Source organism: Arachis ipaensis, chromosome B10, assembly GCF_059453495.1.
Source record: "Arachis ipaensis isolate K30076 ecotype BB chromosome B10, ASM5945349v1, whole genome shotgun sequence".
Taxonomy (NCBI): Eukaryota; Viridiplantae; Streptophyta; class Magnoliopsida; order Fabales; family Fabaceae; genus Arachis; species Arachis ipaensis.
In genome coordinates this window covers 106746702-106890880 of record NC_142435.1, presented here as the reverse complement: position 1 = coordinate 106890880, position 144179 = coordinate 106746702, and the positions used below count along the sequence as shown (strand labels likewise).

The 144179-nt window shown below is 37.0% G+C and overlaps 1 protein-coding gene, 2 non-coding genes and 2 pseudogenes across 5 annotated transcripts; 2 read left to right on the top strand and 3 right to left on the bottom strand.

Annotated features, from left to right (window-relative positions):
* The window catches only part of LOC148581218 (uncharacterized), a 47649-nt pseudogene extending 11447 nt beyond the window's left edge, over positions 1-36202 (bottom strand).
* Positions 36203-66954: 30752 nt separating this feature from the next.
* Positions 66955-67062, top strand: LOC148581217 (small nucleolar RNA R71). Its single transcript, XR_015899574.1, has one exon. It is a non-coding gene; the product is annotated as a small nucleolar RNA R71 (small nucleolar RNA).
* Positions 67063-85776: 18714 nt separating this feature from the next.
* On the bottom strand, positions 85777-85884 carry LOC148581216 (small nucleolar RNA R71). The gene has a single exon (XR_015896114.1). It is a non-coding gene; the product is annotated as a small nucleolar RNA R71 (small nucleolar RNA).
* A 22889-nt stretch (positions 85885-108773) lies between these two features.
* LOC148581215 (uncharacterized) lies at positions 108774-119299 on the bottom strand (annotated as a pseudogene).
* A 1823-nt stretch (positions 119300-121122) lies between these two features.
* LOC107622287 (uncharacterized) lies at positions 121123-124694 on the top strand. 3 transcript variants are annotated; one of them, XR_015907452.1, is made up of 3 exons: positions 121123-121789; positions 121873-121971; positions 124495-124694. XR_015907452.1 is itself a non-coding variant. In XM_088509220.1 (2 exons), exons 1-2 carry the CDS (start codon positions 121493-121495, stop codon positions 121912-121914), a joined length of 339 nt encoding a protein of 112 aa, XP_088365346.1. In that variant the 5' UTR covers positions 121123-121492; the 3' UTR covers positions 121915-122750. The 3 variants fall into 3 exon arrangements, 1 of the variants encoding a protein (XP_088365346.1); XR_015907451.1 differs by having other exon boundaries at positions 124479-124694; XM_088509220.1 differs by lacking the exon at positions 124495-124694 and having other exon boundaries at positions 121873-122750.
* The last annotated feature ends 19485 nt before the right edge of the window (positions 124695-144179 follow it).

The window sequence follows — 144179 nt, the reverse complement described above, 5'->3', positions numbered from 1 at the left end:
AATGGTAATAAGAGGGGATTAAAATTAGCAAATTTAAGGCCAAAGAAGCATGTTTTCAATCACAGCACAAAATTAGGAAGGAAAATGTAAAACATACGAATTCTATGAATAAGTGTGAGAATAGTGGATAAAATCCACTCAATTAAGCCCAATATAAAATCTAAAAATGGAGTTTATCAATCTCCCCACACTTAAACATTAGCATGTCCTCATGCTAAGCTCAAGAGAACCAAAAGAGTGAAGAGGAATGGTAGAAAGTATGAAATGCAACCTATCTATATGAATACAACTAAATCCAAAATGCTTTTACCTACTTGGTCAAAAGTAAACAAGTTCTCCAAGACAAACATAAATCAGATTCTACTAATTCAAATCACAATAAAAGACAAGTAAACTTGTAAGAAGATAGCTCATGAAAGCCGGAAACACAGAATCAAGCATTGAACCCTCACTTGAAGTGTATATGTACTCTAATCGCTCAAGTGTCTAGGGTTAATCCACTCTACTCTTCTCTAGTTATGCTTTCTAAAACTTTGTTCTTCATCTAACCAATCAACAAATATTTAGTGTACAAATACAAACATCATGAGGTCTTTTCAAGGTTGTAATGGGGCTAAGGTAAGGGTGAAGATATATGTATGGCCAAGTGAGCTATAATATGAATCTTTGACTAACCTAAGTTCTCACCTAACACACACTCTATATAATTCTAAAATCATGCCTAGCTACCCAAAATCCCACTTTTGCATCACATACTCATGTATCAATTTTTAATTCCATCACATATGCATTGATCTTTTATTGAACTTAGCATTGGGGTGATTTTATCCCCTATTCATTTATTTCTTTTTCTTTCCCTTTTTTTAACTCTCTTTTTTTATTTTGAACATGAATGAGAACATAATATATCAATGCATATGGTTTTTCTGATTTCACATGAGTAAGCACCCAAATTCCCAATATTTGTCAGTAAAAACACAACACACTCTCATCAACCTAAGCTCCCATAATTCCCCACACTTAGTTGACACACAATCTCTATCTTAAGCTAACCAAAGATTCAAATGGGGTAATTAATTATTTTTTTGCTTAAGACTAGTGATGTGGTAAAATACAGAACAAATGGGGGTTAAAAAGGCTCAAAGTGGCAAACAAAGGTAAATGGAATGGTAGGCTATTTGGGATAAGTGAGTTAATAACAAATGATGGCCTCAATCATATGTATGCATGCTAATACACTAAACAATGGACATATAAAATGGAACAAACTATAGATTGCAATCATAGAGAAGAAAACACACAATAATAAAAATCATGGTTAAATAATGTAACCATATAATTAAGTTCAAAATCTCACAGGTTGTGTGTTCTTAGCAATAAACCATGTTCCAAATTACAATCTTCAAACAAGTTTAATATAAATTTTAATTTGAATTAGTGAAATGCTATAAAAAGTTTCTTGAAAAAGAATTCATCACTTCAACCAAGTAATGGTAAAATATGCACAAAATCAAGCAAACATGCAATCAAACATGCAAATGCAACAATGAACTAACAAAGAAAATAAAACATTAGTGTTGAGAAGAAAATAACTAACCCATGGAAGTCGGTATCGACCTCCCCACACTTAAAGATTACACCGTCCTCGGTGCATGCTGAGATGTGCAAGTGGACGGGCTGCTACAACTGATATTTTTCTCCAAAAAATGTGCAGATGAACTTGTATGTCGCCCCATTGAGAAGCTTCTCCTTTCCCTTCTCGGTGGCCATCCTGAAAGAAGAGAAAAAAGAAGAAAAGTAACCCAGAAATAAAGATAAGAAAACAAATAAAGTATGAGTAGGTTAATGCCAAATAATGAGGGTCTCAATTATATGGTAGCTTGATGACATGTCATCATGTCATGTTTTTCTATGCTTTTTTATACAAGAAATTGATGATTAGTGTCTAAATATTACATTCTTTTGTGCTTAAATGGTATATTTTCTTGATCTTTTGATTTTATAAATTTTGTAGGAAATAAGTAGAAAAAGAAGCAAAATAGCACAAAATCAGCTCAAAAGGAGAAAAGAAGAATTTTGTGGCACGCTTTGAAGATTGAACACGCTTTGGACCTTAGGCCACGCTTTTAAAAGTGTAGCCCATGACCATGAAGCCTTGGCCTTACTATCATGCATTAATGCCTTATGCATGCATGAATTAATAATGAAAGCATGTATGAAGTGGTAACGGTATTGCTAAGTGAATTAATAAAGCATCTATATGATTATTAATGCTTATGCATGGATGAAACATTTAATTAATAATGCCAAGGAATGAACGCTAAAGATAAGTAAATGGCATTACTAATTAAATTAGGCAAATGAAAGCATGCATGCATTTAAATTGATAATGCCAATTAAGAATGAATCTACGTAATTGGCATTAGGAATTAATAAGGCTTGCATGCATGAATCATTTAATTAATGCCAAGGCCAAGTGAAAAGGAATGAATGCATTGGCATTATTAAAGCCAATTGGCATCAGCGCTGCGTTCAAACATAAAGAGAGCGCTACAAAGCCAAGGAGCAAGCGTTCATTAACCAAGCAAGGGCGCTACGTTGAATGTCCCAACTGAGCGCTACAAGGAAGCTCAAAAACAAGGCACCAGCGCTCAAACCAAAGGAGCGTTATGTTGAAACATTTCAACATTTTCGTGACCTCAACAAAGAAAAATAAGGCGCGGCACTCCCAAAGTGAAATAGCCAAGGTTCGAAGAGGGAACCTCACACCAAGGGAGCGCTACGTTGCAACTTCCAACTGAGCGCTATGGGCAAAAGAAAATTGGCACAAGGAGGATCAACCAAGGCTCGAAGGGAGGCACACAAGGAGTATGTAGCGCTACGTTGATAATCCTCACTGAGCGCTCCACTGGAGCATGCCTCCAACCAAAATTGAACCAAGCAACCCTGACCCATGCCACTTGAACCAAGCCATCCAGATCCACTCCTCTTCAAATCCAAAGCAAGTAAAGCCCATTATCATCACTTAAAAGCACAAGAGATAGTTAGAATAGGAATTTTATTTAATTGTACTTTGTTTTTAATTTCAATTTCATTTTAATTTTGTAAAAGCCTATAAAAAGGCATCTGTTCCATTTTAGAAAAGAGGCTGGCTCTGCTAGAGAGCAATAGGAGTAGGATTAGAATAGAGAGGTCTTTGTTTAAATTTTCCTTTGTGAACTTGAGAATTGAAAATCGGATCTGGGTTTTCTTTTCCTTTCTATTTCATTTTCCTTCCTCGGTAATTTCCTTTCTGTTTTGATCGAGAGAGCAATTGAGCTCTTGGCTTTCTTTTTGTTTTTACTATTTCATTGAAATTGTTAGTTTCTCTTTGAGATTTCAAAATTGATCTAAGTCTTCTTGCTGATTTTCTCTTCTGCTATTTTTACTTTTCTGCAATTATACACTTTAGTTTACATTGAGCCTGAATTTAAATCTTCTGTTCCATTTACTTTGAATTTACTATTCCTGCAATTTAATTTCTCTGCAATTGTTCTAAGCTTTGTTCTACTGCTTCATTAAATTTCTAGCACACAGCCCCCTTTACATTTTGCTACAATTTACTTTCTTGCTCTTTAAGCTTCTGTCCAATCTACATCCTACTGATTTACATTTACTGCAATTTTACATTCCTTGCTCTTTAAGTTTCCTGCCTATTTACATTTTGTCATTTACAATTCTCAGCAATTTACTCTCTGTTGCTTCACTTTCATTCAATTTACCAATGTTAGCTTGACTAAACTAATCACTCACTAAAATTGCTTGATCCATCAATCCCTGTGGGATCGACCTCACTCTAAGTGAGTTTTACTACTTGATGCGACCCGGTACACTTGTCGGTGAGTTTTGGTGTGGAATCTGATTTCCACCCATCAAGTTTTTGGCGCCGTTGTCGGGGATTGATTTAGATCAACAATGATTAAGTGGGTGAGAAGTCTAGATTAAGCATTTTCTTTGTTTTTGTTCTCTGTTTTAAGTTGATAGCAAGGTGTTTGAGTTATTACCTCACTAAGAAATTATTCTCTGAGATATGAATTTCACTTTTCGTTGGTGTTGTGTTTTACAAAATTCAAATGGAATTCAACTCATCTTATGATCAAACAAATTTTATGGGATATTACCCACCATCACCAATTTTTAATGATGGTTGGGAATATCACCAATAAATTACAGATCCTGAGCACTCCAATCCATGGAGATATGTTTCAGAACCACAAGATGAGCAAGAGAATCATATGGGATACTTCCCACCACCACAAAATGATTCAAGTCATTATTCTAATGGTGGTTGGGAGTATCACCAAGAATTGAAAGAGTATGAACACCTCCCAGAACCACAAGATGACTCGTATTGCTATAACAGCCACTCATATTGTGGCTGGGAAAGTCAAAATCAAAGGAATCTTGATGATCCATACTTTGTTCATCAAGAGACATCTTTCCTGGAGTATACTCTCAATAAAGTCATGCAAAATTGTTTACCAAGGCAAAAAGATGATCCATACTGTGATGAATTCGTTAATGACTCACATTGTGGATGGAAGGAGCAAAGCCAGAGAGCATTTGATAGTGCATCATTGATGACTTGCATCATTTACCCTTCTTTCTTGCATAAAGAGGACCATAAAAGAACATAAATCTCATTTGATCAGTACAATTCATGCATTATTTGATGGATATTATGGTACACTACTTTGAGATGAGCTGTGCTGAATTTCAGGTGAAAAAGACATAAAAAATGGGAAAAAAGCAACAAAGAAGCTGGGCGTGTGAGACTGGCGTGCCACTTGGAACAAACGCCACAAAAATGCACTGGCGTGGCACGCCAGGAGCTGGGCATGGCACGCCAGGAACTGGGTGTGGCACGCTAGTACAAAGTTCCAGAGAGCAACAATGAAGAACACAAAAGGGGTGTGGCACGCCAGGTTGGGCGTGGCACGCCTAACCCATTAGCCACTATGGGCGTGCCACTTGAGCCAAGGGGCGTGGCAGGCCAACTCATCACTCCAGGGGGAACCTTCACTATGGCGTGCCACTTGGTATCGAAGGCGTGGCACGCCAACTCCGAAAAAGTCACTTAGGCATGCCACTTGAGGATCCAGGCGTGGCACGCCAAGCTTGAAGAGTCCACAAATGTATGGGCGTGCCCCTTGAACAGCATGGCGTGGCACGCTAGTACAAAAATCCAGAGAAAGGGCTGAAGGCAATTGAAGACTGGGCGTGCCACTTGGTGTCGAAGGCGTGGCACGGCAGACTATAAATCTCACTTAGGCGTGCCACTTGAGCGACCAGGCGTGGCACGCCAATGCACAAAAAGGCCAAAGCAAGGACTGGGCGTGCCACTTGATGTCGAAGGCGTGGCACGCCAACCCAAGAATCTCACTATGGCGTGTCACTTGAGTACTGGGCGTGGCACGCCAGCTACTGAAACCAAGGCAAGATTATGGGTGTGGCATGCCAGCCTCTAGGCGTGGCACGCTGGTATAAGTTTCCAGAGAGGGTGAAGGAGGCCAAATACATGGGGCGTGCCACTTGGTGTCAAAGGCGTGGCATGCCATCCACTATTCCTTACTTGGGTGTGCCACTTGAACCCCAGGCATGGCTCGCCAGTGTCATTCAGAGAGCAAAGAACCATTGGGGCGTGCCACTTGAGTTCGTGGCGTGGCACGCCAAACAGAGGAATCACTTGATCACAAAGGGGCGTGGCACGCCAGACCCTGGGCGTGCCACGCTAGTTCAACTTCCCAGAGAGCTTGGTCAAACATGCAACAAGGGCGTGGCACGCCATACCCTGGGCGTCCCACGCTAGTACAAGTTTCCAGAGGCAAATAGAAGTGGAAAAAGGCTAAGGCGTGCCACTTGAGCTCGAAGGCGTAGCATGCCAAGGTTGTTATAAAGACGAGCGTGTCACTTGAGGGACTGGGTGTGGCACGCCAAGCCAGAATTGAGGGAGCACATGACACGCCACTGAAGCGCCAATCACACGCCAGCTGGGAAGTCATGCTTATTGAGTTTCTTTTTCCTCCAAAATATAATTTTCCTTTTTCACTTTTGTAATTCTTTTATTTTTGCTAGGAGTAGTATAAATACCCCCAAGAAGTACTGAAGAAGGGGGTTAAGCAGTTAGAGGTAGCAGTTTTAGATTTACTTTTATACTTCATCATCTTCTTTACTTTTGAGTACTTTTCTTTGGGCTATGAGTAGCTAAATTCCCTCTCATTGAGAAAGGGAGCTCTGTTGTACTTGATGGATTGATGATAGTGAAATGCTTCTTCTCTTCATCTTCTCTTTGATTTGCTAGAAGGAATTTCGTTCTTAATGCTTAGTGTTCAATTATCTTGGGAAAGAGATTGAATGCAAAATGGGTTTCATGGGAACCTTGGAAAAGGAAACATGAAACCATGCTTGAAATCCCTTCTCACAATTGAGTAGGATCTGGGTTTTGGTGTTTGGATATGGTGACATATAATCCTCCCTCTACTTGGACCTATGATAATGTGTGGTATAATCAGGGACCAATCATATCTCTCTTCATGAACAATTAGACCAAGGAATTGGATATTGATCAAGATCTGAGAGATTGAGTCACCAAGGGATTGGGGATCAATCAATCATGATTGCCAAGAGGTCAATGAGTTGCATGATTGAAGAGGATATAAGCTGAAGTTGATCCAAAGAGACAACATCTCCTAATCTCAATGAATTTCCCCATTCTTATTTACCACTTTCTTTATAGCTTATTTTTACATTCTGCAATTCCCCATTCCCATTTACATTCAAGTCATTTATGATTCTGTACTTTACATTCTATTATTTCCATTTCTGCACTTTATCGCTTTCCTTTACATTTTAGTCATTTACATTTCTGCCATTTATAATTCTGCAAATCACAATCTATCTGTTTCACTTGACTAATTCATTAATTGATTAAAACTGCTCAAATTTACCAATCTCTGTGGATACGATCCCACTCCACTGTGGGTTATTACTTGACGATAATTTTGGTGTGCTTGCCAAAAGAACTAATTCACCATTTTTTGAATGGGGGTGTGAATTGGATTCATCAATCATCACTTGAGCAGACCTTTAATTCATCTATGAAAAATTGTCTACCCTCACTTCCCAGTTTCTCATTTGAAAGTTCTTCATCACTTGATTATGCCTCAACACAAAGTTTCCTCTAAGATCCATACAAGTCATCCCACCAACCACAAAAGTCATCCTACCAACCACAAAATTCATCCCACGACTTCACCACAACACATCCATGTCACCAAAATTACTCTCAACCTTCATCTCTTGAACTAGTAGTTGAGGATTACCTTCAATGGTCCAAAGAACCCTTAGAAAGCCGATGCCAAGCCATTGAAATACAAGGACAACTCTTGGAAAGACACAAACAATCCTGGAAAGAAATCCTCTTCAAGAAGATGAATGGGCCCTTAGAGCAAACAAGAAAGAACTTAGAACCATCAAACAGTGAGGATGAAGACCAATTTGTGGGTGAGGAAGTGGAAAACAAGAACAAAAGGTCCCTATGTCAAGTGAAATTACAATGAAGGACGAGGAACATGAGCCAAGGATTTTTACATTCACAAAAGCTAATTGAAGTGACAATAGAACATGAAGATTCCCTCCCAAAGGACTTAATGGAAAGTCATAAAGAAAAAATGGAGGAAGACAATAAAAGAAATTCACATTCAATTGAAGCAGAGAAGTGCATCGATGAAGGGCTCATTGAACCACTAATTCAAAAGGCTCTTGATGAAGAAAACACTCCAACAATCACACAACCACCAACTCTTAACATCCAAGAAGTGAAGGCAACTAACAAGAGCACCGAGAAGAGGATTGTGACCAAGATATCAAGGATAGCATTCAAGAAAAGGTCAACTGCACACAATCCTCCCCCTGATCCAGCAAGCAAGTTAAATTCAGCAAATAACAAAAGGAAGCTTGCTGAGGAGAGACCAAGACAGGGGACAATAGCTGAATCTTCTCCCCCCTTGAGGTCATTCCTCTTAACAAACTAGAAGAAGAGGAAGAAAGTGAAGAACAACATGTCAAGCTAATGACACTAAAAGAGCGCTTGTTGGGAGGCAACCCAACCTTAGGTAACATGTCATCTCTCTACTTAGTTTATTTTCTTTCTTTGCTTTGTTTAAATTTCAATAAATTGGCATATGATTACATTCTAAGTTTGGTGTTGCCCTGCAACAATTTATTTTCAATCCTTCTGAATGATTGCATCAAATCAAAAATGAAAGTATCACACTAAGATTCTAAGTTTGGTGTGCCACTTATTTCCTATGCAATCTATTCAGCAGCACCACTTGTTTGCATAATCATAATGCCTTGTAGTGTTATCTTTCTTTTAGTTAGACAATGTTAGTTTTCTCTTTGTTTTAGTCATTTTCTTGTTTTTAATGCTTTCTGTTATTAACTGTTTTTGTTAATACATCACCAAGAAATCCTTATTCATGACAGATTCTTGGCTTGGTGATTGTATTTAACATACAACAGTTTCATTTAGTCTTAGTTCAAATAAAATGGACATAGGATTGCATTCTAAGTTTGGTATTGCTATGCAACAAAATTTGCTTCCAATCTTTACTGGATACTTGTATCAATTCCAAGTGAAAGTGTCACACTAAGTTTGGTGTGCCACTTATCTTTTATGCAATGTATTGTGCACACCCTCTTATCTATGCAATCACAATGTCTCTGTCTTTTGTGCCTTGATTATTATCTTTAATTTTGCTTGCTTAAAACACATGTACTGCTAACATTCCATTGTGTAAGACATTCATGATCCATCTTAGCCCCCATAGCCATTGTTCTAATTATTGCTTGAGGATGAGCAAGCATTCTGAGTTTGGCAAGGGGAAGGGAAGAATAAGAGGAAAAGGACAACAACAAGAAAGATAGACCATAAGGTGGTAATGCTCCTTTCTCCTCCTAATTACTTCCAGCACTGTAAATTGCATGAGTGTCTTTATTTTCTCTATATACATGTGTGGTATGAATAAGCATAGCCTGAATCTTGATTTGTAACATGTTGCTGTGACATTATGACTACCAACTTGAGTTTTGTGAATTCAAAAGCAATAAAGTATCATGATCATAAACAAACAGGGTCATTAAAGAAGAATTTAGCATGTGCATACAAGTATTAGAAGGCTAGTATGGTTAACTGTTGCTCAATTGCATTAGATCTTATTTAATTGAAGTTTTCATCTAGGACATTTTGTGAAATCTTTTGAAATCATGAAAACCTTGAAGAAGCAATTGCAAATTAAGGCAAGAAAAGCAAAAGGGAAAGAATGAGAAAGCTGAAGGCTCTGAGTACCAATGACAATTCCATTGTTAAGTATTTGTGGTATTTATGTATCAAGCAAAAATCTTGAAAACAAAACACTTAGAGTCAATGCTAGGCTCAAGTGCAAAAGCACTCCCTCAAAGCTCAAGGCTCTGAGCATCAATGATTAGAGAGTCAAGAAAAGAAACAAATGAGCTTAATGAAGTCCTCTAATTGAATGCTTGTGGTGCTTATGTATCAAGTGGTAATACTTGAAAACAAAGCATTTAGAAGTCGTAGCTTTATTATCAACTCATGGGGGTAAAACACCCAAAAGGAGAAGCTAATAAGAAAATCAAAAGCTTGTTTCAAGGAAGAAATATAAGGAAAAGATTTCATAAATTGAGCTAGATAGAAGCATCAATCATTTACATTTTTTTGTGATTGTGGCATGCATAGAAAACTAGCCTACCATGAACATTAACTTGCTATTCTTCTTACCTTGGGTTGTCAATCTTTATTGCATGATTCTTTTCTTGCTTGGGGACAAGCAAGGTTTAAGTTTGGTGTTGTGATGACATGTCATCATGTCATGTTTTTCTATGTTTTTTCATACAAGAAATTGATGATTAGTGTCTAAATATTGTATTCTTTTGTGCTTAAATAGTATATTTCCTTGATCTTTTGATTTTATAAATTTTGTAGGAAATAAGTGGAAAAAGAAGCAAAATAGCACAAAATCAGCTCAAAAGAAGAAAAGAAGAATTTTGTGGCACGCTTTGAAGATTGAGCACGCTTTGGACCTTAGGCCATGCTTTTAAAAGCGTAGCCTGGTACGTGAAATCGTGATTGTTCGTTCCTTGGCTACAACGCCAAAAACTTGGTGTGGGAGAACATGATCTCATCTTTAAAACAAATCCACGTAACTAACCAGCAAGTGCACTGGGTTGTCCAAGTAATACCTTACGTGAGTAAGGGTCGATCTCACGGAGATTGTCGGCTTGAAGTAAGCTATGGTCATCTTGTAAATCTCAGTCAGGCGGATTCAAATGGTTATGAGTTTTGATAATTAAAATATAATTAAAACAGAAAATAAGATAGAAATACTTATATAATTCATTGGTGGGATTTCAGATAAGTGTATGGAGATGCTTTGTTGCTTCTGAACCTCTGTTTTCCTACTGCCTTCTTCCAACTATGCGTTACCTCCTTCCATGGCAAGCTGTATGATCCTCTCGGATGAAAACAAATCCATATGCGCTGTCACCGCAGGGCTAATCATCTGTTGGTTCCCGCTAGCATTGGAGTAGGACCATTGTCCTTTTGCGCACTGTCACTTGCACCCCATATTCGCAGGTTTGAAGCTCGTCACAGTCATCCCTTCCCAGATCCTACTCGGAATACCACAGACAAGGTTTAGACTTTTCAGATCTCAGGAATGCTGCCAATGGTTCTAGCCTATACCACGAAGACTCTGATCTCACGGAATGGAAGGCTCTGTTATCAGGAGAGGCAACCATGCGTTGTGAACCAGGAGGCTAAGAGATACACACTCAAGCTATTGCAGATAGAACGGAAGTGTTTGTCAGGCACACGTTCATAAGTGAGAATAATGATGAGTGTCACGGATCATCACATTCATCAGGCTGAAGTGTGAGTGAATATCTTAGAATAAGAAGTATGCGTGAATTGAATAGAAGAACAATAGTACTTGCATTAATTCATGAAGAACAGCAGAGCTTCACACCTTAATCTATGGGGTGTAGAAACTCCACCGTTGAAAATATATAAGTGATGAAGGTCCAGGAATGGCCGAATGGCCAGCCCCCTAAACGTGATCAAGAGATCAAAAGTGATACAAAGATAGTCTCAAAAATAATCTGAAGATGAAAATACAATAGTAAAAGGTCCTATTTATAATGAACTAGTAGCCTAGGGTTTACAAAAATAAGTAAATGACGTAGAAATCCACTTCTGGGACCCACTTGGTGTGTGTTTGGGCTGAGCATTGAAGCTTTCACGTGCATAGGCTATTCTTGGAGTTAAACGCCAGCTTTGGTGCCAGTTTGGGCGTTTAACTCCAATTCTGGTGCCAGTTTGGGCGTTTTACGCTAGAATTCCTTGGGCTGACTTTGAACGCCAGTTTGGGCCATCAAATCTCAGACAAAGTATAGATTATTACATATTGCTGGAAAGCCTAGGATGTATACTTTCCAAAAAAATTGAGAGCGCGCCAATTGGGCTTCTGTAGCTCCAGAAAATCCACTTCGAGTGCAGGGAGGTCAGAATCCAACAGCATCTGCAGTCCTTTTTCATCCTCTGAATCAGATTTTTGCTCAGGTCCTTCAATTTCAGCCAGAAAATACCTGAAATCATAGAAAAATATACAAATTCATAGTAAAGTCCAGAAATATGATTTTTGAATAAAAACTAATAAAAATATAATAAAAAGTAGCTAAAACATACTAAAAATTACCTAAAAATAATGCTAAAAAGCGTATAAATTATCCGCTCATCATAGCCCATGACCATGAAGCCTTGGCCTTACTATCATGCATTAATGCCTTATGCATGCATGAATTAATAATGAAATCATGTATGAAGTGGCAACGGCATTGCTAAGTGAATTAATAAAGCATGCATATGATTATTAATGCTTATGCATGCATGAAACATTTAATTAATAATGCCAAGGAATGAACGCTAAAGATAAGCAAATGGCATTACTAATTAAATTAGGCAAATGAAAGCATGCATGCATTTAAATTGATATTGCCAATTAAGAATGAATCTACGTAATTGGCATTAGGAATTAATAAGGCTTGCATGCATGAATCATTTAATTAATGCCAAGGCCAAGTGAAAAGGAATGAATGCATTGGCATTATTAAAGCCAATTGGTATCAGCGCTGCGTTCAAACATAAAGAGAGCGCTACAAAGCCAAGGAGCAAGCGTTCATTAACCAAGCAAGGGTGCTACGTTGAATGTCCCAACTGAGCGCTACAAGGAAGCTCAAAAACAAGGCACCAGCGCTCAAACCAAAGGAGCGTTATGTTGAAACATTTCAACATTTTCGTGGCCTCAACAAAGAAAAATAAGGCGCGGCACTCCCAAAGTGAAACAGCCAAGGTTCGAAGAGGGAACCTCACACCAAGGGAGTGCTACGTTGCAACTTCCAACTGAGCGCTATGGGCAAAAGAAAATTGGCACAAGGAGGATCAACCAAGGCTCGAAGGGAGGCACACAAGGAGTATGTAGCGCTACGTTGATAATCCTCACTGAGCGCTCCACTGGAGCATGCCTCCAACCAAAATTGAACCAAGCAACCCTGACCCATGCCATTTGAACCAAGCCATCCAGATCCACTCCTCTTCAAATCCAAAGCAAGTAAAGCCCATTATCATCACTTAAAGGCACAAGAGATAGTTAGAATAGGAATTTCATTTAATTGTAATTTGTTTTTAATTTCAATTTCATTTTAATTTTGTAAAAGCCTATAAAAAGGCATCTGTTCCATTTTAGAAAAGAGGCTGGCTCTGCTAGAGAGCAATAGGAATAGGATTAGAATAGAGAGCTCTTTGTTTAAATTTTTCTTTGTGAACTTGAGAATTGGAAATCAGATATGGGTTTTCTTTTCCTTTCTATTTCATTTTCCTTCCTCGGTAATTTCCTTTCTGTTTTGATCGAGAGAGCAATTGAGCTCTTGACTTTCTTTTTGTTTTTACTATTTCATTGAAATTGTTAGTTTCTCTTTGAGATTTCAAAATTGATCTAAGTCTTCTTGCTGATTTCCTCTTCTGCTATTTTTACTTTTCTGCAATTATACACTTCAGTTTACATTGAGCCTGAATTTAAATCTTCTATTCCATTTACTTTGAATTTACTATTCCTGCAATTTAATTTCTCTGCAATTGTTCTAAGCTTTGTTCTACTGCTTCATTAAATTTCTAGCACTCAGCCCCCTTTACATTTTGCTGCAATTTACTTTTCTTGCTCTTTAAGCTTCTGTCCAATCTACATCCTACTGATTTACATTTACTGTAATTTTACATTCCTTGCTCTTTAAGTTTTCTGCCTATTTACATTCTGTCATTTACAATTCTCAGTAATTTACTCTCTGTTGCTTCACTTTCATTCAATTTACCAATGTTAGCTTGACTAAACTAATCACTCACTAAAATTGCTTGATCCATCAATCCCTGTGGGATCGACCTCACTCTAAGTGAGTTTTACTACTTGATGCGATCCGGTACACTTGCCGGTGAGTTTTAGAATCTGATTTCCACCCATTATACCTACAACATGCAAATGAGAGAACAGTAGAAGCAAATGGCATATCAATAGTGCAAAAATTGCAACAAAAGAGGAAGAGATAATGGGTCATGAAAGACAATATAAATTCATGTCAATACAAAAGGAATACAAGTATCATAAAAGATTAGCATTGATTTAAATAATATCAACCAATCAGAATAAACAAGTCATGAAGCACCAGAATAATGCAAGAGATATTCAAAAGATGAGCAAGAAAATTCAACACCGAAGAAAAAGTAGTAAATTTAGAAAAGAAAATAAAAACATGCACAAAATTAAAATGCAATGAGTGAAAGTATGTAAATGCAATAAGGAAAATAGAATGAAAGAGAATACAGATGAGAAGTTAAAGAAATGAAGAAGAAGAAAGTAAGGAAGGATGAAGAAAGAAGGAAAATGGAGAGAAGAAAGAAGTAAGAAATGAAAAACAGGGCGCGATGCGTGCGCATACATCACGCGTGCGCGTGAAAACGGAACCGGCCATGCGATGCATAAGCGTCGCCCACGCGTGCGTGTGGGGTGGCTTGTGCACCATGCACCCCTCCCGCGCGTCTCAATCGCAACTCTCTGTTCCTTTCATTAATATTGCGAACCTGCATGTGACGCGTGCGCGTCATCAACGCTTACGCGTCGATCGCAGAAATTTTTTTTTAGATATAAAGCAAAATAAAAGTAATTATGTAGAACTAGAAATTAAAACTGATATAAATGAATTAAAACTGATAAAAGGAAAGATCATACCATGGTGGGTTGTCTTCCACCTAGCACTTTTATTTACTGTCCTTAAGTTGGACATTTGGTGAGCTCCGTGTCATGGTGGCTTGTGCTTGAACTCATCTTGAAACTTCTACCAACGCTTGGACTTCCAATAAGCTTCAACATCTCCAAATAAATTCACCAAGCCTTGATGAAGTTCTCCACAAGCTTTGAGCTCCCAAAATTGATCCTCTTGTATGTCCGGATCCCAGATCTTGTTTCTACACCCGTCTTCAAGTTGATCATCATGATTCCATCCGAGTGGTTTAGCCTTGGAATTCTCATTTAAGCACCCAAACATCCTCCTAGACCCAATCAATTGAGAATTATACCAACCCTTGCAATTAGGCCTTGAGCTTCCAACCATAACGAACCTAGGATGGTGTTGCCAACCGCTAACCATCTCCCTTTTACTCTTAAAACCGCAGATAGCTCTAAGTTGTCCATCCATTTCAAGCAGACCATATTCAAGTGGGAAGGTAGAGTTTAAGGACAAGAATTTTACCTACTTGAATGTCGTGTTGGATGGTAATGGCTTGGGGGGAGGTATTTCCAGTGGCGGCCTTGCCAATGTATGCTTCACTCTCTTGGGCTCCTCTTTGATGATCAATCTCCACCTCTAGACAAGCTTCTGCAACATTAACCTCTTCCTCTAGTTTAATGGGAGAGGGTTTAATTGTAGGTAAAAACTCATTAATTATTGAACCCATCTTATGATCGACCTCCTCAAAGTCTTCAACCATGATATGCCTTGGAGGTTGTACACCCTCATCAACATCAAATTCAAACGTTCTGAAAGGAGGCTCTATGAATTGAGTTTCCCATGGAGGTTCCGCATCTCCTAAGTCCTCAACCACTTCCTTTTCTTCGATAATTTCGGTTTTCTCCACTTGCTTTAGTACAAAATCTAACTCCTCCTTGATAACTTTCACCTCTTGACAACTTTCTTCGATTCCTCCTAATTCTTCAACTACTCCTTCATCTTCAAGGGTCTCTCCTACCTCCACTTTTTGGGCCTCCTCTTGCTTCTCTTGAAGTATGTATGCATAAACCCGATCTATGACGTCCCTAAGACGATCCCTTCTCTCTTGTTCCATGTCAATAGCGTAATTGGGATCATGTTGCTCTTGGATTGATGGATATGGGTGAAAAGTAAGTGCACCAGAGCTTGAGAATTGAGTATTGAGGGTAAAGGATGGATCCACACAGGATATAAGAGCTTTGAGTGTAGAGGTGAGACCGGTGAGAGCAGAGATAAGTGTGGTTTGAAGCTCCTGTTGCCCTTGGCAAATAACACTAAAGGTATCATCTATGGGAGCTTGGGGTGGATAGGAGGGTTCATCTGTTGGGAGAAAAGGCTCATAATACGGAGGTGGTTCTTCTTGATAAGGGTATGGAGATGGTGTATATTGAGATGGTGGTTCTGGGTATGGTTCATATGGTTCGTATGGTGGTTGGTGTGGTGGATAAGGGTTAGGATCATATGGAGGTGAATGGTGGAAAGGGACTTGTGAGTATGGTGGTTCAAAGCTATGTTAAGGAGGCGGTTCATAGGCATATGTTGGTAACTACAAGGGGGTCCACCATATCCATTGTCTTGGCATGCACCTTGGAGTGGCTCTTGCTCATAGTAAGTTGGAGGAGGTTGTTGCCAAGAGGGTTGATCAAATCCTTGTGGCTCCTCCCATCTCTGAATGTCCCAACCTTGATGCATGTTCTCATTATAGCTTCCATTCCCTACAACATAATTTGAACCAAACTCATAGCCAAAGGGGTGAGAATTCATAGTATCAAGAGAAAATAAAAACAAAAACTAATAAGGAATAATGAAATTAAACTTCTAAAACTAGAAACAACTAACAAAGAAACGAAAAAGCAAAATTATTCACAATATTCACAATAACCAAGAATAAGGCACACATTTGCAATTCTCCGGCAACGGTGCCAAAAATTAATGGAGGAAAAATCGTCGGTAAAGAATTTCACAAAAGTAGTCGCATTGCAAGTATAGATCTAAACCGACAATTAAACCTCAATCAAATTTAATTTGTTTGTCACTTAAGCAAACCCAATAAAAATCAACCGAAGTATTTAAATCTCGGGTCGTCTCTCAAGGAATTGCAGGGAAGTGTACTTATAATTGGTTATGAGGAAGTATCTTTTTGGGTTTTGAAAAGTTGAACAAGGAATTTAAATGACACGGAAATAAAATAATAATTTAGAAAAGTCTTAGCAAAGATTGATAATTGAAATTCCTATCCCCATTATCATAGTCACTTGTGATGGTAATTGCCTTCTGCTATCACTTAGTTAACCTCTAACAATTGAAGGTAAGTCAAGTGAGAAAATCAACATGAACCCTCAAGTCCTAGTCAACTCCTAAGGAAAGACTAGAGTTAGTGGAATTTAAGTCAACTAGCAACTTTCAATCACCAACCAATAAGAGACTTTGACAATTCAAGAGTCTCTAATTACTCAATCTAAGCTAAAAACATAAAAAGCTAATTTAAAATCCAACCAAGCATTTTATCAAACACTTGGAAGGCACAAAATAAAAGCATAGAAAATTAACAAGGAATAATCAAATCTAAACAACCAAAGCAAAGAATCAACACTAATAAATGAAGAAAGAAACAATAAACATGAAATACCTCAAATTGCATTAAAAGAGAAATCAAATATAACATGAGAATTCATAAACTAAAATAGCAACATAAAGAGATCAACAAGAGAAATAGATAAACTAAAGTACTAGAACAAATAAAAGTAGAAGAGAAACTAAATTGAAATAAGATAGAATTCATAATTTGAGAAGAACTAAACCTAAAAATCCTAAAACCTAGAGAGAGGAGAGAGCCTCTCTCTCTAGAAAACTACATCTAAAACCTAAAATTACATGAATAAAAGTCGTATGCCTGATTTCTCCACTCTGCAGCCTCTAATCTGTGTTTTTGGGCTTGGAACTGGGCTAAAAACAGCCTAGAAATCGCCCCCAGCAAATTCTGATACGTACAACATGTGGCTCTGTCACGCGTACGCGTCACCCACGCATACGCGTCTCTGAACTTTTGCAAGGTCACGTGTACACGTGATCCACGCGTGCGCATCGCCTAAAAGCATGGCAACCATGGCAAATTGCATATCATTTCGAAGCCCCAGATGTTAGCTTTCCAACGCAACTAGAACTGCCTCATTCGGACCTCTGTAGCTCATGTTATGATCGATTTAGTACGAAGAGGACAGGCTTGACAGCTTAGCAATTCCTTCAATTTCTTGTATTTCTTCCACTTTTGCATGCTTCCTTTCCATCTTCTAAGCCATTCCTGCCCTATAAACCTTGAAAAAATTTAACAAACATATCACGACATCGAATGGTAATAAGAGGGGATTAAAATTAGCAAATTTAAGGCCAAAGAAGCATGTTTTCAATCACAGCATAAAATTAGGAAGGAAAATGTAAAACATGCGAATTCTATTAATAAGTGTGAGAATAGTGGATAAAATCCACTCAATTAAGCACAGGATAAACCCTAAAAATGGGGTTTCTCATCCTTCATTAGAAATTTGGAGGTACAAGTTGGTCAACTGAGTAAGAGGATCCCTGAGACTCATCCTTACACTCTTCCCAGTAATACTGAGGTTAATCCTAGAGAAGAGTGCAAGGCCATGACCATGGAGGTAGAGGCCGAATCAGGGGAGATTGGGAAGGCGTTGAACGCTAGTGAAGAAGCCTTCACTGGGCGTTCAACGCCCACAATGGCAGCAAGCTGGGCATTAAATGCCAATGAGGAACCCTTCACTGGGCGTTTAACGCCCATCCTGGCAGAAGAACTGTTGTTGAACGCCAGCCAGGGAGCATTGGCTGGACGTTCAATGCCCAAATATACATGCTTCTTGGCGTTGAACGCCAGTGGGGAACCGCTCACTGGGCATTCAACGCCCAACCATGCAGCCATTTTGGCGCTGAACGCCCAGTGAGGGGTACCACCCGGGGAAGCTGGAGTTGAATGCTAGCAAGGACATCCCTGCTGGGCGTTCAACGCCCAGAATGCTAGAGGGACTGGCGTTTAACGCCAGTCAGGGTGGACAGCAAGGGCGTTCAACGCCCAATAAGCTGACAAAGCTGGCGTTGAACGCCAGTCAAAGCACACCCTTTGAGTTCTTAAAGCCCACTCAAGAACTCTCTAGCCAAACCAAAGGAAAGCATAAAGACAATTGAGGTTCCTTTGAATGCACTTCTGCAGTGCATGAGTTCTGATGACTACTCATCCTCAGATGAGTATGAAGACTGAAGAACGTAACTCTCGCGCGATCTAGAATTTTCACAAAAATATAATCGCGTTTGTAAGTATAGCTTCTAGACCGACAAGAATTCCTTTCTTACAAAAGTTTTATTTGTCACTTAAGCAAACCCAATAAAATTGATAACCGAGTATTTAAACTTCGGGTCGTCTTCTCAAGGAATTGCAGAGAAGTATGACTTATTATTAACTATGGAAAAGGTAGAATTTTGGGTTTTTAAAATAAGGAACATGTAATTTAAATGACAAGAAAAATAAATTAATAATAATAAAATCTCTTGGCAAGGTATAAGAATTTGGAAGTTCTGTCCTAGTTATCCTTATCAGATATGATGAGAATTGGGTTTTAATCCCACTTAGTTAACCCTTGCTAAGCAAAGGGAAGTCAAGTGGACTAATTAGTTTGATCCTCAGGTCCTAGTCAATCCCTATGGAAAGACTAGAGTTATTGGAGTACAAATTAATCATCAACTCCTAATTTCAACCACTACTTTATTTGACAACTCAAGCATTACCAATTACTTAACCAAAGCCAAAAGGAAGAAAATATCTAAATTAAATTAAAAGCATCAATATAAATAAAGCAAAACAATCTTAAATCTGAAATACCTCAATAATGTGTATTGAATAAGAAAATCATAACATGAATGTAGTATAAGTCAAGTTGAAAAGATAAATAATAATTAAAGTAATAAATAAAAATGGAAAATAAATTAAAGGAATATTAAACCTGTACTTGAAGAGAAGTAATCCTAAAATTAAGAAAAATCCTAATCCTAAATCCTAAGAGAGAGGAGAGAACCTCTCTCTCTAAAAACTACATCTAAAACTAAAAATTATGAATTATGAGCTGGTAATTATGAATGAATGGATTCCTCCACTTTATAGCCTCTAATCTGTGTTTTCTGGGCCAAAAACTGGGTCGAAAAACAGTTCAGAAATCGCTGGAGAAGAAATCTGCCACGCTGATTTTTGTCACTGCGATGTGTCCGCGTGGAACACGCGTTCGCATCACCTAGCTTCAGGGAAACTATGGCATATTATATATCAAATCGAAGCCCCGGACATTAGCTTTCCAACGCAACTGAAACCGCGTCGTTTGAACCTCTGTAGCTCAAGTTATGACCATTTTAGTGCAACAGGATCAGGCTGATAGCTTTGCAGTTCCTTCAACTTCTTGTATTCCTTCTACTTTTGCATGCTTCCTTTCCATCCTCCAAACCATTCCTGCCCTGTATTCTCTGAAATCACTTAACACACATATCACGGCATCGAATGATAATAAGAGAGGATTAAAGTTAGTAATTTAAAGGGCAAAGAAGTATGTTTTCAATCATAGCACAAAATCAGGAAGGAAAACGTAAAACATGCGAATAGTATGAATAAGTGGGTAAAGAGTTGATAAAAACCACTCAATTGAGCACAAGATAAACCATGAAATAGTAGTTTATCAACCTCCCCACACTTAAACATTAGCATGTCCTCATGCTAAGCTCAAGAGAAGCTATATAAAGAAGTGAAGAGGAATGATAGAGAGTATGCAATGCAACCTATCTATGTGAATGCAACTACATGCAAAAATGTTTCTACCTACTTGGTTAAAAGTAAATAAATCTTCCAAGACAAACATAAATCAGATTTCACTAATTCAAATCATATAATAAAAGACAAGTAAATTTGTAAAAAGATAGCTCATGAAAGCAGGGATCATAGAATTAAGCACTGAACCCTCACTGGTGGTGTATATGCACTATAATCACTCAAGTGTATAGGGTAATTCACTCTACTCTTCTCTAGTCATGCTTTCTAAATTTTTTTCTTCACCTAACCAATCAACAAGTATTTAATGTACCAATGCAAACATCATGAGGTCTTTTCAGGGTTGTAATGGGGCTGAGGTAAAGGTAAGGATATATATATATATATATATATATATATATATATATATATATATATATATATATATATATATATATATATATATATATATATATATATATATAAGTGAGCTAACAAAGTAAATCCTTGATTAGTCTAAGATCTCACCTAACATATACATACTTTATAAATTAAAATGCTTTACCTAGCTACCCAAATATTTCCCACTTTTGTATTACATGCTCATGTATCAAACTTATTTTTGAATTTTGTCCCATGTGCATTGATTCTTTTTATTTTGCATTTGGGAAATTTTTGTGTCCCCTTATTCAATTACTTAAAAATTTAATTAATTTTTTTAATTTTTTATTATTATATTTTTTTTCAATGCACATGGTAATTTAATTATTTTGACTTCACATGAGCATGCTTCCCAAACTTGAAATAACTTATTCAATTTAATTCCCTTTTTTTTCTATCATCCCATGTTCCCATAAAATTCCCCACACTTAAATTATACACAATATCTTTCTTAAGCTAACCAAGGATTCAACTTGGGATTTTTATTTTGTTTTTCTGCTTAAGGCTAGTAATGTGGTTATGTAAATAAGCTCAAAATCTCACAGGTCGTGTTCTTTGGCTCAAAAACCATGTTCCAAATACAACTTCCAAACAAGTTTAACACAAAAAATTTTTCAATTTAAATTAGTGAAATACTATAAAATTTTCTTGAAAAAGAAAATATTACTTCAACCAAGTAGTAACTAAATGCACAAAATCAAACAAATATGCAATCAAATATGCAAATGCAATAATGAACAAACAAAGAAAATAGAGTATTGGTTTTGGAAAGAAGGTAACTAACCCATGGAGATCGGTATCGACCTCCCCACACTTAAAGATTGCACCATCCTCGGTGCATGCTAAGATGTACAAGTGGACGGACTGCTCCAACTGATGTCTTTCTCTATAGATTGTGCAGATTGACTTGCCTGTCTCCCCAGTTAGAAGCTTTCCCTTTTCCTTTCTCAGTGGCCATCCTGAAAGAAGAGAAAAAGAAGGAAAGTAACCCAGAAATAAAGATAAGAACATAAATAAAATATGGGTGTTAATTCCAAATAATAAAGGTCTCAATTACATGGTAGCTACAACATGCAAGTGAGAAAATAGTGGGAGCAAATGACATGCAAGTGGTGCAAAAGTTGCAACAAATGGGGGAGAATTGTGGGTAATGAAAGACAATATAAATTCATGTCAATGCAAAAGGAATACCAGTATTATAAAAATTAGCAGTGACATATAATTGATAATACCCAATCAGAATAAAACAAGTCATGAAGCACCAGAATAATTCAAGAAAAGATGTAACAGTTGAATAAGAAAATTTAACACTAATGGAAAAATAATGAATTTAGAAAAGAAAAATAAAAATATGCACTAAATTAAAATGTAATGAATGAAAGTATGAAAATGAATTAAAATAAAATAAAATCAAAGATAAGAGGAATGAGAAGGGAAAGAAGGGAAGAAGAAGTAAGTAAGAAAGGAGGGAGGAAAAATTAGGATTGGGGAAGAAAAGATAAGATTTTTTGGTGCTGATTTGGATAAGCTGTGCGGCGCAGGCGACGCGGACGCGTGAGTGACGCGGTCGCGTGGTGCGCGATAAGGTCAGGTGACGCGGACGCGTGGGTCACGCGATCGCGTGGCCTGATTTGTGCGATTGGCGCGAGTGCAGCCTCGCGTTTGCGCAACTCTCTGTTGTAAATGCATATTGCAAAAAATTTGGGTGACGCGATCGCGTGGTTGACGCGATCGCGTGAATGGCCGTTTTTTTTAAAATGATGTGAATGCGTGGGGCACGCGTTCGCGTGGTAGGCCTTATGTTTCTAGCATGGTTCCAGCCCCACTTCATCAGAACTTTCTGCCATACACCTCTTTACGTCGATTTTACAGGGCCACGCGTTCGCGTGGGTGACGCGGACGCGTGGGAGGCATTTTTCCCACATGACGCGGACGCGTCAGCGACGCGGTCGCGTGGATCAATTTGTGCCAAAGGCATGCTTCCAGCCACGCTTTCGCGTGACTCTCTGTTCAATCTTGTTTTCTTCCCAACGCACATATGACGCGGACGCGTCGGCGACGCTATTGCGTCGCGTGCGATTTTTTTTTATGCAGGATGCAAAATGCAATGATAGTGTGGATGCTATGAATAATTCCAGGTTCAATGAAAATAGAATAAAATAAAACTCAAAAACAAACAAAACGAAATAAAATCAAAATTGAAGAAATGGAAAAGGAACGATCATACCATGGTGGGTTGTCTCCCACCTAGCACTTTTAGTTAAAGTCCTTAAGTTGGACATTTGTGGGGTCCTTTGTTATGGTGGCTTGTGCTTGTACTGATCTTTGAATCCCCACCAATGTTTGTAATTCCAATGGCCTCCGGGATCCCAAACTAGGCGCAGAAAGCCTTCAAGTAAGTTAAGGCAAGTGACAAGGCCCCAATAGTGTTGATTGCCAGAATGAATTCCAGGGTCCCAAATCTTACTTTTGCACCCGTCTTCTTGTTGATCATTATGATTCCATCCGGGTAGCAAGTAATCTGAATTCTCACTAAAGCGGCCAAACAACTTCCTAGACCCATGCAGTTGAGCTTTACACCAACCTTTACATTTAAACTTTGAGCACACAACCATGTTGAACCTTGCTTGACAACTCCAACCACTAACCATCTCTCTCTTACTCTTAATGCCACAAAGAGCTTTAAGTTGACCATCCGTCTCCAGTAGCCCATATTCAAGTGGAATTAGAAAGCTAAGGGATATGAATTTTACCCACTTGAATGTTGTGAAGGATGATGGCAACTTTGGGGGAGGTATTTCTAATGAATTTGCAAGCTCCACTCCCTTGTGCTATTCTTTGACAACTTCCACCTCTTTGCAAGTTTCTTCAATATCAACCTCTTTCTCTTGGTAGCTTTCTTCTAATTCAATCTCTTCTTCATTGCTCACCAAGGGCATGGGAGGCTGTGCTTCTTCTTCTTTAATCTCCATCTCTTGATCGACCTCTTCCAAGTCCTTAACCATGACATGCCTTGGAGGTTGTACACGCTCCTCAACATCAAATGCAACCGTCTTGGAAGGAGGTTCTATAACCTGACTTTCCCATGGAGGTTCAGCATCTCCTAAGTCTGCAACCACTTTTTTCTTTTTAATAATTGCTGCTTTGTCCAGTAGTTTTAATATAAAATCGTACTCATCCTTGATGATTTTCTTTCCATGAAAACTCCTTTCAATTATTCTTTCATCTTCAAGGGTCTCTCCTATCTCCATATTTTGGGCCTCCTCTTGCTCTAAGACAAAATTAGACTCCTCCTTGATGTCTTCCTTCACTAATTCTTCAACTACTCCTTCGACTTCAAGGGTCTTTACTACCTTCACCTTTAGGGCCTCCTCTAGCTCCTTATGAAGTATGGATTCGCGAAGATGATCCCTTCTCTCTTGTTCCATGTCAATAGCATCATTGGGATCATGTTGCTCTTGGATTGATGGATGTGGGTGCTCTTCCATGGATAGTGGTGATGGGATAGAGAGATCATTCTGTGGTTGAAAAGGAAGTGCACTAGAGCTTGAGGGTTGATTGTTGAAGGTAATTGGTGGTCCGATTTGGGTGACGAGAGCTTGTATAGTAGAGTTTAGATCGATAAGTGCTTTCTCCATGGAGGTTTGGGGTGGATAGGAGGGTTTATTTGTTGGGAGAAAGGGTTCATGGTAGGAAGGTGGTTCATCTTGATAATGATAAGGAGATGGTGTATATTGAGGTGGTGGTTCATGAGAGTAATTGTGTTGGAATGTGGGTGGTTCTATGTACGGTTCATTTGGCTCATAAGGTGGTTGGTATGGTGGTTGAGGGTTAGGGTCATATGGAGGTGAATGGTGAAAAGGGGCTTGTGAGTATGGTGGTCCAAAGCTATTTTGAGGAGGTGGTTCATTGGCATATGATGGAGCTTTCTGGTAACTACAAGGGGGTCCACCATATCTATTGTCTTGGCATGCATTGTAGGATGGTCGTTGTCCATGGTATCTTGGAAGGTGATATTGCCGAAAGGGTTGATCAGATCCTCGTGGCTCCTTCCATCTCTGATTGTTTTGACTTTGACGCATGTTCCTGTTATAATTTCCATTCCTTGCAATAGCATTGGGACCAAACTCAAAGCGATGGGGGTGAGAACTCATAATAGCAAATAAAAATTAAAAACGAAAATAAAAACAAATTTAAATTAAAAGGTTATTGAAATTTAAATTTTGAATTTAAAAATTAAATTTTGAATTTTGAATTTTAAATTTTGAATTTTGAATTTTGAATTTTGAATTTTGAATTTTGAATTTTGAATTTTGAATTTTGAATGTTGAATTTTGAGATTTGAAATTTGAAATTTGAAATTTGAATTTTGGAATTTAATTGAAATTTGAAATTTGATTTTGAAATAAGATAAGATAAGATTTTGAAAAAGATATGATTTTTGAAAAAGATTTGAACTTTGAAATTTAAAACTAAGATAAGATAAGATAAAAATTTTAAAATAAAAATCTGATTTTTTTTTTTTTGCAAATTTCGAAAATTCAATTCAAATAAAGAGAAAAGATATTTTTTTGAATTAAATGAGGAAAGAGAAAAATAATAAAATGACACTAAACTTAAAATTTTTAGATCAAAACGAAGAAAACAACTAAGAACAACTTGAAGGTCAAGATGAACATGAAGAACAACTTGAAGATCAAAATGAACACCAAGAACAAATTTTTAAAATTTTTTTTAATAACTAAATAAAAACCAATAACCTCTTAATTTACGAAAAAAAAATAAAAAGAAAAATAAAAACAAATAAACAAGTAAAAAGCAAATATTTACAATAACCAATAATAAGGCACACGTTTGCAATTCCCCGGCAACGGCGCCATTTTGAAGAACGTAACTCTCACGCGATCTAGAATTTTCACAAAAATATAACCGCGTTGTAAGTATAGCTTCTAGACCGACAACAATTCCTTTCTTACAAAAGTTTTGTTTGTCACTTAAGCAAACCCAGTAAAATTGATAACCGAGTATTTAAACCTCGGGTCGTCTTCTCAAGGAATTGCAGGGAAGTATGACTTATTATTAGCTATGGAAAAGGTAGAATTTTTGGTTTTTAAAATAAGGAACAGGTAATTTAAATGACAAGAAAAATAAATTAATAATAATAAAATCTCTTGGCAAGGTATAAGAATTTGGAAGTCCTGTCCTAGATATCCTTATCAGATATGATGAGAATTGGGTTTTAATCCCACTTAGTTAACCCTTGCTAAGGAAAGGGAAGTCAAGTGGACTAATTAGTTTGATCCTCAGGTCCTAGTCAATCCCTATGGAAAGACTAGAGTTATTGGAGTACAAATTAATCAACAACTCCTAATTTCAACCACTGCTTTATTTGACAACTCAAGCATTACCAATTACTTAACCAAAGCCAAAAGGAAGAAAATATCTAAATTAAATTAAAAGTATCAATATAAATAAAGCAAAGCAATCTTAAATCTGAAATACCTCAATAATGTGTATTAAATAAGAAAATCATAACATGAATGTAGTATAAGTCAAGTTGAAAAGATAAATAATAATTAAAGTAATAAATAAAAATGGAAAATAAATTAAAGGAATATTAAACCTGTACTTGAAGAGAAGTAATCCTAAAATTAAGAGAAATCCTAATCCTAAATCCTAAGAGAGAGGAGAGAACCTCTCTCTCTAAAAACTACATCTAAAACTAAAAACTATGAATTATGAGCTGATAATTATGAATGAATGGATTCTCTCACTTTATAGCCTTTAATCTGTGTTTTCTGGGCCGAAAACTGGGTCAAAAACAGCCCAAAAATCACTGGAGAAGAAATCTGCTATGCTGATTTTTGTCACTGCGATGTGTCCGCGTAGAACACGCGTTTGTGTCACCTAGCGTCAGGGCAACTATGGCATATTATATATCAAATCGAAGCCCCAGACGTTAGCTTTGCAACGCAGCTAGAACCGCATCGTTTGGACCTCTGTAGCTCAAGTTATGACCGTTTTAGTGTGAGAGGGTCAGGTTGATAGCTTTGCAGTTCCTTCAACTTCTTGTATTCCTTCCACTTTTGCATGCTTCCTTTCCATCTTCCAAACCATTCTTGCCCTGTAATCTCTGAAATCACTTAACACACATATCACGGCATCGAATGATAATAAGAGAGGATTAAAGTTAGTAATTTAAAGGCTAAAGAAGCATGTTTTCAATCATAGCACAAAATCAGGAAGGAAAATGTAAAACATGCGAATAGTATGAATAAGTGGGTAAAGAGTTGATAAAAACCACTCAATTGAGCACAAGGTAAACCATGAAATAGTGGTTTATCAAAGACGCTAGGGAAGAGCAAGTTGCTCGTTTCCTAGGACCTCTAATGAAGCTGAATACCAATATATTTGGTACAAAGTCTCTAGAGGAAGAACCTCCACTGCTCACCAAAGAACTCCATGCTTTGGTTCAGCAAGAACTACCTCAGAAGCTTCTAGATCCTGGACACTTTCTGATTCATTGCACCATAGGTACCATGACCTTTGAAAAAGCTCTGTGTGACCTAGGGTCAAGCATTAACCTCATGCCACTCTCTGTAATGGAGAAGCTGTGCATCATTGAGGTGAAAGCTGCCAACATCTCACTAGAGATGGCAGACAAGACAATGAAGAAGCCATATGGCTTAGTAGAGGATGTCTTGGTAAAAGTTGAAAATTACTACATCCCTGCAAATTTCATAGTCTTGGATATTGGAGAGGATGAGGATGACTGTGTCATCCTTGGAAGACCCTTCTTAGCTACTGCAAAACCCTTGATTAATGTAGCTAAGGGAGAAATAGTTTTCCAATTAGGAGAGGACTATATCTTATTCAAGATGTCCAATCCCAATTCTCCCTCTGATAAGAAAGAGACAACTGTGCAACACCTTGTGTTCCAACCCTTTCTTTCTGTGCAAAGCTTTACCGATCCCCCAGACATCAATTCTAAGTTTGGTTTTGGGCAGCCATCAACAAGCTCTAAGCACAAAGGTACTAAAAAGAAAGTACCTAAAGGCTGGAGGGACAAGAAAGTTCCAACTGAAGGCCTCTCACCTGGCATGAGAGTTGTCTTCACTAAGAAGCCAGTCTTACCACACACAGTGAGTCGTGTCCTATCTCTAGAGCATGTAGAGCTCATTCATGAGAGGACAGGAAGAAGATTCACTGCAAGGGGGTGAAAATTTGAGCCCATACTCACCTCCGTAAGGAGCTAAAGGTCAAGCTAGTGACGTTAAAAGAGCGCTTGTTGGAAGGCAACCCAACCTTACTAAACCATATTTATTTTCTTTCATTTTGTTTTTCTTTCAGTTGTTAGAGTCATGATCATATACATCAGTCAAGAGACAGAATTTCACAGTAATGAAAACAGAGCACTCTGGATGGAGTGACAAAGTTGAACGCCATTGAGGAAGCCCTCACTGGGTGTTCAACACCCATCATGGGCAGCATTGCTGCCGTTGAACGCCAGACAGGGAGCAGCCTTTGGGTGTTCAAACGCCAGTGCAGAGAAGTAGGGAATCTGGATTCTCTAGCCTCTCAGGACCTGTGGGTCCCACAGCATCTTCACCTACCCTACCTACCCCACTTACTTTCACACTTTCCCATACACACTTTTCTAGAAACCCTAGCCTAATCACATCCATTTCATTTCTCCAAACCATCATAACTACCACTAACCCCCACACACTTCAAAATCAAATTTCCTACCCAAAACCCACCCTATGGCCGAACCTAACCCTACCTCTTTCCTATAAATACCCCACTTCATAACCCTTCATACACACACCACTCATAACCCACAAGGCCGAGCCCTCTCTCTCCCTCTTTATCCTTTTATTTTCTTCTTCTTCTACTCCATTCTTCTCCTTTCTTTAATTTTGCTCGAGGACGAGCAAAGTTTTAAGTTTGGTATGGGAAAAGCATTGCTTTTTTTCTTTCCATTACCATTTGGTGCACGGAAATCGTGATTCACACTTTTCACATCTCCGCATAACTAACCAGCAAGTGCACTGGGTTGTCCAAGTAATAAACCTTACGTAAGTAAGGGTCGATCCCACGGAGATTGTCGGCTTGAAGCAAGCTATGGTGATTCTTCTAAATCTCAGTCAGGTAGATTCAAATGGTTATAAGGTTTTGATAATTAAAATATAAATAAAACATAAAATAAGATAGAGTGACTTATGTAATTCACTGGTGGGAATTTCAGATAAGCGTCTGGAGATGCTTTGTTGCTTCTGAATCTCTGCTTTCCTATTGCCTTCTTCCAACCACACGTTACCTCCTTCCATGGCAAGCTGTAGGATCCTCTCAGTGAAAATGGTCCTCTACGGTTTCTGCACGGCTAATCAACTGTCGAATTTCTCGTCTCGGATGAAAAATACCAGGTACAGCTACCGCATGGCTAATCATCTGTCGGTTCCTGCTAGCGTCAGAATAGAATCCATTGATCCTTTTGCACACTGTCACTTGCACCCAACATTCGCAGGTTTGAAGCTCGTCACAGTCATTCCTTCCCGGATCCTACTCGGAATACCACAGACAAGGTTTAGACTTTCCAGATCCCAGGAATGGCTGCCAATAATTCTAGCCTATACCACGAAGATACTAATCTCACTGACTCGGTCCGTGTATTAGATATCCAAGAGAATATACTCCGGCTGTCGTCCAATGACTACGTTGAACATCATGTAGACCGCTTTGTGGTTGTCAGGCACGCGATCTTGGCTAAGCGAGTAACGAAGATTGGGTGATTGTCACTGGTCACCCCTTTATTCTGACTTAACTGAATTAAGTACGAGAGTATATCTTGGAGAAGAAGTAGGCGTGAATTGAATAGAAAACAGTAGTAATTGCATTAATTCATGAAGAACAGCAGAGCTCCATACCTTAATCTATGGGGTGTAGAAACTTCACCGTAGAAAATACATAAGTGAAAAGAGGTCTAGGCATGGCCAAATGGCCAGCCTCTTGATACAAAAATTGTTGTCGCTCTAGATTTTCTTCCAAAAGAAAGGAATTACTTCGTTGTGAGCATAGCTCTAAACCAACAAACAACTCCCACATCAAATTAAAAATATGGTTTTGTCACAAGTACAAACCCCAAATAAGAATTAACCGAAGTATTTAGACTCCGGGTCATCTCACAAGGATAGCGATGAAGTGGTAAATTATTGGATATGAAGGGGTATGGGGGTTAGTTGATAAAAGGAACAAGAAAAGGTAAATCAAGCAAGCGATTAGAGGAAGCAAAATTAAGAAAAGCAATAAGTAAAAAGAGACATTCATGGCAAGGGTTGAGATCATAGGCTTTCCATCCTAGTCATTAATCATAGTAATGCTTAACAAGAATTTATCTTATTACGTCATCCCCAATGATGGAAGAAGATATAGGTTATCTTCCATGAGAGAAAGTCCAACAAGATTAGCTAATCTCAATCCAAACATCCTAATCAACTCACCAATTGGATTAGTAAGGGTTAGAGTAAATGGAAATGATATTAACTAACAATTCTAGATCACTAACATAGGTTGGGTTTTCATGACTTAAGATTGCCTAATTACTCCTTCCAAGCCAGGAATGCTCAAAGTTTACTCTAAAGCCCAACCAAGCATTTTGTCAAACACTTGGTGGGTAATAAAGGAAAGCATGGTAAAAGTGCAAGAATGATAAATCTAACAACTAATAATTGCAAGAAAAGTAAATCAACAACTTAATTCATCAATAAAAGAAATATCAACATCAAATTGCATTAAATGTAAACCAAATCCAACATGAGTTCATCATCACAAAAGAAAGCAAAGAGGGAAATTAACACTACAACTAAGAAAATCAAGATGTAGAAATGAGAAATTGTAGAAGAAACAAGATGAAATCAAGTAATTAATTCAAGATCTAAGAAAAATTAACCTAATCCTAACCTAATTCTAGAGAGAAGAGGGAGCTTCTCTCTCTAGAAAACTAACTAAAGGCTCTTGTTGACTAACTAATTGCTCCCCCTTTGCTTGGACTTCAATTCTGCATGAAATACACTCAGAAACAAGTTGAAATTGGGCCTAGGCAGCTCAGAAATCGCTTCCAGCGTTTTGCCTTTAAGTGGGCCACGTGCAAGTATCGGCGCGTACGCGCCGTGTGTGCGTGCGCGTCGATTGGCTGTTTCTTCACCCGCGCGTACGCGGCATGTACGCGTGCGCGTCTCTATGCGAAATCACTTCAGCGCGTGTGTGCCTTGTATGCGTGCGCGCCCATTGATGCTTTTCCAATCTTTGTTTCTTCATGCATTTTCCACTTTGTATGCTTTTCTCCTCATTTCTTCCATCCAATACTTGCCTTATGAACCTGAAATCACTCAACAAACACATCAAGGCAGCGAATGGAATTAAAGTGAATTAAAATCATCAATTTAAGGGCTTAAAAAGCATGTTTTTACACTTAAGCTCAATTCAAGGGAGAATTAGAAAACCATGCTATTTCATTGAATAAATGTGGGAAAAGGTGATAAAATCTCCTAAAATAAGCACAAGATAAACCCATAAATCGGGGTTTATCACCTCTCCAAACGTGAACAATGGTCTCCAAGATCAAAGTGATCAAAAGATATTCCAAAGGTGGTCAACAAGACGTAAAATAAATCTCTAAAAGTAGTTTTTATACTAAACTAGTAACCTAGGGTTACAGAAAATGAGTAACTAAGTGCAGATAGTGCAGAAATCCACTTCCAGGGCCCACTTGGTGTGTGATTGGGCTGAGCATTGAGCTTTACACGTGCATAGGCTGTTCCTAGAGTTAAACGCCAGCTTTGGTGCCAGTTTGGGCGTTTAACTCCAATTCTGGTGCCAGTTTGGGCGTTTTACGCCAAGATGTTTTAGGCTGCCTTTAGACGCCAGTTTGGGCCATCAAATCTCGGGAAAAGTATGAACTATTATATATTGATGGAAAGCCCAGGATGTCTACTTTCCAACACAATTAAGAGCGCACCAATTGGGCTTCTTTAACTCTAGAAAATCCATTTTGAGTGCAGCAGGGTCAGAATCCAACAGCATCTGTAGTCCTTTTTCAGCCTCTGAATAAGATTTTTGCTCAGGTCCCTCAATTTCAGCCAGAAAATACCTGAAATCACAGAAAAATACACAAACTCATAGTAAAGTCTAGAAATGTGATTTTTGAATAAAAATTAATAAAAATATAATAAAAATTAACTAAAATATACTAAAAACTATGTAAAAACAATGCCAAAAAGGGTATAAATTATCTGCTCATCACAACACCAAACTTAAATTGTTGCTTCTCCCCAAGCAACTGAAAACAAAATAGGATAAAAAGAAGAGAAAATACAATAAATTCCAAACTTATCAACGAACTTAGTTCCAATTAGATGAGCGGGACTTGTAGCCTTTTTGCTTCTGAACAGTTTTGGCATCTCACTTTATCCTTTGAAGTTCAGAATGATTGGCATCTATAGGAACTCAGAATTCAGATAGTGTTATTGATTCTCTTAGTTCAGTATGTTGATTCTTGAACACAGCTACTTTATGAGTCTTGGCCATGACCCTAAGCATTTTGTTTTCCAGTATTAACGCTGGATACATAAATGCCACAGACACATAACTGGGTGAACCTTTTCAGATTGTGACTCAGCTTTGCTAGAGTCCCCAGTTAGAGGTGCCCAGAGCTCTTAAGCACACTCTTTTTGCTTTGGACCACGACTTTAACCGCCCAGTCTCAAGCTTTTCACTTGACACATTCACGCCTCAAGCACATGGTTAGGGACAGCTTGGTTTAGCCGCTTAGGCCAGGATTTTATTCTTGTGGGCCCTCCTATCCATTAATGCTCAAAGCCTTGGATCCTCTTCACCCTTGTCTTTTGGTTTAAACGGTTATTGGCTTTTTCTGCTTGCTTTTTCTTTTTCTTATTTTTTTTTTCATATTTTTTTCGCAAGCTTTGTCCATTCACTGCTTTTTCTTGCTTCAAGAATCAATTTTATGATTTTTCAGATTATCAATAACATTTCTCTTTTTTTTTATTCTTTCAAGAGCCAACAATTTTAACATTCATAAACAACAAATTCAAAAATATGCACTGTTCAAGCATTCATTTAGAAAACAAAAAGTATTGCCACCACATCAAAATAATTAAACTAATTTCAAGATAGAATTCGAAATCATGCACTTCTTGTTCTTTTGCAATTAAAAACATTTTTCATTTAAGAAAGGTGAAGGATTCATAGGACATTCATAGCTTTAAGACATAGACACTAGACATTAATGATCATGTAATAAAGACACAAACATAGACAAAACATAAAGCATAATTTTTGAAAAATAGAAAAAACAAGAACAAGAAAATTAAAGAACGGGTCCACCTTAGTGATGGCGGCTAGTTCTTCCTCTTGAAGATCTTATGGAGTGCTTGAGCTCTTCTATGTCTCTTCCTTGCCTTTGTTGCTCCTCCCTCATGGCTCTTTGGTATTCTCTAATTTCATGGAGGAGGATGGAATGCTCTTGGTGTTCCATCCTTAGTTGTCCCATGTTGGAACTCAATTCTCCTAAGGAGGTGTTGCTTTGCTCCCAATAGTTTTGTAGAGGAAAATGCATCCCTTGAGGCATCTCAGGGATTTCTAGATGAGGAACTTCCTCATGATCTTGTTGAGGTTCATGAGTGGGCTCTCTTGTTTGCTCCATCTTCTTCTTAGTGATGGGCTTGTCTCCTTCAATGAGGATGTCTTCCTCTATGACAATTCCAGCTGAATTGCATAGGGTACAAATGAAATGAGGGAAGGCTAACCTTGCCAAAGTGGAGGGCTTGTCCGCCACCTTGTAGAGTTCTAGGGATATGATCTCATGAACTTCTACTTCCTCTCCATTCATGATGCTATGGATCATGATAGCCCGGTCTATTGTAACTTTAGACCAGTTGCTAGTGGGAATGATAGAATGTTGGATGAACTCCAACCATCCCCTAGCCACGGGTTTAAGGTCAAGCCTTCTTAGTTGAACCAGCTTGCCTCTTGAGTCTCTCTTCCATTGAGCTCCTTCTACACAGATGTCCATGAGGACTTGGTCTAACCTTTGATCAAAGTTGACCCTTCTAGTGAAAGGGTGAGGATCTCCTTGCATCATTGGCAAGTTGAATGCCAACCTCACATTTTTCGGACTAAAATCCAAGTAATTCCCCTGAACCATTGTGATCCAATTCTTTGGGTTCGGGTTCACACTTTGATCATGGTTCCTAGTGATCCATGCATTAGCATAGAACTCTTGAACCATTAAGATTCTGACTTGTTGGATTAGGTTGTTGAGAGTTTTCCAACCTCTTCTTTGAATCTCATGTCGGATCTCCAGATATTCACTCTTTTTGAGCTTGAAGGGGACCTCGGAGATCACCTTTTTCTTGGCCACAACTTCATAGAAGTGATCTTAATGGACCTTTGAGATGAATCTCTCCATCTCCCATGACTTGGAGGTGGAAGCTATTGCCTTCTCTTTCCTCTTTTTAGAGGTTTCTCCGGCCTTAGGTGCCATTGATGGTTATGGAAAAACAAAATAAAGCTTAGCTTTTTCCATACCAAACTTAAAAGGTTTGCTCGTCCTCGAGCAAAAGAAGAAAGAAAGGAGTAGAAAAAGAAGAAATGGAGGAGATGGAGGAAGGTGAGTGGTTCGGCCAAGGGGGAAAGAAGTGTGTATGATGTGTGAAATTGAAGGTAGTGAGGAGGGGTATTTATAGGGTAAGGGAGAGAGGGAATTCGGTCATGAAGGGTTAGGTTTGGGAGGGGAATGGTTTGAATTTGAATGGTGGGGTAGGTGGGGTTTTATGATGGATGGATGTGAGTGGTGAAGAGATTATGGAGAAGAGGGTAAGATTTGATAGGTGAAGGGTATTTAGGGAGAGTTATTGATGGGATTGGTCAAGGGTATTTGGGGAAGAGTGTTGTGGAAAGGTGTGAAGAGGAGAAAAGAAGAGGTGGGGTAGATGGGGATCCTGTGGGGTCCACAGATCCTGAGGTGTCAAAAAATTCTGCTCCCTGCACCATTTTGGCGTTCAAACGCCCTCTGTGTGCCAATTCTGGCATTAAACGCCAGCTCTGCTATCTTTCCTGGCGTTAAACGCCAGTCTGCTTCCCTTTTCTGGCGTTAAACGCCAGTCTGCTGCCCTTTTCTGGCGTTTAATGCCAGCCAGACGCCAGACACCCTATTCTGGCGTTTAACACCCAGAATGCTGCCAGGATGGGCGTTAAACGCCCATTCTGCTATCCTTACTGCCGTTTAAACGCCAGTAAGCCTGTCCTCTAGGGTGTTTTATTTTTGGTGCTATTTTTCATTTTGCTTTATTTCTGCAGCTATTTTTATGACTTCACATGATCATCAACATAAAGAAAATATAGAATAACAATTAAATACAAATAAATATAATTAAATAACATTGGGATGCCTCCCAATAAGAGCTTCTTTAATGTCAATAGCTTGACAGTGAGCTCTTAGAGAGCTTCACAAAGATTCAGAGCTTGATAATGGCCTCCCAACACCAAACTTAGAAGTTGAGTGTGGGGCTCTGTTTGACTCTGTACTGAGAGAAGCTTTTCATGCTTCCTCTCCATGGTTACAGAAGAAGATCCTTGAGCCTTAAACACAAGGTGGTCCTCATTCAGTTGCAGGACTAGCTCTCCTCTATCCACATCAATCACAGCTCTTGCTGTGGCTAGGAAGGGTCTTCCAAAGATGATGGATTCATCTTCATCCTTCCCAGTGTCTAGGATTATAAAATCAGCAGGGATGTAAATGCCTTCAACCTTTACTAAGACATCTTCTACAAGTCCATAAGCCTGTTTCCTTGAATTATCTGTCATCTCTAGTGAGATTCTTGCAGCTTGTACCTCAAAGATCCCTAGTTTTTCCATTACAGAGAGTGGCATGAGGTTTATACTTGACCCAAGGTCACACAGAGCCTTCTTAAAGGTCATGGTGCCTATGATGCAAGGTATTAAGAACTTTTCGGGATCCAGTTTCTTCTGAGGTAATTTCTGTTGAACCAAGGTATTCAGTTCATTGATGAGCAATGGAGGTTCATCCTCCTAGGTCTCATTACCAAATAACTTGGCATTAAGCTTTATGATTGCTCCTAGATATTGAGCAACTTGTTCTTTAATAATATCTTCATCTTCTTCAGAGGAAGAATACTCATCAGAGCTCATGAATGGCAATAGTAAGTTCAGTAGAATCTCTATGGTCTCTATATGAGTCTCAGATTCCTTTGGTTCCTCAATGGGGAACTCCTTAGGGGTCAGTGGACGTCCATTGAGGTCTTCCTCATTGGAAATTACTGCCTTTTCCTCTTCTATAGGTTCGACCATGTTGGTTATATTGATGGCCTTGCACTCTCTTTTTGGATTCTCTTCAGTATTGCTTGGGAGAGTACTAGGAGGGATTTTAGTAACTCTTTTACTCAGTTGACCCACTTGTGCCTCTAAATTTCTAATTGAGGACCTTATTTCAGTCATGAAACTGAGAGTGGTCTTAGATAGATCAGAGACTATGGTTGCTAAGTCAGAGAGGCTCTGCTTAGAATTCTCTATCTGTTGCTCAGAAGATGATGGAAAAGGCTTGCTATTGCCAAACCTATTTCTCCCACCATTATTATTATTGAAGCCTTGATTAGGCTTCTGTTGATCCTTCCATGAGAAATTTGGATGATTTCTCCACGAAGGATTGTAAGTGTTTCCGTAGAATTCTCCCATATAATTCACCTCTTCCATTGTAGGAATCTCAGGGTCATAAGCTTCTTCTTCAGAGGAAGCTTCTTTAGTATTGCCGGATGCAGCTTGCATTCCAGTCAGATTCTGAGAAATCATAGACTTGCTGAGTCAATATTTTTTTCCGAGCCAATATGGCATTCAGAGTATCAATCTCAAGAACTCATTTCTTCTGAGTTGTCCCTTTATTCACAGGATTTCTTTCAGAAGTATACATGAACTGGTTATTTGCAACCATTTTAATGAGTTTCTGGGCTTCTGTAGGCATCTTCTTCAGATAAAGAGATCCACCAGCAGAGTGATCCAATGACATCTTGGACAATTCAGACAGACCATCATAGAATATACATAAGATGCTCCATTCTGAAAGTATGTCAGAAGGACACCTTCTGATCAATTGCTTGTATCTTTTCCAAGCTTCATAAAGGGATTCACCTTCCTTCTGTCTGAAGGTTTGGACTTCTACTCTAAGCTTTCTCAACTTTTGAGGTGGAAAGAATTTGGCCAAGAAAGCATTGACCAACTTTTCCCAAGAGTTCAGGCTTTCTTTAGGTTGTGAGTCCAACCATGTCCTACCTCTGTCTCTTACAACAAAGGGGAAAAGAATAAGTCTGTAGACCTCAGGATTAACCCCATTGGCCTTAACAGTATCACAGATTTGCAAGAATTCAGCTAAGAACTAATGAGGATCTTCCAATGGAAGTCCATGAAACTTGCAATTCTGCTGCATTAGAGAAACTAATTGAGGCTTAAGCTCAAAATTGTTTGCTCTAATTGCAGGAATTGAGATACTTCTGCTATAGAAGTCAGAAGTGGGTGCAGTAAAGTCACCAAGCATCTTCCTTGCATCTCCACCATTGTTGTTATTTTCGGCTGCCATGTCTTCTTCTTTTTCGAAAATTTCTGTTAGGTCCTCTCCAGAGTTTTGTGCTTTAGCTTCTCTTAACTTCCTCTTTAGAGTCCTTTCAGGTTCAGGATCAGCTTCAACAAGAATGTTCTTATCCTTGCTCCTGCTCATATGAAAAAGAAGAGAACAGAGAAGAAGAGGAATCCTCTATGTCACAGTATAGAGATTCCTTTATGTGAGTAGAAGAATAGAAAAAATAGAATGAAGAAGGGAGGAGAAGAATTCGAACACAGAGAGAGGGAGAGGGTTCGAATTTTAAGAAGAAGAGAAGTGTTAGTAAATAAATAGAATAAATAGAAAGAGATGAGAGAGAGAAGAAATTCGAATATTAATTTAAAATAGAAAAATGTTTTTGTTTTTATTTTAATTTTGAGTTAGAATTCGAATATTAAAAAGAGAAATAAAATAAAATTAGAATTTAAAGCAATTAGTTAATTAAAAAGAGTTTTGAAAAAGTGGTTAGTGATTTTCGAAAATAAGAGAGAGAAAAGTAGTTAGGTGATTTTGAAAAAGATAAGAAATAGTAAAACAAACAAAAAGTCAAGTAGTTAATTGAAAAAGATTTGAAAATCAATTTTGAAGAGATAAGAAGTTAGAAAAAGATTTTGAAATTAAATTTTGAAAAAGATATGATTGAAATTCATTTTGAAAAAGATTTGAAAAGGAAATTAAAAAGATTTGATTTTTGAAATTAAAGTTGATTACTTGACTAACAAGAAACTTAAAGATATGATTCTAGAATTTAAAGATTGATCCTTTCTTAATAGGCAAGTAATAACTTGAAAATTTTTTTGAATCAAAACACTAAATGTTAGTAATAATTTCGAAAATATGAAGTAAAAATAAGAAAAATATTTTGATCAATTTTAAAATTTTCGAAAATATTAAGAAGAAAAATGAAAAAGATTTGATTTTTAAAAATATTTGAAAAGATAGAATTTTTAAATTGAAATTTTGACTTGACTAACAAGAAACAACCAAATTTTGAAAATTTATGACTAAATCAATCCAAAATTTCGAAATTTATGAGTAAAATAAGGGAAAGATATTATTTTTGATTTTTTTGAATTAATGAAGAAAGAGAAAAACACAACAATGACACAAAACATAAGAAATTAAGATCAAAACAAATAATACATGCAAGAACACTTTAAATGTCAAGATGAATACCAAGAACACTTTGAAGATCATGATGAACATCAAGAACATATTTTTAAAAATTTTTAAGAAAAGAAAGACATGCAAGACACCAAACTTAGAAATTTTTAAACTTTAGACACTAATAATTCGAAAATGCACAAGAAAAACAAGAAAAGACACAAAACAAGAAAAATTAAAAATCAAACAAGGAAAATCATCAAGAACAATTTGAAGATCATGAAGAACACATGATGAATTTTCGAAAATTTAAAGAAAAATTAAAAAGATGCAATTGACACCAAACTTAAAATTTGACACTAAACTCAAACAAAGAACACAAATTTTTTTTGGTTTTATTAAATTTTTTTTGTATATTTTTTCGAAAATTATTTTGGAAAAGAAAAATAAAAAACTCAAAATTTTTAATAAGAATTCCAGGAATCATGCAATGTTAGTCTAAAGCTTCGGTCCAAAAATTTAGACATGGCTAAATAGCCAGCCAAGCTTTATGTGAAAGCTTCGGTCCAAAAGATTAGACATGACCAAATAGCCAGCCAAGCTTTAGCAGAGCATTACATACAACAGCCAAATTAATGGGAATCAAAAGCTCCTGCAATGATAAGTGAAAACCTCGGTCCAAAAAAAATTATACATGGCTTAACAGCCAGCTAGGATTCAACATATCTTATGAAACTCTAAAATTCATTCTTAAAAATTCAGAAGAAAATTTTTTTTGAAAATTTTTATGAATTTTTCGAAAATAAAATATATATTTTTTTGTAATTTTTTTCGAAAATAAAAAAAGCTTAAACATAAAATAAAATTACCTAATCTAAGCAACAAGATAAACCGTTAGTTGTCCAAACTCGAACAATCCCCGGCAACGGCGCCAAAAACTTGGTGCACAGAAACCTTGATTCACACTTTTCACATCTCTGCACAACTAACCAGCAAGTGCACTGGGTCGTCCAAGTAATAAACCTTACGTGAGTAAGGGTCGATCCCACGGAGATTGTCAGCTTGAAATAAGCTATGGTCATTCTTGTAAATCTCAGTCAGGCGGATTCAAATGGTTATAAGGTTTTGATAATTAAAATATAAATAAAACATAAAATAAGATTGAGTGACTTATGTAATTCACTGGTGGAAATTTTAGATAAGCGTCTGGAGATGCTTTGTTGCTTCTGAATCTCTGCTTTCCTATTGCCTTCTTCTAACCATGCGTTACCTCCTTCCATGGCAAGCTGTAGAATCCTCTTAGTGAAAATGGTCCTCTACGGTTTCTGCATGGCTAATCAACTGTCGGATTTCTCGTCTCGGATGAAAAATACCAGGTACAGTTACCGCATGGCTAATCATCTATCAGACCGCTAGCGTCGGAATAGAATCCATTGATCCTTTTGCACACTATCACTAGCGCCCAACATTTGCAGGTTTGAAGCTCATCACAGACATCCCTTCCCGGATCCTACTCAAAATACCAAAGACAAGGTTTAGACTTTCCGGATCCCAGGAATGGCTGCCAATAATTCTAGCCTATACCACGAAGATACTAATCTCACGGACTCGGTCCGTGTATTAGATATCCAAGAGAATATACTCCGGCTGTCGTCCAATGACTATGTTGAACATCATGTAGACCGCTTTGTGGTTGTTAGGCACGCGATCTTGGCTAAGCGAGTAACGAAGATTGGGTGATTGTCACTGGTCACCCCTTCATTCTGACTTAACTGAATTAAGTACGAGAGTATATCTTGGAGAAGAAGTAGGCGTGAATTGAATAGAAAACAGTAGTAATTGCATTAATTCATGAAGAACAGCAGAGCTCCACACCTTAATCTATGGGGTGTAGAAACTCCACCGTAGAAAATACATAAGTGAAAAGAGGTCTAGGCATGGCCGAATGGCCAGCCTCTCCAAACGTGAACAATGGTCTCCAAGATCAAAGTGATCAAAAGATATTCCAAAGATGGTCAAAAAGACATAAAATAAATCTCTAAAAGTAGTTTTTATACTAAACTAGTAACATAGGGTTACAGAAAATGAGTAACTAAGTGCAGATAGTGTAGAAATCCACTTCCAGGGCCCACTTGGTGTGTTCTTGGGCTGAGCATTGAGATTTACACGTGCATAGGCTGTTCCTAGAGTTAAACGCCAGCTTTGGTGCCAGTTTGGGCATTTTACGCCAAGATGTTTTAGGCTGTCTTTGGACGCCAGTTTGGGCCATCAAATCTCGGGCAAAGTATGGACTATTAAATATTACTGGAAAGCCCAGGATGTTTACTTTCCAACGCAATTGAGAGCGTGCCAATTGGGATTCTGTAACTACAGAAAATCCATTTCGAGTGCAGTAGGGTCAGAATCCAACAGCATCTGCAGTCCTTTTTCAGCCTCTGAATCAGATTTTTGCTCAAGTCCCTCAATTTCAGCCAGAAAATACCTAAAATCATAGAAAAACACACAAACTCATAGTAAAGTCCATAAATGTGATTTTTGAATAAAAACTAATAAAAATATAATAAAAATTAACTAAAACATACTAAAAACTATGTAAAAACAATGCCAAAAAGGGTATAAATTATCCACTCATCACCATTCATGGCACCCAAGGTTGGAGACTCCTCTAGAAAGAGGTTTAGGGTTTAGGGTTTAGGGTTTAGGAAAGGCAATAACCAATCCCTCTGAATCTTAGGAGATGGAAAGATTCATTACCAAAGTCCACCAAGATCACTTCTATGTAGTAGTGGCCGAGAAGAAAGTGATCCCTAAGGTCTCTTTCATGCTCAAGAAGAATGAGTATCCGGAAATCCAAAGAGAGATCCAGAGAAGAGGTTGAGAAGTCCTAACTAATCCCATTCAGGATGTTGGGATTCTCATGGTGCAAGAGTTCTATGCTAATGCATGGGTTACTAAAAACCATAACACTAGTGTGAACCCAAATCCAAGGAATTGGATCACAATGGTCCGAGGAAGAATCTTAGATTTCAGCCTAGAAAGTGTGAGTTTGGCGTTCAACTTACCTCTATTGCAAGAAGATCCACATCCTTACACTAGGAGAGTCAACTTTGATAAGAGATTGGATCAAGTACTCTCTGATATCTGCATGGAAGGAGCACAGTGGAAAAAGGGATTCCCAAGGCAAGCCCATTGATGCACCATTATTTCGTGGTGTATTTTGTACTTAATTGAGTGAATTTTATCCACTAAACTCACACTTATTCATATATTTTGCATGCTTTACATTTTCCTTCCTAATTCTGTGCTATGATTGAAAACATGCTTCTTTGGCCTTAAAATTGTTAATTATTAATCCTCTCTCATTACCATTCGATGCTGTGATCTGTGCGTTAAGTGTTGTCAGGCTTTATGGGGCAGGAATGGCCTAGAGAATAGAAAGGAAGCTTGCAAAAATGGAATGAACACAAGAAATAAAGGAGACAACCAGCAAGGATCGACGCGTGCGCATACCTGATGCGTACGCGTGAATTGGAGTTTGCACGATGACGCGTGAGCGTACCTGACGCGTATGCGTGACCAGGATTTTTGTCAATCGATGCGTACGCATGACTGACGCGTACGGGTGACATGCGCTACCTACAGAAATCACAAAAAATGATGGGGGCAATTTTGGGCTGAGTTTGGATACAGTTTTCGGCCCAGAAACACAGACTAATGCCAGGGGACAAGCAGAGACTCAACACACAACTTTCATTCACATAATTTTAGGTTTTAGCTGTAGTTTCTAGAGAGAGAGGCTCTTTCCTCTCTCTATGTTTTAGGATTTCTCTTAGTTTTAGGTTTATTTCTTCTCAATTCCAGGTTCAATGTTCCTTTAATTTAGTTTCTCTTCTACTTTTAATTGTTCTAGCATTCTAGTTTATTTCTTTTCCTTGTTGATTACTTTATGTTGATAATTTAGTTTATGAACTCCATGTTAGATTTCATTTCTTTATTTAATGCAATTTGAGGTATTTCATATTTATGATTTTAATTTAGCTTTTTACATTCTTAGCTTGAATTGATTAATTGGAGATGCTTGAGTTATCAAACTTCTTTGTTGATTGTTAATTGAAAGTTACTGGTTGATTTGGATCCATCTAAAGCTAGTCTTTCCTTAGGAGTTGACTAGGACTTGAGGAATCAAATTGATTCGTCCACTTGACTTTCCTTTATTTAGTAAGGGTTAACTAAGTGGGAGTAATGAACAATTCTCATCACAATTGATAAGGATAACTAGGATAGGACGTCTAATTCTCATACCTTGCCAAGACCTCTTTATCATTTGATTTTTATTATCATTTACTTTTTCTTGTTTTCTTATTTCAAAAAAACCAAAAAGATACAATCTCATAACCAATAATAAATACACCTTCCGGCAATTCCTTGAGAGACGATCTGAGGTTTAAATACTTCGGTTTATTTTTATATGGTTTGCTTTAGTGACAAACAAGTTTTTGTACGAAAGGATTATTGTTGGTTTAGAAACTATACTTACAACGTGATTACTTTTGTGAAATTCTTTACTAGAAGAAATCCGTTCGTCACCCATTCAACTAAGAAGGGTTGACCTAAAACCCATAGCTAGAGGATGGTTGGAATTCATCCAAAGATCCATCATCCTTACTAGCAATCGGTCAGAAGTGACTATTGAAGAGCCATCATGATCTATTGCATTATGATTGGAACTGAAGTGGAAGTACATGAGGTGATTCCTCAAGAATTGTACAAGGTAGCTGAGAAGCCTCACACCAATGCCAGGTTGGCATTCCCACACCTCATCTGTCATCTATGCAATTCAGCTAGAATTTTCATAAATGGAGATGTCTCTATTGGGGAGGATAAGCCCATCACTAAGAAGCGGATGGAGCAAACCAGAGAGCATGCACAAGAGCCTGTGAATCCGCCTCATCATGAGATTCCTGAGATGTCTCAAGGGATGTATTTTCCTCCCCAAAGCTACTGGGATCAATGGCAAACTTCTCTTGGAGAATTAAGCACTAACATGGAGTAATTGAGGATAGAGCATCAAGGACATGCCACCACCCTCAATGAAATAAGAGAAGACCAAAGAGGCATAAGGGAAGACCAAAGGGCTATGAGGAAAGAGTAACAAAGGCAAAAGGATGACATAGAAGAGATCAAGCATCAAATTGGATCCTCAAGGAAGAGCACTAGACGCCGCCCTTAAAGGTGGATTCGTTCTCTTTTACACCCCTTTCCTATTTTTTTTCTATTTTCTATCTATTTATTTATCTGTTTTCTTGTTCTAGTTGCATGATCATTTTGCATTGATGTCTTTAAGTTGTAAAATATTCCATATATCTCTCACCTTGCTTAAATAAAACTTTCTATAAAGAATTGAGAGATGCATGAATTTCAAGTTTAAAATAAGAGTAGTTCAATTATGTTGATGTGATGTCATTTGCTTTAGTTTTCTGAATGTATGATTAAACAGTGCATATTTGAAGTTAAAATTTTAGAATGTTGGCTCTTGAAAGAATAAGAAAAAAGAAAAAATATTATTGATAATCTAAAAAACTTGAAAATTGATTCTTGAAGCAAGAAAAAGCAGCAAAAGAAAAAGCATGTTGCAAAAGAAAAAAAATTATATGCATACAAAAAAGAAAGAAAAATGGCAAAAAAATAATAATAAAAAGCAGAAAAATCCATTACTGTCCAAAAATGCAGGAAAAGGAGGGTAGATTGAAAAAGTGAGTAACCCTTTAATGGATAGGAGGGCCCAAAGGAATAAAATTCTGGCCTAAGCGGCTAAACCAAGCTGTCCCTAACCATGTGCTTGTAGCGTGAAGGTGTCAAGTGAAAAGCTTGAGACTGAGTGGTTAAAGTCGTGGTCCAAAGTAAAAAGAGTGTGCTTAAGAACTCTGGACACCTCTATCTGGGGACTCTAGAAAAGCTTAGTCACAATCTGAAAAGGTTCACCCAGTTAAAGTGTCTGTGGCATTATTGTATCCGGTGGTAATACTGGAAAACAAGGTGCTTAGGGTCATGACCAAGACTCTGAAAGCTGTGTTCAAGAATCAAAATAAGTTTAACTAGAAAAGTCAATAATATCATCTGGATTCTAAGTTCCTAAAGATGCCAACATCTCTGAGTTTCAATGGATAGTGAGATGCCAAAACTATTCAGAAGCAAAAAGTTGCTAAGTCCTGCTCATCTGATTGTAACTAAGCTTCATTTGAAACTTTGAAATTTATTGTATCTTAATTTTCTTTTTATCCTACTGTGTTTTTAGTTTCTTGGGGACAAGCAAGAGTTTAAGTTTGGTGTTGTGATGAGCGCATATTTTATACGCTTTTTGGCATCACTTTCATATAGTTTTTAGTAGTTTTTATTTAGCTTTTATTAAGTTTTTATAGGTTTTAGTGTTAAATTTACATTTTTGAATTATACTATGAGTTTTTATGTTTTTGTACAATTTCAGGTATTTCTGGCTGAAATTGAGGAGCTGGAGCAAGAGTCTGATTCAGAGATAGAGAAAGCACTGTAGATGCTGTCCGGATCTGACCTACCTACACTCGGAAGAGATTTTATGGAGCTACAAAAGTCTAAATGGAGCGTTCTCAATGGCTATGGAAAGTTGACCTCCAGAGCTTTCCAGAAATATATAATAGTTTATACTTTACTTCGGATTAGAAGGCCCAAAACTGGCGTCCAACGCCAGCTACTTGCTCCCTTCCAGGTGTCCAGCGCCCAAAGAGTAGAGACCAATGTACAAACGCCCAAAGAGGACCCCCTAGCTGGCGTTCCATGCCCAAGAGACCTCATAGCACGTGGATCTCATCAAGCTCAGCCCAAACACTCACTAAGTAGGCCCCAGAAGTGAATTTTAGCACTAGATAGACTGTTTTACCCTTACTAGTCATTTATTTAGTATTTAAGGGATTATGTTTATGTAATTCGACCTTTGATCACATTCTTAGACACCATTCAACATTATACACGTTTTACTATCAGTATGAGTTTTTAAACCTCCTAGGTTGAGGGGAGGAGCCCTGCTGAGTCCTATGAATTAATAAAAGTACTATTGTTTCTTCTTCGATCCGTGTTTGATCTATCTCTAAGATGTATAATCCGATCTTCATCATGGTGAATAGGATGATCTAACCAATTAGCTATGTTCATCACATTAAGATGAACGTGCCTGACAAACACCTGCGTCTACTTGGGTTCGTGTGAATACGTGACTCGAAAGCACGAGCCAACAACTATGTTTATGCATCTCTCAGACGGCTAATCCACAACTTCGTTGGGGACTTCTCGAGACACCAGTTCAGCCGATTTCCAAGGAGATTAGGGTCTCCGTGGTATATGCTAAAATCTTAAGAAGCAGCATCGTCTGATCCAGAAGATTCGACCTTGTCTGTGGCGTTTTGAGTAGGATCGCCAAGAGAATGGACTGCTATGCGCTTCACCCTTTGTCAGATTAGATGACCACGGCCAATGGCGTTTAATCTATAGCAGAGGAGATCAATGACCACGGCCCATGGCATTGATCACATATAGCCTGCCATAGAAGAAGATCATTCACAAGCAAAGAAGACAGTAGTACTGGAGTTAATTCAGAAAGACAAAGAAATTTCAATCCTTAACCCTATTCCTATCAGTATTTTCTACCTCTTTTTCTTTATTCCTCCATTAAATAGTTTCTCTTTATGAATGAAAACATATAAACCTTCTTATCTACCTGACTAAGACCTGCAAGATAACCATAGCTTGCTTCAAACAACAATCCTCGTGGGATCGATCCTAACTCGCTCAGGTATTACTTAGACGACCCAGTTCACTTGCTGGTACAATAGTACGAAAGTGTAGGGATTCGTTCTACCATGAACCCTAGTATTGATTTGTGATAAATTGTATGAACTAGATTGAATTTCTTGTTGATTGGAGTTAAATTGGTGAATTGGAGTACTTGGAATAAAGCTTTAGTGGCTGAAACTTATTGGATTTGATTGGGAATCTTGGAAGCTTGAATTGTGGTGTTTTGAGCTTGGGAGAAATCGGCCAAGCTATGATTTTGATTTCTGGTAGATAATATATAATGTGTGAAACTTAGGCTAGTTGCCCTTGAGATAGGTTTGAATGGTATGAATTGGTTGATTGATGTGGTTAGTAAATGAATATATGTATATGTATATGTATGTATGATCTATTTGGTGGTAAAATTATGGAATTGAGTTAGTGGTGGATTGTTGATATTGATTTTTTTATGAGAATTGAATTGGAAAATTGGATTGAATTGGAGTATGGTTTTGGTCATGGTTTGCTTGATAATGAATGTGATAAATGAATTGGAATTGGTTAGATTAGGCTTGTAATAGTTAAGAATTGACGAATGAATGTTTGGAAGGCTTAAAAAAAATGGTAAGGGAGTAGTTTTGATTGATTTAAATTGTTGAATTGGTTAAAAATGAGTGTTTGCGTAATTAGATAAAACTTGGATCTCGGATCCTCAAATTTTGTGGAAGTTGTCTTAATTAAAACTTGGGTCTGAGTAGTTTATAATGTTTGAAGAACGGACGAAAAATGATTTTCAATGAAAAACTTATGCGCGTTTGAAGTTTAGGGTTAAAAACTAAATTCTGCAGAAGTTGTAGAAAATTGAAGTCATGTGTACGCATGATGTATGTTACAGAAGTGAAAGAGCCTTGTGCGCGTGTTGTGCACATACCATGCGTATGTACAAAAAACAAGGTCATGCGTATGCATGACCCATGTGCACTCACAACTTGCCTTTCAGAGATGAACCTTTTTCGTTCGTGTTTCGCGTGTACGTACAAAAAGGGGTTCATGCGTACGCACTAGCCATGCATACACACGAATATCCTGTTTTTCAAGAAATGCTGTTTTCAACTGTTTTAGCCTATCCAGCCTGCTTTTTCACCTCTGTAACCCTTGTTTAAGGTTGATAGCTAGTTTTTAGGCTTCGGAATAAGAGCGAACATATAAAGGGAGTTAAATTGATATTGAAGGAGATTTGCAAAGTGAATAATTGAATTAATGAGGCATTGATAATGCCGAATGAGATATGATTGATGGCGATGATGATATTGATGAAATATAATCTAAAAATCTAAATGGCATGTGCATTTAAATATCTAAGATACGAGTTTTCTTGGGTAGATGCAGTGGCTTGCCCCCACTTGCACCAGGTCAAGACTCGATACTATGTTGACCTTTCGTTGCAAGATGTGTCCGGATACTTTAACTTTCCGGATAATTCCCCCAATGAGATGATGAATGGATGAATATGTATGTGAATAACTCTTGGGGATGTGCGCACGTAGGGTGTAACGACCCAACTTTCGGTACGTCATGATCGTACCAAAAGTAAGGCGTTACTAACCTGTTTTCCTTATTAACTATTTAATATTGAGCCTTTAGTGCGATATCACGTTTCAATATTTAAGAAAATGCCAGATAATTTTGTTTTTATTTATCAAAATCATATGTCAAAGTTCACCAAGTAATGATAATCACATAATTACTAATAATAGTAAATCGTATACAAGTAAATCAAAATAAAACTTAGATACAGCTCCTATCCCTCTGTATAAAGTAAAAATCTTAAGCAACAAGTGAGGGAACTCTATGAAAGTAACTTACTTCATAAATAAAGTCAAATAATCACCCGCAGCTTCAAACTGAGTCTTCGAATTTGTGTCACTGAAAGGGTGGAAGATTTTGGAGTGAGAACAAACCACATGTTCTCAGTAGGGAAGAGAATACCATCAAAGCAAAGAAGTACTTGCAAATAGAATTAATTTCCTTATAAAAATAGTTCATCCATAAAATAGCCTTTTGAAAAAGTTTTATGTAAAAACTTATTTTAAAAAGTCGTAAAGAAATTCCTTTAATTTTCAAATCAGTAAGGTAAAAGTTTAAAGAAAAGAAAAGGACCAAAGATGTGTCAAAGGACTTTCTACCCATCAACTTACTTCACTCATTCTCATCTAACTAATACATAAATTAGAATGATAAGACAACACCTAGTCCATTCTACCTCAACTTCCATCACCACAGATCAGAAACCACCATCATCACGCCTCCACCAAAGAGAGTCTCTCAGATAAGCATACACATACAAATCAAATAAAGAAATCACAAATAGATCACAGATATAGCAAGTAGAACAAGTAGCAAATAGACACGTTTAATCATTTAGGCAAACAAGATAATGCACACTCAAGCAAAACATACAAATGCATATGATGTAAGCATGTCCTATGGCTGATGAGTCTCATATGTCGGTTATACAGCCAACCCGACATGTCCTGGTAGCTAACCAATGGATAGTCCCTCTATGCGCGCATCCCCAAGCTCAAAAATAATATCCATGGAGTCAAACTCCAAGCTCAAATATAATATTCCATGGAGTTAAACTCAAAGCTCAATAATATAATATTTCATATATTTACGCATACCCATGGGGGAACCCGGGGAGTTAAAGTGCCCGGTCACATCTTGTGATGGAGGGTCAACAGAGTATTAAGTCTCAACCTGGAGCGAGTGGTGGAAAGCCACTGCATCTACCCAGGAAAACTTGTGTCTCAGATAATTCAAATAAATAAGTGATGAGCAGATAATTTATACGCTTTTTGGCATTATTTTTACATAGTTTTTAGTATGATTTAGTTAGTTTTTAGTATATTTTTATTAGTTTTTAATTAAAATTCACATTTCTGGACTTTACTATAAGTTTGTGTGTTTTTCTGTGATTTCAGGTATTTTCTGGCTGAAATTGAGGGACCTGAGCAAAAATCAGATTCAGAGGTTGAAGAAGGACTGCAGATGCTGTTGGATTCTGACCTCCCTACACTCAAAGTGGATTTTCTGAAGCTACAGAACTCCAAATGGCGTGCTCTCAATTGCGTTGGAAAGCAGACATCTAGGGCTTTCCAGAAATATATAATAGTTCATATTTTTCCCGAGTTTAGATGACGCAAACTGGCGTTGAATGCCAGTTCTATACTGGATTCTAGAGTTAAACGCTAGAAACAGGTTACAAACTGGCGTTCAACTCCAAGAGAAGCCTCTACACGTGTAAAGCTTAATGCTCAGTCCAAGCACACACCAAGTGGGTCCCAGAAGTGGATTTCTGCATCATTTACTCATTTCTATAAACCCTAGTAACTAGTTAGTATAAATAGGAATTTTTTCTATTGTATTTACATCTTTGGATTATCTTTTGATCTTTAGATCACGTTTGGGGGCTGGCCATTCGGCCATGCCTGGACCTTCATCACTTATGTATTTTCAACGGTAGAGTTTCTACACACCAGAGATTAAGGTGTGGAGCTCTGCTGTTCCTCATGAATTAATGCAAAGTACTACTATTTTTCTATTCAATTCAAGCTTATTCCTATTCTAAGATATCCATTCGCACCCAAGAACATGATGAATGTGATGATTATGTGACGCTCATCATCATTCTCACCTATGAACGCGTGCCTGACAAACACTTCCGTTCTACATGCAAACAAGCTAGAATGAGTATCTCTTAGATATCTAATACAGAGGACCGAGTCCGAGATATTAGAGTCTTCGTGGTATAAGTTAGAACCCATGGATGGCCATTCTTGAGATCTAAAAAGTCTAAACCTTGTCTGTGGTATTCCGAGTAGGATCTGGGAAGGGATGGTTGTGACGAGCTTCAAACTCGCGAGTGCTGGGCGTAGTGACAGACGCAAAAGGATAGTAAATCCTATTCCAGTATGATCGAGAACCGACAGATGATTAGCCATGCAGTGACAGCGCATTGGACCATTTTCATAGAGAGGATGGGATGTAGCCATTGACAACGGTGATGCCCTACATAAAGCTTGCCGTGGAAGGGAGTAGGAATGATTGGATGAAGACAGCAGGAAAGCAGAGGTTCAGAGGAACGAAAGCATCTCTATATGCTTATCTGAAATTCTCACCAATGAATTACATAAGTATCTCTATCCTAGTTTATGTTTTATTTATCTTTTAATTATTAAAACTCTATAACCTTTTGAATCCGCCTGACTGAGATTTACAAGGTGACCATAGCTTGCTTCAAGCCAACAATCTCCGTGGGATCGATCCTTACTCATGTAAGGTTTATTACTTGGACGACCCAGTGCACTTGCTGGTTAGTTGTATCGAAATTGTGAAGAGAACTAAAATTATGAACGTGCGTATTAAGTTTTTAGCGCCGTTACCAAGGAATGAACAATCACGATTTCGTGCACCAATAAGACATGTGAATATTTCAATCATAATTCATCAATATCCACGTTATTCTCAATCATGTCTCATTCATCACAAATCTTGTCATCGATTACATAACCATTATCATCAACTACAGTCATCACCCCACATCACTATAATTAATCAAAATCATCACCATACCTCAATCATACTTAATCATTATCCTCTCCCAACCTCGAAATTATTATCCGACCTTAACCAAAACCAGTTGTCACTAAATCACATCTCAATTTCAAGTATAACCTTCAAACAACTCACTAAACTTGCCTCCAAATCAAAACCACACTTTTATCACCATACTCCTTAAAATAACTGATAAACCCCAATTTTATGGTTTATCTTGTGCTTAATTTAGGGAATTTTATCAACTTATCTCACATTTATTCAATGAAATAGCATGGCTTTGTAATTCTCCCTAATTTTGTGCTTAAGTGTGAAAACATGCTTTTTAGGCCTTAAAATAGCTAAATTTAATTCACCTTAATTTCATTCAATGCCTTGATATGTATGTTGAGTGATTTCAGATTCATAAGGCAAGTATTGGATGGAAGAGGTGAAGAGAAAAATATGCAAGATAGAGAATTCATGGAAAAATAAGGATTTGGAGTGCTTAGAGTGACGTGCACGTGTGACAGATGCGCATGCGTGAAGAGGAGGTCGTCCACGCGTACGCGTGACAAGAAAAAGCCAGACGATGCATATGCGTGACCCATGCGTACGCGTCACAATCAGCACGTGACCTCATTAAAGTGAAAACGCCGGGGGCAATTTCTGAGCTGCCCAGGCCCAAATCCAACTCATTTCTGAGGCTATTTCATGCAGAATTCAAGAGGGAACAAGGGGGGAGCAATTAGTTAGCTTAGCATCATGTTGTAGGTAGTTTTCTAGAGAGAGAAGCTCCCTCTTCTCTCTAGAATTAGGTTAGAATTAGCTTAATTTCTCTTAGATCTAGGTTTAATTTCTTGTTTTCATCTTGTTTTCCTTTCAATTTCTTGTTATTACATCTTTGCTCTCTTAGTTCTCTTGTTAATTTTTCTTTTATGTCATTTTTATGTTCATAAACTTTTGATTGGGTTTGGATTTCCTTTTAATGCAATTCATGTTTATGTTCCTTTATTATTTAATTGGGTTGTTGTTATTGTTTCTTTGCATTTGGGTAGTTGTAGATTTTATTATTTCTTGCAATTTATGATGCTTTCCTTTTATGCCTTCCAAGTGTTTGACAAAAGACTTGGTTGGATGTTAGAGTAGCTTTTTGAGCATTCTTGGCTTGGAAAGAGAAATTAGGCAATCTTGAGTCATTAATACCCAACTTAGGTTGGTGATCTTGAGTTGTTAGTTAATATTGTTTCTATTGATGCTAATCTTTTGATAATTCAATTAGTAAGTTGATTAGGACTTTTGGATTGAGATTAACTAGTCTTATTAGACTTTCTTCGAGTGTTGGAGATGACATTGTACCTTCTCTCGTTGGAGATGACTTAATAGGATATATTCTTGATAATTATTGTGATATGATTAGTGACTAGGATAGAAAGCCTATATTCTCAATCCTTGCCATGAATGTCTCTCTTTAGTATTTTCTTTTTTTAGTTGGTTGCTTTACATTTCTTGTCTTTTATTTTCTTGCCCTTTTATCAACCAACCCACCCCTTGGATACCATAACCAATAATATGCATACCTCACTGCAATTCCTTGAGAAGACAACTCGGGACTAATGCTCTCGGTTATTTTTATTGGGTTGACCTTGTGACAACCAAAATTAAACTTTGATTTGAGGATCGATTATCGGTTTGGACTATGCTCACAACGAAATTATTTTGTTAAATTCCGAACTGGTATAAATCCTCCTTTCAAGTTTTTGGCGCTGTTGCCGGGGAATTGCAATGTGTGCCCGTTATTGGTTATTGTATATATGTTAACATTGTGAATAGCTTGATTTTGGTTTGTTTGCTAGTTTTTGTTAGTTGTAGCATCTTATTTTTCTTGTTTCTTGTTAGTTTTTGTTTTCATTTTCTCTTGCTACTATGAATTCTCATCCCTTTGGCTATGAGTTTGGTTCAAATTACGTTGTAGAAAATGGGAACTACAATGACAACATGCATCAAGGATGGAACAATCAAAGATGGGAGGAGCCTCAAGGAATTGATCACTCTTCTTGGCAACAAACTCCTAATACATATCGACCTAACGGATGTGGTGATCCTCATTGTGGTTGTCAACAACCACCACCATATGCCTATGAACCACCTCCTCAATATAGTTTTGAACCACCATACTCACAAGCCCCCTACCCCCAAACACCTCCATATGACCCTAATCCTTATCCACCATACCAACTACCTCATGAGCCATATGAACCATACATAGAACCACAACAATTCTAACACAATTACTCTCAAGAACCATCTTAATATACACCATCTCCATACCCTTACTAAGATGAACCACCTTCCAATTTTCACCCTTTTCCTCAAACAATGAACTCTCTCTTCCACCACCACTTTCATTGGACCAATCTCTCCAACCCCTAATGCAAGAACAACAAGAACTTCTAACTCGTTGCCAAAAGCAAAGGGAAGCTGTGGCTAGCTTAACTGAAGTGATGAGCCAACTGGCATCATTGTGCTCAACTATCCAAGACACCCTTATTGTTAAATGTGGGGGATTAGTTGAGGAGCACAATCAGAAGGAGAATTTGGAGCTTCAAGGTGAAGAAGAGAAGTTGAAGCAAAAATCACAACAAGAGGAGGAAGTAGAGATAATTGAGCCGGAAGGAGTGGTTGAAAATTTAGGAGATGTTGAGAGTCCATGGGAATGTAGAATTATAGAGCCCTCTTCCAAGAAGCTTGACATTGATGTTGAGGAGGGTGTACAACCTCCAAAGCATATCATGGTTGAAGACTTTGAAGAGGTTGATCAAGAGATGGATGAAATCATTGATGAATTCTTATCTACAATTGAATCCTCTCCCATTGGACTCGACATAGAGATCAAAGAAGAAGATATACAATCTCCAAAATCCTTGGTAAATGATAAAGAGAAAATTGAATCGGAAGGAAGCTACCAAGAGGAAGGTTTTGAAGAAGTTGTCAAGCAAGAGGAAGAGGTGGAAGTTGAAGAAGTTTGCCTAGAAGTGGAGGTAAATCAAGAAGAGCATAAGGGAGTGGAGCTTGCAAGATCATTGGAGACACCTCTCCCCAAGCCATCATTATCCATCCTTTCATTCAAGTGGGTAAATCTCTTATCTCTAAGCTTTATTATCCCACTTGAATATGGTTTGCTTGAGACGGATGGGCAACTTAGAGCTCTTTGTGGCTATAAGAGCAAAAGGGAGATGGTTAGTAGTTGGAAACACCACTCGATGTTCATGATGGTTGCATGTTCAAAGTTTGATTGCAAGGTTTGGTGTAGAGCTAGATTGCTTGGGCCTAGGAAGATGTTTGGAAGATTAAATGAGAATTTGGATTGCTTGCCACCCAGATGGAATCATGATGATCAACTTGAAGACGGGTGTGAAAACAAAGTGTAGGATCCCGGATTACAAGAAGAGGATCACTTTTGGGAGCTCATGGTTTGTGAAGAACTCCATCAAAGCTTGATACAAATGACTTGGAATGATGGAGCTTATTGGAGATTCAAGCATTGGTGGATGTTCAAGGATGAATTCAAGCACAAGCTGCTTTGATGAGAGCTCCACATAAGTCCAACTTAAGGACAATAAATAAAAGTGCTAGGTGGGAGACACCCCACCATGGTAACATCTTTTCATTTTTCCTTTTTGTAAATATTGGTAAAATAAGTTTAATTTTATGTTTAGTTTAGTTTGTTGAATTTATTTGGGAGTCTAGTATGTTAAATAAGGTTTTATGATGTTTTGGTAGCTATTTGGAGGTTTGGAATGCTTGGTTTGGTGCAAGAACTTGAAAAATTTTTGAAAAAAACAGAGCACCATGCCACGCATACGCGTCACCCACGCGTACGCGTCACCCACGCGTACGCGTCACCCACGTGTACGCGTGACTCCGAGTTTTTCAACCACCCACGCGTACGCCTCATCCACGCATACGCGTGACATCCAAATTTTTTCAGGGCCAGTACAAAAACCAGAGAGTTGCGCGTGGAGTGTGCTGAAATTGTGCCTCTGGCATAATTTTCACCCACGCGTACGCGTAACCCACACGTACGCGTCACTTATCTCTCTCTTCACTCACGCGTGCGCATCGCCGATGCGTACGCGTGACATGATGCGTACGTGTGACACCACTGCCCTGTTTCACCCACTTTCTTTTCTCCTCTTCTTTCCATTCCTTTCCTTCTCCTCTCTTCTCTTCTTTTCTTTCCACCCTTCAAACATCATCCAACACTACCAATCACCATCTACCATCATTTTCTTTAGTTTGTTAGTTGTTAGTTAGTTAGTTAGTTAGTTAGTTATTTAGTTAGTTTAATTTTTGTTTAATTTTTGTTTTCATGATAAGTATTGGATTATTAATTTTGTTTGTTGTTTATTGCTGCTTAACATTACTTGGATGCTATTTTAGCATAACTGTTTTTGATATTTGATAAACCCCATTTTTAGGGTTTATCTTGTGCTTAATTTGGGGGATTTTATGACCTTTTTCTCACATTTATTCAATAAAATACTATGGTTTCATGATTGTCTCCTACTTTGTACTTAAGTGTGAAAACATGCTTTTTAGGCCCTTAATTGGTTGATCTTTATTCATCTTTGATTCCACTAGATGCCTTGATATGTTTGTTAGTGATTTCAGGTTGAAAAGGCTAGGAATGGATCAAAGGAGTGGAGAGAAAAGCATGCAAAGTAGAGAATTTATGGAAAAGAAATGATTTGGGATGAGATCAACGACGCGCACGCACAGAAGACGTGCACGCGTGGATTGTGAGGTCGCATGGCGACGCGTACGCATCGATACTCGCACGTGACTCACTTAAAGGCAATCCGCTGGGGGCAATTTCTGGGCTTTCCAGGCCCAAATCCAACTCACCTCTGATGCTATTTAACCCAAGGAATGAAGAGGAATTAACAAGCTAGTTACCATTAGTTTTAGTTTAGTTTAGTTTTGGAGGGAAAGTTAGTTTTTAGAGAGAGAAGCTCTCTCTTCTCTCTAGGTTAGATCTAGATTAGAATTTCTTAGATCTAGGTTTAATTCATGATTTGATTTACTATTCCTTTGCAATTTCTTCTTCTTCTTCTTCTACCTTTCCTCTCTCTAGTTTAGTATTTAATTCTTGTAATTCTCTACTTTTGTGTTGATGCACTTTTGTTTCTTCTATTTCTCTTTTAATGCAATTTATGATTCATGCTCCTTTATTGTTTAATTGCTTTGTTGTTGTTTAATTCATTTTACTTTCCTTTTATGCCTTCCAAATATTTGATGAAATGCTTGGTTAGATTTTAGTATAGATTTTCTCCTCTTGGCCTAGGTAGAGTATGTAGTGACTCTTGAGTTATCTAATGATTTTGTTGATTGATGATTAGAAGTTGCTAGTTGATTTGAATGCCTCTAAAGCTAGTCTTTCCTTTGGAGTTAAGTAGGACTTGAGGAATCAAATTGATTTATCCACTTGACTTTCCTCCATAGTTAGAGGTTAACTAAGTGGGAGCAATGAACAATTGTTGTCACAATTGATAAGGATAGCTAGGATAGAACTTCTAGTTCTCATACCTTGTCAAGAGCTTTTCTAGTTGTTAGTTTATTTCCTTTGCCATTTACATTTCTTGTCTCTTAATTCAAAAAACCCCAAAACACACATCTAACCAATAACATGAACACTTTATTACAATTCCTAGGGAGAATGACTCGAGGTTTAAATACTTCGGTTTATAATTTTAGGGGTTTGTACTTGTGACAAACAATCTTTTGTTTGAAAGGATTATTTGTTGGTTTAGAAACTATATTGCAACGAGATTTCATTTGTGAAATTCTTTACCATCAATAATCCATTCATCAAAATGGCACCGTTGCTGGGGAATTGCAATGGTGCTATGTTATTGGTTATTGTATATATGTGAATATTGTGAATATGCTTGCCTTTTGTCTCTTTGTTAGTTTTTGTTAGTTTTCTTTGCTTCTTATTTGATTTTTTTGTTTTCATTTGCTCTTCCTATCATGAATTCTCACTTTGGCTATGAGTTTGGTTCTAACTATGTTGTAGGAAATGGAAGCTTCAATGAGGATGTGTATCAAGGATGGGACAATCAAAGGTGGGAAGAGCCATATGCATATGATCAATCTTCATGGCAACAACCTCCACCAATACACTATGAACAAGAGCCATTCTATGATGCATACCAATCAAATGGCTATGGTGAATCCCCTTGTGACTTTTAAGAACCACCACCAGATGCCTATGAGCCATATCCTCAACATAACCCTCAACCATACTCACAAGCTCCTTCCCACCAACCACCTTCATATGGCCTTGACCCATATCCACCATACCAACCACCTTTTGAACCATATGAGCCATACATGGAACCAGAATTCCAACCTTAATACTTCCAAGAACCGCTCCCTCTATATTATGACCAAGATGAACCACCTCCAATGTGTGTGAATTTTCAACCTCAAGATGAGTTCTACCTTCCTCCACCACCCTCCATGGAAGAATGTCCATCTTTCAAGGAAGCAATGGATCGGCTTCAAGCAATCGTCCGTCAAAAGTTAGATGCATGGGACTCACACCACATGTCCACGGATGATTGCGGAAGAGCAATCGAAGAGGAAAGTACGAAGGGGATTGTAGAATCTCAACTTGAGAACAATGGATTGGAGTATGTTGGGCAACAAGTAGAACAAATAGAGAGCATAGAACTACCACATACTTATTATGATGAACCACCTTCCTACTATGAATCCTTCCCCCAAGATAATGAACCCTTCCATCCACCTCAACCTCCAATGGATGACATCCTTGGTGTTCTTCTTCAAGGACAAGAGGAGATAAAAAGATATGTACAACAATTCACGGCCGCCTTAGATGAGGTAGCAAACCGATTAACCTCCCAATGCTTGAATCCTCAAGAGCCTAGCATGAAGGAGAGATTGGATACTCCGGTGAGAAATGAGGGAAGTTGCTTTGTATTGGAACAATTGGAGGAAGCTACAATTGTTGAAGAAAAGGAAGAAGTGGTCGAAGACTTAGGAGATGCGGAACCACCTTGGGAATCTAGAATTGAAGAAAACCCCTCCAAGAAGACTGAATTTGATGCTAAGGAGGAATGTGCACAACCTCCAAGGCATATCCCATATGAAGACTTGGATGGGAGAGAGCAAGAATTGAGCTCCCTTGGTGATGGAGATCAAGCATCAAGTCTTAATGGTGAAGAATCCTTTGAGCATGAAGAGCCTTCCCCCGGTGGATTTGAAAGCGTTATGGAGGTAAATTTCTCTCATCCTCCCATTTATGAATTGAGTAAGGGAAAAGAGTTAGATAAAATTGTTGAACAAAGGATTGAAATTGAGAAACCTTGTGAGGAGGTGGAGATCCTTAGAAAAAGGAGGCTAGGATACGCTTTGTCAAGATCCTTGGAAGTTTCTTTGCCTAGGTTGTCATCTACTTCTACACTTGAGTGGGTAAAATTCATCTCTATTGGTTTTATGGTCCCACTTGAGTATGGCTTGCTTGAAACGGATGGTCAACTTAGGAAACTTTGTAGGATGAAGCATAAGAGAAGGATGTTTCGTGGTTGGCGTTGCAAATTGATGAGCGGATAATTTATACGCTTTTTGGCATTATTTTTAGGTAGTTTTTAGTATGTTTTAGTTATTTTTATTATATTTTTATTAGTTTTTATGAAAAAATCACATTTCTGGACTTTACTATGAGTTTATATGTTTTTCTGTAATTTCAGTTTTTTTCTGGCTGAAATTGAGGGACTTGAGCAAAAATCTGATTCAGAGGCTGAGAAAGGACTGCAGATGCAGATGGATTCTGACCTCTCTGCACTCAAACATGTTTTTCTAGAGCTAAAGAAGTCCAATTGGTGCTTTCTCAATTGGGCTGGAAATCTAACATCTTGGGCTTTCCAGCAATATATAATAGTCCATACTTTGCCCGAGATTTGATGGCGTAAAACGCCGGAACTGGCACCAGAACTGGAGTTAAATGCCCAAACTGGCATCCAAGCTGACGTTTAACTCCAGAAAAGGCCTATGCACGTGTAAAGCTCAATGCTCTGCCCAAGCACACACCAAGTGGGCCCAGGAAGTGGATTTCTGCACTCTCTGCACTTAGTTACTCAATTTCTGTAATCCTTAGTAACTAGTTTAGTATAAATACTAGTCTTTCCTATTGTATTAGGACCTTTTATCATCTTATGCCATTGTTCACATTTGGGAGGCTGGCCATTCGGCCATGCCTAGACCTTTTTCTCTTATGTATTTTCCAACGGTGGAGTTTTTACACCTCATAGATTAAGGTGCGGAGCTCTACTGTTCTTCATGAATTAATGTAAGTACTATTGTTTCTCTTTCAATTCACGCTTACTTCTTCTCCAAGATATACTCTCGTACTTAATTCAGTTAAGTCAGAATGAAGGGGTGACCCGTGACAATCACCCACTATCTTCGTTACTCGCTTAGCCAAGATCCGCGTGCCTGACAACCACAAGCGGTCTACATGATGTTCAACGTAGTCATTGGACGACAGTCAGAGTATAGTCTCTTAGGTCTCTGATCCACGGATTTGAATTGCCTCTCCCGATAACAGAGCATTTGAATCCGTGAGATTAGAACCTTCGTGGTAGAGGCTAGAACCAATTGGCAGCATTTCTGAGATCCGGAAAGTCTAAACCTTGTCTGTGGTATTTCGAGTAGGATGTGGGACTGGATGACTGTGATGAGCTTCAAACTTACGAATGTTGGGCACAGTGACAGTGTGCAAAAGGATAGAGAGATCCTTTTCCGACATAAGTGAGAACCGATAGATGATTAGCCGTGCGGTAGCTGTGCCCGGTATTTTTCATCCGAGACGAGAGATCCGACAGTTGATTAGCCCTACAGAAACCGTACCTGGACCATTTTCACTGAGAGGACGGATGGTAGCCATTGACAATGGTGATCCACCAACATACAGCTTGCCATGGAAGGGAGCACGCATGATTGGATGAATACAATAGGAAAGCAGAGGTTCAGAAGCAACAAAGCATCTCCAAACGCTTATCTGAAACTCCCACCAATGAATTACATAAGTATCTTTATTTTAATTTACGTTTTATTTATCTTTCAATTATCAAAACTCATAACCAATTGAATTCGCTGACTAAGATTTACAGGATGACCATAGCTTGCTTCAAGCCAGCAATCTCCGTGGGATCGACCCTTACTTGCGTAAGGTTTTATTACTTGGACGACCCAGTGCACTTGCTGGTTAGTTGTACCGGAGTTGTGAAAAGTGTGATCACAATTCCGTGCACCAATTTTTTGGCGCCGTTGCTGGGGATTGTTCGAGTTTGGACAATTGACAGTTCATCTTGTTGCTTAGATTAGGTAACCTTCTTTCTTGTTTCAACCTTTATTTTCTTTTCAAAAAGTTTTTAAAAATATTTCAAATAAAAAAAGTGTTTTAAAAAAAATGTTCTTCAGAATTTTTAAGAATGAATTCCACCTTAGAGCTCTGGTGCACGAAATTGTGATCATCAACAATGGCGCCAAAGACTTGGTGCTCTCAAACGTGAATCACACTTTGTCACAACTTTGCACAACTAACCAGTAAGTGCACTGGGTCGTCCAAGTAATAAACCTTACGTGAGTAAGGGTCGATCCCACGGAGATTGTCGGCTTGAAGCAAGCTATAGTCACCTTGTAAATCTCAGTCAGGTGGATTCAAATGGTTATGGAGTTTTAATAATTAAAAGATAAATAAAACGTAAAATAAAGATAGAGGTACTTATGTAAGTCATTGGTGAGAATTTCAGATAAGCGTATAGAGATGCTTTCGTTCCTCCTAAACCTCTGCTTTTCTGCTGTCTTCATCCAATCATTCCTACTCCCTTCCATGGCAAGCTTATGCAGGGCATCACCGTTGTCAATGGCTACATCCCGTCCTCTCAGTGAAAATGGTCCAAAATGAGCTGTCACCGCACGGCTATTCATCTGTCGGTTCTCGATCATACTGGAATAGGATTCAGTCATCCTTTTGCGTCTGTCACTACGCCCAGCACTCGCGAGTTTAAAGCTCGTCACAGCCATCCCTTCCCGGATCCTACTCGGAATACCACAGACAAGGTTTAGACTTTCCGGATCTCAAGAATGGCCGCCAATAATTCTAGCCTATACCACGAAGACTCTGATCTCATGGAATGGAAGGCTCGGTTGTCAGGCGAGGCAACCATGCGTCATGAACCAGAAGGCTAAGAGATATGCACTTAAGCGATTACAAGTAGAACGGAGGTGGTTGTCAGGCACGCGTTCATGGGTGAGAATGATGATGAGTGTCACGGATCATCACCCTCCTCAGGTTGAAGAGCAAGTGTATATCTTAGATAAGAAATAGGCTTGAGTTGAATAGAAAAACAATAGTACTTTGCATTAATTCATGAGGAACAGCAGAGCTCCACACCTTAATCTATGGTGTGTAGAAACTCTACCGTTGAAAATACATAAGAACAAGGTCCAGGCATGGCCAAATGGCCAGCCCCAAAGGTCTAGGAACTAAACGTCCAAAAGATGTAAAGATAATAGTAGAAAGTTCTATTTATACTAAACTAGTTACTAGGGTTTACAGAAATGAGTAAATGATGCAGAAATCCACTTCCAGGCCCACTTGGTGTGTGCTTGGGCTGAACATTGAAGCTTTCACATGCAGAGGTCTTCCTTGGAGTTAAATGCCAGTTTGTAACCTGTTTCTGGCGTTTAACTCTGCTTTGCAACCTGTTTCTGGCGTTTAACTCCAGAATAGGGCAGAGAGCTGGCGTTGAACGCCAGTTTGCGTCGTCTAAACTCGGGCAAAGTATGGACTATTATATATTGCTGGAAAGCCCTGGATGTCTACCTTCCAACGTAATTGAGAGCGCGCCATTTGAACTTCTGTAGCTCCAGAAAATCCACTTGAGTGCAGGGAGGTCAGAATCCAACAGCATCTGCAATCCTTCTTCAACCTCTGAATCTGATTTTTGCTCAAGTCCCTCAATTTCAGCCAGAAATTACCTGAAATCACAGAAAAACACACAAACTCATAGTAAAGTCCAGAAATGTTATTTTTATTTAAAAACTAATAAAAATATATTAAAAACTAACTAAATCATATTGAAAACTATGTAAAAATAATGCCAAAAAGCGTATAAATTATCCGCTCATCACAACACCAAACTTAAATTGTTACTTGTCCCCAAGCAACTGAAAATGAAATAGGATAAAAAGAAGAGAATATATTATAAATTCCAAAATATCAATGAAACTTAGCTCCAATTAGATGAGCGGGACTAGTAGCTTTTTGGCTCTTGAATAGTTTTGGCATCTCACTTTATCCCTTGAAGTTCAGAATGATTGGCATCTATAGGAACTTAGAATTTAGATAGTGTTATTGATTCTCCTAGTTCAGTATGTTGATTCTTGAACACAGCTACTTTATGAGTCTTGGCCGTGGCCCTAAGCACTTTATTTTCCAGTATTACCACCGGATACATAAATGCCACAGACACTCTTTAGAGGTGTCCAGGGTTCTTAAGCACACTCTTTTTTTGCTAAAGTCCCTAATTAGAGGTGTCCAGGGTTCTTAAGCACACTCTTTTTTTGCTTTGGACCTTGACTTTAACCGCTCAGTCTCAAGCTTTTGGCTTGACACCTTCATGCCACAAGCACATGGTTAGGGACAGCTTGGTTTAGCCGCTTAGGCCAGGATTTTATTCCATTAGGCCTTCCTATCCACTGATGCTCAAAGCCTTGGATCCTTTTTATTACCCTTGCCTTTTGGTTTTAAGGGCTATTGGCTTTTTGCTCTTGCCTTTTGGTTTAAAGAGCTTTTGGCTTTTTCTGCTTGCTTTTTATTTTTCTTTTTTTTTTTTGCCATTTTTCTTTTCTCTCTTTTCTTTTTTTTCGCAAGCTTTTGTATTCACTGCTTTTTCTTGCTTCAAGAATCATTTTTATGATTTTTCAGATCATCAAATAATATTTCTCCTTTTTCCTTATTCTTCAAGAGCCAACATATTTAACATTCATAAACCACAATATCAAAAGACATATGCACTGTTCAAGCATTCATTCAGAAAACAAAAAGTATTGTCACTACTTCAAAATAATTAAACTAGTTTCAAGGATGAATTCGAAACCATGTACTTCTTGTTCTTTGTTTTTAGAACATTTTTCAATTAAGAAAGGTGATGGATTCATAGGACATTCATAGCTTTAAGGCATAGACACTTAAATACTAATGATCATGTAATCAGACACAAACATAAACATAAAGCATAGTAAACAAAAAACAGGAAAATAAGAAGAAGGAGATTAAGGAATGGGTCCACCTTAGTGATGGTGGCGTCTTCCTCTTCTTGAAGAACCAATGGTTCTCTTGAGCTCCTCTATGTCTCTTCCTTGTCTTTGTTGCTCCTCCCTCATAGCTCTTTGATATTCTCTAATTTCATGGAGGATGATGGAGTGCTCTTGGTGCTCCACCTTTAGTTGTCCCATGTTGGAACTTAATTCTCCTAGGGAGGTGTTGATTTGCTCCCAATAGTTTTATGGAGGAAAGTGTATCTCCTGAGGTATCTCAGGGATTTCATGGTGAGGAACTTCCTCATGCTTTTGTTGAGGTCCATGATCTCTTGTTTGCTCCATCCTTTTCTTAGTGATGGGCTTGTCCTCTTCAATGAGGATGTCTCCCTCTATGTCAATTCCAGCCGAATTGCAGAGGTGGCAAATGAGGTGAGAAAAGGCTAACCTTGCCAAAGTAGAGGACTTGTCAGCCACCTTATAGAGTTCTTGAGGTATAATCTCATGAACTTCTACTTCCTCCCCAATCATGATACTATGAATCATGATGGCCCGGTCTATAGTAACTTCAGACCGGCTGCTAGTAGGAACGATTGAGCGTTGAATAAACTCCAACCATCCTCTAGCTACAGGCTTAAGGTCCAGTCTTCTCAATTGAATCGGCTTGCCTCTTGAGTCAACTTTCCATTGATCTCCTTCTACACATATGTCCATTAGGACTTGGTCCAACCTTTGATCAAAGTTGACCCTTCTAGTGTAGGGGTGTGCATTTTCTTCTATCATTGGCAAGTTGAACGCCAGCCTTACATTTTTCGGACTGAAATCTAAGTATTTCTCCCGAACCATGGTAAGCCAATGCTTTGTATTCGGGTTCACACTTTGATCATGGTTCCTAGTGATCCATGCGTTTGCATAGAACTCTTGAACCATTAAGATCCTGACTTGTTGAATGGGGTTGGTGAGAACTTTCCAACCTCTTCTTCGGATCTCATGTCGGATCTCCGGATACTCATTCTTTTTGAGCTTGAAAAGAACCTTAAGGATCACTTTCTTCTTGGCCACAACTTCATAGAAGTGGTCTTGATGGACCTTTGAGATAAATCTCTCCATCTCCCATGACTCAGAGGTGGAAGCAATTGCCTTTCCTTTCATCTTTCTTGAGGTTTCTCTGGTCTTAGGTGCCATTGATGGTTATGGAAAAACAAAAAGCAATGCTTTTACCACATCAAACTTAAAATATTTGCTCGTCCCCGAGCAAAAGAAGAAAGAAAGTAGTAGAAGAAGAAGAAAATAGAGGAGGTGGAGGGAAAATGTGTATTCGGCCAAGGGAGAGAAGTGGTGGTTGTAATGTGTGAAAATGGAGTAGTGTTGAGGGGTTTAAATAGGGGTGGGATGGGTGGTAGGATTCGGCCATTAGGGTTGGGTTTGGGAGGGAAAATAATTTGAATTTTGGAGGTAGGTGGGGTTTATGGGGAAGAGAGGATGGATGTGAGTGGTTAAGGGTATTTGGGGAAGAGAGTTATAAAAAGGTGTGAAGAGGAGAGAAGAAGAGGTGGGGTAGGTAGGGATCCAGTGGGGTCAAGGACTTAACATCCCTGCTCCAATTAGGCATGTAAAACGCCCTTAGCATGCATGTCTGGTGTTAAATGCCAGCTTGCTGCTTGTTTTTGGCATTAAACGCCCAAATGTAGCCTGTTTCTAGCGTTTAACGCCACTTTCATGCTCTGTTCTGGCGTTAAACGCCAGTCTGATGCTTGTTTCTGGCATTTAGCGCCAGCTTGATGCTTCTTTCTGGCGTTAAACGCCAGTTTGATGCTTCTTATTGGCGTTTAAACGCCAGTAAGTTCTTCTTCTAGGGTGAGCTATTTTTAAAGTTATTTTTCATTCTGTTTTTGATTTTTCAGTAGTTTTTGTGACTCCACATGATCATCAACCTAAAAAAACATAAAATAACAATAGAAAATAAATAAATATAATTAAATAACATTGGGTTGCCTCCCAACAAGCGCTTTTTTAATGTCAATAGCTTGATAGTAAGCTCTCATGGAGCCTCATAGATATTCAGAGCATTGTTGGAACCTCCCAACACCAAACTTAGAGTTTGAATGTGGGGGTTTAACACCAAACTTAGAGTTTGGTTGTGGCCTCCCAACACCAAACTTAGAGTTTGACTTTGGGGGCTTTGGTTGACTCTGCAGTGAGAGAAGCTTTTCATGCTTACTCTCCATGGTTACAGAAGGAGATCCTTGAGTTTTAAACAAAAGGTTGTCCTCATTCAGTTGGAGGACTAACTCTCCTCTGTCCACATCAATCACAGCTCTTGCTGTGGCTAGGAAGGGTCTTCCAAGGACGATGGATCCATCCTCATCCTTCCCAGTGTCTAGGATTATGAAATCAGCAGGGATGTAAAGGCCTTCAACCTTTACTAACACATCATCTACTTGTCCATAAGCCTGTTTTCTTGAGTTGTCTGCCATCTCTAAAGAGATTCTGGTAGCTTGCACCTCAAAGATCCCAAGTTTCTCCATTACAGAGAGTGGCATTAAGTTTATTCCTGACCCTAGGTCACACAGAGCCTCTCAAAGGTCATGGTACCTATGTTACAGGAAATTAGGAATTTACCAGGATCCTGTTTCTTTTGAGGTAATTTTTGCCTATCCAATGCATTTAGTTCATTGGTGAGCAAGGGAGGTTCATCTTCCCAAGTCTCATTACCAAATAATTTGACATTCAGCTTCATGATTGCACCAAGGTACTTAGCAACTTGCTCTTCAGTAATATCTTCATCCTCTTCAAAGGATGAATACTCATCAGAGCTCATGAAGGGCAGAAGGAGGTTCAATGGAATCTCTATGGTCTCTAGATGAGCCTCAGATTCCTTTGGTTCCTCAAAGGAAAACTCCTTATTGGTCACTGAACGTCCCAGGAGGTCTGCCTCACTAGGATTCACGTCCTCCTCCTCCCTTGTAGGTTCGGCCATGATGGTCAAATCAATGGCCTTGCACTCTCTCTTTGGATTTTCTTCTGTATTACTTGGGAGAGTACTAGGAGGAGTTTCAGTGACCCTTTTACTTAGCTGGCCCACTTGTGCCTCCAAATTTCTAATGGAGGACCTTGTTTCATTCATGAAACTTAAAGTGGACTTAGATAGATCAGAGACTATATTTGCTAAGCTAGATGGATTCTGCTCAGAATTCTCTGTCTGTTGCTGAGTGGATGATGGAAAAGGCTTGCTATTGCTAAACCTATTTCTTCCACCATTATTAAAGCCTTGTTGAGGCTTTTGTTGATCCCTCTATGAGAAATTTGGATGATTTTTCCATGAGAGACTATAGGTATTCCCATAGGGTTCTCCCATGTAATTCACCTCTGCTATTGCAGGGTTCTCAGGATCTTAAGCTTCTTCTTCAGAAGATGCCTCTTGAGTACTGTTGGATGCAGCTTGCAATCCATTCAGACTCTGAGAAATCATATTGACTTGCTGAGTCAATATTTTATTCTGAGCCAATATGGCATTCAGAGTATCAATTTCAAGAACTCCTTTCCTCTGAGGCGTCCCATTACTCACAGGATTCCCTTCAAAAGTGTACATGAACTGGTTATTTACAACCATGTCAATGAGTTCCTAAGCTTCTGCAGACATTTTCTTTAGGTGAATGGATCCACCTGCAGAATGGTCCAATGATATCTTTGATAATTTAGACAGACCATCATAGAATATATCCAGGATGGTCCATTCTGAAAGCATGTCAGAAGGACACTTCTTGGTCAGTTCTTTGTATCTCTCCCAAGCTTCATAGAGGGATTCACCTTCTTTCTGTTTGAAGATTTGAACGTCCACTCTAAGCTTGCTAAGCTTTTGAGGAGGAAAGAACTTGGCTAAGAAAGTCGTGACCAGCTTATCCCAAGAGTTCAGGCTATCTTTAGGTTAAGAGTCCAACCATATTATAGCTCTGTCTCTTACAGCAAATGGGAAAAGCATAAGGCTGTAGACCTCGGAGTCAACCCCATTGGTCTTAACAGTATCACAAATCTGCAAGAACTCAGTTAAGAACTGAAAAGGATCTTCTGATGGAAGTCCATGAAACTTGCAGTTCTGTTGCATCAGAGAAACTAATTAAGGCTTTAGCTCAAAATTGTTTGCTCCAATGGCAGGGATTGAGATGCTTCTTCCATGTAAATTGGAATTTGGTGCAGTAAAGTCACCAAGCATCTTCCTCGCATTGTTATTATTTTCGGCCATGTCTCATTCTTTTTCGAAAATTTCTGTCAGATTTTCTCCAGAGAGTTGTGCTTTAGCTTCCCTTAGCTTCCTCTTCAGAGTTCTTTCAGGTTCAGGATCAGCTTCAACAAGAATGTTCTTATCCTTGTTCCTGCTCATATGAAAAAGAAGAAAACAGAAAAGAAAATATGGAATCCTCTATGTCACAGTATAGAAATTCCTTTATATGAGTAGAAGAAGAAAAGAATAGAAGAAGAGAAATTCGAACACCAAGAGGAAGAGAGGGTTCGAATTTTTAGATGAAGAGAAGTGTTAGTAAATAAATAAATAATTAGAAGGAGATGAGAGAGAAGAATTTTCGAAGATAATTGAAAAGAAAAGGAAAATATTTTTGTTTTAATTTAAAATTAAAGTTAAAATTCGAAAATTAAGAAAGGAAAATAAAATTAAATCAAATTAAAATTTAAAACAAATATTTAATTAAAAAGGAATTTTAAAAAAGAGGAAGGTGATTTTCGAAAATTTAAATAGAGAATTAGTTAGATAGTTTTGAGAAAGATATGATTGAAATAGTAAACTTTTAAAATCAAACAAAAAGTTAAGTAGTTAATAAAAAAATTGAAAATCAAAGTTTGAAAAGATAAGAGGTTAGAAAAGATTTTAAAATTGATTTTGAAAAAGATGTGATTGACATTTATTTTGAAAAAGATTTGAAAAAGAAATTTAAAAAGATTTGATTTGGAAAATTAAAGTTGATTACTTGACTAATAAGAAACAAAAAGATATGATTTTAAAATTTAAAGATTGAACATTTCTTACTAGGCAAGTAACAACTTAAAATTTTTGAATCAATCACATTAATCATTAATTTTGAAAATATGAAATAGAAATAAGAAAAAGATTTTGAAAATAAATTTTGAAAATTTCGAAATTATGAAAGAAAAAGTGAAAAAGATTTGATTTTTGAAGAAGATTTGAAAAAAATAGAATTTTTAAATTGAAAATTTTATTTGACTCATAAGAAACAACTGAATTTTAAAAAGTTTTGAAAAAGTCAACTCAAATTTTCGAAAATTTATGAGAAAATAAGGGAAAGATATTTTTTTTATTTTTGAATTTTTAATGAAGAAAGAGAAAAACATCAAAAAGACTTAATGCATGAAAATTTTGGATCAAAACAAATGATGCATGCAAGAACACTATGAATGTCAAGATGAACACCAAGAACTTATTTTTGAAAATTTTTAAGAAAAGAAAAACATGCAAGACACCAAACTTAGAAATTTTCAAACCTTAAACACTAATAAATTGAAAATGCATATGAAAAACAAGAAAAGACACCAAACAAGAAAAATTTAAAGATCAAACAAAGAAATTCATCAAGAACAACTTGAAGATCATGAAGAACAAATGCATGAGTTTTCAAAAATTTTAAGAAAAATTAAAAAAATGAAATTGTCACCAAACTTAAAATTTGACACAAGACTCAAACAAGAAACACAAAATATTTTTGGTTTTTATAATTTTATTAATTTTTTTTTCGAAAATTATTTTGGGAAAAACGAAAAAGAAGAAAAAATTTTTTGTACTTTTCGAAAATAAGAAATAAAAAACTTAAAATTAAAATAAAATTACTTAATCTGAGCAACAAGATGAACCGTCAGTTGTCCAAACTCAAACAATCCCCGGCAACGGCGCCAAAAACTTGGTGCACAAAATTGTGATCATCAACAATGGCGCCAAAGACTTGGTGCTCTCAAACGTAAATCACACTTTGTCACAACTTCGCACAACTAACCAGCAAGTGCACTGGGTCGTCCAAGTAATAAACCTTACGTGAGTAAGGGTCGATCCCACGGAGATTGTCGGCTTGAAGCAAGCTATGGTCATCTTGTAAATCTCAGTCAGGCAGATTCAAATGGTTATGGAGTTTTAATAATTAAAAGATAAATAAAACGTAAAATAAAGATAGAGGTACTTATGTAAGTCATTGGTGAGAATTTCAGATAAGCGTATAGAGATGCTTTTGTTTCTCCTGAACCTCTGCTTTCCTGCTGTCTTCATCCAATCATTCCTACTCCCTTCCATGGCAAGCTTATGCAGGGCATCACCGTTGTCAATGGCTACATCCCGTCCTCTCAGTGAAAATGGTCCAAAATGCGCTATCACTGCACGGCTATTCATCTGTCGGTTCTCGATCATACTGGAATAGGATTCAGTCATCCTTTTGCGTCTGTCACTACGCCCAGCACTCGCGAGTTTGAAGCTCGTCACAGCCATCCCTTCCCGGATCCTACTCGGAATACCACAGACAAGGTTTAGACTTTCCGGATCTCAAGAATGGCCGTCAATAATTCTAGCCTATACCACGAAGACTCTGATCTCATGGAATGGAAGGCTTGGTTGTCAGGCGAGGCAACCATGCGTCATGAACCAGAAGGCTAAGAGATATGCACTTAAGCGATTGCAAGTAGAACAGAGGTGGTTGTCAGGCACGCGTTCATGGGTGAGAATGATGATGAGTGTCACGGATCATCACCCTCCTCAGGTTAAAGAGCAAGTGTATATCTTAGATAAGAAATAGGCTTGAGTTGAATAGAAAAACAATAGTACTTTGCATTAATTCATGAGGAACAGCAGAGCTCCACACCTTAATCTATGGTGTGTAGAAACTCTACCGTTGAAAATACATAAGAAGAAGGTCCAGGTATGGCCGAATGGCCAGCCCCAAAGGTCTAGGGACTAAACGTCCAAAAGATGTAAAGACAATAGTAAAAAGTACTATTTATACTAAACTAGTTACTAGGGTTTACAGAAATGAGTAAATGATGCAGAAATCCACTTCCGTGCCCACTTGGTGTGTGCATGGGCTGAGTATTGAAGCTTTCATGTGTAGAGGTCTTCCTTGGAGTTAAACGCCAGTTTGTAACCTGTTTCTGGCATTTAACTCTGCTTTGCAATCTGTTTCTGGCGTTTAACTCCAGAATAGGGCAGAGAGCTGGCGTTGAACGCCAGTTTGCATCATCTAAACTCGGGTAAAGCATAGACTATTATATATTTCTGGAAAGTCCTGGATGTCTAATTTCCAACGCAATTGAGAGCGCGCCATTTGGACTTCTGTAGCTCCAGAAAATCCACTTTGAGTGCAGGGAGGTCAGAATCCAACAGCATCTGCAGTCCTTCTTCAACCTCTGAATCTGATTTTTGCTCAAGTCCCTCAATTTCAACCAAAAATTACCTGAAATCACAGAAAAACACACAAACTCATAGTAAAGTCCAGAAATGTGATTTTTATTTAAAAAATAATAAAAATATATTAAAAACTAACTAAATCATACTGAAAACTATGTAAGAACAATGCCAAAAAGCGTATAAATTATCCGCTCATCAAGCTCCATGAAGATATGTTGAAGCTTGGCTGGCTATTAAGCCATGTCTAATCTTTTGGACTGAAACTTTGACGTGGTGGAAATTGGCGAGTTAAGAAATTATTATAAAAGATACGTTGTAAGTACAGTTCTTAACCAACCAGAAATCCACTTATCAATTTAGAAAGGTTGTCACAAAATTTAAATTAAAATACTGGGAGTATGAATCCCAGGTCGTTTCCCAACGAGTTGCAGAGAGATGTGCTATTTTATTAATCAAATGTTTTCAAAAATGGTTTGAGTTGAATAACAAGAAATTAAATTGGAGAATTTATGTAATTTTAAATAAAAATCTTGACTGGGAGTAGATTAGTTGGAAGCCCTATTCTTGTTGGAGTACTCTCAAGATTAATTGATAATTGAGGGTTGTTCTGTTTAGTTATCCCTTACTAGGTAAGGGAAAGTCAAGCAAGTTGGAAAGCTATTTCTATTCACAAATTCCAATCCGCTCAATTGAAAAGGATTGGTGTCAGTGACTAGAGGGCAATCCAACAATAAATCCAATTACAATTTTTCTTTTAAGCATTCCAACTCAAGGTCTTCCTTTCAATCAACTCCCATCCAAGTTATGGAACTGCTTGCTCATTGTAAATGTAGAATTCATAACATAGAAAAGGGAAATATAGAAAGACATGATAAATAATAATCAAAGGGATCAATTAGAATAAAAATAGTTCTTGTATTAATAAATTCTAAAAATAATCCAATAATAATTCTGAGTAAACAGAGGACATGGAAGAGTAAGAGACAGGTAAAGAAAACAAACGAGAATGACGAAGTCTTGCTGAGGTAATAACTCTTCTCAATATCCCAATGCGAAAAGTAATAAAAATAAAATCCTAAGAACTATGAATGTGTAGAGAGAAAACCTAGAGGAGGAGTAAAAATTAGATCTAAAACTGAGAATTGTCTGTAATGAATGTTCTTTTTCCTTTCTGCATGTTCCCTAGCTCTAGTTTGCTTTTCTGGGCCGAAAACTGGGTCAAAACAGGGCCCAAAATCGCCCTCAGCGAATTCTGTAGATCGCGCGTGTCACGCAATCGCGTCATTCATGCGGACGCGTCATCCGGCGTTTTGCCTTGCCACGCGCGTGCTTTGTCCACGCCTCCGCATCACTTGTGCAATTCCGATCCGCGCGGTCGCGTGAGCCATGCGTCCGCGTCACTTCTCGCTGGTCATCTCCTCCATTTCTTGTGTTCCTTCTACTTTTGCAAGCTTCCTTTCCAATCTCCAAGTCATTCGTGCCCTATAAAGCTTGAAACACTTAACACACAGATCACGACATCGAATGGAATAAAGGAGAATTAAAATACATAATTAAAAAATCCCTAGGAAGCAAATTTTGAATCATGGAATAATTTTGGGAAAGAATTATAAATGCATGCTAATCATATGAATAAGTGGGTAAAGAATTGATAAAACCATACAATTAAACACAATATAAACCATAAAATAGTGGTTTATCAACCTCCCCACACTTAAACATTAGCATGTCCTCATGCTTATTTGAAGGGGATAAAATAAATGAGTAGGAACATGTAAAACTCATGCAATGCAATGCAACCTATATTATGAATGCAACTATATGATTCTTGTCTACTTGATCAAAAGTAAATAGGCTCTTCAAGACAATCACAAATCAAACTCCACTAATTCAATTCTTATACAGTAAGAACAGATAAAAATGCAAGAAGGTAGCTCATGAAAGTAGGGAACATAGAATTTAAGCATTGAACTCTCACTGATGATGTATATATGCTCTAATCTCTCTAGTGTATAGGGCAATCACTCTATCCTTCTCTAATCATGCTTTCTAATTTTTGTTCTTCACCTAACCAATCAACAATATTAATATACCAATGAAAACATCATGAGGTCTTTTCAAGGTTGTAATGGGATCAAGGTAAGGGTAATGATACATATATAGCTAAGTAAGCTTACAAATTGAATCTTTAATTAACCCAAGCTTCAACCCAACATATATATATATATATATATATATATATATATATATATATATATATATATATATATATATATATATATATATATATATTCTATATAACTTAAATTTCACATCTAGCCACCCAAAATTTCTCTTTCACATTTCATACTCATGCATCAACTTTTATTTTAATTTTATCATATGTGCATTGATCCCTGAATTTAAACTTAGCATTGGGATAATTTTGTCCCCTTATTTATTTATTGAATATTTTTAGATTTTTTTTTAACATAAACATAAAAATAACATAGCTTATCAATGCACATAGATTTTTAATTCTTATAGTTTCACATGAGTAGCTACCCAAATTTCCATTATATTATCATGACACATTCCCTTATTATCTTTTGTTCCCACAATTTCCCATACTTAATTAACACACACAATTCTATCTTAAGCTAACCACAGATTCAATTGGGAATATATAATTATTTTTCCGCTTAAGGCTAGTAATATGGTAAAATACAGAACAAATGGGATTTAAAGGTTCAAAGTGGCTAACAAAGGTAATTGAAAGGGTAGGCTTAATTTGGATAAGTGAGCTCGAACAAATATATGGCCTCAATCATATGCAAGCATATAAATATATTAAACATTGGGCATATAGGATGAAACAAAATATAGATTACAATCATGGAGAAGTAAACACACAAGAATAAAATAATTATGGTTAAATAATGTAACCATGCATAAAGGCTCAAATCTCACAGGTTGTGTGTTCTTTAGCTCAAAAACCATGTTCCAAATACAACTTCAAGCAAATTTAACATAAGAGTTTTGATTAAAATTAGTGGAATTTTGTTCTAAAGATAGGGTCTTAGAAGAAACTTATTGTCTTTTCAATCAAGTAGAACATGCATGCAACTAACCTATTACTGTGCAATTTATCCTATTCTACAAAAGCAAAACTAACTAAATATCCTAATTTATTGGTGTTAGGGAAGAGAAATTACCTCCGGAAGTCAGGTACTGACCGACCTCCCCACACTTAAGGCTTTGCATCGTCCTCGGTGCCATTTGTCAGGAACAAGGGTGGGCTGGTAGCAGTATCTCCACAGTCGGGACCATCATGGCTCCCTATGCTGGTAAAGAAAGTGGAGTCCGGGGTGTCTGAGTCCTTGAATTTTCCCATAATCAGCTCCTTGAGGTATGTGAATCGGCGCTTGTTACGGCGCTCTCTCATCTTAGCTTTGCGTTCCTGCCGATCCAACCTTTCGAGTATCTGATGGAGCATTTGGTTTGTTGTAGGTGCTTGTGGTACTGAAGGAGGAATTTCCTCAACTGGTTTAGTAGGCTGGCTAGTAGTGGCTGCTGAGAGTCTAATATATTTCCCGTTAGGGACGTACTGATCATCCCGTGGAAGCATGGCTTTGGTGTCCCCAGCTCTGTAGGAGACTCCGGCTGCTGAGATGAGATCTGAGACCAAGGCGGGAAAAGGTAAGTTGTTCACAATCTGTACGTGTCCCATGGCATTCCGAATGTATCTTGGTAGGTTCAGAGGCTGGTCTGTAAGGATGCACCATAGTAGAACGGCCATGTCTGCAGTGAAGGAGGACTCGTGAATGCTCGGAAAGACGTAATGGGACATGATCTGTGCCCATACATGAGCCTCCAAGGTAAGTGCTGATACCGATATTCCCTTAGGGCGGGAACCATGGTATCCGTAGATCCATCTGCTGCCAGGTTGTGCGATAACTCTGAGAACGGCGTCCCAATCAAATTGGTACATCTGGCACTCGAGTGCGGCTTCTTGAAAGGCGTCCAATCCTTCTGGAGCAGGGGGAAGATCTAGAGCTTGTTGAATGGCCTCTTCTGTAATGGGGACTTACTTCTGACGGACATAGACAGACTGCAGGGTTGGCAAGTGGAAATTAAAGTAGAACTCAACTACCCAAGAAAGATTAACCTGCCTTGGCTGTCTCTGTAGGAAACCCCATTGTCTTCGGGCAATTTGCGGCTCAACAAAGGTAGCAATATTGGGCGGGAGGATAAGAAGGTATTCGTTGTTGTAGCTCCGTTCTGCCAGGATACGGAACATCTGCTCGCAGTAGCGATTGACAAATCGCGCAGTGTCCTTTGCTGGGAAGGCTTTCTCTTTTTCATCAACCTTTATAATCTGCTTAACTCTCTTTGTTGAGGGCTTTACTGTAGTTGAAGAGGGTTCTGCCACTAATGCTCTTTTTGTTCCTCGTCTTGCTGGTGGTTTAGGAGTAGCTTTCTCTTTACCTTTCTTGGTGGCCATCTTGAAAAGGGAAAAAGAAAGTAACTTTGAAGTTAAAGGGATAGAGCAAGGAAAAGGGTGGTACAGGTGATAACAATGCACAGTAAAGAAGGATGTCGTTAACACATGGTCATGACTACATGTGAAAAGTTCATCAATGGAAATATAGCAGTGCATGTGAAGGTAATTAAATGCAAGGTGTTTATTGGCATGCAGGCAAAGGCATGAGTAGCATAGATGAAGCATTTAATTTGTTAAATATGTTATCACTCGTAACAAACTAGCCATCACGTTTGTATTGACAATTAAATTCAATTAATAAAATAGTAAAGGGAATTTATGAAAAGCAAGCATTGAATAGTAGAATAGAATAACGTAGAAAAATGCATAATGCCATATGGGCTTTTTCACAAACACATAACATGCATGATGAATAAACTATTGAAAATAATAAATTGAACATGCAAGCAACCCTTTTAAAAAAAAGTAATATATAATTGCCAAATAATTTTGTAATAATCCATAAGCATATAATAAGAAATAATGACTCAATTAAATTTCTAACACCAATTGAAAGGAAAAAAAAGAAAGAAAAAAGAAAATATGGATAATGAAAGTAAAAAGAAAAGAAAAGAATAAAACATAAAAAATAAGAAGGATAATAGAAAAGTAAGGAAGGAAGAGAAAAGAAAAACCTTGATAATGGGGATGAGAGAGAGAGAGAAGAAAGTGAGAAAGAAGGAAGAAGGAAGAAGGAAGAAATAAGGAGGGAAAAGAGAAAATAGGATTTGGGGAAAAGAAAGATAAGATATTTGGCAAATCAGAGTAAGTTGTGCGGCGCAAGCGACGCGGACGCGTGGGTGACGCGTTCGTGCGAATGCACTTAGATGGATTGACGCGGTCGCGTCGGTCACGTGGTCGCGTGACTCGTTTTATGCGACTGGCGCGAGGGCAGCCTCGCGCTCGCACAAGTCTCTGTTCGAAATATTATTTTGCCAAAATATGGGTGACGCGATCGCGTGGGTCATGCGATTGCGTGAGTGGCCAATATTGGGATATGACGCGGACGCGTGGGGCACGCGTTCGCGTGGTAGGGACTGTGCGTCTAGCACTAGTCCAGCACCACTCCAGCATAACTTTCGGCTATGCACCCTTTTCACGTCGATTACCAGGTCACGCGGGCGCGTGGGAGGAAAATTTTCCCACCTGACGCGGACGCGTCAGCGACGCGGTCACGTGGGGCGATTTGTGCTAGAGGCACGCCTCCAGGCATGCTCTCGCGTGACTTTCTGTTCGCTTTCTTATTCTTACTGAGCCACCTGCGACGCGGACGCGTCATTGATGCGGTCGCGTCACGTGAATTTTTTTTTCAAAATAAAAATATGCAAATGCAGATGCAAGCTAAATGTGCGAATAAGGAGAAGATTTATTGAAAAAGAAAACTGCGAATAAAGAAAAGAACGATCATACCATGGTGGGTTGTCTCCCACCTAGCACTTTGCTTTAACGTCCGTAAGTTGGACGCTCCACTAGCTCAGTCTTCGGCTATGTGTGGATCTTCCAAGAGGAAGATCTCGAGCTCCTTGTTTTTCTTCAACTTCTCGCCATAGTACAGCTTTAAATGATGTCCATTAACTTTGATGAGTTCAGAGCTTGAAGGATGACTTAGGTGAAAAACTCCGTACGGCTCGGCCTTCTCTACTCTATATGGACCTTCCCATCTTGATCTCAACTTGCCTGGCATGAGCCTCAATCGAGATTTGTAAAGGAGGACTAAGTCCCCAGGTTGGAACTCTCTCCTCTTAATGTGCTTATCATGTACAGCCTTCATCGTCTCCTTGTACAGCCTCGAGTTCTCATAAGCTTCCAGGCGAAGGCTTTCTAATTCTTGCAGCTGCAACTTCCTTTCAGCTCCGGCTATTTCAAACCCCATGTTGCACTCTTTTACTGCCCAAAAGGCTTTGTGCTCTACTTCAACTGGGAGATGACAGGCTTTCCATAAACTAAGCGAAAGGGACTCATCCCAATGGGTGTCTTGTATGCTGTTCTGTATGCCCAAAGTGCATCTTGTAGCCTGGTGCTCCAGTCTCTCCTATGAGGTTTGACTATCTTCTGCAATATACGTTTTATCTCTCTGTTTGACACCTCGGCTTGCCCATTAGTCTGAGGATGGTAGGCGGTTGCAACTTTATGAATTATCCCATGCTTCTTCATTAATCCTGTTAGTCTCCTGTTACAAAAATGGGTGCCTTGATCGCTCACGATTGCTCGTGGGGATCCAAAGTGACAAATAATGTGGTTTCTAACAAAGGAAACAACAGTGTTAGTATCATCAGTGCGGGTAGGAATTGCTTCCACCCATTTGGAAACGTAATCCACAACTAACAATATATAAAAGTAACCATTAGAATTTGGAAATGGACCCATGAAGTCAATGCCCCAAACATCAAAAACTTCATAGAAAAGCATAATTTGTTGAGGCATCTCATCCCTCATGGATATATTACCAAATTTTTGGCATGGAAAACAAGATTTACAAAATTCAGTAGCGTCTCTAAAAAGAGTAGGCCACCAGAATCCACAGTCTAAGATTTTTCTAGCTGTTCTTTGAGGGCTAAAATGTCCTCCACTCTCAGATGAGTGGCAGGCCTCTAAGATGGACTAGAATTCTGATTGAGGCACACACCGTCTAATTACCTGGTCAGTGCCACATCTCCATAAATATGGGTCATCCCATATATAATATTTAGACTCGCTTTTCAGCTTGTCTCTTTGATGCTTAGTAAAGTTTGGAGGAAAAGTGCGGCTAACTAGATAATTAGCTACAGGTGCATACCAAGGGATTACCTCAGATACTGCTTGCAGGTTATCAAATGGGAAATTATCAGCTATAGGAGTGGAGTCATGCTTAATGTGCTCAAGGCGACTCAAATGGTCTGCCACTAAATTCTGGTTACCACTCCTATCCTTAATTTCTAAATCAAATTCTTGTAGTAGCAGTATCCAACGTATAAGCCTTGGTTTAGACTCCTTTTTAGCCAATAAATACTTTAGAGCTGCGTGGTCTGAGTACACTACTACTTTTGTACCAATTAAATAGGCTCAAAATTTATCCAGAGCAAAAATAATAGCAAGAAGCTCTTTCTCAGTAGTAGTATAATTAGACTGAGCGGCATCTAAAGTTTTAGACGCATAATCAATTACAAAGGGGTCCTTACCTTCACGCTGAGCCAGTGCTGCACCTATTGCTTGGTTGGAAGCATCACACATTATTTCAAATGGCTGGCTCCAGTCTGGTCCCCTCACAATTGGAGCTTGAGTCAGGGCGGTCTTCAGCTTATCAAACGCTTGTTTGCAATCCTCACTGAACTCGAACTCAATATCTTTCTGCAGTAGTCTGGATAAGGGAAGACCTACCTTACTAAAGTCCTTAATGAATCTCCTGTAAAAACCTGTATGGCCAAGGAACGAATGGACTTCCCTCATAAAAGAAGGGTAAGGTAAACTAGAAATAACATCTACCTTTGCAGGATCTACAGAAATGCCAGTATTAGACACAACATGTCCTAGTATAATCCCTTGTTTAACCATAAAGTGACATTTTTCAAAATTCAATACAAGGTTTGTACTGACACATCTATCTAACACTCTAGATAAACTATCCAAGCAAAGATTGAAGGAATCACCATATACACTAAAGTCATCCATAAAAACCTCCATACAATCCTCAATAAGATCAGAGAAAAGACTCATCATGCACCTTTGGAAAGTAGCTGGTGCATTGCATAAGCCAAAGGGCATTTGATCAATGAATGGAAGAGGATAGTGATCCTTACGAGTGGCCTGGTTGAGGCGTCTGTAATCAATGCAGACCCTCCAGGCGTTCTGAACTCTGGTTGCCATGAGCTCTCCATGCTCATTCTTCACTGTAGTGACTCCAGACTTCTTGGGCACCACTTGTAATGGGCTTACCCATTCACTGTCTGAGATGCGGTAGATGATATCTGCCTCCAGTAGTCTGGTCACTTCCTTCTTGACAACCTCTAAGATAGTGGGGTTTAGTCTTCTCTGGGGTTGACGGACAGGCTTTGCTCCCTCTTCTAAGAATATTCTGTGCTCATAAACTCGAGGGTTGATGCCTACTATGTCTGCCAAACTCTAACCAATTGCCTTCTTGTGCCTCCTCAGCACACTAAGTAGCTGCTCTTCTTGTTGAGAAGTGAGTTCCCTTGCAATGATAACTGGAAACTTCTGCTTGTCCTCAAGGTAAGCATATTTGAGGTATGGAGGGAGGGGTTTCAATTCTAACTTATGCTCATGGTCAGGCTCTGGGTTGTTTGGAGCTGGTAACAATGGTAAAGCACTGTCATTATCCTCAGAAAGTGTCCCCACACTCGGACTTTGTCCTATGTACTTCTCTTCAAATTCCTCCTGGTGAATTTCAGCCACGGTTTCATCTATGATGTCACACTGGAGGATAGAATGATCCTCCGAAAGATGCTTCATAGCTCCATTCAGATTGAAGATTACTACTCGGCCATCTATTTCAAAAGAGTATGTTCTTGAGAAAGCATCCAATTTGAACTTTGAGGTTTTTAGGAATGGTCTTCCAAGCAGGATTGATGATGGCTTCTCTGAGTCATTTTGGGGCATCTCCAGGATATAAAAATCAATGGGGAAGGTGAGCCCCTTAATGCCCACTAATACATCTTCAGCGATTTCAACCACTATAATAATGCTTTTATCTGCTAACACAAAATGAGCTGCCGACCTTTTTAAGGGAGGGAGCCTCAAATTATCATATATAGACAAAGACATTATACTAACACATGCTCCTAAATCACACATGCAGTCAAAAAATATCACACCACCAATAATACAATTAACCATACATGGACCTAGATCACTACACTTTTCAGGTATACCTCCCATTAAAGCAGATATAGAACTACCTAAAGGAATAGTTTCTAATTCATTAATTTTGTCTTTATGTATACATAAATCTTTTAGAAACTTTGCGTACTTAGGTACCTGCTGTATAACATCAAAAAGGGGAACAGTTACCTCAATCTTTTGGAATATGTCTACCATTTTGGGATCAGGTTCCATCTGCTTCCTGGCCTTCCTTGCAATTTGTGGAAATGGAATAGGAATGGCGTCCTTCACAGCTTCAGTGTCCTTTGGTGCTTCTTCCTGTGGTTGAACTTCTTCTTCATCAACCATGTCCTGTATGTCCTCTTCCTCTTCAACATCTTCTACTTCCACTACCTCTTCAGCTGAGGCGTGTTCTGGTGGGTTTGGCTCCTCCTGATTCCTCTCCTGCAGTGTGGTTCCGGACCTTAGGGTGATGGCATTAATGTCACCCTTTGGATTAGGTAATGGTTGAGAGGGGATTCCACTAGAGCTCAAAGGCTGGTTATTGGAGTTATTCATTGATCCAATCTGTGAGATAAGAGCTTGCAAGGTAGAGTTCAGACCATTTAGAGTAGAATTAAGGTTATTTTCCATGGCCTGTTGTCTCCGATCAATAGATTGTAGTAACTCATCATTAGAAGATTGAAGAGGGGTAAGTGATCTGAGAGGTCTGCTGTTGGTTGTGCTGTGATCCTTGGAATTGCCTCAGGTGAGGTGCTCTGTAAGGCTGGTTCTGGTTCTGCTGCCTGTTGTTGTTATTATTCCACCTCTGATTTCCCTGACTATCTCTGCCTCTTCTGTTATTGTTGTCCCTCCAATTCTGGTTAGAATTATCCTGCCATCCATGGCTGTAACTGCTATCTTGATTGTACCCTTGGTTGGGGTGGTCATAGAAGTTATGAGTGGCTGCCACGGTGTTATCTTCCTGCTGGAGCTGCGGACATTCATCAGTATAATGGCTATAATCAGCACAGATTTTGCAAACTCTCTGTGGGACTAACTGTTGGCTTTACTGTGGTGGAGAAGGTTGAGCTTGCTGAACTTGTTGTTGATTCAATTGCATCTGCTTCAGTAAGTTGGTCATTTCACAGATACTCTGAGTTAGAGCAGCAGTCTCTCTGCTAGAGGATACTTTTGCAACAGCTTTTGAACGGCCTTGTTTCTGCCTGTGATTCCGAGTAGATTCAGCTAAGTCGCTGATCAATTGCCATGCCTCATCAGTGGTCTTGTACTTCTTCATAGACCCATTGCTAGCACTTTCCAACGTGGTCTTATCTTGGGGCCTCATGCCCTGTGTGACGTAGCCGAGCAATACTATATTGTCAATCATATGGTGGGGGCATGCTTCCAGAAGGTTGTTGAAGCGCCTCCCAGTATTCATAGAGAGTCTCGGATTCATCCTGAACAATCATGGAAATGTCTTTCCTCAGTTTATCAGTAACTTCAGCTGGAAAGAATTTTTCCAAAAATTCTCTTCTAAGTGTATTCCAGTCGGATACAGTTGCTGCGGGTTGAGTGTAGTACCACTCTCTCGCCTTTTCCTCAAGAGAGAATGGGAAGGCTTTTAACAAAATGGAAGTTTCATCTGCACCATCACGCCTGATAGTAGAACAGGCTGCTTGGAAGTCTCTAAGGTGCTTGATAAGCTCTTGAGCAGGTAAGCCATGAAACTTGGTCATCAAATTGAGCAGTGCTATTTTTATTTCAAAGCCTGTAGCCACCGCTGGATGATGCGCTTAAAACGGTTGCATTGAAAAATCAGGGGCTCCAGCCTCCTGGATAGTAATTCTCCTAGGTGCTGCCATGTCACCTGCACATAAATCAACCGAATCAACAGAAAGGGAGCCTGTTTCTTCCTCAAGTGACAATTCAGATCCGCCCTCAGAGAGGACTAACCGACGCCGAGCTTGCCTTATTCGTGAAATAGTTCTTTCAATCTCAGGATCGAATACTGGCAAGCTTGGATCAGGAAGTGAACGCGTCATTTAACAAAAGAAACATGAAGCTCATAGTAGCAAAATAAAATAAAATGCAAATAAATAAATCCCAATTAATAAGTTTAGCACTCTATTGCAACTCCCCGGTAACGGCGCCAAAAATTGACGTGGCAGAAATTGGCGAGTTAAGAAATTATTATAAGAGATACGTTGCAAGTACAGTTCTTAACCAACCAAAAATTCGCTTATCAATTTAGAAGGGTTTTCACAAAATTTAAATTAAAATACTAGGAGTATGAATCACAGGTCGTCTCCCAACGAGTTACAGAGAGATGTGCTATTTTATTAATCAGATGTTTTCAAAAATGGTTTGAGTTGAATAACAAGAAATTAAATTGGAGAATTTATGTAATTTTAAATAAAAATCTTGACTCGGAGTAGATTAGTTGGAAGCCCTATTCTTGTTGGAGTACTCTCAAGATTAATTGATAATTAAGGGTTGTTCTGTTTAGTTATCCCTTACTAGGTAAGGGAAAGTCAAGCAAGTTGGAAAGCTATTTCTATTCACAAATTCCAATCCGCTCAATTGAAAAAGATTGGTGTCAGTGACTAGAGGGCAATCCAACAATAAACCCAATTACAATTTTTCTTTTAAGCATTCCAACTCAAGGTCTTCCTTTCAATCAACTCCCATCCAAGTTATGGAACTACTCGCTCATTGTAAATGTAGAATTCATAACATAGAAAAGGAAAATATAGAAAGACATGATAAATAATAATCAAAGGGATCAATTAGAAATAAAAATAGTTCTTGTATTAATAAATTCTAAAAATAATCCAATAATAATTCTGAGTAAACAGAGGACATGGAAGAGTAAGAGACAGGTAAAGAAAACAAACGAGAATGACGAAGTCTTGCTGAGGTAATAACTCTTCTCAATATCCCAATGCGAAAAGCAATAAAAATAAAATCCTAAGAACTATGAATGTGTAGAGAGAAAACCTAGAGGAGGAGTAAAAACTAGATCTAAAACTGAGAATTGTCTGTAATGAATGTTCTTTTTCCTTTCTGCATGTTTCCTGGCTCTAGTTTGCTTTTTTGGGCCGAAAACTGGGTCAAAACAGGGCCCAAAATCGCCCCCAGTGAATTCTGCAGATTCTGCAGATCGCGCGTGTCACGCAATCGCGTCATTCATGCGGACGCGTCATCCGGCGTTTTGCCTTGCCACGCGTGTGCGTCGTCCACGCCTCCGCATCACTTCTGCAATTCCGATCCGCGCGGTCGCGTGAGCCATGCGTCCGCGTCACTTCTCGCTGGTCATCTCCTCCATTTCTTGTGTTCTGTCCACTTTTGCAAGCTTCCTTTCCAATCTCTAAGTCATTCATGCCCTATAAAGCCTGAAACACTTAACACACAGATCACGACATCGAATGGAATAAAGGAGAATTAAAATACATAATTAAAAAATCCCTAGGAAGCAAATTTTCAATCATGGAATAATTTTGGGAAAGAATTATAAATGCATGCTAATCATATGAATAAGTGGGTAAAGAATTGATAAAACCATACAATTAAACACAATATAAACCATAAAATAGTGATTTATCAAGCTTCCACTTATCATTGCAGCTATTGGAGGAGCCTTTGGATTCTCATTTATAATTCTGTGCTAAAGCTTGGTTGGCGATTTGGCCATGTCTAATTCTTTTGGACCGAAACTTTAGACTAACATTGCATGAATCCTGGAATTCTTATTAAAAATTTTGAATTTCTTTATTTTCTTTTTCCAAAATAATTTTGAAAAAAATACAAAAAAAATTAATAAAATCATAAAAACCAAAAAAAATTTTGTGTTTCTTGTTTGAGTCTTGTGTCAAATTTTAAGTTTGGTGTCAATTGCATTTTTTTTAATTTTCTTAAAATTTTCGAAAATTCATGCATTATGTTTTTCATGATCTTCAAGTTGTTCTTGATGATTTTCTTTGTTTGATCTTTACATTTTCTTTTTTTGTGTCTTTTCTTGTTTTTCATATGCATTTTCAAATTGTTAGTGTCCCTAGTACAAAAGTTCTTAAGTTTGATGTCTTACATGTCTTTCTTTTCTTAAAAAAATTTTCAAAAATATGTTCTTGATGTTCATCATGATCTTCAAAGTGTTCTTGGTGTTCATCTTGACATTCAAAGTGTTCTTGCATGCATGATTTGTTTTGATCTTAAATTTTTATGTTTTGTTTCATTTTGTTATTTTTCTCTCTCCTCATTAAAAATTCAAAAGTCAAAAAAATATCTTTTCCTTATTCTTCTCATAATTTTCGAAATTGAGTTGACTTGGTCAAAAATTTTTAAAATTTAGTTGTTTCTTGTTAGTCAAGTCAAAATTTTAATTTAAAAAAAAAAACATTATCTTTTCAAATCTTTTTCAAAATCAATTCTTTTTCATTTTTTTTATTTTCGAATTTCATTCTTAAAATTTTTCAAAAGCTTTTTCATTTTTCTTTTAATGTTTTCAAAAATTTTAAAACTAATTTTTCAAAATCTTTTTCTTAATTTTATTTCATATTTTCGAAAATCCTTGCTAACAATTAATGTTTTGATTCAAAAATTTCAAGTTTGTTACTTTCTTATTAAGAAAGGTTCAATCTCTAAATTCTAGAATCATATCTTTTAGTTTCTTATTAGTCAAGTCATCAACTTTAATTTTAAAAATCAAATCTTTTTAATTTCTTTTTCAATTCTTTTTCAAAATAAATTTCAATCATATCTTTTTGTAATTTTAATTTCAAAATCTTTTCTAACTTCTTATCTTTTCAAAATTTATTTTCAAATCTTTTTTAACTAACTACTTGACTTGTTTGTTTTAATTTTAAAAAGTTTACTATTTCTTATCTTTTTCAAAACCACCTAACTACTTTTTCACTTCTAATTTTCGAAAATTACTAACCACTTTTTCAAAAATCTTTTTAATTAACTAATTGTTTTAGTTTTTAATTTTCTTGTATTTTTTTCAAATTTTTGAAACTAACTTAATTAATTAAATAAAAATAAAAATATTTTTCTTTTCCCTCTTCTTAAAATTCGAATACTCTCTCTCTCATCTCTTTCTATTTATTTTATTTATTTACTAACATTTCTCTTCTACTCATCTAATAATTCAAACCCTCTCCCTCTCTCTGTGTTTGAATTCTTCTTATTCTCTCTGCCTCATTTTTCTATTCTTCTTTTCCTCTGACACATAAAAGAATCTCTATATTGTGACATAGAGGGTTTCTCTTCTCTCTTCTCTTCTTTTTCATATGAGCAGGAACAGGGATAAAGATATTCTTGTTGAAGCTGATCCTGAACCTGAAAGGACTCTGAAGAGGAAGCTAAGAGAAGCTAAAGCACAACACTCCGGAGAGGACCTTACAGCAAATTTCAAAAAAGAGGCAGACATGGCAGCCGAACCTGAGAACAATGATGGAGATGCAAGGAAGATGCTTGGTGACTTTACTGCACCAACTTCCAACTTCTATGGAAGAAGCATCTCAATTCCTGCAATTGGAGCAAACAACTTTGAGCTTAAGCCTCAATTAGTTTCTCTAATGCAGCAGAATTGCAAGTTTCATGGACTTCCATTGGAAGATCCTTATCAGTTCTTAGCTAAATTCTTACAAATCTGTGACACTGTTAAGACCAATGGGGTTGATCCCGAGGTCTACAGACTTATGTTTTTTCCCTTTGCTGTAAGAGACAGAGCTAGGATATGGTTGGACTCACAACCTAGAGAAAGCCTAAACTCTTGGGAAAAGTTGGTCAATACTTTCTTGGCTAAATTCTTTTCACCTCAAAAGATGAGCAAGCTTAGAGTGAAAGTCTAAACCTTCAGACAGAAGGAAGGTGAGTCCCTCTATGAAGCTTGGGAAAGATACAAGTAATTGATCAGAAGATATCCTTTTGACATGCTTTTAGAATGGAACATCTTAGGTATATTCAATGATGGTCTGTCTGAATTGTCCAAGATGTCATTGGACCACTCTACTGGTAGATCTCTTCATCTAAAGAAAACATCTGCAGAAGCCCAAGAACTCATTGAAATGGTTACAAATAACCAATTCATATATACTTCTGAAAGAAATCCTGTGAATAATGGGATGACTCAGAAGAAAGGAGTTCTTGAGACTGATACTCTGAATGTCATATTGGCTCAGAATAAAATATTGACGCAGAAAGTCAATATGATTTCTCAGAATCTGACTGGAATGCAAGCTGCATCCGGCAGTACTAAAGAAGCTTCCTCTGAAGGAGAAGCTTATGACCTTGAAAATCATGCAATGGAAGAGGTGAATTACACGGGAGAATCCCATGGAAACACCTATAATCCTTCATGGAGAAATCATCCAAATTTCTCATGGAAGGATCAACAGAAGCCTCAACAAGACTTCAATAATAATAATGGTAGGAGAAATAGGTTTGGCAATAGCAAGCCTTTTCTATCATCTTTTCAGCAACAGACAGAGAATTCTAAGCAGAGCCTCTCTGACTTAGCAACCATAGTCTCTGATCTATCTAAGACCACTCTCAGTTTCATGACTGAAATAAGGTCCTCCATAAAAAATTTGGAGGCATAAGTGGGTCAGCTGAGTAAAAAAGTTACTGAAATCCCTCATAGTACTCTCCCAAGCAAAACAGAAGAGAATCCAAGGAGAGAGTGCAAGGCCATCAATATATCCAAAGTGACCGAACCTATAGAGGAGGAAGAGGCAGTGATTTACAGTGAGGAAGACCTCAATGGACGTCCACTGACCACTAAGGAGTTCCCTAATGAGGAACCAAAGGAATCTAAGGCTCATACAGAGACCATAGAGATTCTACTGAACTTACTATTACCATTCATGAGCTCTGATGAGTATTCTTCCTCTGAAGAGGATGAAGATATTGTTGAAAAGTAAGTTGCTCGGTATCTAGGAGCAATCATGAAGGTGAATGCCAAGTTATTTGGTAATGAGACTTGGGAGGATGAACCTCCATTGCTCATCAATAAACTGAATACCTTGGTTTAGCAGAAATTACCTCAGAAGAAACCGGATCCTGGAAGGTTCTTAATACCTTGTACCATAGGCACCATGACCTTTGAGAAGGCTCTGTGTGACCTGGGGTCAGGTATAAACCTCATGCCACTCTCTGTAATGGAGAAACTATGGATCTTTGAGGTACAAGCTGCAAGAATCTCACTAGAGATGGTAGACAAATCAATGAAACAGGCTTATGGACTTGTAGAGGATGTCTTAGTGAAGGTTGAAGGCCTTTACATCCCTACTGACTTCATAATCCTAGACACTGGGAAGGATGAGAATGAATCCATCATCCTTGGAAGACCCTTCCTAGCCACAGCAAGGGCTGTGATTGATGTGGACAGAGGAGAGTTAGTCCTTCAATTGAATGAGGACTACCTTGTGTTTAAGGCTCAAGGATCTTCTTCTGTAAACATGGAGAAGAAGCATGAAAAGCTTCATCCAATTCTCTCCATACAGAGTCAAGTAGAGCCCCCACATTCAAACTCTAAGTTTGGTGTTAGGAGGCCACAATCATGCTCTGAGTATCTGTGAAGCTCTATAAGAGCTTACTGTCAAGCTATTGACATTAAATACGCGCTTATTGGGAGGCAACCTAATCTTATTTATCTATGTTAATTACTTTTTCATTTCATTTTCCACTGTTAGTTTATGTTTTCTTTAGGTTGATGATCATGTGGAGTCACAAAAATAGCTGCAGAATTAAAGCGAAATCAAAAACAGCATCAAAAATAGCACACCCTGGAGGACAGACTTACTGGCGTTTAAACGCTAGAAAGGGCTGTCCAGGGGTGTTTAAATGCCAGAAAGGTGCAGGGACCAGAATTCCTTGACACCTCAGGATCTGTGGACCCCACATGATCCCCATCTACTCCAACTCACTCTCTCTCCTCTTCACACCTTTCTATAACACTCTTCTCCAAATACCCTTGACCAATCACATCAATACCTATTCCCCACACACCATTTACCTATCAAGTCCTACCCTCTTCCCCATAATCTCTTCACCACTCACATCCATCCACTATTCCCCAAAAACCCATCATAAAACCCTACCTACCTCACCATTCAAATTCAAAATATTTTCCTCCCAAACCCAACCCCGTCTTACACGAATTCCCTCTCTCTCTTACCCTATAAATACCCCTCCTTACCACCTTCAATTTCACACATCATAAACACTTAAACCCCCTTGGCCGAATTCAAAACACCCCTCTATCTCCTCCATTTCTTCTTCTTCTCCTCCTCCTTTCTTTCTTCTTTTGCTCAAGGACGAGCAAACCTTGTAAGTTTGGTGTGGGAAGAAGCTATGCTTTTTGTTTTTTCATAACCATTAATGGCACCTAAGGCCAGAAAAACCTCTAGGAAGAAGAAAGGGAAGGCAGTTGCTTCCAACTCCGAGTCATGGGAGATGGAGAGATTCATCTCAAAAGCCCATCACTAGAAAGAGGATGGAGCAAACAAGAGAGCCCACTCATGGACCTCAACAAGAGCATGAGGAAGTCCCTCATCAAGAAATCCCTGAGATGCCTCAAAGGATGCATTTCCCTCCACACAACCATTGGGAGCAACTCAACACCTCTTTAAGAGAATTGAGTTCCAACATGGAGCAACTAAGAGTGGAGCACCAGGAGCACTCCATCATCCTCCATGAAATCAGAGAGGACCAAAAGGCCATGAGAGAGGAGCAACAAAGGCAAGGAAGAGACATAGAGGAGCTCAAGAACTCCATTGGTTCTTCAAGAGGAAGAAGAAGCCACCATCACTAAGGTGGACCCGTTCTTTAATCTCCTTGTTTATTTTCTTTTCTGTTTTTTGGTTTTTATGCTTTATGTTTTGACTATGTTTGTGTCTTCATTACATGATCATTAGTGTTTAGTGTCTATGTCTTAAAGCTATGAATGTGGTGACAATACTTTTTGTTTTCTGAATGAATACTTGAACAGTGCATATTTTTTATAGTGAATTTTATGAATGTTAAAATTGTTGGATCTTGAAAGAATAATGAAAAAAGAGAAATATTATTGATAATCTGAAGATTCATAAAATTGATTCTTGAAGCAAGAAAAAGTAGTGAAAAACACAAAGCTTGCAAAAAAAAATAAAAAAAGGGCGAAAAATAAAGAAAAAGAAAGAAAAAGAAAAAGCAAGCAGAAAAAGCCAATAGCTCTTTAAACCAAAAGGCAAGAGCAAAAAGCCAATAACCCTTTAAACTAAAAGGCAAGGGTAAAAAGGATCCAAGACTTTGAGCATTAATGGATAGGAGGACCCAAAGGAATAAAATCCTGACCTAAACGGCCAAATCAAGCTGTCCCTAACCATGTGCTTGTGTCATGAAGGTCCAAGTGAAAAGCTTGAGACTGAGTGGTAAAAGTCGTGATCCAAAGCAAAAAGAGTGTGCTTAAGAACTCTGGGCACCTCTAACTGGGGACTCTAGCAAAGTTGAGTCACAATCTGAAAAGTTTCACCCAGTTATGTGTCCGTGGCATTTATGTATCCGGTGGTAATACTGGAAAATAAAATGCTAAGGGTCACGGCCAAGACTCATAAAGTAGCTATATTCAAGAATCAACATACTAAACTAGGAGAATCAATAACACTATCTGAATTCTGAGTTCCTAAGGATGCCAATCATTCTGAACTTCAAAGGATAAAGTGAGATGCCAAAACTGTTCAGAAGCAAAAAGCTACTAGTCCTGATCATCTAATTGGAACTAAGCTTCATTGATATTTTAAAATTTATTATATTTTTTCTTCTTTTTATCCTATTTTATTTTTAGTTGCTTGGGGACAAGCAACAATTTAAGTTTGGTGTTGTGATGAGCGGATAATTTATACGCTTTTTGGCATTGTTTTTAGGTAATTTTTAGTATGTTTTAGTTACTTTTTAATATATTTTTATTAGTTTTTATGCAAAAATCATATTTCTGGACTTTACTATGAGTTTGTGTATTTTTTTTTGTAATTTTAGGTATTTTTTGGCTGAAATTGAGGGACCTGAGCAAAAATCTGATTCAGAGGCTGAGAAAGGACTGCAGATGCTGTTGGATTCTAACCTCCCTGCACTCAAACACATTTTTCTGGAGTTACAGAAGTCCAATTGGCGCGTTCTCAATTGTTCTGGAAAGCTAACATCTTGGGCTTTCCATAAATATATAATAGTTCATATTTTGCCCGAGATTTGATGGCCCAAACTGGTATTCAACACCAGATAGAGACCCTTTTCTGGCGTAAAACGCCGGAACTGACACCAGAACTGGAGTTAAACGCCCAAACTGGCATCCAAGCTGGTGTTTAACTCCAGAAAAGGCCTATGCATGTGTAAATCTCAACGCTCAGTCCAAGCACACACCAAGTGGGCCCCGGAAGTGGATTTCTGCACTCTCTGCACTTAATTACTCAATTTCTATAATCCTTAGTAACTAGTTTAGTATAAATACTAGTCTTTCCTATTGTATTGGGACCTTTTATCATCTTATACCATTGTTCACATTTGGGAGGCTGGCTATTCGGCCATGCCTAGACCTTTTTCTCTTATGTATTTTCCAACGGTGGAGTTTCTACACCTCTTAGATTAAGGTGCTGAGCTCTGCCGTTCTTCATGAATTAATGCAAGATACTTCTTCTCTAAGATATACTCTCATACTTAATTTAGTTAAGTCAGAATGAAGGGGTGACCCGTGACAATCACCCACTATCTTCGTTACTCGCTTAGCCAAGATCCGCGTGCCTGACAACCACAAGCGGTCTACATGATGTTCAACGTAGTCATTAGACGACAGTCGGAGTATAGTCTCTGATCCACGGATTTGACTTGCCTCTCCTGACAACAGAGCATTCAAATCCGTGAGATTAGAACCTTGTGATAGAGGCTAGAACCAATTGGTAGCATTCTTGAGATCCAGAAAGTCTAAACCTTGTCTGTGGTATTCCGAGTAGGATGTGGGACGGGATGACTGTGACGAGCTTCAAACTCACGAATGTTGGGCGCAGTGATAGTGTGCAAAAGGATAGAGAGATCCTATTCTGACACAAGTGAGAACCGACAGATGATTAGCCGTGCGGTAGTTGTGCCTGGTATTTTTCATCCGAGACGAGAGATCTGACAGTTGATTAGCCGTACAGAAACCATACCTAGACCATTTTCACTGAGAGGACGGATGGTAGCCATTGACAACGGTGATCCACCAACATACAGCTTGCCATGGAAGGGAGCATGCATGATTGGATGAAGACAATAGGAAATCAGAGGTTCAGAAGCAACAAAGCATCTCCAAACGCTTATCTGAAATTCCCACCAATGAATTACATAAGTATCTTTATTTTAATTTACGTTTTATTTATCTTTCAATTATCAAAACTCATAACCAATTGAATCTTCCTGACTAAGATTTACAGGATGACCATAGCTTGCTTCAAGCCGGCAATCTCCGTGGGATCGACCCTTACTCGCGTAAGGTTTTATTACTTGGACGACCCAGTGCACTTACTAGTTAGTTGTACCGGAGTTGTGAAAAGTGTGATCACAATTCCGTGCACCACAAATCAAGGCTTATTATGGTTGATACATCAAAGATGAAATATAAAGGTTTGGCTAGTGCTCAACTAGATGGGTCTAGAAGGATGTTTGGGCACTTCATTGAGAATTCATCTTGCTTACCACCCGGATGGAACAATGTTGATCAATTTGAAGATGGGTGTCAAAACAAAGTGTGGGATCCCGGATTGCATAAGGAGAATCAAATTTGTGAGCTCATGGTTTGTGAAGAACTCCATCAAAGTTTGAAGGCATTAAATTTGAAGAATGGAACTTATTGGAGACTCAAGCATTGGTGGATGTTCAAAGATAGCTTTAAGCACAAGCCACCTTGAGAGGAGCTCCCCATAAGTCCAACTTAAGGACAATAAACAAAAGTGCTAGGTGGGAGACACTCCACCATGGTAAAATTCTTCCTTTTTTTTTCTCTTTTGTATATATTGGTAAAATTAGTTTACTTTCATGTTTTGATTGATTTGTTGAGTATATTTGGTAGTTTAATATGTCAAATAAGGTTTTATGGTGTTTTGGTAGCTATTTGGAGGTTTGGAATGCTTGGTTTGGTGCAAAAACATGAAAATTTTTGAAAAATAGAGTATTAACCCACGCGCACGTATGCTACATGCGTACGCGTGCCCCAAGCTTTTCAGCCAATCCACGCGCACGCGTCACCCACGCGCACGCGTCACCCACGCACACGCGTGGATAAAAAATTTCACATTCCATATATTTTCCCGAGAGTTGTGCCTACATCACGCGAACATTGTGCCTTTGGCACAAAGCTACTCACGTGTATGCGTACACGACGCGTATGCGTCACTCTCCAAATAAGCCATCGACGCGCACGCGTGATATACGCGTACGCGTCGTTTCAACTACACCATTCCCACGCGCACGAGTGATGCACGCGCACGCGTAGATTCCCTTATTTCATCCATCTTCTTTTCTCATCATCTTTCCATTTCTTCCCTTCTCCTTTCTTCTTCCCTTCTCCTACCCCTCATCCAACACTTCCAAATACCATTTATAACCATTCCCTTTAGATAGTTAGTTGTTTAGTTAGTTTTATTTTCGTTTAACTTTTGTATTTCATACCAAGTGTTAGATTATTGATCTTGTTTACTGTTCACTGCTACTAATCATTGATAAGATGTTATTTTAACATCATGGTTGTTAATATCCATTGTCGGATTCCGTTGCTGAGGTTACATTTTGTTACTTGGTCTTGAATTTTTCATGCTTAATTTTGTGAACACCAAGTACATATGACTTTGCCTTCAAGTATTCTAATTCCTTTGAATTGCATGATTTGGCCACCATGTAATTTGAATCATATTCTTTTATTAAGCAATTTCTTGACGGATGATGTGCATTTATCTTAATGCATTGTGCTTCATGATCATATGCATCCATATGTTTTTGGCTTGAATGCTTTTATGCTTCTTTACTGCTTGTTTGGTTGTTTTCACCCATAAGTTAGAGCATTTCAAGCACACTAGGACGAGTGAAGTGCATGCTTCTTTTGTGACATCACTTTTTATGCTAGTGTGTATTCTAAACCGCGCGTAATTTAGAATTAACACACCTATTTGTCATTAATGTCACACTAATTCACTCACTCAATTCTAGTGATTTACCTCATTCCAACAATTTATGCTTCCTTGCTTTGTATTTTCTTATCTTATGGTGTTATTTTCTATTTTTTATGAAACAATGCACCACAATCGAACACGGAAGCGAAAGAAAGAACACGCAGCAGCCGGTTGACCTACCAGCTGAAGGTGGCAATCCGGAGAGTCGCCGTACCCCCTTGCTCATCTTTGGATACACCGAGGACGGTGCAAACTTTTAAGTGTGGGGAGGTCGTCCAACTGTTCGGCGCTTTTGGGTGACAAAATTCTAATCCCAACACTTTCGCATTCATTTTTTAGGTCTTTTACGATTTTTAGTTTCATTTTCTTAATTTTTGCATACATATACATAATAAGCTTAGTCAAAAGAATGAAATTTTCCAAGGATTTTATCTATAGGGCACCTCAATTGATTTGAGTGAAAACTTTTCATAGAACTTGCTTGAATTTATATATATATATTGTGCATCATGTTTTGAGCTAAGAACACAAGCTTGTGAGTTTTGAGCCTAATGGTGTGGTTACATCTTATAACCACTTATCTTCCTTCTTGTGTGCATTATTCTCTTTCTATGATTGTAATCTTTGATTTGTTTGATTCTCTATGTCCATTATTTTGTGTAGACATGCATTTATATGATTGAGGCCATCATTTCATTTAGCTCACTTGCCCAAATAGCCTTACCTTTTATCAAACTTATCCAACTTTGAGCCTACTATCAACCCACTTGTTCTTAATTTATCACATTAGAAGCCTTAAAGAGAAAAATAATAAATGTCCTTTATTTGGATCTTTGATTAGCTTAGGCTAATGTGTGTGTGTATCATTCAAGTGTGTGAAACCTGGGACAATGGTTGAGAAAAAGGGTAGTTTTGTATTTTTATTAAAAATATTGAGAATTGGGTACATACTCATGTGTAATCAAATATAAAACCATATGCATTGAACTTTTGTATATACTTTATTGCAAAAAAAAATGAGAAAATAAAAGAAAAAAAATGGAAAAGAAAATAAAAATAAGAAAAACAAAAGAAAAAGAAAGAAAAAGAAAAAGAAAAGAAATAAAAAAGGGACAAAATGCCCCAAAGTGAAGCTCAATAATAATCAATGCATATGAAGTTGTGATCAAGAAAAGAATGCATGAGTATGTGAAAAAAGTGAAGAATGGGTTGTTAGGCTTGTATTAGATTTTTATAGGTTGTTATATAGGTTAGGTGGGAAGTTTAAGCTTATCAAATATTCAAATTTCAAGTCCACTTGATCAAATATGCATCTTACCTTAACCCTAGCCCCATTACAACCTATCAAAAGACCTCATGATATGTGTATGCATGCATGAAATAAATGTTGATTGTTAGATGAAAAATAAATCTTAGAAAGCATGATTAGGGGAGAATTGAGTGATTCGACCCTAAACACTTGAGCGAATAGAGTGCAAACACTTCCAGTGAGGGTTCGATTGCTCAATTACATGTTTCCACCTAGAACCATCACTTTTCATGCAAGTTTGTAAAAATATTTAATAACTCAATTCAATTGTGGATTAGATTTGCTAGCCCTTGGCCCTTGTGCCTATATATGTTCTCTTGGGAATTGATTTATTTTGACTAAGCAATCGCATTCATTTAGATAGTTGCATATAGGTATATTGCATTTAGTTAGATTTCATTGAATAAATGTTGATACCCTTTACTTCCTTCTTGATTTTAGCATGAGGACATGCTATGGTTTAAGTGTGGGGAGGTTGATAAACCCCATTTTTATGGTTTATCTTGTGCTTAATTTGGGGAATTTTATGACCTTTTTCTCACATTTATTCAATGAAATAGCATGGTTTCATGATTGTCTCCTAATTTGTGCTTAAGTGTGAAAACATGCTTTTTAGGCCCTTAATTGGTTGATTTTTATTCATCTTTGATCCCACTAGATGCCTTGATATATTTGTTAGTGATTTCAGATTGAAAAGGCTAGGAATGGATCAAAGGAGTGGAGAGAAAAGCATGCAAAGTGGAGAAATCATGGAAAAGCAAGGATTTGGGATGGGATCAACGACGCGCACGCGCAGAAGATGCGCACGCGTGGATTGTGAGGTCGCATGGCGATGCGTACGCGTACATGACGCGTACGTGTGCAACACAAATTGTCAAGCGACGCGTACGCATGACCTACGCGTACGCGTCGATACTCGCATGTGACTCACTTAAAGGCAATCCGCTAGGGCAATTTCTGGGCTTCCCAGGCCCAAATCCAACTCACCTCTGATGCTATTTAACCCAAGGAATGAAGAGGAATCACATGCTAGTTACCATTAGTTTTAGTTTAGTTTAGTTTTGGAGGAAAAGTTAGTTTCTAGAGAGAGAAGCTCTCTCTTCTCTCTAGAATTAGGATTAGGTTAGATCTAGATTAGAATTTCTTAGATCTAGGTTTAATTCATGATTTGATTTACTTTTCCTTTGCAATTTCTTCTTCTTCTACCTTTCCTCTCTCTAGTTTAGCATTTAATTCTTGTAATTCTCTAATTTTGTGTTGATGCACTTTTGTTTCTTCTATTTCTCTTTTAATGCAATTTATGATTCATGCTCCTTTATTGTTTAATTGCTTTGTTGTTGTTTAATTCATTTTACTTTCCTTTTATGCCTTCCAAATGTTTGATGAAATGCTTGGTTAGATTTTAGTCTAGATTTTTCTCCTCTTGGCCTAGGTAGAGTAAGTAGTGACTCTTGAGTTATCTAATGCTTTTGTTGATTGATGATTAAAAGTTACTAGTTGATTTGAATGCCTCTAAAACTAGTCTTTCCTTTGAAGTTGACTAGGACTTGAGGAATCAAATTGATTTATCCACTTGACTTTCCTCCATACTTAGAGGTTAACTAAGTGGGAGCAATGAATAATTGTTGTCACAATTGATAAGGATAACTAGGATAGGACTTCTAATTCTCATACCTTGTCAAGAGCTTCTCTAGTTGTTAGTTTATTTCCTTTGCCATTTACATTTCTTGTCTCTTAATTCAAAAAAACCCTAAAACACACCTCTAACCAATAACAAGAACACTTTATTGCAATTCCTAGGGAGAACGACCCGAGGTTTAAATACTTCGGTTTATAATTTTAGGGATTTGTACTTGTGACAAACAATCTTTTGTATGAAAGGATTATTTGTTGGTTTAGAAACTATATTGCAATGAGATTTCATTTGTGAAATTCTTTACCATCAATAATCCATTCATCAATATTCATTGTTGGGATTCATTGTTGAGGTTATATTTTGTTACTTGGTTTTGAGTTTTTCATGTTTAATATTTGTGAATACCAAGTGTATGACATTGCCTTTAAGTTTCCTAAATCTTTTAAATTGCATGTTTTGGCCAGCATGTGATTTGAATTCATTATCTATGATGAGACAATTTGTGTATTATCAATGCATTTTTTGCTAGGTGATTCTTGTTTATGATTGACCCTTATTTACATCACCTATTTCATGCATTGAGATTTTGGAATTGTGAATTGGATCGAAAGCTTACCTAGTGACATATTTTTTAGCTTTGTGAAGCTTTGTGGACCATGCTTGCTATGTGATTGAGTTTAATTTCTATCTTCTTTTTCCTAAGTTTCATAACACCCATGTGTTCCACCTCTATGTCACTTAGGTGTTATAACAACTTCAATATGTGTCAGTGTTTGATGTGTGAGCTCTATATTTCAATTGGTTCACTAAGTTTATTTACAAAGCAATCAATGACCATTCATGATCCAATTCACAATTGCTTGATTTTTGTTTGAATGCTTTTATGCTTCTTCATTCCTTGTTTGTTTATCCTAACTTACAAGTTACTTTGAAGTATTTCAAGCACATTAGAATGAGTGAAGTGCATACTTTCTTTTGTGTAATTGTGACATAGCTCTCTATGCTAGTGTGTGTGTTCTAAACCACATGCAAGTTAGAACTCACACACTATTCTTCCTTAATGTCACAGTAATTCACTCACTCCATTCTAGTGGTCTTTACTTCATTCCAACAATTTACGCTTCCTTACTTTTGTATTTTCTCATCTTACTGTGCTATTTTCTATTTTTTATGGGTGAGTCATCATAAGCAAAAACGAAAGTGGAAGAAAGAACACGCAGCAGCTGGTTGATCCACCAGCTAAAGGTGGCAATTCGAAAAGTCGCCGTACCCCCTTGCTCATCTTTAAATGCAACGAGGACGGTGCAAACTTTTAAGTGTGGGGAGGTCGTCCGACCACTCGACATTTTTGGGTGACAATGTCTAATCCCAACACTTTTGCATTTCATTTTTAGGTTTTTTAGGATTTTTTGTTGCATTTTCTTATATATTAAGCTTAGTCAAAATAATGAAATTTTCCAAGAAATTTATCTATAGGGCACCCCAATTGATTTGAAAAAATTTTTTAGAACTTGCTTGAAGTATATACATTGTGGATCATGTTTTTGAGCTGAGAACACACAACCTTGTGAGTTTTGAGCCTAATTGCGTAGTTACATCATATAACCACTTATTTCCATTCTTGTGTGTATTATTCTCTTTCTATGATTGCAATCTGTGATTTGTTTGATTCTTTATATCCATTATTTTGTGTATGAATGCACTTATATGATTGAGGCCATTGTTTCAATTAGCTCACTTACCCAAATAGCCTTACCTTTTTGTTTCCATTGTTAGCCAAATTTGAGCCTATGCTAAACCCATTTGTTCTTAATTTCAGCACATTACAAGCCTTAAAGCGAAAAATAATAAATGTCCTCTAATTTGGATCTTTGATTAGCTTAGGCTAGTGAGAGTACGTATCATTTAATTGTGGGAGAGTTGGGAACATTGGATAGAGATAAAAGTGTGTTTTTATATTTTTATTGAAAATATTGGGAATTGGGCACATACTCAAGCATTGAATGTTTGAACCATATGCATTGATGTTCTTGTATATATTTTAGCTTGAAAAGAAAAAAATGATAAAGACAAAGAAAAAATATAAAAAGAAAAAATATATAGAAAAAGAAAAAGAAAGAAAAAGAAAAGTAATAAAAAGGGGACAAAATGCCCCAAAGTGAAGTTCAATAATAATCAATGCATATGGGTTGTGATCAAAAGAGAATGCATGAGTGTGTGAAAAAGTGAAGAATGGGTAGTTAGGTTTGTTTAGAACTTTATAGGTTGTTATATAGGTTAGGTGGGAAGTTTAAGTTAATCAAAGATTCAAATTTCTAGTCCACTTAACCATATACAATTCTACCTTGACTCTAGCCCCATTACAACCTATGTATAAGTCCTCATGATAAATGTATGCATGCATGAAATAATTGTTGATTGCTAGATGAAAAACAAATATTAGAAAGCATGATTAGAGGAGAATTGAGTGAATCAACCCTATGCACTTGAGCGACTAGAGCGGATACACATCCAGTGAGGGTTCGATTGCTCAATTACATGTTTCCACCCGTGATCATCTCTTTTCTTGCAAGTTTGTACATTATTTTAATAACTCAATTTAATTGTGGATTTGACTTGGTTGTTAATATCTGTAGCCCTTATGTTCATATATGTATTCTTGGAAATTGCTTAATTTTGACCAAGTAGTTGCATTCATTTAGATAGTTGCATTTAGATAGGTTGCATTTAGGTAGTTTGAATTGAATAAATGTTGATACCCTTTGTTTCTTTCTTGAGTTTAGTATGAGGACATGCTTAGTTTAAGTGTAGGGAGGTTTGATAAACCCCAATTTTGTGGTTTATCTTATTCTTAATTTGGGGAATTTTATCAACTTATCTCACATTTATTCAATGAAATAGTATAGTTTTGTAATTCTCCCTAATTTTGTGCTTAAGTGTGAAAACATGCTTTTTAGGCCTTAAAATAGCTAAATTTAATTCACCTTAATTCTATTTGATGCCTTGATATATATGTTTGTTGAGTGATTTTAGATTCATAAGGCAAGTATTGGATAGAAGAGGTGAAGAGAAAAGCATGCAAGATGGATAATTCATCGAAAAACAAGGATTTGGAGTGCTTAGAGCGACACACACGCGTGAAGAGGAGGTCGTCCAGGCGATGCGTACGCGTGACATGATGCGTACACGTGACAAGAAAAAGGCAGACGACACGTACGCGTGACCCATGCATACGCGTCACAATCAGCACGTGACCTCATTAAAGTGAAAATGCTGGGGCGATTTTTGAGCTGCCCAGGCCCAAATCTAACTCATTTCTGAGGGTATTTCATGCAGAATTGAAGAGCGAACAAGGGGAGACCAATTAGTTAGCTTAGCATCATGTTGTAGGTAGTTTTCTAGAGAGAGAATATCCCTCTTCTATCTAGAATTAGGTTAGAATTAGGTTAATTTCTCTTAGATCTAGGTTTAATTTCTTGTTTCCATATTGTTTTCCTTTCAATTTCTTGTTATTACATTTTTGCTCTCTTAGTTCTCTTGTTAATTTTCCTTTTATGTCATTTTTATGTTCTTGCACTTTTGATTGGATTTGGATTTTCTTTTAATGCAATTCATGTTTATGTTCCTTTATTATTTAATTGAGTTGTTGTTATTGTTTCTTTGCATTTGGGTAGTTGTAGATTTTATTATTTCTTACAATTTATGATGCTTTCCTTTTATGCCTTCCAAGTATTTGACAAAATACTTGGTTGGATGTTAGAGTAGCTTTTTGAGCATTCTTGGCTTGGAAAGAAAAATTAGGCAATCTTGAGTCATTAATACCCAACTTAGGTTGGTGATCTAGAGTTGTTTGTTAATATTATTTCCATTGACGCTAATCTTTTGCTAATTCAATTAGTAAGTTGATTAGGACTTTTGGATTGAGATTAGCTAGTCTTATTATACTTTCTTCGAGTGTTGGAGATGACATTGTACCTTCTCTCGTTGGATATGACTTAATAGGATAAATTCTTGATAATTATTGTGATATGATTAGTGACTAGGATAGAAAACCTATATTCTCAATCCTTGCCATGAATGTCTCTCTCTAGTATTTGCTTTCTTTAGTTGCTTGCTTTACATTTCTTGTCTTTTATTTTCTTGCCCTTTTATCAACCAACCCACCCCTTGGATACCATAATCAATAATATGCACCTCACTGCAATTCCTTAAGAAGACGACCCGGGACTAATACTCTCAGTTATTTTTATCGGGTTGACCTTGTGACAACCAAAATTAAACTTTGATTTGAGGATCGATTATCGGTTTGGGCTATGCTCATAATGAAATTATTTTGTTAAATTCCGAACCGGTATAAATCCCCCTTTCAAGTTTTTGGCGCTGTTGCCGGAAATTTGCAATGTGTGCCCTCAAGAAAGGTTCTCATCAACGATGACTTATCTGACATAAATTGGGATTAAGGAAAAATGGATACTAAACGAAATTAGAACATAATTTTTAATAGAGTATTGCGGTAAATAGGAACGAAACCAATTAGTCTCACCACGAGAAACGAAACAGGACGATATCGCAGCAGTTTTTATTTTAATCATACAATTTCTGAAATTTGACCTAGGATATTAACATCATGAAATAATTTCTAGCCGAATAATAGCGGTAAGGGTTTCAAGGCTATAATAACTCACTATAGCTAAGGAGAAATGAGGCAACAGAGTGGTAGCAGCTCCGACAGCTACCTCGAGTGACGGCGGCAGCCCGAATCTCTACTGACAACAACTGTAATAACCGGGCAGCGACAATAATGTTTCCGGAATTCAAAAGGACAGAAATTATACTCAAAAACCTCACCGGCAATGGACCTCAGCTACGGCATCACCGTTTTTCGGCGACAAAAGCTCGGCCGCCCACCTCCAGCAGTGGCGACGGAGCACGCAACGACGGCTAGGCACAGCGGTGACTCCACACGTGATGCTGATGGCGTGAGACTCGGCGACAATGACATGATGGCTCGCCTCCTTCCTTGCGTCACACTGTGTCTGTCTCTCTCAATCTCAGTGTCGCTCTCCCTTTCTCCTTCGAGCTTGACGGCTTTGGACCCACGGCGTCGGCAGCAGCAAGGATGAACGGTGCAAACACAGCAGTGATTGCGCTATCCTTTATCTGCTCTCCTCTCCGCATTAGCACCAGCAACGATGGGTAGCTGGGTGGCGATGTTGACACGACAGCAGTGACACCTGCCGGCGCCGTCCTCCATCTCTTCTCCTCTGTCTCTGTTTCTCCCTCTCTCCCGCAGCTCTCTCTTTTTCTCTTCTTGCTCCATCCCTTTTCTTTCTTTCTTTCTTTCTTTCTTTCCTGAAGGCGGCTAGGGTTTCTTAGGGTATAGGGGATTAGGGTTTTGTGTTTTATTTTTAGGGTTAGGGTTTAATTTGGGGCAATTTAAAATTAGGGATATTTTGGTAAATTGAGGTTTGGATAATTTTAATAAAATTTGGGGATATTGTAATTAATTGAAATCTAATTTATTTTCAAAAATTACTTTAAAGATATTATTTAATTATCGATTTGCTAATTGGCTTTTAATCAAATATTCTAATTTTAGAATTGGAAATAATAGAATTAATTTTCTTTGTTTATAAAACTTAAAGTATTACATTCTAAAATCTCAATTATTAAACTAAATCATATAAAATTCTTATTCTTTTACAACTGCTAAACTTTATAATTTAAATATAGAAAATTATTCAATAATTATGAAATTAAGTAAAATTTCTATTTTAATTATCAAAACTTGATTTAATTATTTTCAATGAAATAATTTATGAAAATAAAATCTCTAGTAAATGAATAAAATTTAAAATCGGCTCATAATAAGATTTTTCAAAAGTTTTGGGTCTTACACAAGGACTGTCCAGAGTTCCCCCAATTAGACATGCATTATGTGTATTTGTATGATTTGTTTGAGTATGCACTTTGTGTTTTGGTTTGCCTAATTGAATTATATATGCCTATATGCTATGTGACTTAAATTCCTTATCTATTTTTTTATTTGTGTATTACCTGTATGCCTTGTATGTGTTTGCTTTTGAGAGATCCCTTATGCTGAGGGTTGTTCTACTTCGGTAATTGGGAGGTTTGCAAAAAACTAAAAATGAAGAGATAGATTAGAATTTCTAGATAGAATTATCCTTTTCTGGTTTAGTGAGAACGTTATGCTTTGATCTGGGACTATGGACTTTAGGATTGCCTTTGGCTTTCCGAAGCCTTATATCTTATCTATTTGAGCCTTGTTACCATACTGAGAACTCCCGATTCTCATTCCATACATATTTGTTGTTTTTCAGATGCAGGATGTAAGGAATGTGAATCTCTAAAAATTAATAAATAAATAATAAATTAATTAATTATGATCCAAAAAAATAGAAAATTAAATTTTATAATTTATAGATGTAAAAATATTTAAAATAGAAATTAAAACACTAATTTTAAAGATTTTGACCCAAAGTTGGGTCAACAGGCTAAACTGATTGGACTGGACCCAAGGCCCAACATATAAAAGCCAAATCAGCCTCTTCCTACCTTTTCATTCAGCCAAACACGCTGAGGAAGAGAAGCTTTGCTTCGAACCCTAACTTCCATTTTACTTCCAACTTTAATTTCATAAAACTTTCAATCCAGAGTTTCAATTGATGAGCCATTTGTTGCCACGCGTTTGTCTCATTAAGATCTTCAATTCTATCAAAACAAAGTAGTAAGTCTCTCTAATTTCGTGCCCAGATCTCTGTTCCTCTCTTTTTTACGAATTTGGTTTGGATTTTGAGTGATTTTGATGATTTTAGTGGTTTAGGTGCAATCTAACATTGGATAATTGTTGGATTTTACTACAATCATCAATGGATAAGGTAAAAAAATTCTAAACCCTTGTGATTTGTCCAATTTTGTGTATCCTAGTGCTAATTTAGTGAATTGTATGAACTATCTTGAGTTTATGTTGAATTGGAGTTGAATTGTCAAATTGGAGCACTTGGTACAAGCTTTAGGAGCTGGGAATCCAATTGATGAGGACTTGGAGAAGTGGAAGCTTGAGGGAATGGAGGAATTTGAGGTGTTTCGGGCTTAAGAAAAATCGGCCAAGGTATGGTTTTGGTTTCTCATAGTTAATGTATAATGTCGCGTGAAAACTTAGGCTAGTTGACTTTAGAATAAGTTGAACTATGTGAATTATTGATGTTTAGTGATCGTTGATGGAAATTGTTGACTGACTTTGTATGATGATATGTTGTGGTAAGTGAATGGTGCATGATGATAGAATGAGTTGTATATATTAGAGTATGAGTTGATGAATATAAAACGATGATATTTGTTGATGTTAATGGTGAATTGAATTGAGTAATTAGGTGTGGAGTGATTGAGAAAGGTTGGAGAGGTAATTGACATTGGTTCTGGTTATAGTTGAATTAATTTTGATTAAGGATTTTGGAAACTAGAGTTTTGGAAAAATTTGGTAAAAGCTAATTTTTGACCAACTTCGTTGGGCCATAACTTGGCTTCCGAATTCCCAAATTTTGTAAAACTTATTTTGAATGAAAATTGAATTTGTAAAGTTTATAACATTCAAAGAACGAACTAAAAACAATTTTTAACAAAATAGTTATGTGCTTTCGAAGTTGGGAATGTAAAACTGATTTTCTGGAACTTAGCAACTATTGCAAAATTCTGATAGGGATGCGTACAAAAACATGCACGCGATGTAGACCCTAGGCTCTGCCTATACATCCTGTGTACGCGGACATGTGCGTGCGTACGTGGAATGGACCAAATGGCAGGCCTGCGTATGCGAGCAATGCTACGCGATGTGGGGTTGTTTCCCAGCCCAAGGGCTCACATAGGCTGACAAGGGGGCATACGCGAGATTGTCCAATTTCACACTTCCGTGTACGCAGATATCGCACGCGTACGCAGAACCCTTGTTTTCTAAAAATGTTATTTTTAAGTTTCGAACCATTCCTCTAGCTTTCTAAACCTCTGTAACTACCATTTGAGTTTTCCTAGCTAGTGTTTAGGCTTTTGGGATGAGCGAGAGTGTACTAGTAAAATAAAAGAGGTAGTTTCTATTTTATATTTAGAGCCGGAGACTTAGGATTATAGAGTTCTGTGGGAAGGTTAACTAGAGTAGTTTTGTGAAGTGTACTAAGTTAATTAAAGAGAAGATATTGGAGCATTAGTGGAGATCATTTTGAAGAACTATATGTTCATTATAAATATAATACTGGGCATGTTTAATTTATAAATGTGACTCTTTGATCTCGAGCACTCTTTCTCGAAAGTGCGACTCCAGTGAGATGGTGGAAGATGAGGATCCCCTTCTTTGTTCCTCCTGGTATTATAAAATCGCCTCTAGTGAGATGGTGGGAGGTTAGGATCCCCTCCTTTGTTCCTCCTAGACATATGAGAATGTACCTCCTGGATAGACGCAAGGGTTGTGGTTCACCCCACTTGCTCTAGGTTGGTTAGTTGAGGCTCCCCGGGTAGATGCAAGGGTGTGGTTCACCCCACTTGCCCCAGGATGAGATGGTTTGAGCTCCCTAGATAAAAGCAAGGGTGTGGTTCGTCCCACTTGCTCCAGGTTGAGGTGATTGTGAGCTTCTTGGATAGATGCAGTAGTCTCCCCACTTACTCCAAAATGGTATTTATGATTGATATTAGTCTCCTTGGACAAACACAGTGACTCACCCCCACTGGTTCCAAGTTGAGATTTGAGATTCCTTTGAACTAGCCGCGCGATGGATGATTGATTATTTATATATATGCATATGTTTTAAGCTTTGCGCCGCTGGGACTGTCAAGGGTTTGCTACCAGACATGTCGGGTTTGGCTGGATAACCGATGATATCATCGGCCATACGACAGACATGCATCATGTGTATTTGTATGTTTTGCTTGAGTGTGCATTCTTTTAGTTTGCCTAATTGATTAGCCATGCTTATCTGTTATTTGTCTTACTTGCTGTAATTGCATCCTATCTGTATTTTCTTTGCATATCTTGTATGTATGTCTTTGCAACTGAGAGATCCCTCATGCTGGCAGAGGTGACGCTGAGGGTAGTTCCATCGGTGATTAGGAGGTTTGGGTTGACAGGAGGTGAAGAGTTAGATTAGAACTAGAATCCACCAATAGATTTCTAAATTTCTAGTTTAGTATACTTCTTTAAGTTTAAATCTGAATGTCGAAGTTCTAGGAATACCTCTGGCTTTTTTGGGACCTTATATATTATCTACGTGGACACTTTTACCATATTGAGAACTTCCAATTCTCATTTAATACATGTTGTTGCTTTTCAGATGCAGGACGTGACGCGCCTCGCTGAGCGTGCTGGATTTGCTTTCTTGGAAGCGAAGACTTATCTTTTGGGCCTTATTTTTTGTTTTTGTTTATGTAGTTAGTTCTCCACTTTTGTACCTTATGCTGTATATCCCTCTTAGAGGATTAATTTTGAGAAAACAGGACCTTACTGTTGTATATATTTTGTTGGGCTGTATTTGTATATATATATATATATATATATATATATATATATACAAATAGCCAGCCTTGGCTTCATAGGTTGAGTCTAGAACTTGATTATACTTATCTGTTGGAACTCTTTATATATATATATATATATATATATATATATATATATATATATGTCTTTTACTTTCCTGTATAAGCTTTCTGTCTTACTGTTTTTCCTGAGCGACGAATCTTCAGTTTGTTTTGATAGTAACCTTTTCTTTCAGGGCTCCTAGCTATATTACCCTTGATATGTGTGTGTGTGTGTGTGTGTGTGTGTGTGTGTGTGTGTGTGTGTGTGTGTGTGTACGTATTTTTTTGTTTTTAGAGGGCGTAGCACCTTGCCACCTTTGATTTACATCCTAGGCATAAAGCTCTGTGTGGTAAGATGTTACAAGGCACCTTGCTGAGCGTGCTGGAAACTTGTGAAAGCGAAGAACTACTTTTGGACATATTTATGTTTTGTACTTAGAACATATATGTATAGATACTCTCCATTGATGTATAAAACTTGTATCCTCCTAAAGGCCGATTTCGGAGAAACAGGCTTTTGGTTTATATTTTGGTTGTATTTTGGGATGTTTATCTATATCTCTAGCCGGCCTCTACTTCGCAGGTCGAATCTAGAGTCTGATATATAACTTGTTAGGATTCTATATCATCTATATATATATATATATTTCTTCTGCTTTTTGCCATAAGGTTTTCTATCGTTAACATTTTGAGTGCGACGCAATTTTTGTTTGTTTTACATACCCTTTTTCTTTAAGGCTCCTAGTTAAACTATTCTTCATATGTGTGTGTCTGTGTGTGTGTGTACGTATTTTGTCTTTCTAGAGGTCGTAATACCTCACCACCTTTGATTTACAACTTAAGCGTAAAGCTCTGTGTGATGGGGTATTACACCATTTGCTCTATCTTTACAAAATATTTTTTCCAAATGCGGATAAAAGGGAAATGGCTTCCCTGGAGAATACAAACTTACTCCTTTTTTCTAGAAAAAAAATAAAAGATCGTTAAAGAGGGACAGAACTAATTGTCTAGTAGAATAAAATTAAGTCAATCAAATCAAACATGTAAACTAACCTTCATATATGCAGCTAGGATCTCTTTGTTGTCCACAACCACACATTGCTTCGCATCGTCCCATCCAAAACCACTACAGGATGCGATATTTGTAGCAAATTGATATTTTTCTTTAAGCCTTTTAACCTTGTTTTTGCAATGAATTATTTAAAAGCCACCTCCTGAAAATCTCTCATTCATTTTTGAAGCAAGCTTCTCAAAAGATCCAGGTTTAAACTGACCTACATCAACTCTTCTTCCTTCACTGACAAGCTCCTCCATAAAACTAACAAATGTCTCGGTCTCTTCATTAGTCCATACATGTCTGTTCATTTATCTTTGCAATCTAGATTAACTCAATCAAAATTCAAGTGAGCATCCTAAAACATATGATGACATCATTGTAAACAAAATCTCATATTAGTTCAAATAAAACACAATACAACAAATAAACTTATCAATACGATATATTTAAAGTAAGTGGTACATCACTACAAGAAATTACCGGAATAGCGACTGATTTAGTGACCGATTTTTCGACTGATTTGGGTGGTCGCTAATAAGAAAATAGCGACCAACTTCGGTCGCTAAATGTTAGCGACTGATTTGTTAACAAGGCCACCAACCCTCACCAAAGAGTATCGGTCGCTAACAAAATTGATCGCTAATTTGTGACCAAAATTTCCGTTACTAAAGCGGTCTCTGAGTAAATCGGTCGCTAAATAGCGACCAACTTTTCAGTCGCTAAATCGGTCACTAATTTGTGACCAGTGTTTCGGTCTCTAATCCGCGACCGTTATTTTGGTCGCTAAATCGGTCGCTAATTTATGACCAACATTTCAGTCTCTAATTCGATCGCTAAGTGTGGACCTGTATTTTAGCAACCAACATTTCAGTCGTTAAATCGGTTGCTAATTAGATACCAAGCATTTTAGTACACAAATTTTCATGGCTGATCCTGATTTTTTAATTATCATTTTTACTAAATTTTTATATTTAGGCCATCAAATATTGAAAAGTAAACAACATAAAAGTAAATAATAACCAAAATAACATAGATAACAATAATAATAACACAAAATAAACAAAACTTAAACAATAAACAAAACTTAAACAATAACCAAAATAACATAACACAAAATAAACAGCACTCTTCATATTACTAATTACATCAATTAACAGAATTACGCTCAGATCCATCAACATAGCAAGTAAAAGATCGGTCTACTTTTTCTTGATTTTCTTATATACATTCTCGTCTAACATCTATATTTATCTATCTATCTATCATAAGGATATTCAAGATGATTTTCGGTGACCTTGAAATGTTGGGGATGTTGACCAGAGCAATGTAGATTCTATATTTTAAAATATCCTCTTTCAAGATTCTTCACCTACAAAATTCATAACAATGCATCTTATAAACTACATATTATCTAAAACTATCTGTCACAAAAAAGAATTTGATACATTTGTAATTTGAGGCAAAGGAAAGGGAGTATTAAACTCACCCAGTGAATTATGTCAAACTACTAATCACTCTTTAGACGTACATTCACCATCTTCATCCTCTCCTATATTTGTTTCTCTACCTTCTAGTTGAGGAATCAGAATTTTAAAATTAAGCTTTTTCATCATTTCTTAAAGCATACGGTTATTGAGTTCAAGTCCTCTTTCTGTCTTTTCCAATCTAGTTTTCAAATCATCATTTTCTTCTTGCATTTTCTTCATTATTCTTCATGTTCTGACCTTTGCAACCAATTGGATGACTGAGAACTGGAGCCACGATAACTAGATCTTTTGTTAATTATAGTGGATTCTGCTCCAAGTCCATAAATTCTTCCCTTTTTTACTCCGGCTATTTCACACCATACATCCATCTCATTTGGTACATTACTTCCTTCTTCAGATGCTTTTTGCGTAGCCTATTCTATAGCATTCTTAAATTTATCCTGCCAATATCAAAATCAGATCAATTATTACACGAGAAAATAAAAAGAATAAGAATCAACATACATGCAGAAAATTAAATTATAAATTAAGTGCTTCTTTGAAAACTAAAAAATAAAGCATGTTAAGTAACAATTACAAAGCTCAAAGACTCAATGAACTTGGTAAACTATTAGAGAATAAAGTTGTGACATAACTGTGTGAAACTCCAGCATTGAAAGTCTTTTTACTAACACTCCAATTTTCTGTGTGAAACTTAAAACCATTTACTATATACCAAGAATAATTGTGCACTTTTTTACTAGGACCCCATGCTAAGTGGTGTAGACTTTGATTCATTACTCAATTTCTGCTATCATGAATCTAGAAAATATCCAAAGTGTTAATAACTAACTAACTTACAAAAAATGAAAATATTTAACAAGAAATTCTAGGAAACTTACATAATTTTCAAACCAAGTTGAAAATTCTAATGTTATTCTTCGGTTGGTTTCATCTTGGCTGATATTTGGATTTTCACCTCTCAAATCTTTCACAAAATATCTAAATTTCATATAAATATACATATATATATATATAAGTACCTCGTAAATAAGACTACTAAATTATAAAAATCGAGTATATGGTGATCTTACTCGATGTATTGTTCAACTTCTTCACAATTAAGTAGAACATGTAAGTGTGCAGCAACCAACTCCTTATCCTCTAAGTATTGGCTCTTAATTATCTTAGATGCGCGTCCACGATGGTTGAATATTAATAAAGTTGGAAATTGAATATTGATGGCTCCACCATCATCATTCCAGGCCACATCAGTTTTCATTGATTGTACATGATGAGACTCAAAATAATAAGTGCAGAAATGTGAGGTTTCTTGACTCATGTATGCCTCACAAATGGATCCTTCAACATGTGATTTATTTTTAACCATTCACTTTAATCTATTCAAGTACCTAAAGCAACATAACATGTAAGCATAGAGTGGCAGCCATAAGATTAAGATTAAATGACTAAGAGCATTGAATTAAAGTTATACCTCTTAAATGGGTACATCCATCGATATTGGACTGGGCCTCCCACTCTTGCTTCATATGGAAGAAGAATGGGCAAATGCTCCATGCAGTTAAAAAATCCTGAAGGAAAAATTTGCTCCAACTTACATGTGGTGGTGATAATATTTTGCTCCATCAACAATAAGTCATCCGCGTACAAAATTGTGGAGCACAAATCCTTGAAAAATTTACTTAATTCGGCTATAGGCTTCCAGATTTGGAGTTGAAGATTGACAAAGGCAATTGGTAACAAACGTTCCATGGACAGTCATGGCTTTTCATCCCAAATAGTTTCCCTTCTCGAATATTTATGCATCTACGTAAATTAGAAGCATATCCTGATGGGTTAGAAACGGATTCCAACACCTAAACTCACCGGCAAGTGTACCGGGTCGCATCAAGTAGTAATTACTCACAAGAGTGAAGTCGATCCCACAGGGATTGATGGATTGAGCAATTTTAGTTAGATGGTTGATTTAGTTAAGCAAACAGTTGATGATTTGAGTGAATTGTAACCAACAGAAGCTAAATTGTATGAAACTAAAAGGGAGAGGGAGAATTAACAGAAAACTAAAGTGCAGAAGAGTAAATTTGCATGAAACTTAAAGTGCAAGAAAGTAAAAGAGCTGAATCTTAAAGTGCAAGTAATGTAAATAGCTGAAACTTAGAGTGCAAAAAATATAAATTGCTTGAATAGTAAAGGGGTGTGGGATGCTGGGATGCAAAATTTAACAATAGAAAGTAAAGAAGATGAAGTAAGTGCAGTAGATCTAAACAGAAATGGAAAATTTCTTGAAGAACAAAACAGAAAGTAAATTCAGCTTAATTGTAAAAGCTAGGGAAGGAATGCAAGATCTCAAGGGCTCAATGAGACTAGAAAATAGGTCTAGATCTCAATTCCTTCCTTGATCCAACAGAGAATAATTTGCAGAAGAAATGTAAATGGAACAGTAAAGAAAACTTAGATCTAATTGTTAGAACAATTGAGAAGAGAGGTAAAAGGTGATTCTCAAACTTAGAATCAGTGAAGCTCTTCAATCTCAATTTCAATTTTGAGAACAGATAGCAAGAATTGCAGAAGAAATGAAAATGAAGACAGAAAGCTAAATCAAATTCCCAATCCTTTAGAATTATGCAGAAGAAAATAAAGATGAATTGTAGATCAAAGATTGAAACAGAATTCCTTCAATCTCAATCCAAAATTCATAAACAGAAAGTAAGAAATGCAGAGGTAAGAATAAGGAAGAGAGAACTCAGCTCTCAGTCCCAATTCCTTAATTCAAAGCTAAAAAAAACTCAAAATGAAAGAAAGTTCAAAAGTGAAAGTAAAAGTTTGTTCTCTAACTCAAACTAAGTCCTATTTATACACTTTCTATTTTTTATCTTCAAAATTTGGAGTGGCCTTTTTATTTGGTGAAAAATTGAGTCCAATTTGGCATTTTAATTAAAATTTGAACCATGGTGCTGGCTCCAGGGAAGCGTTCGGTTAACTAAACCAACTGAGCGCTCAATTTCTTCTTGCTTGGGCTCATGTCAAGCTCCAGGGGGCTGCTCGGTTAATTGTGGCAACGCAGCGCTCAATCCTTGCCTTTGGCCTTCAAATTTGGTGTGTGATAGGCACTCAGCATAGCGCTCAGTTAAGTAACTTAACTTAGCGCTACAAGCCTTGCACAAGGTACCTTCTTCGAGCCTTGCTAAGGCCACCCTGGCTCCTCTATTTGTTGAACTAGCGCTCAGTTAAAGGAGTTAACTCAGTGCTCTTTGCTTGTGGAGAGAACTCCCCCTTCGAACCCTGGACAATGCAATTCGGCGCCAATTTCCTTTCAAGGAGTAGCGCTCAGTTAAAACACCTAACTTAGCGACCTTTCTTTGCTTTGAGTGGAAGCTCCTCTTCGAGACTTGGTGAACTCATTGTGTGGCAAATTTCCTTGGCAAATTGGCAATGTAAGTAGCGCTCAGTTAAGAAAGGCAACTAAGCGCCCTTTGTGCTTGTGCAAGGTTCCCATGTGTGCCTGGTTCGAGCCTTGGTGGATGCATTTTGGTTAATTTCCTTGCCAAAGCCTTGTGTTGCTCCTTCCTTGTGTTCCCCAGTTCGATCCTTGCTGGCTTCCTTGCTTGGTGTCGCCCCTTGTATTTCTCTTGGTTGAGGCACGATAAAGGTAAGTGAGTTAACTAAGCGCTCCTCATTTTGCTTGCTTCCTTGGGCGCTCAGTTAACTTTCTTAACGCAGCGCCATAAGCCTTGCCCCCTTGGTGCACCACGCTTTTGTTTTCTTAGGTCACGCTTTTCAAAGCGTGGCCTAAGGTCCAAAGCGTGTTTTAACTTCAAAAGCATGCCAAAAATTCCTTTTTCCACCGTTTCTTCACCTACAAGTAATCAAAACAACCAATCAAAGTATCACCAAATTCACAAGCTTTATAAATCATTCAAAAACTAACTAATTCTAGCTTAAACCTCATGATTTAGTGTCAAATAAAGGATGATTGATTGATTCAACAAAATCATGCAAATTCACTCCAAATCACTTACTTACAATGCAAGAAAGTGCATAAAACCTAATGAAATAAGTGAGAAATGCTTGAAAAACTAGCATAAGATGATTTGTCATCACACCACCAAACTTAAACCTTGCTTGTCCCCAAGCAAGCACTAAACATAAGAGAAAATAAAATAAAACAGAGAAGTATGCATGTCCTTATTTAGCAAATAATTGAACTTAGTTCATGGGGTTTTATGCAGACAATGGTAGTTCCTTTATTACTTGCTGACAGATAAGAAATGTTTCCTTAAAGGTTCACTAGAGTTGCTGCTATAATTCCTTAATTTTGCTTGATCCCTTGCTTGCTTTTCCTTTCTTTACTTTGCTTAGGAAAGCTTATTTCTTAATAGAGGCTTGGTGGCAAATGTTGCAGCAGCCTTTTGGCTAAATTTTGCTCAACATTTCTTCACCAAAGACACATGGCTCACAATTTCTTCCTAGGAACATTGATGCCCAGCATCTCTTTGGATTACTAAATGCTTTGTAACTAGGTTGCTCTTGATAGTGGACTTTCAATTGGCAATCCCAGATCAGTTGATCTAAGTGGCCAAGTTTTGAAATACTCCTCAGCACCTACTTGTCCAAGCATATCCCAGTACAAAAACACCACAGGCATATGTCTTAGGGTCCAAGCTATTGGTGTCTAGCCATATTATTTGTTTCTTTGCCAATTCTTGGCTTTTCTTTTTCTTTTTCCTTCTTTGTTTGTTTCATTCTCAAGGGACTTTCATTAATTAACAGACTTTATAGCAGCAAACCAATTCACACTTCAAAGAACATGTTATTATGCAGCTTTTGTTATTTGAGCTAACCATTAAATAAGACAAATACCACCACTAAATCTTCATTCTAATTTCTACAACATTGGACAATCACTTTTCTAAATCAAACATTTTTCTTTTATTTATGCAGAAAGGAACAAAACAAAATTCAAGCTAATGAGGGATGACAAGCACAATATGCAAGCTAGCATTCTTAGCAAACATCTCCACTTTGTACTTAATTGAACACTTCAGCAAGACATATAGGAATTTCCAAATTAAAGTACTTCAAAGCAACAAGGATTAAGTGTCAATACAACCTGTTGGGAATGTCTTCTCAGCTTTTCCTTCTGTCATCATTATTTCTCTTTGTTGTACTTCCTTGGATGATGATGTAGATCCCTCTCACAGATTGAATATTTTCCTGCATAATCCTTACAAGTTGCTTGTTTCTCAAGCTCTTAGGCAACTGGTTAATGTGCAAGAATTATTTTGTGGGCTTTTGAACTTACTTTGGTGTGTGAACACCAAACTTAGTCCCTTGCCAATGTTTCTCATGCATCAAATTAACCATATGTGAAACCCTTTTGTCTTTGCTGAAGGTTATAAGACTAAAAACTAGAAGATAGACAATGGTTCAATGGTTTATCTGATTGCTTGGAGCTAGCAACCCTTCATGCAGAAGGTGAGAATGTGTTTTTAAATGAGATTTTGGTGGAACACCAAACTTAGCATTCTTCACTCTTCCTTAAATTGTTTTGGTGTGCAACACCAAACTTAGCTCCTTGCAATACAGACAAAACCACTCACCTTTTTATTGAAATAGCTATGAAAAGAAAGCTACCTCAGGTTGGGTTGCCTCCCAACAAGCGCTTCTTTATTGTCACTAGCTTGACATCCTTCATTCTTTGATCATGGAAGCTGAAAATCATGTTGCCTTAGATTTTCTCTTCTCACTGTGAGCTTCCTTTCCTCTATCTCTTCTTGTGGAACTTCTTTGTGGTGTTTTTCCTGGATAATGGCTTCTTTTTCCATAGTCCTCTCACTTTTCTCTATGATTGCCTTCCACTTCTCCCACTTTGTAGCTTTTTCTTTGTTCCTTGGGTGGTCTTGAGTGGCACTAAGGGATGCATTTGGTTGATTCTCACTCATTTCTGCAATTTGTTTAGCCATTTATTCCATTTGCCTCTCAAGATTTCTGATTGAAGCTTCTTAGTTTTTACTTGTTATGGCTTGATCTTTCCTTGTTGCTTCCTGATCTTGTCTTGCCATCTCTTGATTTTTCATGAATTTCTCCATCATTATCTCTAGACTTGAGATTTTTTGGAAGTCTGGATTTGGTTGTGGTTGCGTCAAATGAGATGGTTGATGAAAGTTATTTTGGGAGAATTGTGAAGTGTGATGGGATTGGAAGTATGTGTGTTGTGGTAGTGTGTAATGGGTGTTGTTGGTAGGGGTGTGTTTGTGCTTGTTTGTGAAGCTGCGGCTGTTATAATTGAGGTCCCTTGGTCCTTGATTTTGATGCTCACCCCACCTCAAGTTAGAATGAGTCCTCCAGGATGGGTTGTGTGCATCACCATGGGAATGGTATTGGAACGAACTTGAGGTGTTATTTGGAGATTGCACTTGCTCAGGACTTCGTTTCTCATAGTTGAATGCCCCAAAACCTTTTTCAGATTGATTCCATCCGTGTGAGGTTTGAGATTGTCTTTGTGCATTCACTACAACAATTTGCAGCTCATTGATTTTCCTGGCCATCAGTTCTATTTGTTGCTGAAGTTGTTGGTGCATCTGCTTGTTTTGGGTTATGATTGCATTTGCTACTTCAAGTTCCATCACTCCCTTCTTTTGTGTGAATGGTTGCACTTCTGCTTCCAGCCTACTGATTTTCTGGGCTGGGTTATTGTTGGCCACTCCTTCTAGTGAATCAGAGGGGTTCCCTTCCATCTCCTGCTTCTCTTCTCAATCTTTAAAGTATCTCAAGATCCGAGGGTGTGAAGTCATTGCTTCTTCCTCCTGGCATAAGTTCAGCAACACAAACAGGGCACTCTATAGCTTGAGTGCAGTTAAGATTAATAGAGACAAAGTCTCGAACAGTTAGTGTCCTTATTAAAAACAAAGAAAGTAAACAAAAATAAAGAAAAAGTGCTTAATCTAGACCATCACCTTACTTAGTCATTGTCAATCTAAATCAATCCCCAGCAACGGTGCTAAAAACTTGATGGGTTGGAAACGGATTCCAACACCTAAACTCACCGGCAAGTGTACCGGGTCGAATCAAGTAGTAATTACTCACAAGAGTGAGGTCGATCCCACAGGGATTGATGGATTGAGAAATTTTAGTTAGATGGTTGATTTAGTTAAGCAAACAGTTGATGATTTGAGTGAATTGTAACCAACAGAAGCTAAATTGCATGAAACTAAAAGGGAGAGGGAGAATCAACAAAAAACTAAAGTGCAGAAGAGTAAATTTGCATGAAACTTAAAGTGCAAGAAAGTAAAAAAGCTGAATCTTAAAGTGCAAGTAATGTAAATAGCTGAAGCTTAGAGTGTAAGAAATGAAAATTGCTTGAATAGTAAAGAGGTGTGGGATGCTGGGATGCAGAATTTAACAATAGAAAGTAAAGAAGATGAAGTAAGTGCAGTAGATCTAAACAGAAATGGAAAATTTCTTGAAGAACAAAAAGAAAGTAAATTCAGCTTAATTGTAAAAGCTAGGGAAGGAATTCAAGATCTCAGGGGCTCAATGAGACTAGAAAACAGGTCTAGATCTCAATTCCTTCCTTGATCCAACAGAGAACAATTTGCAGAAGAAATGTAAATGGAACAGTAAAGAAAACTTAGATCCAATTCTTAGAACAATTGAGAAGAGAGGTAAAAGGTGATTCTCAAACTTAGAATCAGTGAAGCTCTTCAATCTTAATTTCAATTCTAAGAATAGATAGCAAGAGTTGTAGAAGAAATGAAAACGAAGACAGAAAGCTAAATCAAATTCTCAATCCTTTAGAATTATGCAGAAGAAAATTAAGATGAATTGTAGATCAAAGATTGAAACAGAATTCCTTCAATCTCAATCCAAAATTCATAAACAGAAAGTAAGAAATGCAGAGGTAAGAACAAGGAGGAGAGAACTCAGCTCTCAGTCCCAATTTCCCAATTCAAAGCTAAAAAAAACTCAAAATGAAAGAAAGTTCAAAAGTGAAAGTAAAAGTATGTTCTCTAACTCAAACTAAGTCCTATTTATACACTTTCTATTTCTGATCTTCAGAATTTGGAGTGGGCTTTTCATTTGGTGAAGAATTGAGTTTAATTTGGCTTTTTAATTAAAATTTGAACCATGGTGCTGGCTCCAGGGAAGCGTTCGGTTAACTAAACCAACTAAGCGCTCAATTTCTTCTTGCTTGGGCTCATGTCAAGCTCCAGGGGGCCGCTCGGTTAATTGTGGCAACGCAGCGCTCAATCCTCGCCTTTGGCCTTCAAATTTGGTGCGTGATAGGCATTCAGCATAGCGCTCAGTTAAGTAACTTAACTTAGCGCTACAAGCCTTGCACAAGGTACCTTCTTCGAGCCTTGCTGAGGCCACCCTGGCTCCTCTATTTGTTGAACTAGCGCTCAGTTAAAGGAGTTAACTCAACGCTCTTTGCTTGTGGAGAGAACTCCCCATTCGAACCCTGGACGATGCAATTCGGCACCAATTTCCTTTCAAGGAGTAGCGCTCAGTTAAAACACCTAACTTAGCTCCCTTTCTTTGCTTTGAGTGGAAGCTCCTCTTCGAGACTTAGTGAACTCATTGTGTGGCAAATTTCCTTGGCAAATTGGCAATGTAAGTAGCGCTCAGTTAAGAAAGGCAACTGAGCGCCCTTTGTGCTTGTGCAAGGTTCCCATGTGTGCCTGGTTCGAGCCCTGGTGGATGCATTTTGGCTAATTTCCTTGCCAAAGCCTTGTGTTGCTCCTTCCTTGTGTTCCCCAGTTCGATCCTTGCTGGCTTCCTTGCTTGGTGTCGCGCCTTGTATTTCTCTTAGTTGAGGCACGATAAAGGTAAGTGAGTTAACTGAGCGCTCCTCATTTTGCTTGCTTCCTTGGATGCTCAGTTAACTTTCTTAACGCAGCGCCATAAGCCTTGCCCCCTTGGTGCACCACGCTTTTGTTTCCTTAGGTCACGCTTTCCAAAGCGTGGCCTAAGGACCAAAGCGTGTTTTAACTTCAAAAGCGTGCCAAAATTTTCTTTTTTCACCGTTTCTTCACCTACAAGTAATCAAAACAACCAATTAAAGTATCACCAAATTCACAAGATTTATAAATTATTCAAAAACTAACTAATTCTAGCTTAAACCTCATGATTTAGTGTCAAATAAAGGATGGTTGATTGATTCAACAAAACCATGCAAATCCACTCCAAATCACTTACTTACAATGCAAGAAAGTGCATAAAACCTAATGAAACAAGTGAGAAATGCTTGAAAAGCTAGCATAAGATGACTTGTCATCATATCCATCTGTCATTTTAATCTCACTAACCCATTTATGAACTGTCCTTTTTTTTGTTCCATAGAGAGAGTGAATTTTGCTTTAGGTTTCATGTATTTTCCATTTGGTAACAATTGCAATTCCAAATCCTTCCGTCGGCAGAGTTCCTTCAAATCCATTCTTGCCTTCACATTGTCTTTAGTCTTGTCTTTAATGTCTATTACCGTATTAAAGACATTATCAAAGACATTTTTCTCAATGTGCATCACATCAAGATTATGTCTTAACAAATTGTCTTTCCGATATGATAACTCCCAAAATATACTTCGTTTTGTCCAATTATGAGAAACACCAAAACCAATATATGAACAAGATTCACGTTCTATACTTCTTGGAAGATTGCAAACACTTTGCCAAACCTCCTCGCCTGACAATCTAACTGGAGCTTGAGCTGTCACAACTCGATTTTTCAAGAATGAAACCTTATATCTTCGGTATGGATGATCCAAGGGAAAAAATTGAACCAAGAGCATTTACCACCATGTTTTAAAGTAAAAGCAATTGATTGTTTCTTACAACACAGACATGCCAATTTACCTGCAGTGCTCCAACCCGATAACATGCCATACGCAGGAAAATCGTTTATAGTCCACACGAGTGCAACTTTCATAAAAAAATTCTTCTTTTGGGATATGTCATATGTAATGACACCTTCATTCCATAACAGTTTCAACTTATCTATCAACGGTTGCAAATAAACGTCTATTTTTCCTTGAGATTATGGGGTCCTGGAATTCTTAAGGTCAGGAACATATATGGCGTGGTCATGCATAGTTCTGGTGGAAGATTGTAGGGAGTCACAATTACAGGCCAACAAGAGTAAGGGGTAGCTTGATGACTATAGGGGAAAAATCCATCAGCACATAAACCTAATCTCACAATCCTTGGTTCAGCTGCAAAATTCGAATGCTTGAGATCAAATTGCTTTCATGCTTCCCCGTCCGATGGGTGACATAGTACTCCTGGTTCCCTCTGTTGTGCACGGTGCCAACTCATATGTGGATCAGAACCCAAAGAAGTAAATTTTAACCTAGGGATAAGAGGCAAGTAGTACATCCTTTTCACTGAAAACTCCTTATGTCTTCCATTCACTATTTTTGCATCATACCATAGTGCACCACAAAACTTGCATTCCTTTAAATCTTTGCAATCTTTTGCATAGAATAACATGCAACCATAAACGCAATAATCAATCTTTACTGAAGTTAACCCAAGTTTAGAAACTATTTTTTTAGTTTCATAGATGTTTTTTGGAATTACATTATCTTTCGGGTGGGTCTCTCTCATGAGTTGAAGTAGTTGATCGATAGATCAATGAGAAATATTTCCTTCGAATTTAATTGTCATTAATCTAACAGCAAATGAAAATTCAATGTGGTTTTCACATCTTGGCCATAAAGGCTTTTTTGATGCATGCAGTAAGTCATAGAAATTCTTAGCATCAACATTTGGAGACTTCTTATCCTCAGAATCACCATGGCCTTCAAACTCAAACCCAGTAAAAGCTTCATAAATTAGCTCCTCCGTCCTATTAGGGATCTCACATAAGGTTGGACTATTTTCTCCATTATTTGTCCAAAGCCAATAATCAGGAACAAATCCTTTTCTATATAGATGGATTATTACATCTTCAGATTTCATATAAACCTTGTTTTTATACCTAGAATAAGGGCATCTAATTTTTCCACTTGACGAATCTGTTGATCTCTTAGCAAAGAAAATACATTCTTCTACCCCTTTTGTAAATTTACTAGTTAAATCCTTTCGACCAGGTCTTAGTCTATTGTACATCTAATTACGACTCTAACTCATATTCATAACCTGTCCCATTGTAATAGTGCATCTTAACTAAATGTATGAACAAATCACATTTTATGAACTACAATAAAACATCAATTGATAAACAATTAAGTAAATAAAAATAAAATACCTTAACTCGTTGGATGTCCTTACACAATTACAAATCTTGAAAATAGAATGGAAGCTATACAATCAACTTCAAAACTAAAGAAAAAGATAAAATAAAACACCTACTTAAATTTATTATAAATAAATAGATGCTGAAAAAACTTTTTATTATAAATAAATAAATAGATGCTAAAAAAACTTTTTATTATAAATAAATAAATTCACACTTCATTATCTTTAAGATAAAAAATAATAAATTCTGTTGATATAAATATAATTGTACATGAGTATTACTGGATAAATTGTCTTGATTATAAGAATTATAGGTTTATAGGAGGAGTCCACGCTAAAACAGAGGATAAAGTAAATACTCCATTGACAATAGGAACCAACATCACGATGGAAACAGAAACAATTCATGCGACCTCAATCAGATATGACATATTTGTTCTGATTCCTTGCAAAATGGAAAAAACATAGATACAATTTGTATACTTCCTCTTCATCAAAACAGAATATCTTTTTGATAAGTTCATATTCTCAGCTTATTCAAATTACTCATATATCAGACTATTTCTGACATAGCAAAAGTAAATATTCAGCAGAATGTATCCCATGGAGTTACACAAAAGCATCACACTCCACCAAAGGTTCTCCAATTAATAAATTAAAACTAATTTACCTCATTAATATCTTAATACCATTAAGCGACAAATTTGAATTTAGACGAATTATGCTTCAGCTAGATTATTTATTCTTATCTTAAGTAACAACTAACAAGGTTATCTTGTGAACTTGTCCTCCATACTGTTTGCATTATCCTTCTTGTTTTGTGAGTATTATTTCTTTGTTTATCCAGAAAAAGAATGCTTTAGCTTGATTAAATTATCTTAAGTGGCACTAACAATCAAATTGTAAGTCTATGACTAAACACAAAAAAATGTAAGATCTAGAATTTTTGAAAAATTATTACATACTGATTTTAAATTATATATTTTTATTTACAATTTTAAAGTTCATAAATTATTTTATGGCAGATAATTAAAAGTAATTTTAATTAATTGAATTTAAAATAAATTAAGATCTTTGTCCAAACTCTATAATTTTGAATTATTTTTCTATTTACTATTTAACGTCTTAAAAATTCAAAATAATAATGTTTGGATATTTATATTAGAATTTTAACTAATTTTATAATTTTTGAATTATTTTTTATATTTAAAATTATAAAATTAATAGCTATAAAATAATAAGATTTTTATAGGATAATATTTTTATAAATAAATATTTTAGGTTTTATTAATAAAGAAAATTAGTTATACCGTAATATATTTTTAATTAGAGTATTTAATTGAGAATCAATTAATATACCCATAAAAGATGAAAACGCTAACATATGTACCTATACTAGATAGAAATTAAACTTGTACTTACGCAAAATGTCTTTTGTGTGACAAAAATATCCTACGTGGCACTCTAATTCTCCAAAGATAGGATATTTTTGTCACACGAAAAACATCTTAAATGGGTACAAGTTTAGTTTCAATTTAATGTGGATACATATATCAATGTTTTCATCTTTATAGATACAAATGATTATTTATTTTTTAAAATAATTTTAAAAATTAAATTAAATTAAATTTAAAAATAAATACCATATAACCTAAATTGATTTAAGAATTTTCAAACACTAGTTAACCCAAAAATCTAATTCCATACCCAAACCCTAATTCTGATTAAATCAATTTTTCCCTTTCTGTCCCAAATGAAACCCTAGCTGCCACCCTCACCCCCCTTCAGCCACCGAAACCCTTTTTCCCAAAACCAACAACAGCAGCTTCATGGAAGGGGAGAGAACTAACAGAGAAGAGGAGCAGGAGAGGGGGGCTGCGCCGGCGCTACTGGGTCTCGCCACCACCGCCGATGCCGCTGAAGTAAGGATACGCCGAGCTGCTGCACGCGGGGAGCCATTCTGTCGCCTTGCCCTGCCCAGTTGAGGCCGCCGCTGCTGTTCACGGGGTCTTCTCCGTCACGGATCGGAACTGAGGTGAGAGAGAAAGAGACTGACAGGAGGGCATGCGCGCGAGAAGGGAGGAAGGCCTCGCAAGGAGCGTCGCGCCACCGCTGCTGTCCGTGCCGTCGCCGTCGCCACTGGTCCACCTTGGAGCCGCCGTCGAAGCTGAACCACGGAGAGAGAGAGTTCGCGAGTCAGAGAGGGCTGCGAACCTAGAACCGCCGCGCCCAGTCACGTCATCGCCGTCTCTGCCCAGCGCCGCCACTGGTGATGGATTGCCGAGAAACTACGCCGCCATCGCCGGAAAGACACTGTCGCCGCCTCTGCCGCCGAAAACAGCCGCTGAGTCCTCTGTGTTGGTAAGCTCTAACCCTGCTTCAGCTTCTTTATCCGTTAAGTTCTCCATTACCATGAGAGTTGTTGCTAAAGCTGTCTGTGCTAGGAGTTTATCGCGAGTTGCCGCCGTTTTGGTCACCGGCTGTGACGTTGATGTTGCCGGAACAGCCACTGGTGCTGCCGCTACTTGGTTCCCTCGAGTTCGGTAAGCTTTTTTGTTTTGAAGAGTCCTTTAATCGCTGCTCTGTTATCTTACGCTAAGGTTTTGTGGCGCAAATTGCTATAAGTTTGAGTCTCAGTTATTATATGTTGCGATTAAAGTTGCTGTGGTTATTGCAAAAGTAGCTTGGAGTTGAGTTTTAGGGTTGAGGCGAAAAGAACTCTGTGAGGTGTTTGGGCTGTGGTTTTGCGTATTGAGGTAGGGACGTTTTCAGAAAAAGCATATTTTATATACTGGAATTATTATATATGGATATTATGTGATAAAATTGTAGCCTTGAGTGATTGTATAAGTTTTATGTGATGTTGGTTGTCTTGGATGAATATGAATGCTTGTGCGACTGGATTATTATTCGGTTTGTAAAGCAGACTGTTATTGAAGTGCTTCTTTAAAATCGTTTCTTAAAAAGTTGTTGAAATCAAGTTTAATCTGTTGTAAAGGAATTGAGTCCGAATTTGTTTTCTTGAAAGATGAGAATAATATGAATTTTCGGAATCGGTCTAATTTGAAATTGATTTGGTTTTGAACCCGTGGAAGGGGTTGTGGAATGGTTTGGTTGGGACTCGGAAAGGGTGTCAAAGTCCAAGTTTTAGGGGAAGTGCTGACGAAATTTCTATAAAAACTTTAGACTTTATTTGAAAAGTTATTTAAAAAGGTTTGGGATTTGAGAAATTGTATTATTTGATTTATTAAGAAAATAGTTATGTTTTTGAGTTTCATTTACTTGAGAAAACTATATGTCTTGAGTTCGATTTACTCAGAAAGGAATTACTTTACCATTTTGAATCACTGAGGAAAAGTTCTATGTTCCAAGATTGATTTTTAATATAAAAAGGGCTTATGCTTTTAGTTAGACTTAAGGATTTCGTTCAGAGGAGCTTTTAGTGATTTTGAAGGAAATTGGATTCTTGATTGAATAATTGCGTTTATGACATTTTGGAAGAAGTCAAAGAATTGGTTTTAAGGAGGAACCTAAAAGTGGTTTTGATTTAAATGAATCGGTTCCGTTTCAAGTGAATTGGCTTTGGATTGGGTTGGGACTTGTGACTTTATATGATCCGGTTTTATAATAAACTCTGTTTTTATTTACTTAAACCAAGAATCTATGATTTTAAGAGTTTCAATGAATTTTTAAAAAATTGAGATAGGTTGTCCTTCTCTAAAGTCTTGAGACTCTCCTGAGAAATTTCTATTACCGAATTCAGTTTTGGGATGATTGATTTTGGGAGCTTTCATAAGAGATTTTTAATTTGGCCTAGTTGCCGAATTGTTTGTAAGTTTTAGAAGGATGTTGTGGAAATGTGGCTTGTTTTGAAGGAGGAGATTTCTTTTGAGAAAGATGGCTTATAAGCTAGAAGTGATTTGAGAATGTGGATTTTGAAGTTAAGATTGAGATGAATTGAATTTGATTTTCAAAGAAAAGTGCTTTGAGAAAAGTGATTTATGGCTTGAATGATGATTTTATGAGTTTTATGATATTGGATGGTGGAAGTGCTATTATGTTATGAGCCGGAATGGCTATATATGATAATGAATTATCACTATTTGTGGAATATATTATGAACCAGAATGGCTGTATATGATAATGAACCATGGCTGGTTGTAGAATATGTTATGAGTCAGATGGCTGAGTATGAATATGAATGGTTATTGAATTGATAAAGTGATTGTTGCACTTCCAATTATCTGAGATACGAGTTTCTCTGGGTAGAAGCAGTGGCTAGCCACCACGTGCTCTAGGTTGAGACTCGATACTCTGTTGACCATATGTCGTAAGTGTGGCCGGACACTGTGAAAGTTCCGGATGAGCTCGCCCCCGTGAATATACACCAGTGAGGGTGTTGGATGTGAATTATGATTATGACTGTGAATAACTCGAGTTGGGGAGCACGACAGAGGGACAGTCCAATGGTTAGCTACCAAGACTTGTCGGGTTGGTTTTATAACCAACAAATGAGACTCATCAGCCACTAGGACAGGCATTCATCATATGCATCTATGTGACATTGTTCGAGTGTGCATATTGTACTTGGTTTACCTTTGTGATTAATCGTGGTTAATTGCTAATTGTTCTACTTGAAGTAATTGTTTGTTTGTGTTTGAACTTTCCTACTTGTGTTTGCGACTGAGATTCTGTTGGACCGTAGTGATTGGTTATTGTTTGGACTGTTTGGGCCTAGGGCCGTGGTTGATCATGAGATGGGCCGAAGGCCATGTTTGGTTAATGTTTCTGGTTTAGAAAAGTATGAAAAACTAATCTGGATCAGCATAGATAAACCTTTTGAAAGGCCTTTGAATTTTTAAGAAAAGAACAATTTCCTCTTTCAGAAAAGATTTTAGAATTTTCTTTATAGTAAACCTTTGCTTTTGGAAAAGTTGCATAAGGCGGTTATTAATCAATGTAACGATTTTATCTCGCGTATCCTATTATAGTAATTCTGCAACCCTATAGTGAGAACTCTTTCGAGGATGATGTTCTCACTCTCCTACAGGACTTTTCTTTTTCAGGTTATGGATGACGAAGTTTGGAAGAGCTTATTTCTTTTCTGTTAGACGATATTTCTGCATTGTTTTAGTCTTATGTTTCCCTCACCTTTAACTTTGCAAGTTTTGTAAGAGGGATATGATTTTAATATGAGATGCTTGTAAATTAATATGCTTGTAAATTAATATGATTTTTTGAAAGTTAGGGTGTTACAAAAAACAAATAGAATGAAAAGAACTTACAGTTCACAGTGGCTTATCTTTATGGTCAATAGCATTGTTTGAGACTTTGAGCAGTTGTTTGACATGCTGAAAAAAGAGAGATTTGATGTGTGACACTCCTAAAAAAAATGAAGTCAATAGAACCATTTTACACATAAATTTAAAATAAAATAATGAAATAAAGCAAAATATGATGATCTTGCAAGCAACAACTTTTCAGTTCAAATCATCACAGACAAGTTTAAAAATAGGCATCAAGCTGAGGAATGACATCACTGCATTAACACTTGGTAATACAAAACCAGTTTCTTTCTTTTTAAACTATGAGAATACAGAATAACTAATCTCATTATGATGAAATCTTTCTATGCCAATGCAACACAAAAATGACAATGTTTTCAAAATGCAAAACTTACGAATTGTTAATTGTCGGAGACGTAGTAGCAAATAAGTTCCTATGACACATACATAGTAAGAAAACAAAGCTTTTCACTAAATTAGTGCATAAATTAAATCTTAAAATTCAATAATAAATACAAATAACAAGTACAAGGGTACTACTTACACTTTTCCAGATTGACATTGCTGCTGATTATCTTGGTTGAAGTTATTATATGAAAGATCTCTATATACAAGGCATAGAATTTCATTCAGAATAAATGGGAGAGGCAAGAAAATAATGGGAGCTGCTCATCAAACACACTATAGAGAAACCATTTAAGAAGTAAATTTAAATGATAATATATAAAATAATAAAAAATTAATCATAGATACTATGCATTGTGTTTAATTAAAAACAACCAATCAAAAAGTAGTATTTGATGAAGAAATTATTACAAGCTGGTAGCATCACTCGGCCATGAAGGCACTGATCCGTTGAGAAGGTTTCCAGTTAAGAATCTATATTATTACAAGAAATCAAGGAGATAGATGATCAATATAAAGATAGAAATCTACATTATACAATTTTCAATTGAAGCTAATCGATATATCTACCTTTAACCTTTGTATGTATAAATATTATTATTTATTACGAATAGGCATAAAATTATTAGTAATACTACTCTCATCCAAATTCCAAACTAATTATTATGAATAAGCATAATCAAATGTGAAAAACGAGAGCTTATTTTTATTTTTTGGAGTAAAGATCATTGATTTGCATGTTAGAGAAAATGTTAGTCAAACTTGGAATACTTGTACAATTTTTATTGTCGATATGCAAGGAACGATTACAGTAATATATTCAAATTGAACAATGGAAGCAGGGATAATTGTTCATGTGCAAACAGAATGGATCAACAAGCAAATATCAAATTGAACAATGGAAGCAGGGATAATTGTTCATGTGCAAACAGAATGGATCAACAAGCAAATTCAACAAGTTAATCTCCCAAAATCAACGGAAAAAAGAATCAAGACAGAAAAAGCAACGGATCAACAAGCAAATTCAATGAAGCACATCACTAAAACCCCTAACTAGAGGGGAAAAAAACCAAACCTAACAGAATGGATTGGAATCGACGATTAGGAGGTTACCTGCTTGAAGATGACGAAGACGGCCCGGAGATATCATAAGACAAAAGACGACGCCGAGATCTCAAGGACGTAAGCGATGACACCGAGATTGCAGAAGAAGATGGTGACGACACCTCAGGAGACGGCACCGAGACCGGAGAAGACGATGCCGACGGGACCTCAAGAGATGGCAGTGAGACGTGCACAGAGGACAGCGGCGAAGAATATGACAATGGCGCTCGGAGACAATAATGGTATTTGATTGGAGAAATGAGAATGGTGTGGGTGAGTTAGGGTTAATGAGGGTAATTCAGATAATTTTTTTTTTAACTTAGCGACCGTTTTTGCGACTGATTATTTTATAAAATCGGTCACTAATTTAAAAATTAGCAACCGATTTAGTGACCACAACATTAGCAACCGAATTAGTAACCAACCACTAGTGCGCGGAATTGAACTCCGCACAATTGAACCGGCAAGTGCACCGGGTCATCCAAGTAATACCTCAGGTGAATGAGGATCGAATCCCACGGAAATTGTCGGATTGAGCAAGCAATGGCTATCTTGTAAATCTTAGTCAAGCGATTAGAAAATATGGTTGTTTGTTTGAAAGCATAAACAAAATAGTAAAGAATGAAATACCAGATTGATGCGAAAACAGCGATAAGGATTCAGTTAAGGCTTCGGAGATGCTTTTTCTTTCCGAATTAACTTTTCTTACTGTCTACTTCAATAACGAATGATTCATTCAATGGCAGCCATAAGTGACTAACTCATCCTCTCATCAAGTTAATATTTTCTAAACCACAGCAGACCACCATATCCGAGTAACGCATGTCCTCTCATCAAGTTGACTCATGGCTTCTCACTGTAGCCGAAGATGAAGCTCTAAGCAATCCACTCCCCTTCACGATCCTACTCAAAATGCCACAGACAAGGTCAGATCTTCCTTATCAGAGAGTGCTGCTTTTCTTACTCTAGCCTTAGTGCCACAGAGACCTCAGTAACCCATGGTCAACAGAATTTTATGTCACATATCCAAAGTTGCCCAGGCACTCTCTTGGAATCTGCAATGCATTCTCTAGCTTTAGTTCAATACTATCCGGGTCAGGACTCGCATGGAACCCATGTAGAACAAGGATGAATGTCACAATTCACCCCCAATTCATTGAGATTGAAGAACGAGAACGCATAAGAGAATAGAATCAGACATATTGAAATAGAAACAGTAATATTATTAATCCATGAGAATCAGCAGAGCTCCTAACCCTAACTTAGGAGGTTTAGTTGCTCATAACTTACAGAAAATAGTAACGTAATTCAAAAGATAGTGTGGGAGAAGATGAGGCCGACCCCCTAAACATGGGTGATCTTCTCCTTTACATATTAATCTAATAACTAGAGATTACAGAAATAAGATAAACTGGACTCTTAGTGCGAAAATCCACTTCTTGGGCCTACTTAGTGAGTGATTGGGCTGAGTTTTGGGTGAATCCACGTGCTTAGACTCCTCTTGGGGTGTTGAATGCCAGGCTTGCTCCCTTTTGGGCATCCAAATGCCATCTTGGTCCTTTTGGGGCGTCCAAACGCCAGGCATGGAGTCAGTAGGGCATTCAACGCCCGTTTGGACCATCATTTCTAAAGATAAGTATGGACCATTATATATTACTGGAAAGCCCTGGATGTAGCTCCAGAAATGCTCGTTCGAATGAACGGAGGTCAGAATCTGATAGCATCTGTAGTCCTTTCTCTGTCTCTGAATCATACTTTTTCAAAACTTGCCAGAATCACCCAAAAATCACCTAAAAACATAGGAAAAATACAAAAACTCAAAGTAGCATCCAAAAAGTCATTTTTGCACTAAAACCTATTAAAACTTGATAAAACTTAACAAAACATAACAAAAAACACTAAGAAAACAGTACTAAAAAGTGTATAAAATATTCACTCATCAACCACGTTATTCTATTTATCTATAGATCGGTTGCAAAATCGGTCACCAAGGGTATTCCTTCCTTTGTTATGGTTGCTAATTCGGTCGCTAAATTAAAAAATAGCAACCAATTTTAGCAACCATTTATATTCTAGCTGTATAAAACTAATCAGTCGCTAATTCGGTGGCTATTAGTGACTGATTATGTTAGTCACTAAAATCAGTTACTAAATTAACAATTAACAACCGATTTAGCGACCAGTAATTTAACGACTAAATTAGCGACCAAACATTTGTTCATCCTATTTCACTATCAGTTGTAAAATCGGTCGCTAAAATAAGAAACAGCGACTGCTTTTGTGACCAACAATTTCAAAGATATTATTTCCGTTTTGGTTGCTAAATCAGTTGCTAAATAAAAAAATAGCGGCCGATTTTAGTGATCGATTTCATTTTGGTTGTGTTTAAAACTTATCAGTCTCTAATTCGGTTGCTATTAGCGACCGATTTTGTTGGTCGCTAAAATCGGTTGCTGAATATAATTTAGCAACCAATATTGATTTGGTCTTGGAAATTCTGTATCAGTCGCTAAATCGATCGCTATTAGAAACTAATTTTTTCGGTCGCTAAAATCGGTTGCTATTCCAGTACTTTCTTGTAGTGCATGTAGTCAAAACACAACACCAATAATGATTACAATTTCACTATTAGGTATTATGATAAATATCCAAGACAAAAAATTATCAAAATAATTCAAATGAAACACACATACAACAAGTAAACCAATTAATTGTTTTGGCTATGCATCCACTGATTGTCTCACCAAGCATTCCATTTGTTACTGCCCTCTACACTATCAATAATCTTATCGTCGCCATCTTCATTACCATCGTGCTCCTCTCTAATAAGCACTTGGTCATCCTCAAGTAATATGTCTTCCGTAGGATCAGAGTCCATATTTAGCCGGAAAAAGTATTGCAGTAGACAACAAGCAATTATTATTCTATTTTGTATCTTAATTTTATAAAATAAAGACTCCTCAAAATTGCTCATCTCTTCTTAATTTTCACTAAATTCCTTAACTGAGGATAAGTTTTGTAAACTAAGAATTGCTTTGGATATTTTAAGTGCCGCTGATCTATTTTAACTGAACTTACAAGATCTTTTGAGTTTTTGTCTTTCATCTCCAAAAGAGATATTCAGGGCAGATGATGAGTAAATTCAAAATTTCAAGCTGCCACCTTTATATATTTTTTTAAATGATTAAGTGATCTCTTTATTGATTTCAAAATTATTTTTTTACTACATTAAAACAGAGTTTTTCAATCATTTTATGTATTAATCAATTTATTTATTTTAAAAATCTTTTTAAAAATCTTTTTCAAATCAATTTCAAAATATTTTCTATTTTAAAAAAAAAAATTTATTTTCATGCATCAGTTATAAAACTTTTGCCATTCCACAATGCTTTTATAACTACTCTTTACTCAGCATTGATTACCACTACTCCTCACTCTGTATCTTTTTCACACAGGTTCTATATACTTACACTAGTGTTGTTTATAATGACAAGAAGGAAGAGAATCACTCAAAAAGGTGGATATCACCTATACCCACGAACACACAGTTTTCAACCATTAACCACTACCATCTTCATTGACACCACTCCTCTATCACCACTGCACCACACCTCTCAACTTCCAATCACTGTAGAATTGATGGTGAGAACTAAGACCTCCTCAAGATACGTTACTGCTGATCCCTCTGAATAGCAGTGGCAAATGGGCTTACCCATCCCGTCCCGTCTGTAAGACCCAGATTTTAAATAAATCTTATTATGAGTTAGTTTCAATTTATTTATTCATTAGAAATTTTATTTTCAGAAATTATTTTATCAAAGCTAATTAAATCAGGTTTTGATAATTAAATAATATTTTAAAAAATAATCTTAAAGGTTTAAATTAGATTTTTAATTAATACTCTATACCCCTAATTTTATTAAAATTTCCTAAACTATCCTAATTCTAATCCTCTACCCCACCGCCTTCCCTTCCCCAAACCTAACCTAACCTAAACCTATTGCTTCACCCATTGCTTCAGAAAAAACAAAAAGAAAGAAAGGGAGAAGGAGATCCGAGAGGGAGAGGGGCGTCGGTGGAAGGGGGAAACTGTCTGTCGGTGAAAGAATTATGTTTTGAATTGGGATTGTTAATGAACGGGATGAAAAGAAGGATGATGAGGATTGATGAGGATTTTCTTTGAAATATGGTTTTTGAATGAATTTGAAAATGAGATTTGGATTGATGAATGATTATGATGTTGAGAATATTGAGAAATGATCTTTGAATTATTCATATGGCTTATGAATTTGAAATATCTGAGATACGAGGTTCCCTGGATTAAGTGTCGTGGCTTGCCACCACGTGTACCAGGTTGAAAACTCGATACTCTGTTGACCCTACGGCGTAAGTGTGATCGGACACTATATAAATTTCCGGGAATGTTACCCCCATTGAGCAATATTGATTATTTGAGAAAAATCTATGCATAGACTCTTGGGGATGCACGTCGGGGGACAGTCTAAGGATAATTCAGACTTGTCAGGTTGGCTGGATAACCGACAGATGAGCCTCATCAGCCATAGGACAGGCATGCATCATATGCATTTGTATGCTTTGCTTGGGTTTAAACTTGTTTTGGTTTGCCTAACTGCTAAACTGTTCTTGACTGCTACTTGAATTATTTGTTGTAACTGCTAGCTAATTGTGCTTTAACTACTAGAAATAGGACTTTTTCAAACAAAAATTTCAGATGGAATTTATTTCGTCTGAATGACTTTTTAATTTCGGACAAATTTAAGATAAATGTTGAACAACTTTTAGGAGAGGTTTTGGAAGAATATATTCTGTTCTAAATTTGTCTAAATTTTGTCCCAAATTTTGGCGCCAATTTTTTTTGGATGGTGCCAAAATTTTCATGCAGATTGGCAACACATTTTAGATAAAAACTATAATTTATCCGTATTCCATCTGAATATGCACAATAATTTCAGACGGATTTGGAACGCATTTTAAAAAATGTTAATTCTATCCCAAATTTGTCTATAGTTAGTCTTAAATATTTTTACTATAGCTAACCCTTTGAAGTAGCCAAAATTTTTTTCCACAAATTTGGGACGAAAATAACACTATTTATAAATTCCATATGAAAGTCCATCAATTTTCAAACGGATTTCATATGTTTATTGAGAAATTATAACATTTAGTATAAAAATATTGTTTATATTTTAAATTTGTCTATGATTTGATTGAAGAATCGGTTGTTCATAACTCTATCATATGCATCTCATAGATTTAATCTAACATTATTCCCAAAAAAAAAACAAGTCTTTATTGTAATTCTTTTTAATTAATTTGTTTATAGACAATTTTTTTTTAAAAAAATATCTGCAAAAATTCACTCATTTTTTTTATTTCTATTCTACTTTTTATTTAAACAAAATTGTGTCTCTTCATATTTCTTTATCTATTCTTTTGTTACCAAGTGGATCTTAATAAATAAGCTAGAAAAAAAAAACAAAATTAGCAGTTAAACAATGTGAATAATAATGTGATTCTTGTTTGTTGAAAAAAAAAAAAAAAAAATCTACCGCAATCCATACAGTAAAATTATATATATATATAAAAGTATAACTTCTTATATTAATTTATTTATTGATTAAATGATTGCGTCACACATGTAGAAATTATATAAATACCTTGAAAAATTTAGAAAAAATTTTATTTGTGATCTTAATTGAAACCTATCAACATATATCACAAAAAAACGTTTATGCTCAATTGAACACTTTATATACGTACGTATATATATATATAAACAATTATAAATATCTTTTTTTAAAATATATTATAAATATATTTAGCTAACATTAATATTAAATTTAATTTTATTAAATATTTATCTTTTAAAATTATTATATAATAAAAATTTAAAAATACAACTTAATTTAAATAATTTAAAATTAAATTTTAGATATGATTTTATTAAATATTTATTTTTATAGATATAAATATCCTAAAACTTATTTCTTAGGTACCAATATTATAATTTTATTTTTTTAATTTATTAATAAAAATTAGATATAGTTTAATTTTAAAATTTTATATGTAGTTGTTTCAAAACCAAATGTTTACTGGCGCCAAAAAGCCAAAATTTTAAAGCCAAATTCAATTTCAAAACCGCCCTTTTGGTTTCAGTTTTTATCTCCTCCTCAAAAATGCCCTGTCTCACAGTTCACAGAGAGCCGGCCCTCACTCACTCACATTGCTCTCCTACCTGTGGCTGCCGTCGATCTTCTGGGTCGCACTCCAGCTAGCCTCCGACTTTGCGACTCAGGCGACCTCCATCCTCTCTCGTGCTTCGCGCTCGCAGGTTCGTTGGTTCAGGCTTTATCGTTCTTTGCTATCTCCTCCTTAAGGAGCTCTGCAAGTTCTCCTTCAAGTTTGTCCTCTCTCTCTCTCTCTATCCAAAACGTTGCATTTCTCCACCGAATGTTCTTGTTCTCTACGCATCGTATTTCGAATTCTTGAACATTGTGTCAGATTCTTGAATTTTATAGTTTAACTCTAAGTGCCAAAAATAAAATGGCGTGATTGAATGAGCTTTGGCTTTTCATGTAGATTTCGTGTGTGGCTGCTGTTGTTTCTGCTTGCTGGATTTGATTTCAAACTTTGTAGTTGTTGTTTAAAGCAATTTAAATCCGATTGAGTATTTGTCTTCTTTTACCTGATTGTTCAATTTGATTTCAGAGCAAATGACTGGAACTGTTTGGGTTCTTTAATGGTTTGTTATGGTTCAAGAAATTTTGTTGAATTTGGAATAGGTTAGGAGTATCATGCTCATGAACCTTAGCTTTAGTGACAGAATGTTATTTTGGTTATGGCTTGATCCCTAGCTGAATAGTCAAGAAAAAATGCCTTAAATATCTTTAATATGTTTAAGAAAATAATTTATGCTTAATGAGCTAATCGTCATAATAAGCTTCTTCATGCTATATAGGTGTTGTTAAATTACTTTTGTAGTATTACCTTTAATAGATGGATTATGTTTGGCAGTTAGAAAACTAATTCAGGCAACTAACTCTTGTATTCTTTCTAGAGTTGTTTTTCATAGCCATGTAAGTTGCAACTTTAGTTTGTATTTTGTGCTGTTAATGTGGTTTGACATTTCACAATAATTAATCATAAGGTACTATGTTTAAATAATCAATTTATGCATTTGTTTGCTTTGTTTCTTTTTTCAAGACATACACTATCTTAGTATAGTTCTCTTTTTATGAATATTTCTTCAGCATAGTTGGATATATCTGCTAGATCAAGCATTGATATATTTTTACTATATTCAATTATTCATCATTTATTGTAATTTTGTTGAGAAATTAAGCTCTGGTAGTCAATAATGTTAAACCATGCATATATACTTATAATTTTTTATCTTACAGATTTTAAAATGGACCACTTTCATTTCTTCTAAAAGTATGTATACAATAAGACTTATATATACATGAATATATGTGTATAAATTAGTATAATCTATGAAATCTACTATCACGGATTACAAATTTTTATTATTGGCTAGCATTATATTTTCAAAATGCTTAATTTTCATGTAATCAATAGATGATTTGAAATAATAAAAGATTTTAAATCAAATTGTAGTTTAATTTTTTGGGTGAATATGCACGTAGAATGGAAGTTTCATGTACACTGTAGGTTCTATATCTATGGGTGAATATGCATGTAAAATGGTAAGATAAAAATAGTTTAATTTTAGTATTTGTTCTTATTATGAGCAGAGCTTTCTTTATAAAAAGTTACTTTTGATTTAGATTTTTCTTTAAAATAGATTTCAAAGATTGTTCAGAGACATCCAAAGACGATCTAAATATTGAGCAAGAATTTTACATGTGGAAATAAAAAGGCAAAAGAAAAAGAAATGATTTATGAAGAACAAAAAGTTAAGTTGAATGATGCTGAGTAAACGTCAAAAGATTAAGGATGTCAGCTAAAAGTTCAACAAAAAAAAATTGGTTCTGCTGAAAAGACACTTCATGCTTTATATGAAAAATTGACTCTCCCACTTTTTTCAACCTTGTTTGTTCCTGCCGAAGATGAGCTTGGGACAGGCTTTAGTGATGATGAGGACGATAACATGAGTGATTGATATCTGGAATATATATTTTTTCTGATTTAGATTAAGAAATTTTTAGGTGAATTAGTTAATACATATTAATTTATTCATGATTTGTGACCTTTTAAAGGCTTTCTTTGTTTTAGTTTAATTATTTTTTTATTTTAGTTTGATTACATTTATGAATAAAAGTATTTTAATAATAAATCTTTTTTTTAAGTCTTTTATTGTAATTAATTTTTTCATGATTTTATTATATGTTTATAATTTCAATGATGTAATATAAAAAAATTGTTTATTATAATGGTCTTAATATAGAAAGCAAATCGTATACAATTTATTTTCTAAAATATTTATATATTAAATAGTAAATTATTTTGTATGAAAATTGTTTAAAATATTAAATTAAATTTGTAAAAATTGTGCGAAAAATAATTTTATTTTGTATGAGATTTGTTTGAAATACGTAAATTATATTAAATTAAATTTATTTAAAATTTAATCGAAAAAATATTTGATTTGTCTAAAATTTGTTCGAAAAAATATGTTATATTTGACTAAAATCGTTAGAAATTTGTCTGAAATGAAGTATATTTTTTATTTGAAATTTGTTTGAAATACATTGTCTTTATGTTGGCTAATCTGTCTAAAATTCATCTAAAATACATCATCATAGTTATAAATCTAGCAGATAAATACCTATTCGAAATTCGTCACAAAATCGTCTGATAAAAATTTCGGACAAAATTTCAGACAAAATGTAAATTAGCAACAAGGGTTTTTGAGACGAAAAAAATTTGTCTCAATTTTGTTCGAAAAAAATTTTTATCTCTAATTTGTTCGAAATTTATTTCAATTTCGTCTCAAAATTCGTTCGAAAATTACTAATTTCTAGTAGTAATTCCTTGTCTGTCTTGCCTGTGTTTGTCCTGGTGTGCTACTTTTGAGAATGAACTTTGGTGCTGAATTAATGATTGTGTTGTTTGATTGCGTGGTTGGTTTCTGATTGAGATTTTCTTATAAGAAAGGAAATGTTTCGGATTTCTGACTGATTAAACATTGTTTCTTTGAAAATATTTTGAACGATTACCTATAGGTTTTTAAAAGATCCATAAGGCAACGATAATCACTGAGTTTGAAAACAGTTTTCTTATTAAATATCTTCTTATGACAACTTTGAAACTTCGTGGTGAGACTGTGTGGTTAGGTTCTCATCCCCTACAGCTTTATCCTTTCAGGGACCGGATGAAGAAGCATTAAGAAGAGTTGTACTGCGTTTGGTTTATATGTTGTTGTGTTAATTAGATTATTTTCTTCCCTCGTCTTTGTTATTACAAGTTTGTAAGAGGGATAGGAGTTGATTGTTTTATATGTATATTATATTATGAGATATTATGTAAGGAGTCTTATATATGAATCTATGCCTGCTTGTATTTTTCTTAAGATAAAGTATTTATTTCCTGTTTTAAAAGAAATCAGCGATACAGTGTCGAGTCACATGCTCCTATTTTAATATTTAGTATGTAAAGTAGTCGTAATACTTCTAGCTATCAGAATAGCGCAGCCGGAAGCGTAATTTCTGATAGTGAGGGTGTTACACCGTCCTCCCCCACCAAAAGCCCACCCTGTTTTGCCTAATAAGGTGGTCCCAGATTTCTACCCCACCCCATCTAATGGCGGGTTGGCGGGCCAAGCCTGCCAATTTTTGTTCTTTTTAGTTCAATCAAAGCACAAAAACCCAAACTTATCTACATCTCTAATATGATACAAACCCAAACATATGCTAACTTTTAATTTAGTCATGCACATTATTTTGTAAATATAAGTGAGACAAAAAAGGATCAAAACATTAATAAAGCAAACCAACATACCAAAGGCTAGCGGTGGAGGTGGCGATGGCCAGACAGGACAGAGGAGTAGCGCCGATGGTGTAAGATCTGAGAAAATTAACTAGTAAATTGATTAATTAGAACTGCGTTAATTGGGATTAAGGCGCCCGAAATATATAAAACTATTAGAATCTATAATTTAAAAATTTAATGGTAAAATTTGAAGTAAGAAAATTAAATTGAATGCGAACATATAATTATTTTGGGAAAATACATACTGGCGTTAAAATTGTCTCTACCAGCTTAAATCTGTCCGGTATTGCGAGTGAAAAAAAATTAAAAATGTGAAAATGATAAGGAAAAATATTTAGAACGAAAGTTCGAGCACTTATTTTAAAAGGTTTTGGTCCAAAGTTAGGCCAAAAGGCTAAGAACTTGAGTTGGGTGATAAATCACTATTTTATGGTTTATCTTATGCTCAATTGAGTAGATTTTATCAATCTTTCATACACTTATCCATACAAAATGCATGGTTTTACAATTTTCTTCTTGATTTTGTGCTATAATTGAAAACATGCTTCGTGCTCTTAAATTTTACTATGTTTAATCCTTTCTTATTACCATTCAATGTCTTGATATCTGTGTTAAGTGATTTCAGGATTTATAGGGCAGGAATGACTTAGAGAATGGAAAGAAAGCATGCAAAAGTGGAAGGAATACAAGAAGTTGAAGAAATTACTAAGCTGTCCAACCTGACCTCTTCGCACTCAAACTGTCATAACTTGAGCTACAAAGGTCCAAATGAGGCGGTTCTAGTTGCGTTGGAAAGTTAACATTCAGGGCTTCAAAATGATATATAATTTGCTATAGTTGTTCTAAGGATAGATGACACGGATGCGTGCATCACGCGCACGCGTCGCATCTGCGAAAATCAGCGTGACAGAATTCACAATCAGCGATTTCTGGACTATTTTCGGCCCAGTTCTCAGCCCTGTAAACACAGATTAGAGGCTATAAAGTGGGAGAATGCATTCATTCATGAAGAAAACTTAAAAAGAACATTTATTCTACACAATTTTAGGTTTTAGATGTAGTTTAGTAGAGGGAGAGGCTCTCTCCTCTCTCTTAGGATTTAGGATTAGGATTTCTCTTAAATGTTGTTTATTTCTTCTTCAATTCCAGGTTCAATGTTCCTTTAATTTATATTCTCTTCTAATTTTATTCATTCTATTACTTTAGTTTGTTTATTTTCCCAAATTGGTTTATAGATTCCTATGTTTAATTTGATTCAATACAATTCGAGGTATTTCAGATTTAAAATTTCTTTCTTTTATTTATGTTACTGCTGCTTCCAATTTAAGGCATTTTTATTTGAGTAGATTTTCTCCCCTTTTTGGCTTTGGTTAAGTAATTGGTGATACTTGAGTTATCAAACTCAGCAGTTGATTGAAAATTGGAATTCTTGCTAGTTGATTTGGATCCCTCTAAAGCTAGTCTTTCCATAGGAGTTGACTAGGACTTGAGGAATCAAATTGATTAGTCCACTTGACTTTCCTTTATTTAGTAAGGGTTAACTAAGTGGGAGCAATAAACAATTCTCATCACACCTGATAAGGATAACTAGGATGAAATTTCCAGTTCTCATACCTTGCCAAGAGTTTTTTCTAGTAATTAATTTACTTTATTGCTAATTTATTCTCCTTGTTCCCTATTTCAAAAACCAAAAAATATACCCTTTTCCATAACCAATAATAAATCATACTTCCCTGCAATTTCTTGAGAAGACGACCCGAGATTTAAATACTTCGGTTATAAATTTTATTGGGTTTTGTTACTTGTGACAACCAAAGTTTTTGTACGAAAGGATTCTCTGTTGGTTTAGAAGCTATACTTACAACGTGATTATTCTTATAAAAATTCTTTACTGGCGAAAGTCTGATCATCAAAATGGCGCCATTGCCGGGAAATTACAAACGTGTGCCTTATTATTGGTTATTTTAAATATTTTATTTTGCTTGTTTATTTGTTTTTATTTTTGTTTTTAATTTTTATTAGTTACTAAGAGTTCTCACCCTCGTCGCTTTGAGTTTGGTTCTAATGTTGTTGAAAGGAATGGAAGCTATAACAGGAACATGCATCAAGGTCGAAATAATCACAGATGGAAGGAGCCACGAGGATCTGATCAACCCTTTCGGCAACAACACCTTCCAAGATACCATGGACAATGACCATCCTACAATGCATGCCAATACAATATTTATGGTGGACCCTTTCGTGACAAACCACCTCCACCAATTTACTATGGTCAAGAGCCATTTCGAGGTGCATACCAAGATGATAGATATGGTGGACCCCCTTGTAGTTACCAACAAGCCCCATCATATGCCAATGAACCACCTCCTCAACATAGCTTTGAACCACCATACTCACAAGTCACCTACAACCATTCACTTCCATATGACCCTAACCCTCATCCACCCCAATTCCAATCTAATTACTCCCAAGAACCACCACTTTCATATGCACCATGTCCATATTCATCGACCCAAGAATCACAGGCTCGCCTCAAGGAAACAGTAGATCAATTTCTTGCAACCCTTCATCAACTGGAGCAAGCAATAAATCAATTACCTTCCAGAAGTTCGGACATTCAAGGAACCCCCATAGTTTCATGTAGAGAATCTAATGAAGAACGTAGCATGAAGGAAACACTAGAAACTCCGGTGGACAGTAAGGAGCATGACTTTGTACTGGAACAAGTGGAGGAAGCCGGAATTATTGAAGAGGAAGAAGTGGTTGAAGATTTAGGAGATGCAGAACGTCCATGGGAAAGCTCAGTCATAGAGCCCCCTTCTAAGGAGTTTGAATTTGATGTTGAGGAGGGTGTACAACCTCCAAGGCATATCATGGTTGAAGACTTTGCAGGGGATGATCAAGAGATGGATTCAATCATTGATGAATTCTTATCTACATTTGAATCCTCTTCTATTGGATTTGACATGGAGATTAAAGAAGAAGAAGCACAACCTCCCATGCCCTTGGTGAACAATGAAGAAGAGATCGAATTGGAAGAAAGCTACCAAGAGGAAGAGGTTGAAATTGAAGAAGCTTGCAAAGAGGTGGAAGTTGTCAAGGAAGAGCTCAAGGGAATGGAGCTAGAAATCACATTGCCAAAGCTGTTGGAGACCTCTCCCCCGAAGCCATCACCATCCATTCCTTCATTCAAGTGGGTAAATCTTTCATCTCTAAGCTTAATTAGCCCACTTGAATATGCTTTGCTTGAGACGGATGGGCAACTTAGAGCTCTTTGTGGCTATAAGAGTAAAAGGGAGATGGTTAGTGGTAAGAGTTGTCATGCAATGTTCAATATGGTTGCATGCTCCAAATTGAAGTATAAGGGTTGGTATAATTCTCAATTGAATGGGTCTAGGAAATTGTTTGGATGCCTCCATGAGAATTCCGACTGTTTACTACCCAAGTGGAACAAAGATGGTCAACAAGAAGACGGGTGCAAAAGCAAGGTTTGGGACCCCGAAATTCATTCTGGCAATCAACACTCTTGGGGCCTTGTCACTTGCTTTAACTTGCTTGAAGGATTTATGCAACTAGTGTGGGATCCCGGAGGATATTGGAATTACAAACACTGGTGGGGATTCCTGGATGAGTTCAAGCACAAGTCACCATAACAGGGAGCTCATCGAATGTCCAACTTAAGGACTTTAACTAAAAGTGATAGGTGGGAGACAACCCACCATGGTATAATCGTTCTTTTTCAGTCTTAGTTTTATTTTATTTCGTTTTAGTTCTTAATTTTATTTTATTCTATTTTTCTTAGTGTTCATTTATAATATCTGCATCAGCATCTGCATTTTGCATTCTACATACTGCATATATATTTAAAAAAAAAAAGCGCATCCCACACGTGTGCGTGAACCACGTGCACGTGTCACATGCGACGCTAAACCTTATAGAGAGTTGCGCGGGAGCATGGCCAGAGGCGTGCCTTAGGCACAAGCATGCCCACGCGTCCACGTCAATTGCAATATAGCCTTCCACGCGTACGCGTGACCCTACAAATCGGCGTAAAGAGGTGTCAGGCCGAAAGTTGTGCTGGCCTGGTGCGGGCACTGTGCCCAAAGCACAAAATCACCCACGCGTACGCGTCCCTGACGCGTGCGCATCATTTCGCTTGCAGACCACCCACGTGTACGCGTAGGCGACGCTTACGCATCGAACGGCCAACTCAGTGTCCACGCGAACGCGTGATGCACGCGTACGCATCGCGTCCCGTTTCTAAATTCTTACTTCTTTCTTCCCTCGTTCTTACTTTCTTCTTCTTCATCTCTTTAACCTCTCATCCCTCTTCACTTCCATTCTATTTTACTTAATTTATTTGCATACTTTCATTCATTGCATTTTAATTTTGTGCATATTTTTATTTTCTTTTCTAAAATTATTATTTTTCCGTTGGTGTTAAATTTTCTTATTTAACTGTTGCATCTTCTCTTGAATTATCCTGGTGCTTCATGACTTATTTTATTCTGATTGGGTATTATTATCCATAAGTCAATGCTATTCTTTTATGATACTTGCATTCCATTTGCATTGATATGCACTTATACTATCTTGCATTACCCACACTCTCTCCCCTTTGTTGCAAATTTTGCACCACTGGTATGTTATGTGCTTCTATTGTTTTCTCACTTGCATGTTGTAGCTACCATGTAATTGAGACCCTTATTATTTGGCATTAACACCCATATTTTATTTATTTTTTATCTTTATTTTTGGGTTACTTTTCTTCTTTTTCCTCTTCTTTCAGGATGGCCACCGAGGAAGGGAAACAGAAAACTTTTACATGGGGCGACAGACAAGTTCATCTGCATAATCTCTAGAGAAACGCATCAGTTGTAGCAGCCCGTCCACCTGCACATCTCAGCATGTATCGAGGACGGTGCAATCTTTAAGTGTGGGGAGGTCGATACCGATCTCCATGGGTTAGTTATTTCCTTCTCAACACCAATGTTTAGATTTTCTTTGTTAAATGAGTTGTTACTTTTGCATGTTTGTTTGATTTTTGTGCATATTTTACCACTTGGTTGAAGTAATATTCTTTTTTCAAGACCCTATTTTATAGCATTTCACTAATTTGAATTAAAATTTTTATTGAACTTGTTTGAAGAAATATTATTTTGGAACATGGTTTAGAGCTCGAACACACAAAACCTGTGAGATTTTTGAGCCTATTTGATTGGTTGCATTTTATCAACTAATATTCTGTTTTAGTGTGTATTTTTCTCTCTAAAATTGTGATCTTTGTCTTGCTTGATTCTATATTTCCATTATTTAATGTATGCATGCACTTATATGATTGAGGCCTTTGTTTCACTGAGCTTACATACCCATATGGCCTTACCCCTTCATTATCCTTTGCAAACCAATGTTGAGCCTATTATACCCCTTTGTTCTTTACTTTAGCACATCATTAACTCTAATCGGAAAACAATAATGTCCTTAATTTGAATCCTTGGTTAGCTTAGACTAGTGAGAGTGCTTATGAATTAAGTGTGGGAAAAGTGGGTTTGGAAACGTTTAGTTTTGGAAATTAAGTATGTTAAACTTCTTTATGAAAATGTGAAAGAAATATTTAGGACATGTTCATGCATTCAATAATTTAATCATATACATTGAGAAAAAAAAGAAAAAAATATATAAATAATAATAATAAAAAAAGAAGAAAAAGAGAAAAAGAAAAGAAAAAAAGAACAAATAAGTAAAAGGGGACAAAATGCCCCAAAGTAAATGGTGAAAGCAATGCATATGTACTGTACTCGAAATTAGGATGCATGAATATGTGGAAAACATGGTTAATGGATAGTTAGATGTGGTATTATGATTACATGGATTGTCTAAGTTAGGTGGAAAGTTTAAGTTAATTAAGGATTCAAATTTTAGTCCACTTGGCCAAATACAATCCTACCTTGACCCTAACCCCATTACAACCCTTAAAATACCTCTTGATATGTGTATCTGTGCATTAATTCTTTGTTGATTGGTAGAAGAAGAGCAAGCCTTAGAAAGCAAGATTAGTAGAGAATTGAGAGATCGAACCTTAAACATTTGAGTGATTAGAGTGCATACACTTCCAGTGAGGGTTCGATGCTCGATTCCTTGTTCCCGGCTTTCATGAGCTATTTTCTTCTGCAAGTCTATTTGTACTTCATTTTTTTATGATTTGAATTAGTGAAATCCAGTTCGTATTTGTTCTTGAAAGATTTATTTACTTTTTAACCAAGTAGGTAAAAATATTTTGCATTTAGTTGCATTCATATAGAGAGGTTGCATTTCATACATTTTACCATTCCTCTTCACTCCTTTATAGCTTCTTTTGAGCTTAGCATGAGAACATGCTAATGTTTAAGTGTGGGGAGGTTGATAAACCACTATTTTACGGTTTGTCTTGTGCTTAATTGAGTAGATTTTATCAATCTTTCATACACTTATCCATACAAAATGCATGGTTTTACAATTTCCTTCTTGATTTTGTGCTATGATTGAAATCATGCTTCGTGCTCTTAAATTTTACTATGTTTAATCCTCTCTTATTACCATTCGATGCCTTGATATGTGTGTTAAGTAATTTCAGGATTTATAGGGCAGGAATGGCTTAGAGGATGGAAAGGAAGCATGCAAAAGTGGAAGGAATACAAGAAGTTGAAGAAATTGTTAAGCTGTCCAACCTGACCTCTTCGCACTCAAATGGTCATAACTTGAGCTAAAGAGGTCCAAATGAGACGATTTCAGTTGAGTTGGAAAGCTAACATCTGGGGCTTTGAAATGATATATAATTTGCTATAGTTGTTCTGAGGATAGATGATGCGGACGCGTGCATCACGCGCACGCGTCGCATATGCGAAAATCAGCATGACAGAATTCGCAATTAGCGATTTCTGGGCTGTTTCCGACCCAGTTCTCGGCCCAGAAAACACAAATTAGAGACTATAAAGTGGGGGAATGCATTCATTCATGAAAAGAACTTAAAAAGAACATTTATTCTACACAATTTTAGGTTTTAGATGTAGTTTAGTAGAGGGAGAGGCTCTCTCTTCTCTCTTAGGATTTAGGATTAAGATTTCTCTTAAAGGTTAGGTTTATTTCTTCTTCAATTCCAGGTTCAATGTTCCTTTAATTTATATTCTCTTTTAATTTTATTCATTCTATTACTTTAGTTTGTTTATTTTCCCAAATTGGTTTATGGATTCCTATGTTTAATTTGATTCAATACAATTCGAGGTATTTCAGATTTAAGATTTCTTTCTTTTATTTATGTTACTGCTGCTTCCAATTTAAGGCATTTTTATTCGAGTAGATTTTCTCCCCTTTTTGGCTTTGGTTAAGTAATTGGTGATACTTGAGTTATCAAACTCAGCAGTTGATTGAAAACTGGAATTCTTGCTGGTTGATTTGGATCCCTCTAAAGCTAGTCTTTCCATAGGAGTTGACTAGGACTTGAGGAATCAAATTGATTAGTCCACTTGACTTTCCTTTATTTAGTAAGGGTTAACTAAGTGGGAGCAATAAACAATTCTCATCATACCTGATAAGGATAACTAGGATGGAATTTCCAGTTCTCATACCTTACCAAGAGTTTTTTCTAGTAATTAATTTACTTTATTGCTAATTTATTCTTCTTGTTCCCTATTTCGAAAATCCAAAAATATACCCTTTTTCATAACCAATAATAAATCATACTTCCCTGCAATTCCTTGAGAAGACAACCCGATGTTTAAATACTTCGGTTATAAATTTTATTGGGTTTTGTTACTTGTGACAACCAAAGTTTTTGTACGAAAAGATTCTCTGTTGGTTTAGAAGCTATACTTACAACGTGATTATTCTTATAAAAATTCTTTACTGGCGAAAGTCCGATCGTCATTGGGCCACACTTGGGCTCAAGCCCAACTATATAACCCTATACTTAATGAAATTTCAACCACTTCCCCCTTCATTTTTGAGAG

Excerpts from the sequence above, each read along its gene's own strand:
- LOC107622287 (XM_088509220.1), top strand. The coding sequence starts at position 121,493 with ATGCGCGCGAGAAGGGAGGAAGGCCTCGCAAGGAGCGTCGCGCCACCG. Across the intron at positions 121,790-121,872 it reads CCGCTGAGTCCTCTGTGTTG|GAGTTTATCGCGAGTTGCCG; the intron begins GTAAGCTCTAAC and ends TGTCTGTGCTAG.